This window comes from Salvelinus alpinus, chromosome 2 (assembly GCF_045679555.1).
Source record: "Salvelinus alpinus chromosome 2, SLU_Salpinus.1, whole genome shotgun sequence".
In the NCBI taxonomy this organism is placed as follows: domain Eukaryota; kingdom Metazoa; phylum Chordata; class Actinopteri; order Salmoniformes; family Salmonidae; genus Salvelinus; species Salvelinus alpinus.
In genome coordinates this window covers 125,466,769-125,596,563 of record NC_092087.1, presented here as the reverse complement: position 1 = coordinate 125,596,563, position 129,795 = coordinate 125,466,769, and the positions used below count along the sequence as shown (strand labels likewise).

Below are 129,795 nucleotides of genomic sequence, written 5' to 3'. Positions count from 1 at the left end.
TAATAGCCTATTACAACTATTGTTTATGAACATAACATTAAATTGTAATCCAACGTTTTAACAGGAGTTTATAGCAGACCTCAAAAACAAAGGATGTAATTCTCTTTCCTTGGAATGACAGACTGCCAGTCAGCCTGTGAGACTTTAATAGCCATGCTTTTTGAAATATTGAGCTCTGGCAACAACATCATTGGCATAATTCCCTCCAGTGGTTTTAGCGTCCACCTGCTCATATGAGGAGATGCTGCCAGCCCCCATATTGTAGGCTGCCAACGCCCATGAAAAGCATAAACACAATAGGTTAGTAGTTGCATACAGTACTACAACATGTATGCTTCATCAGCTCAATCCAGGAGTGAGTCAGTGAATACATTTCAGCTTCTGCTCCTTGGTCCAGTGAGGATATTTTTTCTCAACATCTGAATAGGAGCCAACCAACATCTGTGTGCCTTGGTCGATATGTTCCTGACTGTCCCATGCCCCCTTTGGACTGTGGCAGCGCTTGTCAACCTAGAAAAAGAATAGAGATCTCCAATAGAATTGTAGATTCTGTAGACTCATATTGTATTGTAGAATGTTCATCAAACACTAATGGGGCGGCAGCGTAGCCTAGTGGTTAGAGCGTTGGACTAGTAACCGAAAGGATGCAAGATTGAATCCCCGAGCTGACAAGGTACAAATCTGTCGTTCTGCCCCTGAACAAGGTGGGACAGGACTGTTCCTAGGCTGTCATTGAAAATGAGAATTTGTTCTTAACTGACTTGCCTGGTTAAATAAAGGTAAAATAAAAAAACAAGTAATTCCACATTAGACATGACCTCCTGGGAAGCAGTTGCACAGCGGGTAAAAAAATGTTTGAAATTAAACAACCAGATTATAATAATGGGTGTAAAAATGACATCTCTACAACTTGCATATAATCATGATTGTAATTATGTCATTTCAACCCCTGATCCAGAGTCTCACATTCATTCTCAAAGGTTTATATTACCTGCATTAGCCCATGGGCATTTCCATTGTCAACCTGAGCAATTGACCAGTCCTGTCCCACCCCTGGACTCTCTAGAGATGATACCACCGAGGACAGCTGGGTCCACTCCATACTTTTGCCTGCACTGGTGATGCAGCCCTTGTACTTGTCCACTCCGCTCTGCCATTTCAAAAATAAGAATGTTATTGCCATTCTGTGTTTGCTTTTCTATGAAATTAAATTATTAGATGAATGTATATGTGACATGGTTTAGGTCTTGCCCAGGAATAAGCCAAAAACGTGCTAATTAACTGCCAAGCCCCACCCATAAATGCAACAAGACATAACCATGTCACATATAGACTAGCAGTATTGATTATTTGTGTGTACTGAATTTATACATACAGTACCAGTCAAAAGTGTGGACACACCTACTCATTCCAGGGTCTTTCTTTATTTGGACTATTTTCCACATTGTCGAATAATAGTGAAGACACCAAAACCATGATATTACGCATATGGAATCATGTGGTAACCAAAAAAGTGTAAAACATATAAACAAATATTTTATATTTGAGATTCTTCAAAGTAGTCACCTTTTGCCTTGATGACAGCTTTGCACACTCTTGGCATTCTTTCAACCAGCTTCATGAGGTAGTCACCTGGAATGCATTTCAATTAACAGGTGTGTTTTGTTAAAAGTTAATTTGTGGGATTTCTTTCCTTATTAAATTAATGTGTTTGAGCCAATCAGTTGTGTTGTGACAAGGTAGCGGTGGTCTACAGAAGATGGCCCAGTTTGGTAAGTCCATATTATGGCAAGAACAGCTTAAATAAGCAAAGAGAAATGACAGTCCATCATTATTTTAAGACATGAAGGTCAGTTTATCTGGAAAATATCAAGAACTTTTAAAGTTTCTTCAAGTGCAGTCACAAAAACCATCAAGCACTATAATGAAACTGGCTCTTATGAGGACTGCCACAGGGTAGGTAGCAACACATCTGCCACACTGATCCTCAACACTGGAGCTCCCCAGGGGTGCGTGCTCAGTCCCCTCCTGTACTGCCTGTTCACCCACGACTGCATGGCCAGGCATAAGTCCAACACCATCATTAAGTTTGCAGACGACACAACAGTGGTAGGCCTGATCACCGACAACGACGAGACAGCCTATAGGGAGGAGGTCAGAGACCTGGCCGGGTGGTGCCAGAATAACAACCTATCCCTCAACGTAACCAAGACTAAGGAGATGATTGTGGACTGTGGAAAAGGAGCACCGAGCACGTCCCCATTCTCATCGACGGGGCTGTAGTGGAGCAGGTTGAGAGCTTCAAATTCCTTGGTGTCCACATCAACAACAAACTAGAATGGTCCAAACACACCAAGACAGTCGTGAAGAGGGCACGACAAAGCCTATTCCCCCTCAGGAAACTAAAAAGATTTGTCATGGGTCCTGAGATCCTCAGGTTCTACAGCTGCAACATCGAGAGCATCCTGACCGGTTGCATCACTGCCTGGTACGGCAATTGCTCGGCCTCTGACCACAAGGCATTTAAGAGGGTACGGCCCAATACATCACTGGGGCAAAGCTGTCTGCCATCCAGGACCTCAACACCAGGCGGTGTCAGAGGAAGGCCCTAAAAGTTGCCAAAGACCCCAGCCACCGCAGTCATAGACTGTTCTCTCTATTACCGCATGGCAAGCGGTACCGAAGTGCCAAGTCTAGGACAAAAAGGCTTCTCAACAGTTTTTACCTCCAAGCCATAAGACTTCTGAACAGGTAACCAATGGTTACCCGCACTATTTACATTGTGTGCCCCCCCAACCCCTCTTTTACGCTGCTGCTACTCTCTGTTTATCTTATATGCATAGGAACTTTAACCATACATCCATGTACATACTACCTCAATTGGCCCGACCAACCAGTGCTCCCGCACATTGGCTAACTGGGCTATCTGCATTGTGTCCCACCTCCCGCCAACCCCTCCTTTTACACTACTGCTACTCTCTGTTCATCATATATGCATAGTCACTTTAACCATACCTACATGTACATACTACCTCAATAAGCCTGACTAACCGGTGTCTGTATATAGCCTTGCTACTCTTATTTTGAAATGTATTTTTACTGTTGTTTTATTTCTTTACTTACCTACCTACCTACACACACACACACACACACACACACACACACACACACACACACACACACACACACACACACACACACACACACACACACACACACATACCTTTTTTTCGCACTATTGCTTAGTAAGTAAGCATTTCACTGTAAGGTCTACACCTGTTGTATTCGGCGCACGTGACAAATAAACTTTGATTTGATTTGAAAGGAAGACCCAGAGGTACCTCTGCTGCAGAGGATACTTTCATTAGAGTTAACTGCACCTCAGATTGCAGCCAAAATACATTTTTCACAGAGTTCAAGTAACAGACACATCTCAACATGAACTGTTCAGAGGAGACTGCGTGAATCAGGCCTTCATGGTTGAATTGCCGCAAAGAAACCACTACTAAAGGACATCAATAAGAAGATGAGACTTGCTTGGGCCAAGAAACATGAGCAATGACATTAGACCGGTGGAAATCTGACCTTTGGTCTGGTGAGTCCAAATTTGAGATTTTTGGTTCCAACCGCCGTGTCTTTGTGAGACGCAGAGTAGGTGAACGGATGATCTCCGCATGTGTGTTTCCCACCGTGAAGCATGGAGGAGGAGGTGTGATGGTGTGGGGGTGCTTTACTGGTGACACAGTCTGTGATTTATTTAGAATTCAAGGCACACTTAACCAGCATGGCTACCACACCATTCTGCAGTGATACACCATCCCATTTGGTTTGCTCTTAGTGGGACTATCATTTGTTTGTCAACAGGACAATAACCCAAAACACACCTCCAGGCTGTGTAAGGGCTATTTGTCCAAGGAGAGTGATGGAGTGCTGCCTCAGATTATTATTATTATATATTTTTTTAAATATAACCTTTATTTAACAAGGCAAGTCAGTTAAGAACAAATCCTTATTTACAATAACGGCCTACACCGGTCAAACCCGGACGCCGCTGGGCCAATTGTGCGCCACCCTATGGGACTCCCAATCAGGGCCGGTTGTGATACAGCCTGGATTCAAACCAGAGTGTCTGTAGTGACGCCACTAGCACTGAGATGCAGTGCCTTAGACCATTGCGCCACTCGTGAGATGACCTGTCCTCCACAATCACCCGACCTCAATCCAATTGAAATGGTTTGTGGATGAGTTGGACAGCAGAGTGGAGGAAATGCAGCCAACAAGTGCTCAGCATTTTGGGGAACTCCATCCAGATTGTTGGAAAAGCATTCCTCATTAAGCTGGTTGAGAGAATGCCAAGAGTGTGCAAAGCTGTCATCAAGGAAAAGGGGGCCTACTTTGAAGAATATCAAATAGAAAATATACTTTTTTGTGTTATTTCATACTTTTGATGTCTTCACTAGTATTCTACAATGTAGAAAATAGTAAAAATAAAGAAAAACCCTTAAATGAGTAGGTGTATCCAAACTTTTAACTGGTATTGTATATATAACAGTTGTCAGAAACCACATACCACTGGAACTTTTCAGCATTTGCTGTTGCCCATGAGGCACCAGTAGTGTCAATTCTCCCAATTTGTGTAATTATCAATCAAAGCAATTTCCTGAACGAAAAATAAGTTAGACCTTGATTCAGTCAATAGATGTCACTGTGAGCCCTAATCCATTGTGCATCGTATGTTCTCCATGGTCGATTGATTACTTCTGTCTCTCAGAGGAGGCTGTTGGCACCTTAATTGGGGAGAACTGGCTTGTGGTAATGGCTGGGGCGGAATCAATGGAATGGTATCAAATACGTCAAACACATGGTTTCCAGGTGTTTAATGCCATCCCATTTGCTCTGTTCTGGACAATATTATGAGCAGTTCTCCTCTGCTTGTACACCTGCATTGCTTGCTGTTTGGGGTTTTAGGCTGGGTTTCTGTACAGCACTTTGAGATATCAGCTGATGTACGAAGGGCTATATAAATACATTTGATTTGATTTGATTTAAATTGCTGCTGGGTAACTTGTTTTACATTTGTGGAAGAGAGGGAGACAGGAAACTTTACAGGGACACTTGGGCAGATAGAGAAAATTAGACAAAGGCCTGGGTCATCAAAAGAGGGAAGTAACAATGACTGGATGTATGCTTTTCTACCATTGACACCCACCCCACCTCTCTACCCTTCTATACTCCCCTTTCAACCTAGGAGTCAGTTCTGTTGTTTCTATTACAGTTTACTCTCAACATTGACAAATATCTCTTTTGCATCATTGTTTTTAATGCAGAGACATACAAACCTGTCATCTTTACAACAAACAACCTGATAAGCATATCTGGGAATATTCATTGAGAGCACAGCCTGCTTTATAAGTATCAAGTCTCTTCACTCAACTCTGCATTGAGAGAGAGAGAGAGAGAGAGAGAGAGAGAGAGAGAGAGAAAGGGGAAGTGAGTGCTGATTCTGGATGAGAATCACACCTGTTCTGGTGGTCTGACACCGGCTTGAGCAGCGAGTCGTGACTCACTGTGTCCCTGGTCTGTCTGACATGTGGCTGGCTCGTCAACTTATTGCCTGCTTGCTGTTACTGATAAGACTAGCTATATGTACATATCTACCTCAATGACCTCGTTCGTACCCCTGCACAACGACTCGGTACTGGTACCCCGTGTAAATAGCCAAGTTATCATTACTTATTATGTATTTATTCCTTGTGTTATTATTTTTCAATGATTTATATTTTTTTCTCTCTGCGTTGTTGGGAAAGCCCGTAAGTAAGCATTTCACTGTTAGTCTACACCTGTTGTTATGAGGTATGTGAGTTGGCCCTAAGGTTACTGGTGTGACTGACTGATACTCAGGTGAAGGTGAACAGAAGCAGTTTCGATTGGTTTGAGGATTTCTTATCTGGATTGGGGTAGGCAAGTTCTCTCCTAAGGGACCTTCTGCACTTTAGGAATTGCTTACTGTGTGCCAGACTTCTAGTTTCATATTAAGTGGAACTGAAGACGTATACTGTAGCAGGAGAACAAGACTATTGACTGGGTGACGAACCACAATAGTGACCTGCTTTAGCCACCAGAGGGCGTCTTCTAGTAAAAACAAAAGCAGAATGAAATCTATCAGTCAATTGCCCCAGCCTCCGGGTTGGACAATGGATCTCAAAATCCCATAATGTGATTGGAACTTTCTCCCAAATCAAATCAAGAGTGTTTTTACATTTAGCTCCCACCGGCCATATCTTTAGCCAACTTTCATATGCAAGCACAGTTCCCCATTAAAGTCACACTGTATGTACATAAAACACAGCCGAAACATTGGTATTAATGAAAAATAATCAAGCGGAAATAAATTATAATTCCTACTATCAATCCTACATGCTCTTTATTAATGACTGTCTGCTTGTGCAATAATGTCTCCTCTATGGACAGACATGCTTCAGCAGAGCCACAGAACATGTCTACAGAGCAGTCTCACAGCACGTGTATCATAGCAACAACATCTCCTTGACTTCTGGGAGCGCCAGATAAATACTGTAAGTTGAAATCCAGGACAGAGCAACAGTTTCACTTTGAGGAGTTGTGAAGAGGGGAGTGTACTGTGAAGTGCTGTCTTTCTTTGAAGCTGTGAACTTCTCAAACTACAGCCTAAAACGAGACACATGAACTTTGAGATCATGAGGATCGTTTTTTTTATTAGCACATAGACTGTATTAAGAAGACGGTCCTTTTCTGTAGTGGCTCTTGCTATTTCTTTCACAAGGTACAGTCCACACATGACCAGATTAGCTTTAATTATCTTGTTTTATTTTTGAACCTCAGTACAGTTTACAGGAAAACAAAACGCACAGCAGAATCTGTCAGTCAGCTTACAGTGAAGGTAAAATGTACTCAGTACTATGTCGAACTAATACTGCTGTACATACAGAGGACATTTGGACATACTGTAGTATATCACATCCTAAAAGCAGCAGGCATTGCAACTTCTATTGACACTTTTGTTGAATAGTCATCAAAAATAAAATGAAAAATACATAGGTTTTTTAGAAAAGTTATTCCGTGGCTTAGTGAAGTAGGATAAAATGTAGTCCCACATAAAACATAGATTTCCATCATTTTAGATGGAAAAATAACTATTGATCAATGATTATCTTTCAGATAATCTTGATTTCTTATACTTTTGGCACTTGTCTTATACTTTTGGCACTTTGGCACTTGTCTTATACTTTTGGCACTTGTCTTATACTTTTGGCACTTGTCTTATACTTTTGGCACTTGTCTTATACTTTTGGCACTTTGGCACTTGTCTTATACTTTTGGCACTTTGGCACTTGTCTTATACTTTTGGCACTTGTCTTATACTTTTGGCACTTGTCTTATACTTTTGGCACTTTGGCACTTGTCTTATACTTTTGGCACTTGTCTTGTACTTTTGGCACTTGTCTTATACTTTTGGCACTTGTCTTATACTTTTGGCACTTTGGCACTTGTCTTATACTTTTGGCACTTGTCTTATACTTTTGGCACTTTGGCACTTGTCTTATACTTTTGGCACTTGTCTTATACTTTTGGCACTTTGGCACTTGTCTTATACTTTTGGCACTTTGGCACTTGTCATAAATAAATGTTGGCACTTGAGTCAAGGTATGATAAAACATTTTAAATGCTACTTTACTGAAATGCTACATTTCTTTGTGTGTGTGTGTGTGTGTGTGTGTGTGGTAATACTGGTGCTAATTAAAAACAAAAAGGAAAGTCCCTGAGATCTTTTTGTGTGTATGTAATGTATGTACACAATTCATATGTGTAAGTGTATAAATGTGTATGCATTATTCCGTTTAGGAGTCTGACTATATGTATGGGTGTATGTGTGTGTGTGTGTGTGTGTGTTCACGTGCAAATGTGTCTATACTACTTCAACTCCAGGCGGTGCTCGCCGCGCGCAATGTGTGAGGAGAACTCGTAGCGGTCCCGGCTACGGTGGCCACATACATTGCACTCCAGTGGGTCACGGAAGCCGTGGCAGCCCATGTGGATGGTGAACATGACGTAGTCCAGAAACCACACCCTGCAATGACCACAGGGGTACACCGCCCCTGCTCCTGTACCTACCCCAACCCCTACCTCCCCCTCGCTCCTTACCACCCTCAGAGCCTCTAGGGGGGGCATTGGGAGTGCGTGAGCCTGGGTATGGGGGTGTGGGAGGCTGTTGTGGGGACTGGGCCCCAGCAGGTGCCCCAGGCTGTAGATGAGAGGCTGGGAGAGCTGGGCCCGATCGGCGTGGAGTGAGTCCATGCTAGGGTGGCCCTGGCTGGGCCGGGGCAGGTAGGCGAGACCAGTGCTCTGCTGCTGCTCCAGCTTGTGACCATTGGTGAGGGCCAGGGGACTCATGTCAGCGCGACTCAGGGGGATGGGGTAGGCCCTGTGGGGGGAGGCAGAGTCAGGGTCCTGGCCTGTGTAGAGGGGCTGGTGGATGTGCTGGTTCTCGGATCCTGGGGAGGTGAGGGGAAGGTCCATGACGTCAGAGCGGTGGATCAGCTCCCTGTTGAAGCTCAGGTCCAGACACACGCCGTTGTCCCCTGGATCACCCACACAGGGAGAGACACCTCAGCACTCACTCACTCAGCACTGTGCAGGTGGGGCCACTAACCCAGAGCCAAAAATACATAAACTGTATATCTCTCTCTATATATACATATGGCCATATATATATACACATATATCTCTATATAAATGGCTCTGCAGTAACCATTTCGCTCTCAGAAAAGAGCCAGAGACGTGCAGTGGAGAGGGAGCCACAAGATAGCCACCTCCACTAACCATAAGGAGCTTCAGCAGCAAAAGAGCAAGCTTGGTCACACTTGAAGATAAAAAGCACATTCTGTACAATTGAAATCTTGATAGCTCATGCAATGGAGAACTAGCAGGCAGCCGCTGACCCTGTAGATAAACGAGCTTCCTACCACAGAACGAACACTGAGAGGGCGTGACAGGACCGAGATCTGTGTCCCAAACGTCACCCTGTTCTATATAATGCACAATGGAATAGGGTGCCATTTGGTGAACTATAGGGAATAGGGGGCCATTTAGGACTCAGCCACAGAGACGAGGAGAAGACGAAGAGGCCTCTCAGTCTCCACGGCTGCAGCTGCTGCTCCACCACAAGAGGAGACGGAGGCATCTGCTCACGTTTCGCGCTCTCGCCTGTTTTCAACAATGTGGTCGAACACACCACCTCTCTTTTCCTCCTGTGGTCGTTATATTGCAAGATTTCAGTTCATTTGTCAGGGTGATAGGGTGATAGGAGGATCCCTTTAGGCCAGACACTTTGCTGTTTCTTTGCAGCGACTCGAATTCTGAAACTAAACACTTTATGATAAGCGGAGACGCTTGACAAGAAAGTGTGACCTGGGTATTGGAAATGGATACAACGCCTTAGGGTCTGGGAAGTCAACGTGATGACAAATCACTCGTTTACTGAAACTGACGGTTTTCAAACACTCAGCAGTCGTAGTAGTGTAGAAGTTTCAGTGAAGCACTACAACTTGGATGTTTATACTTGTCGGTTTGTGCGTGAGAGTGTTCCAGTGTGCAAAAGGCACATCTCCCACGATTGCTTCATGTTATTGGCATTCTATTCCTATGCGTGGTTAACCATACCCACCTAACATATACATCAGGCAGGGAAATTAGGGCAGTGGTCTACCACCCTATGGCGCGGTGCAGTAGATGAGGCTGGCGTTCTGCCCAGAACTCCTGCTTGGCAAGCAAAGCAAGGGGGACAGGAGAACTGCGTAGATAGAGAGACAAATAGACAGAGAGCGAAAAAGACAGACAGACAGACATGTAGCTTAGACAGACAACAATATGATACACTTTTTAAAAAATCATTAAAACGTACATTTGTTTGAATTAAATGCAACTGACAGTAAACACCAATACAGCAGCAGCAGCAGCAAGGATTATAGTAAAAACCTGACAGGTGCAGCAATGAAGCCAGTAATCAGAGACCCATTACACACAGACAATTAATCAACTTGCTATTGAATTACCAAATTAGCAATTTCTCAAAAGAATAAGCAACCGTCAGTCTAGTCACAGAGGAATCATCAAATCAAAATTGCAATTCCTAATTTTGTTTGAATGACTATATCTACAACAACAAGAAACATCTGCAGTTTTTACCGCCCACACACTCGCCCATGCCTAGTTAACCCTACCAAGGTGACAGCCTTCGAGACAGTTGAACTGTAAGTGAGGAATGAGTCAGACTGGTCTTACCAGTGAACTTCTGTGGCATAGAGCTCTTGCGTTTGGCCACGTTGCTCGCCAACCTGTCCAGGAGCAGAGCGCGCTCCGTGCCCATGTGAGTAGTCCTGGACACGTGGGTGTCCTCACCGGCTGAGAGACCCAGAGAGAGAAAGAGAGAGAGAGAGAGAGAGAGAGAGAGAGAGAGAGAGATAGAGAGAGAGAGAGAGAGAGAGAGAGAGAGAGAGAGATAAGAGAGATAGAGAGAGAGAGAGAGAGAGAGAGAGAGAGAGAGAGAGAGAGAGAGAGAGAGAGAGAGGTCTCTTAGCAGTACAGAGGTACAGTAAGGACAAAGTGTGTGCTTTCTGTCCGCTGTGCTGCAACTGTCTACTGCCTCGAGCATTTGAGGTTGTGAAATTATCTTTTTCTTTTACAGGACTAACAAACAACATTACTTTAAAATGAAACTCACCCTCAGAGAAACCAATAAAAAAATTGAGCGCAGCCAAGATAACAAAGCCTGTGACCTCACTTCCTGGTGTTTTGCCTCATCGACTAGTGAGGTCTGCAGGATGAAGACCGCAGGTCGAGGATGTGCTTCCTCACCACACGCTATCTATCTGCCGTACTTACGACATTCAACCGACCACAAAACAATAGAGTATTGTTTGTGTCGCAACCGTCTTGGCTGTCCACTATGGCAGGCGAACAGACTTCTGGGGGGTGTGCAGTCAGATCACGACACCGAGACGTTTGTCCTACATCTCTTCTGACTGACTTCCCCTCTGGTGTCCTTACAACACAACGTCTCCCACCGCAACAGCCACAACCTATTTAGCTGTAATGGTGGGCTAACTTACGACCATGAACTCAATAGAATGAAGCTACACAACTCTGCAGCCAGCAAATGTGTATGTGTGTATGCGTGTGTGCACAAATGTGTGAGTAGATAACAGAATGTGCACACATCTGCGTGTGAGTTCCTGCGAATGTTGTATGTGTGTGTGTGTGTGTGTGTGTGTGTGTGTGTGTGTGTGTGTGTGTGTGTGTGTGTGTGTGTGTGTGTGTGTGTGTGTGTGTGTGTGTGTGCGCGCGCGTGTGTGTGTGTGTGTGTGTGTGTGTGTGTGAGAGATTGCATGAGTAAAGTGTGTATGTGTGTATGTCTAAAGTGCGTTTGTGTAAGTGTGTATGTGTGTGTCTGAAATGTGTGTGTGTAAAAGAGGGTAGGAGTGTTCCAGGGCCTCTCACCTCTCTCAGCGTTGCCTTTGTTCTGGATGTACACATGGCACCTCTCTCGGTGCTCTTCAAGGGAGCTGCGCTGCTTGTAACTGCGACCGCAGTGGTTGCACTTGTAGGGCTTCTCTACTGTGAGAAAAGAGTTTCAGTTAAAACTACAACCTCCCACTTCAAACCATCATACACTTTGCTTACTGAGGCTGTTGTTAAATAATGGGGCAACTACGATCTCTGCAAGAACCTCCTTTATTTTTTGTTGTTGTATTTTACTCCCTTTTTCTGACCAATTTCGATCTTGTCTCACCGCTGAAACTTCCCAACGGGCTCGGGAGGCGAAGGTCGAGGCATGCGTCCTCCGAAACATGACCCGCCAAACCGCGCTCCTGAACACCCGCCAGCTTAACCCGGAAGCCAGCCGCACCAATTTTCACCTGATGACCGGGGTCAACCTGCAGGCACCCGGCCCGTCACAATAAGTCGCTAGAGCGCGATGAGCCAAGTAAAGCCCCACCGGCCAAACCATCCCCTAACCCGGACGACGCTGGGCCAATTGTGCGCCGTCCTATGGGACTCTCGGCCACAGCCCGTGAAATGAACCCGGGTATGCGCCACTCGGGAGGCCTCAAGAACCTCCTTTAAATGAGCGTCACTGACAGCCCCAACGTGAAGTGGTATATCTAAATAACTGTGTGCAGACAGGTTATAGGTACCCACGTGTGTGTGTGTTTGCATGTGTACGCATATATTTTGTGCACGTGTGTAAGTAAGTGCGAACAGGTGGAAAATACCTGAGTTTGTGTTATTATGATATGCATGTGTGGTCATACATATGTAAACGCAGGTGGCACACAGATGGTGGATAGGTACTTGAGTGAGTGCGCAGGTGTCCGCTGAGGGCGTCTCGTCTGCGGCAGGCGTAGCTGCACATAGGGCACTTGAAGGGCTTATCCCCGGAGTGCAGTTTGATGTGGCGAAGCAGGTTTCCCTTCTGGGTGAAGGAGGCACCACACTGGCTGCAGTGGAACGGACGTTCACCTGGGCGTAGGGCAAAACAGAGGGATCCTATGTCATGGAGAAACTCGGTCAACACTGCCCAGACTTACTGATACAGTAGTTATGTAGCACATAGTTGAGCTACTGTGGTACGTTTACTGGTATGTATTACTCAGTAGTACTGTGACTGAATAGGAATAACACTTGGTTTGTTCCACACGTCTGATAAAGCAGACCGTTGAGTGAAGTGTAATTACTGTGTTATAGCAGATGTTGAAATGGCATTTTATCAGTACTAGGGCAAGAAATGTACATGTACATGTAAAGTCAAATGTGTCCATTCAAAGTGTAACGCATGAGTCACTGTACATATTGAAACACAAATCTTTTAATCAAACACCTTGATCTACTAAGTTGATCAAAAACACCATTATTTATGGTCAGGGTTGGTTTGGGTGTGTTACTCTGCTCACCGGTGTGGCTTCGCTTGTGCACGAGCAGCACATTGATGCTGACGCAGGACAGGCCACAGATGTCACAGTTGAGCTTGCCTGCTGCCTGGCTGCGGGGTTCTGCTGTGTACAACGAGGAGTCGGTGTGGGCGTCCTGCGGGCCTGTGCTCTCATACTTTACATAATCTGCCAGAGACAGGTCCTGTGGTTCGTTAAGGGTTTGTCCCTCTTCCTCCCCTTCCCCCTCTTCTTCTCCTTCGTCATCCTCATCCCTTTCCTTCTCCTCCTCTTCCTCTTCTTCATAAAGGTAATTGTCTCGTTCACCTTCTTCTTCACTCTTGGGGTACTGATCGTCATTGCCGTCATACTCTTCACTCTCAGTTTTCACGGGAACCCCATCTAGGAAGGAGGGGAGAGAAAGAGAAGGTTAAATATATTTCCCTCCTTGGTTATTTGACTTCATGAGCACCTAGAGCTAATTGCATGAGACTAGTTATGACTGGTCTATGGTGGTAAAACAACATTAAAGAAATCTATATTTTTTGCTTTTCGACTAGTCTTATTTCAGCTGACCGGTTTCGTAAACAGACTGACTGACTTTAAAGGGGCAATCAGCAGTTGCTCCATCCATTTTTGGACTTATAAATTAATTTTATGTAGAAATAGATTATTGAAGAATATAACTTATAAATGCCTCATGAGCTTAATTCAACTGTCGTAGCCCATCAGAACCCAAAATATTAGCTTGTTTTACTCCAATGTTTGTAAACAAAGAACATGTAAACAAACCCTATATAGCCTCAAAACATGGTTAAAACTATAATTTTGATATCATTGATGGTCAATCCTTGCATCCATAGCTCTGCCTATGAATTTGAGAGTGATTACATTTCTCCAGTCCCATCCCTCGGCTTTTTACCGAACCGGCGGTGGGGAGAGGGCTTTGTTATTGTTTCTACTGCTGATTGCCACTTTAAGCCCCAAAAGTTTGTATTTTGTCCACTGCCAGTGTGCGAAGAGAAAAATGCCGGTCTATGTTGTAATACCTATCTAATGATTCTACATGCAGTTTTCTGCAAATATGGACATAAAAAAGCTTCCCAGCTAACACAGCATTCTGAGAACCAGATGATTCATAGAGCTTGGTGAGAGTGTGGTTGTCCTATGATTATTTTGCATACAACCTTCCTACAACTTTCTGGGATAGTTGCTTGGCTTTGGAACATTCTCAGCACATTTAAGGAACTTGACAAAAAAAAAACATGTGTTTCATTACCTTAACAGAATGTTTTCTAAATGTTCAAACATGGTTACATTTTATTTCAACGTTAGTAATGTTCTAGGAACGTTCTCCAAATGGTTTGACATTGGGAATGTTCTCAAATTGCTGAGAGAATGTTAATGTCACGTTCCTGACCTGTTTTCCTTTGTCTTGTATTTATTTTAGTTGGTCAGGGCGTGAGTTGGGTGGGTTTGTCTATGGTTGATTTTCTATGTTGGGATTTTTGTGTACGGCCTGGTATGATTCTCAATCAGAGGCAGCTGTCAATCGTTGTCCCTGATTGAGAATCATACTTAGGAAGACTGGGTTTCACGTGTGTTTTGTGGGTGTTTGTTTCCGTGTTTACCACACGGTACTGTATAGGTTTTCTGCACTTCGTTTATTTGTTTTGTAATTCAGTGTTCAGTTTTCGTTATATTAAATCATTATGAACACTAACCACTCTGCGTATTGGTCCGATCCGTCTCGCCTCTCCTCGTCCGAGGAGGAGGACGAATATGAAAGCCGTTACAGTTAAGAAACAACTTTCTTCTTCCGGAATTTCATTACTTCAATATAACGTTTCCTACAGGTTTCCTCATGGTTCTATTTAAAGTAATGTTCTCAAATGGTTCCAAGAACATTAAGAAACAATGTTCTTCTGTGGGAATTTCAGTACTTCAGCAATTACGTTTCCTACAAGTTTCCTCATGGTTCTATTTAAAAGACATGTTCTCAAATTGTTCCGAGAACCAAAATGTTGTAACGTTCAGAGAAGGTTCTAAGAATGTAATTTAAAAACATACATTCCGAAAACTTCCCATAAAAAACATAAGAACACTTTCGTAACGTTCAGAGATTTACATTTACATTCCGTCCTCAGCATCAACAAAACTCTCTCTAAACTCTATCTTGTTAATGGTGTTCAGGTGTGTTGGCCGTGCCCACTAATTGGCCACCCCTGATCTTAATGAGTGCTTGCATGGCAAGCTAGCTCCATCCTGGTGGTGCAGTGGACTAATTCCATGGTTAGAGAACAGAAGATTATTGGTTCAAATCTCACTGATGGTGTGTCACAATAAAAAATAAAGGTGTTTGCATAAGTACTGCTTAAGGAAATTGATTTTCATGTGTCTTATCTGTGCTTGGATTTCAAAGAAGTTAACCCACAATAAGATAGCAGTGTTATTGAAACATTCAGTGAAAGGTTTAAGGAAGTATTTAAAAACCTCCAAATTACCTATCATTTCCATTCTCAGGGCTTTAATAAAACCTCCCAGGAAAACTTTCAAGGAACCAGAGTAAAACATTCTCATAACCTTCTTGCAACTTAAAAATAAAACATTCTCATAACGTTTAAAAAACTTTCAGTTTTACCAGTCAGGAAACATATGGCTTCGTTCCCACAACCAATGTGAAACCGAAAATATACAGTACCAGTCAAAAGTTTGGACACATCTACTCATTCAAGGGTATACCTTAATGTTTTACTATTTTCTATGTTGTAGAATAATAGTGAAGACATCAAAACTATGAAATAACACATTTAGAATCATGTTTTTAAACAAAATATATATTTTATTTTTTATTCTTCAAATTAGCCAGGACAACTTTGCACACTCTTGGCATTCTCTCAACCAGCTTCAGCTGGAATGCTTATCCAACAGTCTTGAATGAGTTCCCACATATGCTGAGCACTTGTTGGCTGCTTTTCCTTCACTCTGCGGTCCAACTCATCCCAAACCATCTCAATTGGGTTGAAGCCGGGTGATTGTGGAGGCTAGGTTATCTGATGCAGCACTCCATCATTCTCCTTCTTGGTCAAATAGCCCTTACAAAGCCTGGAGGTGTGTTTTGGGTCATTGTCCTGTTGAAAAACAAATGGTAGTCCCACTAAGCGCAAACAAGATGGGATGGCGTATTGCTGCAAAATGCTGTGGTAGCCATGTTGGTTAAGTGTGCCTTAAATTATAAATAAATCACTGACAGTGTCACCATCACACCACCTCCTCCATGCTTCACGGTAGGAACCACACATCATCCATTCATCTACTCTGCGTCTCACAAAGGCACGGCGGTTGGAACCAAAAATCTCAAATTTGGACTCATCTGGCCAAAGGACAGACTCCCACCGGTCTGATGTCCATTGATCGTGTTTCTTGGCCCAAGCAAGTCTCTTATTATTATTGGTATCCTTTAGTAGTGGTTTCTCTGCAGCAATTCGACCATTAAGGCAGGAATCACGCAGACTCTTCTGAACAGTTGATGTTGAGATGTGTCTGTTACTTGAACTCTGTGAAAAACATTTTTGGGCTGCTGTTAACTCTAATGAACGTATCCTCTGCAGCAGAGGTAACTCTTCCTTTTCTGTGGCGGTCCTCATGAGAGACAATTTCATCATAGCACTTGATGGTTTTTGTGACTGCACTTGAAGAAACTTTCAAAGTTCTTGAAATGTTCCGCATTGACTGACCTTCGTGTCTTAAATTAATAATGGACTGTTTGCTTATTTGAGCTGTTCTTGCCATAATATGGACTTGGTCTTTTACCACCCCTACCTTGTCACAACACAACTGATTTGCTCAAACGTATTAAGAATGAAAGAAATTCCACAAATTAACTTTTAACAAGGCACATTGAAATGCATTCCAGGTGACTACCTCATGAAGCTGGTTGAGAGAATGCCAAGAGTGTGCAAAACTGTCATCAAGGCAAAGGGTGGCTAGTTTGAAGAATTTGTTTAACACTTTTTTGGTTACTATATGATTGCAAATGTGTTATTTCATAGTTTTGATGTCTTCACTATTATTCTACAATGTAGAAAATAGTAAAAATTAAGAAAAACCCTTGAATGAGTAGGTGTGTCCAAACCTTTGACTGGTACTGTACATTCCCACAACTTCCAAGGCACCAAATATGCTAGCTGGGTTAGCAGAGCTCCATGGGGCCAATCATCAGACAGAAACTTCCACAAGGCTTTGTGATAAACGCCACATCTCCACTTCTACATTTGTATTTACGGTTAGAATATTTTATAATATTGACACTAGCCCGTCTCCTAGTTTGGTTAGGCGAATTTAGGACAAGGCAGACTGTCAGAGAAAGATTTAGGAGATGTTTTTCGTAGATAACAGCAAGGCATTTCCTTTCAATGCTCAGAAAGCAGAACCAGGGCAGGACGAAGCGGCATAGAGAAACCTCTAAGTCAACGTCGAAGAAAAGAAAACAACAGCCATGCTTCATCTTCTTCTGATCATATAGATTGAGAGCATAGCCCTCCCCATAAGTGTAGCATTGCCTTTCAAGTTAGAAGTGTATACCCCAAACCACGCAAGTGTGCAACCCAAGTCCTAAAAGTGCATAACTCAAACCCAGCAAATGTACACCAATATAGGGCTGGGTGATATATTGTGAATACCTACATACCGGTATGGATTTTTACAATACCATATTTAAAGATATTTTTATACAGTGCTAAATAACTTAAAAGTTCAACAAATAGACTACTTCACTGTCAGCATTGTCCTGATCAGAATTTGTTGCCATTCTAGGGTCATGAACTACTTCTAAAACTTATTTGGAACTTGTATTATTCAGAAACATAAAATTCTGTCAAATGCCGCCATACCATCAAAAATGAGAAAAATATAGTGAAATTATATTTGGGCCAAATCGCCCAGCCCCACACCAATAAGCCGGGCAAGAGTAGGCCTACACCCCAAGCATTGCAAGTTTAAGACCCAAACCCTGCAAGTGTGCACCTCATACCATACAAGTAAATCTCAAGCCCTGCAGTGTATAGGCTATCCCCTAAGTCCTAGAGTCTATATATCCTACAACTGCAACTGTGTACACATCAAGTCCTGTGCTCTGGCCTGCAATGCCTGTCCCTGCTGAGAGTCAACCAACCCCTGTCGAGACTCAAGTTATATTCCATCCAGAAACCACATTGTGGTCTCAGCGGTGGCTGATGCGCTTCCTTGTCATGCAAAGCGCTCAGAGGTGCGATGGAAACTTTGCACAGAGAGAGGCCCCATATAGAGTCCAGGGCCTGAGAGCAGTGAACCGCAGGGCGCGCTTCAGTAGAAATTCAGAGCTACAGGGTTACACCCCGACTGTTTAGCTGTGGCAAAAGACTAAAATAAGAGAAGAGCAAGGCCTCCAGTAGACTTACACCACATCGGTAACACTTTATTTAAGGGTCCATAAGGCATTTAAAAACTGTTTATTCACCATTTTATTTATCATTACTCCCACATCTGTAAATGTTAATAAGTTAGTTATTCACACATGTATATATATTTCCTTAAACATCCTGTGTTGTGTGCCTATTCTTTTGCCATGTACTGCAGGAATGTCTACCAATGGCATGCCCGTCTTTTTGTGAGATATTACACTGGTCACTCAAAGCATTTATAAAGTACACATAAAGTATAAATTGCGCTCACTTTAGATTAGGGACTGCAAATAAAACGGTATGTATACTTATGATTACTAATGATTCATAAATGGTTTATAAATGTTTAAGTAAGGATTAATAAATGCCTTATAAATTGTTTATTACAGACCCTTAAAATAAAGTGTTACCAGCAACTCAGGTTGTAAAATGGAGTCAATAACTGGTTAACACTTTGGTGGTCTGACCTCCTTTGTTCACAGCCTCTGTTAAGCCCAATGGCTTGTGCATATCATCCCATAGGTCGGTTGAGTATTGAACGCAAGTGGGTAAACTAGTCAATACAGCATGGTTTTGGGGCAATGTTCTCATCAACATGTGTTTCGTACCTGTCATTCCCTCTGAGCACTCCATTCCACTCTCTGAGGTCTTCTCTGGGGCCTCCTCTTCCTCTCCCTGCCTCTCCCCTGCCTCTTCTCCTCTCTCCTCCTCCTCTGCCTGTGGCCTCTCATCTGTCACAGCGCTGCTAACGTCTGTGAAGAGACCATCACCATCTTAGTCTTTAATACGGAGCCTAACTTACATCTCAAACCGTACAAGTTTTTCTGGGGCATCATTTTTTTTGTAAGTCAATTTATGACCATTGTATTGTGCACAACATCCTTTTTGCAACAATAAAGATTATTAGCCTACGGTATGGAATATAAGTTATAGTGAAAGTTCTACGTTGAAAAAAGCTGTCATACCCATCGTTTCATCTTTTGATGACTTGAGCTCTTGTTTTTCCTCTGTGTTCATCTTCAATGATTCTCTGTGGAAATAAAACACAAAAGAGGCTGTGTGCCAATCAACCCATTACTGCAAAAGTTAACATTTACCTCAGAAAGCTCTAAATCGGTTATTATATGCAAAATAATACTAATTTAATTTGGCATATTTCCATGGAATTAGTGACTTTTCAAGCAATAAGCCATTAAAGTAGGGCATACTCAATGCAATATGTATATAAATTCAAAAATGTTAATGAAAATAACCATGAAAACGACTAAATAAATGTGTGGTAAAATGTTCGTGCATGGTCCATTGCTCAACCCTAGCAGTTCATTCAAATGAAGAAGAAAAAATATGACAATCACTGAACATGCATTTCCTGCCAAGATGATGCAAATAGAAAACTGTGAAAGAGACACTTCTACAGCAATGAGGCCATACAATTCTCCAGAATATTATTTTATTTTCAACAGAAAAGACACCTTGCCATTGAAGTAGTTAATTTATTTGACAAAATTAAGCCCTATTTCTTACAGCACACTTAAATAGGTTTTTGAGGATAAACTAAAGCTAATAGTTAATGCTTAAAACAATATAAAACTCTCATTATCATAAGACTTTTAGAATTATCGCTAAATGCACCTATTTTAATGTGAACTATTCCGTTTTTTATACAGTAGGCTTATCTTCCTATTCCCATTTCACATTCCTATTAAAAATATATTTAACTCAAGGAAGACAACAGCAGTTTTCATAATCTCTTTTTAAAATGTCTTACCTGTAATTTATGTATCTCCCACCTGATACTGAAGCGCTCACGTCCAGTTTTAAATTCACCTGTCTCTCCCGCCGTTCAGATTCCTATCTCCGCCACTGGATCGCCTCGCGTTATGGATATGCCAAAGTTGACGTCATACGCTAAACTTTGGAGACCGTCTTAAAGGAACAGGGGACTGATTTTTGGCCAAAACGAAGTGATGGAAATACTTTGTAATGGTATAGGAAGACTAGACTGAAGACATTTTAAGAATGGAGGTGAAGTGAAACTGTTGAAGTGGTGAATATGCATTATACATGTATGCATTGATTTATCATTATGATATGAATGACTACGATTGATCAAAACAGGATATTACAATAGATGTTCAACGATGGGCTCCATATAATATACAAGTAACCCACCTTGTGGCCAAAGACTGCTACTGCCTCCTCTTTCCATTTAAAGTGTTTTTGTGCATGTATCCCTGCCAATTATTTAATAATTTGCCAGTAAGTCTATCCACTGATTGTATGAATAGACCATGACCAAGCATGGTAATGCTGTCAGAAGAAACTTTTGTTTGAGTCATGGTTATTGATGCATTCATGTGAAGTGTTGTGGTCTACCGGTTCAAACAGCCTTTTGTTCTGTCTACCACAAGAAGCCCTTTGGTTATAACGGGATCATCGCTTTCTATAGCCTATACTGTGTGTGTGAATATGTGCTCATTAGAGCTGTGGCATTGGACATTTCGGACTAATACAGAGCAGCAAAAAGTGCTTTACTGCAGCTTGGGACAAGCAATCAGGTGTGTGTGTATTGTAGGACACTGACTAACAGAATCACAATCGTATCTGAAAATTAGCTGTGACGGCTGAGGCAGACCGCACATTACTGACTCACCCCCTTTCCCAACCTCATTGCTAACTAACCACCAACTGACACAGGCAGCACCCAATGCTGTATCCCTGTCTCTCACACACATACGGATCACACACGCAAACTCATTTCCAACAAATCACCTACCCGGCTTCATCTGTAACCACGGAGGGACCAGGGAGCATTCTCACTCTCTCTCTCTCTCTCTCTCTCTCTCTCTCTCTCTCTCTCTCTCACACACACACACACACACACACACACACACACACACACACACACACACACACACACACACACACACACACACACACACACACACACACACACACACACACACACACACACACACACACACACACACACACACTACAGTTGGCCTTATTATTTCATGAGAGATGGGAGACCAATAAACATCTCCACCGATGACACCTGTGGATTTCTCTACCGCTGTTACAGTACAGGCTTATTCCCTTATTCGAGTTATGTCTTGAACAAGATATTTGACATGCCAAAAGCAAACGGTTGAAGAAAGGTTATATTGTACTATTTACAGTACGTGTTCCAATATTGTAATAGTTTGTTATTCATTACTTAATGGCCCCTATACCAAGAGACTTGGATAGAAATGACAAAAGGTATTACCAAAAAGCAATAATGGGTAATTTGGGGATTTGTACTGAATATCAATGAGGCCCACTACATCAGTAAAGAGGACTACTGATGTAGTCCGAAATGCAAAATACTTACATTCACTGTGCGAGACTAGACGTTGGTTTCTTGCAGAATGCTGAGACATTTGCTGTATACCCCTGTCGTTTTCTGCTCATTTATTGAGAGAGGGAAGGAAGGAATCTCATCGCTAATAACATGTACCACCCACCTGAGTGGTACTACACTGCCTAGTGAGGTTTGGCCCACGGCCCAGGGCCCAGCCTATGGCAGCGGGCCACCAGTCTGAAGAATGAAAAAAAAGAGGGAAGGAAAGCACACAAAGGCATTACAATACATGCTGGGTTACCATGGTAAAACACAAGCAGAGGAACATAAAAGAGAATTGGCGTCGTTCCAGCCCTCTGTAAGCCTTGGAACCAAATAGTTGTGAATGAGAAAGATCCTGGACACACACATATACACACACGTACACAAAAGACACAGACACTAACGCACACGTTGGCGGCCTACTAATTTACATTCTCTAATTTACAAACACACACCCACAATCAGAACACTCCCAGCTAGCGGTGTAATTCAAAGTTAGCTGGCAAAGCCCTCTGTGGGAGAGGGGAGGCTTTTTTAAAGACCTGTGAGAGCAGGGCTACCACGTGGAGGGCACTGTCCATTTGCCTTTTATAGCTGACCCGCACAGCTAGTTGGAGAGAGAGAGAGACAGTTTCTTATCTTTTTCACTTGCTTTGGCAAGGTAAACATATGTTTCCCTTGCCAACAAAGCCCCTTGAATTGAATTGAATTGAATGGAGAGTGAGTGAGTAAAGGGCAGATGCGGAGGGAGGAAAAGAGGGATGCTGGTGCCTAATGGACTCGTCTTCTCACACAACACACACACTGGCCACGCTAACCACGACCATGTGCAGGAAAGGGACATGAGGTTGCCCAAGCGTTGTTATTTCAACAATGCTTTGTCATTAGCTGGAGGTGTATGTGTGTGTGTCTGTGAAAGAGAGTTTAAGATGGCATGGAAGTGGTTTTCTTTATCCCCTTTGTGTGCATATGAATGCCTTTTACTGCGAGTGAGAATAATAGCTTTCCAGATACGTTCTTCTCTCTGTGTGTGTTTGTGTGTCAGAGTACAAGTTCATGTTCAGGCTAGTGTGTATTTAGAGAGAGAATGAGAGAGGGGGGATGAGAAAGAGAGAGAGGGGAGAGTAGGGGTTAGTGGTTCAAGGAAAGCTATTGTAATGATGTGAGTTAGCAATGTTTTGTGTTCACAGTCATTGTGTTAGGGTGAAGGTGCTGCCAGCTCTTGAGTCTGAACGTGAGAGAGGAGAAGGCTTTAGTTACATATTTTGTCGGTGTGATTCTGTGTTATAAAGGGACAAAAAGTGAGATACTCATTCTGTGAATATTCAACACAGGGAAAGAGAAAGTGAGAGTGGGTACAGCGAGAGTGAACGTGTGTGTGTGTATGTGTGTGTGGAGGGTGGTTCAGCTCAGTCTTTCTTCCCTGCAATTCTGTGCGAGCATTCAAGATTGAGAGAGAAAAAGTGAGGGAGAGAGTACGTGTGTGTGTCTGTGTGAGAGCATGAGTGAGAGACAGCGAGAGAAAAAGAGAGAGAGTGAGGGAGCGAGAGCGTGAGCGCTTAGCCTGGCATTTCTTCCCTGTGCCTTTCAGCTCCTCTCCCCCTGAAGAAGGAGGCGTGTCCATTGGCCAGCAGTATAAATTCCAAGAAGAACCACTCGTGTAGAGCCATTCTCAGGAGCAACCCATTGCACTGCACCCCATATGGAAGAGGAAATTGCTACTCGACTTGAGAAACCTGATGCCCCTTCCCTACACCTGGACATTGGCAAACCACAGACTTTTCTCTTTGCACTATAAGAGGCTTCATGGGCTCTGTGTGAATTCTACTTGAAGGGACAAAGACTCACCTAAATAGACATTTGTTCTACTTCCCAACAAATAACCACTTTGTGCGACTCAAAGACTTAAAGACTTTCGTCGCATGGGAGAGCAAGGACTAGATATTTAGCATTCTTTGATCTACCTGCATTATTTTTCCAACCTCCCAAACATCCTAGGGCTAGGAAATCAAGCCTAAAAAAAAGGCGAGGTAAAACAGCGGGGACATTGTGTTCCAACTCCTGCCAAAACCCCTGCCACCCGAAACACCAACCAGCGGGCAACATCAAAGACCAAACCCTCCAACCGCCTCCCTCCCATTCCTTACCCTCCAAAACTAAAGCAGAGACCAAACAGTTGTGGGTGCGAGAGCAGAGAAACAGAAGGAATACTAACAAACAAACTGTGGGAAAGTGCAAGAGAAATCGAGGGTAAAGATTTGAGATCACGCCTTCGGGACTGCCATGGTGCGAGGTGGCGGTGCGGCTATAGCGCCGCCCTGCTGGGGCCTGTGGGCGGTGGGCGCCCTTTCGCTGGCGACCCTGTGTCTGACGGAGGAGGCCATCCGCTGCCCCGTGTGCTCCGAGGAGCGGCTGGCCAGCTGCCAGCTGCCTGATGGCAGCTGCGAAGAGACGGTGAGGGAGGCGGGCTGCGGCTGCTGCCCCACCTGCGCCCTGGCCAAGGGGGTGCACTGCGGCGTCTACTCGCCCCGCTGTGGCACGGGGCTCCGCTGCTACCCGCCGCGGAACGTGGAGAGGCCCCTCCACTCGCTCATGCATGGCCAGGGAGTGTGCACCGACGAGAGGGATGTGGAAGAGAACTCAGGTGAGACAAGAGGGAAGGTGTGGTTGTGGGATACCGGTATCTTTAACGCTTGTCCACTGATGTGGCTGTATGTGCAGGTGGCATCACTGGTGGTCACCCTCTGTTAAAAATGGGCGATGCATCATCCCACCTTCTTTTCTTCAGTTGTGGTCCAACTCTCCATATTGTATTTTAGGCTACTGTACGCAACACTCTTAGTGGCGCACTGGCACGCCTACCCAGAATTAGGACATGTGTGCATGAGAACACCGCCACCTCAATAGCCTCAGTCGTTTTCCAGGTTAGTACTGTATATAATATGATGTAGCTATAAAATCAAGCCTGGCGGACTGGTTGGTATCGCTCTCACACTCTCTCTTCCTCTCTCTCCCTCTCTCATGTTGGATCATAGCTGGTCCGGTTGGACCATACGCAGTTAAGAGGGCCAGGGTGCCGGGGCTGGGCCAGAGTGTTCTCTCCCTGCTCCCTGTTCTTACCTGAGCTGGGAAAGGTGTGGCAATGTGCTGCTTGTTTGCTCTAATCTCCGCTAAGCCTCGGCCCAGAGCACACACACCAGCTCTTCACGCATGGCCTGACCTGAGAGCACACAGTCCCCCCGCTGTTTTGCGCCCGGCCGTACACAGTAAAAGGACACCTTCTGCCTTAGACAGAGCAGAAAAGCTATCGGTCAGAGAGAGAAGCACTGTGGGGATAGTATGGCTGGGCGTGTGTGTGTATGGATGTATCAAATCAAATCAAATGTTATTTGTCACATGCGCTGAATACAACAGACCTTACAGTGAAATGCCCACTTACAAGCCCTAACCAACAATGTAGTTTAAAAAATAAAATAAAATAAGAATGAGAACAAATCATTAAAGAGCAGCAGTAAAATAATAATTGAGTTATTAAAGTGACTTATGCATAGATAATAACAGGGAGTGTAAAAGAGGGGGGGGGGGGGGGGGAGCAAATAGTCTGGGTAGCCATTTGATTAGATGTTCAGGAGTCTTATGGCTTGGGGGTATAAGCTGTTTAGAAGCCTCTTGGACCTAGACTTGGCGCTCCGGTACAGCTTGCCATGCGGTAGCAGAGAGTACAGTCTATAACTAGGGTGGCTGGAGTCTTTGACAATTTTAAGGGCCTTCCTCTGACACCGCCTGGTATAGAGGTCCTGGATGGCAGGAAGCTTGGCCACAGTGATGTACTGGGCCGTACGCACGACCCTCCGTAGTGCCTTGCGGTCGGAGGCCGAGCAGTTGCCATACCAGGCAGTGACGCAACCAGTCAGGATGCTCTCGATGGTGCAGCTGTGGAACCTTTTGAGGATCTGAGGACCCATGCCAAATATTTTCAGTCTCCTGAGGGGAATAGGTTTTGTTGTGCCCTCTTCACGACTGCCTTGGTGTGCTTGGACCATGATAGTTTGTTGGTGATGTGGACGCCAAGGAACTTGAAGCTCTCAATCTGCTCCCCCACAGCCCCGTCAATGAGAATGGGGGTGTGATCAGTCCTCCTTTTCCTGTAGTCTTGATCACGTTGAGGGAGAGGTTGTTGTCCTGGCACCACACGGCCAGGTCTCAGACCTCCTCCCTATAGGCTTTCTCGTCGTTGATCAGGCCTACCACTGTTGTGTCATCGGCAAACTTAATGGTGGTGATGGAGTCGTGCCTGGCCGTGCAGTCATGAGTGAACAGGGAGTACAGGAGGGGACTGAGCACGCACCCCTGAGGGGCCCCCGTGTTGAGGATCAGCATGGCGGATGTGTTGTTACCTACCCTTACCACTTGGGGGCGGCCCGTCAGGAAGTCCAGGATCCAGTTGCAGTGGGAGGTGTTTAGTCCCAGGGTCCTTAGCTTAGTGATGAGTTTTGAGGGCACTATGGTGTTGAACGCTGAGCTGTAGTCAATGAATAGCATTCTCACATTGGTGTTCCTTTTGTCCAGGTGGGAAAGGGCAGTGTGGAGTGCAATAGAGATTGCATAATCTGAGGATCTGTTGGGGCGGTATGCAAATTGAAGTGGGTCTATGGTTTCTGGGATAATGGTGTTGATGTGAGCCATGAAAAGCCTTTCAAAGCACTTCATGGCTACAGACGTGAGTGCTACGGGTCGGTAGTCACTTAGGCAGGTTACCTTAGTGTTCTTGGTGTGCTTGAAACAAGTTGGTATTACAGACTCAGACAGGGAGAAGTTGAAAATGTCAGTGAAAACACTTGCCAGTTGGTCAGCGCATGCTCTGAGTACACATCCTGGTAATCCGGCCTTGTTAATGTTGACCTGTTTAAAGGTCTTACTCACATCGGATGCGGCGAGCGTGATAAAATGTACGTGCTCTGTGTGTGGGTTTGTATATGTATGCATGTGTTTTTGCGTGTGTGTTCAGTGTATATGTGTGTGTGTGTGTGTGTGTGTGTGTGTGTGTGTGTGTGTGTGTGTGTGTGTGTGTGTGTGTGTGTGTGTGTGTGTGTTTAACAAGAGGAGGTAATAAAAGCTGCCTGTCTGCCTGTATGAAATTACTCTGTAATGGAGTGCGGCCAGTCTCAGGCTATTAGAGCTCTCTGCAATCAGTAATTCATTCTCACTCTCTTCATGGCCCCATTCCTCCTCCTCCTCCTCTTCACTGCAGATGTCTGACTGACTGACTCCTCTTTTACTGGAGATGTCTTGTTCACTTCCCTCTGCAGACATCTTGATACAACCCCTGTCTTTTTCCTCTCACGGTAGTCACATTCTTCTTCTTCCTACTGCAGCAGCAGAGGTCTGGTTCCACTTTAACGTCTAATACTGTATGGCTTATCTGCTATTCCTGTTCCATCATATTCTTCAGATGGCAGCAGATGAAACTGTTCCTGCTTTTTAAAATTCTTCCTCTCTTCCCTTCCAAAGCAGGGGGAACTCGTAGGCAGTTTTTCACGGTGGCGATTTCTATTATGCCAAAGAAGTTTGGTGGCGATCGTAAAAAACGCACCGCGTATGAAGCTATTCACTCATTTGTTCCAGATTTCATCCACACTGATTGTTCCAACATCGCTTCTTTCACCAGCACCGCTGCCGTGACCTCCAAAGGTTATTGGTAATGGCAGTGAACTAACTCCCAGTTCCAAGCAGCACAGCAAGGCAAGACTTTGGACAGACTTGAACAGCCCTCAACTTCCAGGCTGCGTCTGACATGGCACCCTATTCTCAGGGCTCTGGTCAAAAGTAGTGCTCTGCTTTAGGGAGAATAGGGTGCCATTTTGGATGCACTTCCAGAGACTCAAGTCTCCAGTCGTCTCCAGCACTGCTGCATCAGTTTCCCCCTGGGCCTGGGTGAGTTGCTGCTCCTCTCCCCCTGCCTCGGAGCGCATCGCCCACCGTCCAGCTCTGCTAGGATGAGCTCATCGGCACGCTTGCTGCCAGAGCAGAAATGAGAGCCTTCTGCTCTGTGCGAGGCCAGCCTAGGTTAGGCCAGCACATAGCGTGACTAAACGGAATCAGAGAGAGGGAGAAAGCTGTTTAGTGCATGATAAAAGGTTGACTGTCTTGGTTTTGGCTTCGTACCGTCCTCTGCATTGCTTAATCTGGCTGAATGTTTTTCCCTCAACATTGTTTACTGAATGGCTTCGTCATCCACGCCATTGTGTTGTCCGTTTGAGGCGAGCAGCGCTGAAGCAGAAGTGGGCTAAAGTGTGAAGGTTCAGTTCTCGTAAACTCTCTCGACAAGCTAGGGAGTGTCAGCGATTGATGAAATGCTAAACGGTGTCGAAATGTTTGGATGTTTTGTTTTCAGTGTTCTGGAATCCTACTATCCCAGTGTTCAGCTTCGGTTGACCCCCCCCGAGTTGACCCCCCCCGAGTCCTGTCATAAAGCAAAGTACCCCTCAACGTAGCCCTACTCAATAAGTCTTACATCAACACTTCAGTGCAGCGCCTCTGAAACCCCATGCGCCAGAGAGACAGGAAGAAACGGGAAAGAGAGAGAGAACAGAGACAGAGGAAGAGAGAGGGAGTATGAGAAAAACCCAAGCCACAAGTATACGAGTTCCTTTGTGGCACATTTGCCGGGTTTATCCATTATTAAACCGAGGGGTACATCTCCTTGAGACGCTTCCCGCACTGCCCCAGACCTAGCAACAGTGAACATGTCTGATAAAAATAGAAGAGGGTTTTTAAAAAAATGGAACGGATTCCCAAAGACAAGGACACCGTAGAGGGAAGTGTATGACTGATCCTGAATTGACAGCACATGTACAGATGAAACGCTACCATCAAGCAGCAGTCCCAGACACTGAGATGCTGCCTCATATCCCAATGAAACAGTCAATACTCAGAATATAACATTTTCATACGTTTTGTAAATAAACTTTTCCCAAAGCTAGCCTACCATTTCCGTGGACTGACGCACAGACCATTTAAATCTGAGGAAGACATACATTCAGTCCAGATTCAATCTACTGTACGCCTTCTGTTACATTCCTTCAAGTTCAAAGCTGCAGTATTCGTAAACTCATTTTCCATAGCAACTGTAAGTACTGGAGTACATTCTGCATCTTATCATGTCCTGCAAATCTCATGCAGTTCCTTAATAACTGATTCCTAGAAACGCTCTCTCAATCCTAATTCGTCGAAATCATTATGAGGGCTTGGAATCCATTCAAACATTCCGACTGCGTCTCCTTTGGTGTCATATTCAAATGCTTCACGAACCTTTTAAACTTGGACATGTGTAGTATTTACAAGCAGATACAGATGTCAATGGAAATGTCATTACTGACATAAGGTGTTGCGGATGCCATTCATGCTGGTGGTAAGCTTACAGGAGCTACATGTGTCTGATGCACAGTATGTATCTGGATTTAGGCAGGCCTATCAGTGGCACTTCTAGTCGACCATCTGTTCTTGTCAACCATCCACAACTCTTGTTCTTCTTACGATGTGAGGAAAACACTTGTCTGTGTGCTCACTGGAATTATGAAACGGATACAATCATTTCTCTGTGGCCAATGAGGATATGTTGGGGAATAGGGCAAACCAATTGCAGATGTCCCTGAGGGTGTGTTTTGGTCCTTATTATTTGCTTACTTTGGGTATTTATCCCATTTGTACAGCTGGGCGTTTTGCTGCAGAACTCAGTAAATGTGATTAGCTAATTGATCCCTCCGTGGAACCATGGATTTAGGACCGATCCTGGTGTCGGAGCTGTGGAGACAGAGATGCACAAACAAAGCAACTGACGGCGAGTAACAACACAGAGCGATGATGAGCGCTCGCTAGCTGGTCGTAAAATTCAAATACGCCTAATCCTCGGAGCACAGTGAAATCAAAGTCCCTCATAAACTGTGTGAGTTCACGTGTGAACGTATTAAACAGCAACCGCTCCCATCATGTTTTGTTTGGAAACCTTCCATGCAAACACTTATATTACAAACATCTGGCAGGGGATTCAGCCAATGGTGCATTGTGTGAACGGGCGTTCATTAATTTTGAGTTAAGCCTGTTGTTATGTATTGATGCACAGTTTGCACACGAAACATTTCATTTCTAAATTCAATGACTCACTTATCTAATGAATCCAGAGACTCAAATATACAGCAATCAAAATTTGCTTAGTCACTAAGGACAATGTTACTATTGGCTCGAGTAGTGTGTTGCTGTAATGTTTTATGTTGTTGTATTTTGGTGCGTGAACCTGTTTTGTGGGATATTCTTATGGTACACGAGCCAAAACCACCCAAACCAACCAGTAATTACGGTTCAGTTGTTATTTCATGGATAATTCATTTTGGCCCACATGGCTGCTACATGGTTTAAGCAGAGAAGTCAAATGAAAGTTGAAGAAAAAAAAGGGAAGGGTAGTTTTGAGCACATCCCTTTATATTGTAATAATGTCCACATGTATTATTTTACAGTATAGAAATATGCCACACAAAGCACTATGGACCAATAAGCTTAAAATACGACCCCAAAAAGTGGAGGGTAACACTTTAGTTAAACACATTGTACACATTCTTGCTAATGCCAGCTGACATAAAGAGCAATGACTTGACATAAGATATGCGTTGGGTGACAAATTGTGTCACACGTGCACTATTTACATTAAAGCGTGCCAAACGCCCACTGTCTCCTCACCCGGATTTCCACTGATGCGATGACGGCTGACGATAAGCATCTCGCTAGCTGACATACTATAATGCTATATAGCGTAACAAAGTCCAACCTACGGAGCCAGACATGTCCCCCGGGACAGTGTTGAGACTAGTACACATGCTCCATCCAGACTCCCAGTGACAGCTGCAACTGGAACATTGGAGTTCCATGCCATCTTCTGAACCTCTGTGGGCTGGGAGTGGGAACACACCACCAACATTCCCTGGCAAACACCTCACTGGAGGAAGGCTAAGTCAGAGAAAATGACTGAAAAATGGTTCGCAACTCGGTCGGTTGTAGACTAGTCTGCACTAATTCAATCATATGATGGAAGATGACGATGGTTTGAGGGATCCAGCAGCTCTTGAACACACGTTAACTTTACATGAACCTCCCTGTTGACATGTTCATGGCCTTTGGTTTATAAACGCTGTCAAAACAGAGGGAAATGATAGAACCTTTATCAGAACAGTCGTAAAATCGAGTCTATCTTTATCTTGGCTATCCACCTGTGGCTGGGGTTGGATGCGAGTGGATACTGCACACTGTCCATACTTGCGGTCTTCATCATAGCTCTTGACAAAGGAATCTAGCTGAAATGGTTGGCCCTGGCTTTTTTTCCTGTTTGTTTAACATTATACATTTGTATTAAAAGAACATTATACTTGGATTTTTTCCTGGAGTGCGTCCCGTCCTTTCTATTATTCATCATAGCAGCCTGCCTTGTGCCTTAGCCTGCCTGTGTTTGAAACTGAGATGTTGACACAATCCTCCCGAAACCACACAATGAAGCAGCAGCTTCCTCCCCGGAGAACAGCGGTGGCAGCAAACAGGACATGGCACCCCTGACCCACTTTTAAATAACTTTGGGATTGTATGAAATGGCACTCCAAAAGAGCATGGATTCGGCAAACCGCGAAATGGCAAAAGAGGGGAAGAACAATTTATAGGGAGACGGGAAAACAGCTGAAGTCATGCTGGGTCTTGCGGAAAGTGCTGATGAGTAAGGCCAACAGAAACATACAAACCCCCGGTCGGCAGAACACAGCCTGTCAATGAACTTCAGAGCAACTCCCTCACCTCAACCTCATGTAGAGGGGTACGGTATAGAAATGTAAACCTCTCGTGTCATTACTGAAATATGACTAGAATAGCTAATGGCAAAACCCTTTACCCCAAGTCTGAAACAGCCAAAGGTCTCCTTACCTCATGAGTAGGCTAGTCTATCCATTGTTCAATAACAAAAATAACTTCACAACAAAACCTGTTGATAGCGAATTGCTATTTAATCCTAATTACAGAGTGAATTCCCTTGGAAAACGTGGAAAGGTCAGAGAGCAATGCAGAAGATCTGACTATGAGAGAAAGTAGGTTCCCAGAAGCAACTGGTATTATGCCACACTGACGTGAGACGCCATTCGTGCTTTGATCTTTCCAGTGATCTGACAGACAAAGCTCAAGGAAGCACAAAAGTCCAGGCTCTGGGTGCTATGGTTGCAGTGCCAACCCATGAAATGCCACAGGTCACAAGCAGAACCACAAAGAACAGTTGGTTTGGGAAAAAATGTGTTTGAGTTACCAACCAACCCTGCAAAGGCCACAGGTGAACAGTCAAGCCAGAACAAAACAGCTGTAAAGCTCTCCACACTCCATACGTTTGCCCACCGGCACCTTGTGACACTGCAAAATACCCTCTTCCAATCTCCATCTGGTAGAGTGAGGGTTTCTTTTGCTGTAGGGGAGAATGGAAGGGGGGGGGGGTGCACATTCCTGAGGAAACAGCTGGCTGCCTGCAGGGCCAAAGAACTGGAGAATTATTGCAAGGTAAATGTGGCACAGGCCACAATGGGTAGGCAGGCAGTGAGGAGAGAGGGGGTGGTCATTTACTGTACTGTACCCCTCTGAGTGGGAACACCACTGTTTGTCCTTGATGCTAAGCCTGGTTCTTAGCCTACAATTCCCCATGGTGTTTTCATCAAATCAAATCAAATGTTATTGGTCACATACACATATTTATGGAAAGATATCTCTCTGTTGGTATGACAACATTTGCGTTGGGTCAGATCAGTGATATACTGTAAATTAGGTACATTAAATTATACATTTTCATGCAATCAACAAATTGCGAAAAGCCTCTGAGAGGCGGTGTAATTGACAGAGAAGCTTGTCAAAAATGGCATGGTCTATTGTTTCAACTCTTGTGGTGTGACACGTATGAGTTGCGACCTTGTACGGGTTGGGATTGCGAGTCTTTCATGTGTTGTGTAGGTTGTAGCTCTAGAGGTTTCCCTTGTAAAAAAAGGTCTCTTGACATTGATGGGACTTACTGGATAAATAAAGGTTTAAATAAAATGTCGGTGACTTGTAGTGTTGTGACTCAATGTTAACTGTTGTGTCCCACAGCGCTGGACAGGCAGGATGAGATCATCCCTGAGCACCCCAATAACAGCAACATCCGCTGCAGTCCCCAGGACAAGCGCTGCATCCAGAAGACCCTGGCCCGCCACCCCGCCAAATCCACCAATCAGAGAAGCAATAACGCCAGGGAGGATCCAAAGGCTGCCCTGGTGAGCGCACCAACCACTGTTCACCTCCGTATAAGAAAAGATTACACATAAAGATTATATATAGGAAAACATTACATACGCACATTTAAAGTATTTGAGCAGGTGCTGGATATAAAAAATTATGTCACCCCATAGCTTTCAACTAGAGTCTAGTTGAGACTTGTTACTAGACCGACACAGGTCTTAACAGGTGTTTTCAATGACTATTTTACAGATCAAAATCCATGAGTTTAGCAGTTGGGTTACAAACGGCATGTAACCTATTTGTTATTTTCAGCCCTCATCATTTAATGGCCATCTCATGAAACGTAACCCAGGTGTTCACTGAAACCAACAACAAAGGGTAGTATAAAAACTCTTTGCCATTTCCAGATACCTACATGGACGTATAAAAGCAGACATGGCGTACATTTCCAAACATCTACATGGGCCGCACTAGCCTGGGTACCAGTCTGTTTAGCTAACATTCCACTCCTTGTACTCCGTGTCATATGCCAAGGATTAACATGACAGGAGTGGCAAGGAGTGGAATGATAGCTGAACAGATTTACGACTAATTCCACTGGTCGTCCTCAGGCTCCATGTCGTGCTGAGCTGCAGAGAGCGCTGGACCGACTGGTGTCCAACACTCGCACCCACGAGGATCTCTACAGCATCCCCATACCCAACTGTGACAAGAACGGAGACTTCCATGCCAAGCAGGTTTGTCGACTGACAAGCAGTCATTATCCCAATGGTATCTATATTATGCACTATTCAGGAAGTACTCCGACATACTCTGAAATGGCACCTTATTTATTCCCTATGTAGTGCACTATTTTTAACCAGAGCCCTATTGGCCACTACCAAAAAAGTAGACCACTATAAGGAATATCGTGCCATTTTGGATGCAGACATTTATCCAGGTAGTCTGTGGAGAAGGTCTTTAGCAAAGGAGATCCGATCGTCTATCATTCACTCGGTCTGGTATCAGACAGGCACATAAGAACACACCACGCAAACAATCCCCTCTAACATTGTCACGGCTCTATTAGCCAGAACACAAAATGGCCCTGTAACAGCATTGTTTTATGTGAGCATTTTCTCCTGCCAAGACTCCACATCCACAGACAAGCAAAGTGATTTATCAAAGAAAAATCGTGCTGTACCGTGTACGTACAACACAACACAGTGGTTAACCTAAAAGGGTTGACAGTAATCGCTTCATTGCAGTGATAGATGTCATTAGCTTTTCGAAAAGCTATTATTTCTCGCTATGTCTGAAATGGGCAACTTTGTAGATAAGACTGGGAAGAATCTGAGAACATGGAGCTAGATAAGGCTTGTTGCTCTGTAGAGCTGAATACGCTACGAAGCAACAGGCGTAGCAGAGTCAGTCAGTGATAAAAGGCTTACCCTGCCAAGGGCATCAGAGTCTGGGGTTAGGCTTGATTGTGTAACACAGTTAAAGTACCCTCGTCTGCTCTTTATAGTGTGTAAAAGGCATCTGTTTACTGTTTATCTATAATTGCATTGTGGTAGAACTTTACGACACCCGTTGTGAGCATAACTAAGGTTATGAGAGGTCATCTGGCATCTGTTCATTGCACAGGAGGAATCTCAATAGGAAAGTTGAGCCAGGCTGATGGGGTGTTTCAAAACCACCCCAGGCTATGTACAGATACGTATCACTCAGTGGTTATGATTCATACAACTTTGAGATTCTATTCAATTGATCCGTATTCACACTGGTGAGATTGAGGGGCTTGAGAGAAAGTTATTAACAAAGGGAACAATGTCAAATATAACAGTGGTTTGAATTTGAAGGTACCTCAGGTTTGAATTTGAAGGTACCTTAAAGATGGAATCCGCAGGAGGGTGGAAACATCGCCACTGGCCGCCATTCCACCGTTGTTAATGTTTTAGTTTTTGTTTCCGAGCTGAAGAGTCGTGCAGCATGGTACAAAAAAAATATTGCAGTACAGTACTCTTCAATCGTGCGTGTCCGAGGATGACTAAAAGTGTTTGTTGTTTGCAGTAACTTCTTTGTTGTAATATCACAAACGGGCGTGGCATTTCACCGTTAAGTAATCCAGCTTTAAGGGAACTAAGTGCTATTAAGAAACAGCAACAGCTTATGCCAGAGTTCCTGTGGTTTTCTGAGCAAAGTTTTCTGAACCAAAAATATATATTTCGTTGTTGGACATAAAATACTATAGAATCACCAGGAAATCAGCTCAAAGTGATTTTAATTTAGGAAATCTGTTCCCAAGTATTCCCATAAATAGAGAGGCATATGTGATCGTATCACAATGTAATCAAGGTTTGAAATGATTCTGTTTTTGTCAAATAGTATATCTGTTTGAGATTCTTGCGGCCAATTTGCAGTGTACAAATTATTTATAACTATGTTCCAGCCCCCGACCATCCGCTCAAGGAAAAATCAGTCCATTGCTGAATGTATTTGGGGACCCCTACCTTATGCCATTGATCTGTATCATATGCCTATCATGCAACAAATGCCATTTGGCTTGTGACTGACACCTGTCTTGTTTCTTGTGTCTACAGTGCCAGCCAGCACGTGACGGGCAGCGGGGAAAGTGCTGGTGTGTCGACCAGAAGACGGGCATGAAGCTGCCGGGGCCCCTGGAGCTGCGGGGGGAACTGGACTGCCACCAGCTAATGACTGCAACCATGAGAGAGTGAGGAGGGGACCGGCGGGGCCCCTGGGGGGCCAGGGCTAGGGCTTAGGGCCAGCCAAATTCTACTGGTGCTGTTTAGTTACAACTATGGAAGGAAAGGACTTAACCCTAAAGCCTCACTTCACGTGAGGCTAACGGTACTTGCTTGATATGAAAAAGATAAAAGGAAACCATAGAATTTTGCTATTTTACTATTGTTTGTTTTCGTGTGTGAGTGTATGTCTGTATGCATCGTTTTGAGCACATGTGTGTATTTTACGATTCTGTGAAGTTAGGCAGATGCTCTTGCTTTAAATAACAGGTGGCAAACAACAAGCCCCCGAATAAAAGTGTTGTAAACACTCTTCTCAAAACAGGACAACATTGGTTTTGTGTAGTCTAGTTGAACTCTGATTTCCATCTCTTAGCATCTTTGAAACAAAAAACATAAAAACTTGACGCATGAGTTAAGTGTCCTAACATGACTCACCATCGACCATTCAGCAGCAGCTATAGAATATAATGAATATTGGGAGTGTGTGTGAGCGAGAGAGAGAGAATTACCAATTGATGATAAGCCACAGCTTTTCACAACATTTGGCGACATGAAGTGAAAAGAGAGATTACTTTTGAGAGAATAAACTGTACCTCTGAGAGGAACTCAGAATAGATGTGCTTTATCGCTATCCCCCTTCTCTCCCTCCTCTCCGCTTCCCCCCTTCTCTTTGACTGGGAGCTCTCTCTCTGGCTTATTTGTCCAGGGGGACTGGCAGCATAGCTGGGCTCAGGACTCTGTACACTGCTGATAGGATAATCTTGTTTCTCCAGCTGGGGCTGAAGTGCTAAGACGCCAGTGCTGCTGCTCTCATGTTTGTATGAATATGCTTCTATATACAGGATTTCTTTCTAACCAAGAGACTGCTTGTTGGCAGTATTGTGTAGTTTATAGTGGTGCTATACACTCATTGTGCCAAAACCCCCCCCGTTTTTTCCCCCTGTGCTTTTTGGGGGATTGTTTTTAGAAGGAAACAGAGATACAAACTCCCAGATGAGGGGGACGATCTTAGAATGGCCTAAATGTGTGACTGACCACAAATACTGTCTAGTTGTCACACAAATATCTCCCAAGTTTTTATACTACATTGGTGAAATAAAACGTAGAAGTAAATACACGGATATCCGTGGGAGCATTACTATAGTTAACCGCCTGACTGTTTCATGGACTAATGTAGTGACTTTGCATGATTGTAGCATGTGTGGCTAGTGACAACTTCTTACGGCTAGAAGAGAAGAGGACTTTATGACTGCATGATGAAGAAACACGCTCTAGACAGCCTCTGTAATTGCTAGCTATCTGAAACGTTCAGAGAAACGTCAGATGTCTATATAATACCATTAGAAACCTCACAGTGAGATAGCATCCTGGTCATACATGGACTCCCTCCAGTATAAGTGAACACCGTTGACTTTTACTCTGGCAGAGCCAGTTATCAGGTTTGACATCATCGATGAAGCAGTGTATGAGCCGAGGAATCATTGATTTGTATTATTATGTTGACAAACTTACTGGTGCATCATACTCTACATACCTTCCACATATACTACATGGACAAGACTGTTAACATCCCTACAGCGATTTGATTGTACTGTATTGCAAATGGGTGGAAAAGATCATGGTTGGTTCCCTCGGGCTATGATCTATGATGTGATTGGTTGATTGACTGACTCAGGCTTAACCTGTGGAGCACAGGGAGTATAGGAGAGAAGACGGCCCTTGGATACAGGACAGTCTGATCAGTGAGTTCAGTGAGGTCGGTCGTTTGTCATTTCTAGAAATGGATAGTGCACTTAATCTCCCTGAGAGTGTTGGGTTACTAATTGACTCCAGGAAGGATTCATCTCGCCTGGACATTCATTATTGGTGTTAATAGTACACTGGCACAGTTAGCGTCATGTAGAGCGAGGCGAGGGGACAGGGCCGAGGGGGTAAACCAGACGGACGTGGGCAGTAGTTGTCCTGCTTCCTCTTTCAAGAACTGAAAGAAGAGTGCAGGACAGGTTGTCCAAAAACGGACTCCTACAAATGATAGGCAGCTCTTTTTGTCAGCAGAGATGTGAGTAGATAGACTAGAGGGAGAGGGAATAGAGACAGTGTGAGTGACAGAGAGCTGGAGAGTTCCAGCTACATTTGTATCGCACTGATTTGCTCTCACAAAGCCACATTGTTTCCGTAAGGCACACAGCTTTTACCATTCCCTCTCTCTCTCTCTCTCTCACATACCCCTCTGGTTTGACAGAGGAGCCTAGAAGTCATTCAAGAGCTTTCCTCTGGCTGTTATCCAGAGCAGCAGAACACGTACTGTAGCAAGTCCAACTAAGCCCAACATAGCAATGCCCTTCATCACGGTTGTGCTGTCATTGCTGCCATGGGTAATGGGGACAGAAACATCTAATTTCATTAGGCAACATTGAACATTCACACCTCCCTGCCTGGGGACAAAGTAGATAGAAACCCAGCTGTATTACATTGCCATTCAGAATCACAATATCAAAGACATTTGGGTCGATGTGTGACAAGACCTGACATGAGCCAGGCCAAAGATAATTATTGCGGACTTAGCCAACTGTACTGTATCTGTAACTTGCTTCCTTGTAAAAAAATAAAATAAAAAAAAGAATAAAAAACTGCCAAAGTTATCCAAAGGGTCTATGGGGATATTGCATGGTAATACGGTTGTAGTTTACTTCGCAGTCCCTCAGTCAATGACTTATCTTCTGAACTAATTACTAACCTGTAGACATTTACTTAGCCTACATTTGACCAAAACTTTGACCGAAAAACAAACATCCCCAGTGGGCTGGTTGAACCGACGTCCAGTTTTGCCTGCTTCTGGGTCATTAACCTTGAAACTGAGTCTCTTGATGATCACTAATAGTTCATAGTAGCTTCTTCTCAATTGACAAGTCCCTAAAACGTTTTTTTTTGGCTCTCTGAGGCTATTCAATAAAACGGGATGCTCTTACTTTCCGCCACATTCCATCATGACATCCACTATTCCCCTATACTACATAAGAGCAGTTCCACCTCAGCAGCCCCCAAATGAAAAGCCCATATTCCAAAAGCTGGTCATATTTTCATTATCACTGTAAAAATTCCTTGTTCTAAACCGTAATCACACAGAACTACAACAAAGCGACTGATGTCATTCCCAACTAGAAAGACACAGGAAACGGTATTAAGGAAGGAGGATATACTGTAGCTGATAAGTTGATTGTAATTCCAAACACAATGAAGTAACACGAACATTGAAAGGCTTCTCCAAAGAAGTTACAAGGTAGAGTATTTTGAGGCATGAAACCCCCAAAACTATAGGAGTGCTTTGTGTACATTAAATGTTGATATTCCCTTGTCATGTACTGAATGAAAAAACACCATACATAAGTCTAAGGCCTTATCTTTACAAGTAGGCCGTCATTGTAAATAAGAATTTGTTCTTTACTGACTTGCCTGGTTATATAAAGGTAAAACAAAGTAATATGAGTCCTAGAACATTCCATTTCTGTGCTACTGTAGATATTATCTCTAGGTAAAGTAGTGATATGTTTCAAGTCAATGGTCCTGGTTTTCCTTTTGGATCCAAGACCTTCCGTGTTTAATTTACATTCAACTGTGTATACTTACACTATATTACTTGATCTCTAACTTTTTCTCTACTGTATTTTGTATTTCTGAGGGATATTCCTGTTTGCCTTGGACTTTACCTGTTAAATCTACTGTAAAAAAAATCAAAGTAACTTTAGCATGTGTAGCCTAACTATATACTGGGTTTAAACATGGCGAGATCTTGTAGGTGTGGTCCAGAACAGGGCCGTGCTTTACAAACATTGAAGAAAACGCAGCAAGAATTGTTGCTTGTTACGGAATAATGATTTGGTTACCTTAGAGGTTTTTACTCTATGTATGAATTGTGTACATTGTGTTAGATCCAATGAAATGATAAACGTGTAGTATCTGATCTCTCGCCTGATTCTTTCCCCCTCTAAACGGCTGCATGGCATGTAGTTAAACTGTTCATGTATGTTAGATCATGTACCAAAATATTCCACCACACGGTAGATACTGAGTTCAGGGAAAGTGTATACTGTGCTAAGTGTAGGCCATACTGATTGCACAAGAACCGAGGGTGCACTTCTAAACGGGGTTGTTTCAATCAATACGTCTGGATCATCAAAGGCTAAGAAAACCATCATCTCATTACTATTTTCCAGGTCCACCACACAACCATAGCTACAGGTCAACAGGTCAACCGACCGAGTCAGAAAGTGCTGAGGTTTCTGTCAACTGAACATCTGAAAAAAATCTCAAGAATGTATTTTGCCGGATGTAACTTTTGAAGACTTGTTAACAGAAATATATTTTCTAACTCCACTTAAATATACACATCGTTAACAGTAATACTCAAGGCACGTCCAACGAATACCTCAGGAATGATACATCATAATAATGTGACTGCCACCGCTTCTAAAAATACCTGCACGGTCCACCACCAGAGTAAACTTTCAAGGCTGCTTAGTTCCACTGCCCAAGTTTATTGGTGAGCCATACAGGCTTAAGAAAAACTGTACCTGAATCAGAATGGGAATACCCCGGACCTTTCAGAAAAAAATCCCATGCCTAATCCAAAATGGGAACTCAGTAGGGATTTAAGTGGAATCCTCTGCTTGATTTAAAATGGGATTGGCCTTTTCCAGCCTGCAGGCATCCAGAATCCCAGGGCTGTGCCAAGGAGGCCTCGGGGTGTGTCAGTTAAGCCCTTACATCTGGCATTTAGCCTAGGGGTCATCCATCTCTGCACACCTCTGTCCAGTACATGAACAATAGGCTATATGAAATATTTACGGAATACAATGGAGTACTGCATGACAGGTGCCACACATCAAGTAAGTGATGCAGTGATGGAGGTCAATGTACGCAAGCTGGCCTATCCATAGATATCAAACAGTGCTATCTCAATGGGCCTATCTGCAGCTAGCTAGCAATTACAGAGGCTGTCTAGAGCGTGTTTCTTCATCATGCAGTCATAAAGTCCTCTTCTCTTCTAGCCATAAGAAGTTGTCACTAGCCACACATGCTACAATCATGCAAAGTCACTACATTAGTCCATGAAACAGTCAGGCGGTTAACTATAGTAATGCTCCCACTGATATCCGTGTATTTACTTGTACGTTTTATTTCATCAATGTCGTATAAAAACTTGGAGATATTTGTGTGACAACTAGACAGTATTTGTGGTCAGTCACACATTTAGGCCATTCTAAGATCGTCCCCCTCATCTGGGAGTTTGTATCTCTGTTTCCTTCTAAAAACCATCCCCCAAAAAGCACAGGGGGAAAAACGGGGGGGGGGGGGGGGGGGGGGGTTTGGCACAATGAGTGTATAGCACCACTATAAACTACACAATACTGCCAACAAGCAGTCTCTTGGTTAGAAAGAAATCCTGTATATAGAAGCATATTCATACAAACATGAGAGCAGCAGCACTGGCGTCTTAGCACTTCAGCCCCAGCTCTGCTACACCTGGCTATCAGCGGAGCCTTTTCTGGCAGCGAAACAGTTCATTCAGCCTCATTTTCTGCCTTTAAAAAAACATAGCTGATATGGCTGACTTGCTTAAACAAATGTGGTTTCTAATGACAATTGAAATGTACAAACTATGGCATAAGGGGACAACAAGCGGGTAAGAGGCAATCCGTAATTTCAATTATGACATTAATGAGCGAGCTAGGATGGACGTAGTCAATATAACTATTTGTTTAGCACTTTTGAAATGTACAGCGACAGAATTCAGAAAATGGGCTGTTCTTACAGTGTTCTCCCAGTCCACCAAGTCAGAACTGTAGGATAAATAAATGGGTCATGAAAGCAGACAATGAAACTCAAAATTAAATGATTATATTTCTCTATAACACGTTATAGGCTACATTTTTATTTATTTTATTTCACCTTTATTTAACCAGGTAGGCAAATTGAGAACACGTTCTCATTTACAATTGCGACCTGGCCAAGATAAAGCAAAGCAGTTCGACACATACAACAACACATAGTTACACATGGAGTAAAACAAACATACAGTCAATAATACAGTGAAAAATAAGTCTATATACAATGTGAGCAAGTGAGGTGAGATAAAGGAGGTGAAGGCAAACAAAATATATAAAATATATATATAAATAAATAAAAATATAAAAAAGGCCATGGTGGCGAAGTAAATACAATATAGCAAGTAAAAAAAAAACAATGGAATGGTTGGTTTGCAGTGGAAGAAAGTGTAAAGTAGAGATAGAAATAATGGGGTGCAAAGGAGCAAAATAAATAAATAAATACAGTAGGTAAAGAGGTAGTTGTTTGGGCTAAATTATAGATGGGCTATGTACAGGTGCAGTAATCTATGAGCTGCTCTGACAGCTGGTGCTTAAAGCTAGTGAGGGAGATGTGTTTCCAGTTTCAGAGATTTTTGTAGTTCGTTCCAGTCATTGGCAGCAGAGAACTGGAAGGAGAGGCGGCCAAAGGAAGAATTGGTTTTGGGGGTGACCAGAGAGATATACCTGCTGGAGCGCGTGCTACAGGTAAGTGCTGCTATGGTGACCAGCGAGCTGAGATAAGGGGGGACTTTACCTAGCAGGGTCTTGTAGATGACCTGGAGCCAGTGGGTTTGGCGACGAGTATGAAGCGAGGGCCAGCCAACGAGAGTGTACAGGTCGCAGTGGTGGGTAGTATATGGGGCTTTGGTGACAAAACGGATGGCACTGTGATAGACTGCATCCAATTTATTGAGTAGGGTTTTGGAGGCTATTTTGTAAATGACATCACCGAAGTCGAGGATTGGTAGGATGGTCAGTTTTACAAGGGTATGTTTGGCAGCATGAGTGAAGGATGCTTTGTTGCAGAATAGGAAGCCAATTCTAGATTTAACTTTGGATTGGAGATGTTTGATGTGAGTCTGGAAGGAGAGTTTACAGTCTAACCAGACACCTAGGTATTTGTAGTTGTCCACATATTCTAAGTCAGAGCCGTCCAGAGTAGTGATGTTGGACAGTCGGGCAGGTGCAGGCAGCGATCGGTTGAAGAGCATGCATTTAGTTTTACTTGTATTTAAGAGCAATTGGAGGCCACGGAAGGAGAGCTGTACGGCATTGAAGCTCGCCTGGAGGGTTGTTAACACAGTGTCAAAAGAAGGGCCAGAAGTATACAGAATAGTGTCGTCTGCGTAGAGGTGGATCAGAGAATCACCAGCAGCAAGAGCGACATCATTGATGTATACAGAGAAGAGAGTCGGTCCAAGAATTGAACCCTGTGGCACCCTCATAGACCCTTAATCCCAGATTTGGGACAACACAGCCACTCCACTGAATTGCAAGCTAGTGATTGCTTTGCAATGCTTGCAGTTAGCCACCGTTACTGATTCCTTCCAAACCACTCATCGTTGAATTTGCGATTTCCAACTGGTTGTGTAATGTTTATGTCCAATGGCCGATGAGCACCGATACGTTTTATCTACAGTACTGTTCAAAAGTTTGGGGTCACTTAGAAATGTCCTTGTTTTTGATTGTTTGTCCATTTAAAATAACATCAAATTGATCAGAAATACAGTGTAGACATTGTTAATGTTGTAAATGACTATTGTAGCTGGAAACTGCTTATTTTTTATGGAATATCTACATAGGCGTACAGTGGCCCATTATCAGCAACCATCACTCTTGTGTTCCAATGGCACGTTGTGTTAGCTAATCCAAGTTTATCATTTTAAAAGGCTAATTGATCATAAGAAAACCCTTTTGCAATTATGTTAGCACAGCTGAAAACTGTTGTTCCGATTAAAGATGCAATACAACTTTCTTTAGACTAGTTGAGTATCTGTAGCATCAGCATTTTTGGGTTCGATTACAGGCTCAAAATGGCCAGAAACAAAGAACTTTCTTCTGAAACTCATCAGTCTATTCTTGTTCTGAGAAATGTAGGCTATTCCGTGCGAGAAATTGTCTAGAAACTGAAGATCTCGTACAGCGCTGTGTACTACTCCCTTCACAGAACAGCGCAAACTGTCTCTAACCAGAATAGAAGGAGGAGTGGGAAGCCCCGGTGCACAACTGAGCAAGATGACAAGTACATTAGAGTGTCTAGTTTGAGAAACAGACGCCTCACATGTCCTCAACTGGCAGCTTCATTAAATAGTACCCATAAAACACCAGTCTCAACGTCAACAGTGTAGAGATGACTCCGGGATGCTGGCCTTCAAGGCAGAGTTCCTCTGTCTGGTGTCTGTGTTCTTTTGCCCATCTTAATCTTTTCTTTTTCTTGGCCAGTCTGAGATATGGCTTTTTCTTTGCAACATCGGCCCTCAATGACGGATCGCCACTGCTAACAAAATAGGAGATATGAATAGACCAGCCTTGGCTTTTCTGAAAACCCTTTTTGTTAGTGAAGCAGAATGTATATAGCTAAGTTTCATGCTTGGGTGACGTAAGCAATATTTTTGTCATTTTTATTATATGGAATTTGAAGCTAAGGATAATAGCTCTTGGCAAGCCATGGAATATGAAAATGTATGGTTAGAATGAATGAGCAAGATTCATTCTTCTGCCATAAGCAGCAGCAGCTCAACCTTGGATCAGTGACACCAATGACAAGACCTGTCATCATGTAACTGCAGCAGCATAGTTCAATTAGTGCAGTTTATATCGGTTATGTATAAATTATAAATTGTTAATGAATTCTTGCAATGTCGTCCTTATTGTATGTTCATGTTCATCACTGATTCATTCATACTGTAGTTCACTATAGTGAAACCGTGTATTCAGAATATTTGATTCCAAATCAGTAATTGGTTAATTATGAAGTTGATAGTCTGAAATTCAGTATTATATTGCAAAATCATCACAAATGTGTATTCATTACGTAGCAATTGTTTTTGTAATATATTGATTGAAAAATTTTAGCAATGAAATTAGGTGATTCAATTTAGAGTAGGCTAGCCTTGGGGTGTAATGCAAACATAATGCCCTTAACAGAGGAGAAAGGAATAGTTCTGGAAAATTCTACTGAAATCTGTGTGGACCCCATATATATATATATAAATATTTCATTCTGAGGACTGTTTCTGCTAGCTAAACCTGATTCTAGCCACACACACTGGTGGGGGACAAAGGATTTTGGGGTGAGTTTGCTGGCCATTACTTTCACTTGCTTGCTATGTGAACTAACCAAAATATGAAAAGCAATAGTATTCATTAATTGATTTATGTTGAATAGTCTTTCAATTGTATGTCAAGAATTTCTGTAAAATGCCACTTTTGTTTGAATAACAGATTTACAGATAAATGCAAGGTGATGATGTGACTATATTGTGACAGCTCTAGCTAGCAAATAGCTTATTCATATACAGCGTAGGAGGTAGTGGCTATCAAGCTAGCATGGTGCTTGCTAAATTCTCTGATCCAAGGTTTTCCATTGCAAAATCCACATCCAAAACGGTTCGGGTATAGTCACTGTTAATCTGCTGTTTTAACGCCTCAAATCAAAATTGAAATGTTTCAGAGACAGCTAGATAGCTAACGTTAGCTTGATTTAATCTGAATGCTTAGTGGCTAGCTAATGCTAGCTACCTGACAACGTATGCGGAGTATCAAATACAATATTCTGTATTTTAGCTTTTGTTAAATAATTTAAACTGCAGATTATTCTCCAAAAGTTACCAAGCTAACTGATTGTGTTATCTACGTTTGCATGCTAATCATCTGCTGATCAGATGGTCCAAGTTAGCCAGCTGGCTAGCTATAGCTAGTAGCTGCATATACTAAGCAAGTAACGTTAGTTAGCTCAACGTTACTAGCCTCGCTAGCTAGCACAGCTGGGTGTCAGCCAACTACGCAAGATGACAGAGCTTTATTTTCCAGCAAATGCATTTCGATTTATCTGATTTATTTGCGCATGTGCAATTATAAGCAAATGCCATTCCAAATAGTGTAAGCGATGTTTTTGGACGCGAACAGCTTGCTAGGCGTCACATCAACCCCCTGTCATGTTCATGCCTGTCCACTGACACTGTTGTGATGTTGCATATACGTCGTCTGACATCATTTTGGCACCAACATCTCTTTTGTCCTCCGTCTCAAGCTACTTACTTTCTTTCCTATTCAATTTTTAAAGTACTGTAATAACAAATGAAGTTAATGAAACACCTAAATGCTTTCCCCCATTATAATGTGTTTATTACAGACCCAATGACTGGAATAAATTGATAGAATTCTTCCTCTGCCAAGATGTCAAGTAAGAAATTGTTTGCAATTATTCAAGTTTAGCCATCAGATAATGCAAATATGAGTACTTCTGTTTGGTCTCTGATAAAGCTGGGCAACTATGGCTACAAAAATGTGAATTTACAAATGTATATGTTATCACAATAAAATAAATTGTGTTTCAGCATGAAATATTAACTTCTGGTAGCCTATATGATTTCCTAGTATTATAATTGATAGGTTAATAATTAGCCGTCATGTATTTGCTGAGAGAGAAATAGAAAATCACACAATTCAGATCTACCTTGATGGGATTGATTTAATCAACATTGAGAGATGTAAAAGGCAGCTTTTTGCCTTGATTTTAACATCTCACCTTTTCTTTCATAACAGAAAGAGAAAGAGAAAGGCCATATGCCCCTCCCCCTCCCCCAGCCCCTACAACAGTAAGTATTTCTGATGGCACATGGGAAGCCATTTGGAAAGGGATGTCCCTTAATAACATTCATGCCGGCTATTATCGTTCAATGTTAACTTGCTACTGTCCACATTTTTGGGGGATAAATTGTTTTTAAAAGTGGAATCCATTTGGCCATTTAATACGGTATACCCTGCAGATAGTCCTGTTACCACAGTAGAATTGGTCAATGCAATAGGCTTTGCAGTCTCAGATAATAAGCTCCACTCCCTAAGATGTGAGGTACCATATACAACATACTGTAGAGTGTAGAATATACATTATTTTCATTATAAACAACACTAATGTATAGATAACATTGCTGTCTTGATTATCCTTCTTGTTGCTTTAGGATGAGTGCAAGTCTTTTTACAGCTTTTCAACATTCATGTTTTCACCAGTTTTTCATAGATTTTGTCATCGGGTTACCCCATTATTTTATGTTATTTCTCATCTGTGTTTCTGTCTCATTTGTTTCCATCAGCAATTGCCCAACACCCCCGGGTTTGTGGGGTACAACCCCTACAGCCATCTGGCTTACAACAACTACAGGCTGGGAGGGACAACAAGCAACAACAGTCGGGCAACGGTAGGAATAATGACGTAGAGAAAACCCCGGGATAAAATGCGAGACACAGAAGGAAACTAACATCAATATTTAAAATAACTATCTAGTTTGATTGAAACAGCCTCATCTAGCTTGCTTAGTAAAACTCAGTAATAACGTATATGCAGATATGAGCTTTAACAGCTCTTGACAACTTTGCTCTTTGACTTTGTTTAGAAATAGTACTTTTTCCAGGGCTTATAAGAGCAGACATTCTTGAACAGACAGACAGTATGATTCGTTTAACCCATTCCATTACCAAGGCTTTCTGAGATGTATGCCATCCCAACGTTCCTCTACTGCCTTCATCATACTATACTAATAGTCTCCCGGGTGGCGCAGTGGTCTAGGGCACTGCATCGCAGTGCTAGCTGCGCCACCAGAGTCTCTGGGTTCGCGCCCAGGCTGGGCTGGGTTCGCGCCCAGGCTCTGTCGCAGCCGGCCGCAACCGGGAGATCCGTGGGGCGACGCACAATTGGCATAGCGTCGTCCGGGTTAGGGAGGGTTTGGCCGGTAGGGAGGGTTTGGCCGGTAGGGATATCCTTGTCTCAGTATGTAAAAAATTTAATAAAATGTATGCACTCTACTGTAAGTCGCTCTGGATAAGAGCGTCTGCTCTTGGCCGGTAGGGATATCCTTGTCTCAGTATGTAAAAATGTAATAAAATGTATGCACTCTACTGTAAGTCGCTCTGGATAAGAGCGTCTGCTAAATGACTAAAATGTAAATGTAAATACTAGTGCAGACTGGCCAAGTGTCCATCTGTGTGTATTCAAAATCGCTCGATCCTGCCCTTCAAAGTCTGCATTGCTGATAGCCATGCTAAGTAACCCATGCCATCAGCGTTGCCATGGCATTATAGACCCAATGCTTGGCATGGGTTTCGGCTGCTACGGGAATAATTCAGTCGCTGCATGCAAGCTGTGGTTGGCACTCGGATTCTGATAATGGCATTATGTCACGCAGTGTGCAAATCTCAGCTTTAGCGAGGTTTTGTATTTTCTTCCATCAGCGTTACTCAATCATAGTCTCTGTGTGACTTCTGTACACTGGCTGGGCTCAAACAGGCTTGAATTAAATGAAGGTGATTGAACTGATGGTTTTGTAGTTTGATGCGTCTTGTTGCGATTTTTTACAAATACTTTGTTGAAAGTTGGATGATCAACTATGTGGATGCGTATTCACCTGCAGGGTGGTTTTCAGTCGAAACTTTGCTTCGTGTAAAGTTGTATGACTAGACATTTTTAGCACCAGCTGGTGTCCAAACTTTGACTTTGAATCTTATAAGTGCCTTTTTATTTCCCAGAATTCTTCAGGAATAAACATTCCAAAGCCACCCAAGCCGCCAGACAAGCCGTTGATGCCATACATGCGATATAGTCGCAAGGTAAGTTGTCTACACGTAACATTACTTACACCCAAACTGCTCCATCGTGCGCACCATTGCAAGACATATTAAAATACTGTACTATGCACTTTAGCCAGGGTTAGAGACGAGCACTCTTAATTTACACTACACATCGTCTGCCCCATGTGTCCATGCAGGTAGGTGTGAACTGTGAAACTAGACATACAGCAGCCTAGCCATTAAGAGCACTACAGACAGACTGTGGGATATCTCCCTGGAGAGTTTAAACACGGCCTCCATAGGTTTGTGGAGATAATGAGCCCCTGTCTGGTTCTCATCACCAGGTTTGGGATCAAGTAAAAGCCTCCAATCCCGATCTGAAACTATGGGAAATTGGGAAGATAATCGGTGGCATGTGGAGGGACCTCACTGATGAGGAGAAACAGGATTACTTGAATGATTACGAAGCAGAGAAGGTTGGTTTGTTTTACCGGGGTGTTTATTTACGGGGTTGTTATGGGTGACCAGTAACAAGTGTCTCCAACAGTTGTCAGAAGGGTCCCTCCAGTCATCATTCCTTCCTTTGTAAAAATACTGAGTAACTTTTCTTCAATGTTGAATAGTTTGTTTTTGCATTGCAGGGGCACGTGTCACATGTTTGTCTCTCCTCTACAGATTGAGTACAATGAGAGCATGAAGGCCTACCACAACTCTCCAGCCTACCTGGCTTACGTCAACGCTAAGAGCCGCGCCGAGGCCGCTCTGGAGGAGGAGAGCCGACAGCGCCAGTCTCGTCTCGACAAGGGCGAGCCGTACATGAGTATCCAGCCAGCCGACGACCCAGATGGTAAGACGCTCTCAGCACTACTAGTATTACCATGTCAGTCACACTCTGGTTCCCACACCATGTTTCAGCAACTGTGACAATACCGTGTCAATTTCTATCCCTACACTACCTCTTCGTGTTTGTCACACTTGCTACTTGACCTTATAGGCCCCACTCCATTTCAGCTCTGTCGTATAAGTCTGGGCCCTGTATTTGAGATCAGTGGCTTCACTGAGTTCCAGTAAGAAACAAGGCAACAACACATCACATAGAAACATACATCAAAACTGGACTTCTGAATTACACCCTACAGGAAATGATGCTTGTCTCGTATCGAGCTGGATAATGGTATACAGGAAATGCATAAAAGAATTGTGTGGTAGCTGGAACCACCCAAGATATAAAAATGTGATGGTTAGTGTCCCTATGGGTTAATTTCTCAACAAGCTGATTACATTGATGACTTCAAAAAGATTTGCCACATCAGTTGCTTTATAGATGCAGAGAATGGGGAGAGTCTGAACAAATTGTTCCGTTGGTTTTGGAGAAAAAGCACCCAAAAAATGGAACAAGGCGTTGGAGATGGAACGTTGGATGGAGATGATGATCATTTTCGAATGACGTCTTTCTCCGCCATAAAATGTACGATGTTAATATGAAGCCAAGATTGTATTTCTCGCTCCCAAATGCACAGACAAATGCACCATCTTGCCCCCATTGCTATTTTCAAAGGGTAGCATCCTTCACAAACTTCAAATGAAATGGGTTTTTGACTACAGCAATAAATCACTTAATTTATTTAATCACTGCAGTTTTTTGATTTTTTTGTCAATTGAATGACTTTTGGCCCAACGTGGAATGAATGAATTCTCCATGTGTTCAATAAGAAGTTGACCTCATTAAAGCGACAATTTCTTCTCCTACATTTATGACTTACTTTGATGTTAGTGTTATAGAGGACAGCTTCATTTGACCCTGGATTTAAAAGAAAGGTGTCATGTACTTAGAGCTTGGATGTTCACTTAGTTTCGCAATATCCTCCAGTTTTTCTGGGAAATAATAAAAGCCAGAGCGCCAGTAAAAACCACCAAGACGTTTCTGGAGTAAACGAGTAAGGTTATTGAGAGGTAGAGAGAGAGAAAGATGTATCTTTATCTCTCTACCCACACATGGATATCAAATCAAATCAAATGTATTTATATAGCCCTTCTTACATCAGCTGATATCTCAAAGTGCTGTACAGAAACCCAGCCTAAAACCCCAAAAAGCAAGCAATGCAGGTGTAGAAGCACGGTGGCTAGGAAAAACTCCCTAGAAAGGCCAAAACCTAGGAAGAAACCTAGAGAGGAACCAGGCTATGAGGGGTGGCCAGTCCTTTTCTGGCTGTGCCGGGTGGAGATTATAACAGAACATGGCCAAGATGTTCAAATGTTCATAAATGACCAGCATGGTCAAATAATAATAATCACAGTAGTTGTCGAGGGTGCAACAATTCAGCACCTCAGGAGTAAATGTCAGTTGGCTTTTCATAGCCGATCATTAAGAGTATCTCTACCGCTCCTGCTGTCTCTAGAGAGTTGAAAACAGCAGGTCTGGGACAGGTAGCACGTCCGGTGAACAGGTCAGGGTTCCATAGCCACAGGCAGAACAATATCAATACCATTCACTACAACAATGTTGAAACTTCCTTTGCAAATGTGTATATTCAAGCATATTCAAGTATATTCATGTATATTCAAGTATATTCAAGTATATTCATGTATATTCAAGTATATTCATGTATATTCAAGTATATTCAAGTATATTCATGTATATTCAAGTATATTCAAGTATATTCATGTATATTCAAGTATATTCATGCAACAAACATGTAAACAGCCAAATATGCAGACATTTCCGACTGAAATAAATGATTCAACCAAACGTAGGTATGTCAATGTTAAGCTATGTCCAATTAAGATATGCCAGATCAGATTTATTTCCTGAAGCCTACCACATCTACACTTGTTGGGTGGGAACTCTCCGCTCTTTACCCATTGACAGTTGTATTCGTTGAGCCCTGATAGACACACAGCCCCCGCCACATGCCTTTTCCATTCTCCTTCCCAGATTACGACGACGGATTCTCCATGAAGCACTCGGCTGCCGCCCGTTTCCAGCGCAACCACCGGCTGATCAGCGAGATCCTGAGCGAGAGCGTGGTCCCCGACGTGCGCTCCGTCGTCACTACCGCCCGCATGCAGGTCTTGAAACGGCAGGTCCAGTCTCTTATGGTGCACCAGGTACGCTGGTGTCTGTCAGTCTTTAGTCAGTCTTCTATCAGTCTTCCTAGATACATATAGATACCCAGTCATGGCCTTGTTGTCATGGTAACCTGGATATCAGATCCTTTCTCCTTATTTGATACTTGAGTAGTAATTAAAAAACAGGTAATCAGTCAGGTAAATTGGCAGGTCTCTGTGTGTCTGGTCCACAGAGGAAGCTGGAGGCGGAGCTACTTCAGATTGAAGACCGTCACCAGGACAAGAAAAGGAAATTCATCGATGCCACAGAGTCTTTCAACAGCGAGCTGAAAAGGGTATGGGATCATCATCCGGGAACTTGTACGCAAAATCTATTGTGTTGCACATAGTAAGTATTACAGCGTTGACCTCAGGCTATGTGGAATGGGACAGTTCTGCATTGTAGAGATCCGCAGCTGCTGACTTTATCCATGTGTCCTGGCTAACATGCGGCGTCATCACTTAGAATCTGAAGACTGACTCGGTGCAGTTCTGAATCCATATGCTGCACTGTGTAGTCCATACCCCAGGTGGCGCCATTTACTTAGAGTCAATTTACTTCCTCTATGCTTCACAATGGGCAACTCAATGAAATAAAATGATTGAAAGGGGGATACCTAGTCAGTTGTACAACTGAATGCATTCAAATGAAATGTGTCTTCCGCATTTAACCCAACCCCTCTGAATTAGAGAGGTGCGGAGGGCTGCCTTATTCGACATCCACGGCGCCCAGGGAACAGTGGGTTAACTGCCTTGCAATGTAGTATCATTGTAGAGGAAACAGGAACTGTGCCAAATCTGATCAAGGTGTCAACATTGTACTCTCTACTCACTGTCCATGTTACTAATCACAGTTGCACGGGTGTGAGATTGATTGCAAGATTAATAGCATTATTCCCCAGCATTAATCCCCCGGTGGGGAGACTCAACATGTTGCCACTCTGTGCCCAGCTGTGTTGTATGAAAGTGGAGGTGGACATGGAGAAGATATCTGCAGAGGTCGCTGCGGCAGAGGATGCATCACGCAGGCGTATGTCGGAGCGGGAGAAGGAGGCGTCCACGTCCTCTAGCCTGGAGGAGGAGGAGAAACCAGTTGGCCCGTCAAACGGCAGCAAGAGCCAACAGGTGTCTGTCAGTGACAGCAGCAACAAGGAGAGGGAGGAGACGGAACCCAGCCCCATGGATACTGGTGGTGAGGCCCAACAGTATTAATCACTAAACCGTATGGTATTTTAATGTATGGTTCTGGTCAGGTTCTGGTCAGGTCCCCTGAGTTAGGTATATGGGGAGGTGCTTCTCTTGAAGAGATTGTCTGCTGAGCACATTTTACAATGTTATTTCCACGTTTGAAATTACATTGGTCCAAACGTGTTTGCTGTCCCCTTAATATTTCCTGCTTTCTTGGTTACAGAGAAGTCAAAGGCCTCGGAGGAGTCGATGGCTCGTCCTGCCAGTGAGGTTGAGGAGGGGGCGCCGTCGGAGGACAAGGAGAGTGTTCCGGAAGGGGTGATGGAGGACGGCACCAGTGACAGTAACACGGGGTCGGAGACCACCTCTGCTGTGACGGAGGACGCCCCGCCCAGCGAGCCAGCAGCCTCAGAGGGGCCGAGCAGGGCACGCCCTACCGCCCACTGAGGAGTCGACCTCTGACCTTAGGGCCGAGAAATGTCCATGATGCATCATTCCATCTCTACAGTCACACTCTGATGATAACACATTGTACATTAGTATCTATGTGAACCCAAGTTGTGTTTAGATGGGTTTTTATTTCCGATGGGAAGTTTGATGCAATTGTTTGAATCTTCAGAGCTCTGTTGGCAGGGTCAAAATAGACCTGCCGTCAATTTGCGAAGCGCTTCAAGTCCACAAAGCAAAGCAATTGTCCCAACTAAAGTGAATGACATCTAAATGGAGTCACAATTCATACGGTGAATTCACCGTATTTCTATCACAGACCGCAGTGCCAGTCGATAGCAACCAGCCATCACCTGTCAATATATCCAAACATATCTCTTGTCTTATTCTATGGTACTATATCTGGCAGACACTATGGTACTATATCTGGCAGACACTATGGTACTATATCTGGCAGACACTATGGTACTATATCTGGCAGAGACTATAGTACTATATCTGGCAGACACTGGTACTATATCTGGCAGACACTGGTACTATATCTGGCAGACACTATGGTACTATATCTGGCAGACACTATGGTACTATATCTGGCAGACACTATGGTACTATATCTGGCAAACACTATGGTACTATATCTGGCAGACACTATGGTACTATATCTGGCAGACACTATGGTACTATATCTGGCAGACACTATGGTACTATATCTGGCAGACACTGGTACTATATCTGGCAGAGACTATGGTACTATATCTGGCAGACACTATGGTACTATATCTGGCAGACACTGGTACTATATCTGGCAGAGACTATAGTACTATATCTATATATCTGACTATAGACACCATTCATCTTACTGATTGAGGCTGGTTGTACAAACTGTCGCAAAAAAATAAGTTGTTCAATGTTTAATTACTTGTTCTTTGGAGTGTAATGTTATTGTTGCTTTCAATGTTATTTTTGCATGGTGTCGCACCTCCTCAAATGGAAGAGTTTGCTTAGTAGCGGAAGGGGTGGGGTGACTCTCTCTCGATATTTTTTAATGTTTACTCTAAGTATCAGTATTAAGTGACAGTATTGTCTCAGGAGTTAATAGAAATAAGTAGTTGTTTTCATTATTTATTATTATTCTTGTGCGTTGTGAGTCCTGGGCCCAGTCCATCCGTCCACCAACCTGTTGTATGCTACGAGTTCATCCATGCTGTACAGTTCTACCAGTCAGTGTTCCAAAGTCTGCTAGCTCTCAATCAAATCAAAAGCTGTACGCTTAGAACAACCTTTCACTGTTATGTTATTATGACCAGTAGTACAATGTTCAACTCAGAACAAACTCTTAAATGTTCATATGCAATGTAAGAAGCAGTGTTACAAGGTTTGCGTGAACGTGAGTGGTTTTTCATCTCATCCTTAAGCTACTTGGAAGAGCAGAGTGAGTCATCAACATACTGTCTTAAAAATCGATTTTGTTTGCCATATTTCTACCAATAAACTTTTCTACCCTGACATGAAGTTGTTGATGACAGGGTTTGTTTTCAATGTCTCACGCGTTGCGTATTGAACGGTAATCATTTAAGGTGGCGTGTTTGTTCATATTAACAGTTATTCCCACACTCAGGCTGAGGTGACAGAGGATAATTCCATGTTGGAATTCAAATCAAATGTATTTGTCACATACACGTGTTTAGCAGATGTTATTGCGGGTGTAGCGAAATGCTTGTGTTTTCAGCTCTGACAGTGCAGTAATATCTAACAGTAATATCTAACAATTTCACAACAATACACACAAATCTAAAGTAAAGGAATGGAATTAAGAATATATAAATATTTGGGCGAGCAATGTCAGAGCGGCATAAACTAAGATACAGTAGAATAGGATAGAGTACAGTATATACAAATGAGATGAGTAATGCAAAATATGTAAACATTATTAAAGTGACAAGTGTTCAATTATTAAAGTCTATGTATATAGGGCAGCAGCCTCTAATGTGCTAGTAATGGCTATTTAACAGTCTTTAACAGTCTGATGGCTTTGAGATAGAAGCTGTTTTTCAGTCTCTCGGTCCCAGCTTCGATGCACCTGTACTGACCTCGCCTTCTGGATGATAGCGGGGAAAACAGGCAGTGGTTCGGGTGGTTGTTGTCCTTGATGATCTTATTGGCCTTCCTGTGACATCGGGTGCTGTAGGTGTCCTGGAGGGCAGGTAGTTTGGCCCCGTGATGCGTTGGGAAGACCGCACCACCCTCTTTAGAGCCCTGTGGTTGCACCTTCTCCACCACACTGTCTGTGTGGGTGGACCATTTCAGTTTGTCAGTGATGTGTACGCAGAGGAACTTGAAGCTTTCCACCTTCTCCACTACTGTCCCGTCGATGTGGATGGGGGTGTGCTCCCTCTGCTGTTTCCTGAAGTCCACGATCAGCTCCTTTGTTTTGTTGACGTTGGGTGAGACGTTATTTTCCTGGCACCACACTGCCAGGGCCCTCACCTCCCGTGTCGTCATTGTTGGTAATTAGGCCTACTACTGTTGTGTCGTCTGCAAACTTGACGATTGTGGCCTCCCGAGTGGCACAGTGGTCTAAGGCACTGCATCACAGTGCTAGCTGAGCCACTAGAGATTCTGGGTTCGAGTTCAAGCTCTGTCGCAGCCGTTTGCGACTAGGAGACCCATGGGGCGGCGCACAACTGGCCCAGCGCTGTCCGGGTTAAGGGAGGGTTTGGCCGGCAGGGATGTCCTTGTCCCATCGTGCATTAGCGACTCCTGTGGCAGGCTGGGTGCAGTGCACGCTGACATGGTCGCCAGGTGTACGGTGTTTCCTCCGACACATTGGTGTGGCTGGCTTCCAGGTTAAGTGGGCATTGTGTCAAAAAGCAGTGCGGCTTGGTTGGGTTGTGTTTCGGAGGACGCACGGCTCTCGACCTTCGCCTCTCCCGAGTCCGTACGGGAGTTGCAGTGATGAGTGACTACCAATTGGATACCATGAAATAGGTGATAAAAAAACGTGATGATTGATTTGGAGGTGTGCATGGCCACGCAGTCATGGGTGAACAGGGAGTACAGGAGGGGGCTGAGCAGGCATCCTTGTGGGGCCCCAGTGTTTAGTATCAGCAAGGTGGAGGAGTTTTTTCCTACCTTCACCACCTTGGGGCGGCGCGTCAGGAAGTCCAGGACACAGTTGCACAGGGCGGGGTTCAGACCCAGGGCCCCGGGCTTGATGATGAGGTTGGAGGGTACTATGGTGTTGAATGCTGAGCTATAGTCAATGAACAGCATTCTTACATAGGTATTCCTCTTGTCCAGATGGGATAGGGCAGTGTGCAGTGCGATGTCGATTGCATCGTCTGTGGATCTATTGGGCTGGTATGCAAATTGAAGTGGGTCTAGGGTGTCAGGTAAGGTAGAGGTGATATGATCCGTGACTAGTCTCTCAAAGCACTTCACGATGACAGAAGTGAGTGCTACAGGGCGATAGTCATTTAGTTCAATTACCTTTACTTTCTTGAGTACAGGAACAATGGTGGACATCTTGAAGCATGTGGGGACAGTAGACGTCGGTGGCACTGTGTTATCCTCGGTGGCACTGTGTTATCCTCGGTGGCACTGTGTTATCCTCGGTGGCACTGTGTTATTGTGACCCATTTGAACTGGCCAGCTTTTATTAGACATGAACTCTCAGCAGAATGTGTTACACTTCCAATGACTTATCATACACAATCTCTGGCACCCAATACTGATGACAAATTTGAAACTATTTGTTAAAGATTTGGTCCACTGGTCTGTGTCCTCTGATCTACAAGGTACAAGGAAGTGGGTTTCCTGTTTTCAATATAGCACCACTCTTTCCAGCTGTCTGAAGTAGTGTTATCTTTTGTAGTTAACATTTTTAACCAACAGTATTTATATTGTATTCACCTGATGTGAGCAAAGGAGACAGGTAGAAGATCAACAGAGAAAAGAGACAGGTAGAAGATAAACTGATAAAAGGGACAGGTAAAAGATATACAGATAAAAGAGACAGGTAGAAGATCAACTGATAAAGGTACAGCTACAGACGTCTTCCTGTTAGCACACTTTGAAAAAAACGTCTGTCAATTTTGCAGCTAGATTCCATGTGCAGGAACCATACCAGCAGCCCCATATAATTTGAATTAGTAGAAAAGACATTCCTCTTCAAATCAACATCCGTGATGGGTGGACCGGGGACCTATTGAGTTTACCCATTTTTGCAGCTTATAATTGTCCGTTCTAATAATTATATTTCTATGATCTGCTTTCTGCAAAAGCGATGAGATTTGGCACAGCTTTAATGTAGGTGCAGAGGTGCACAGTTGTCCCTCTGCAGCAGTCACCTGTTGCACAGAATTGTGGTTAGTGTTTCTTTGCTGGTTTCTTTTCCTGAGCGCCTTGAATACTCAAAGCCGCAACCGCACAGGCAGACAGGTGTGCAGCTTGTGCAGAGTTGGCGGAGAGTAGGGGAGAATAAGACTGAACGTGCCCTTTACCGACAAAGATAAACTAAGACAGCAGTGGTACTGCCACAACTGCCGAAGCAAAAGTGTTGTGGTGGTAAACACAATGACCAACGTATACCGTATGAGTATTGGTGAAAGGGACTTTTGGAGAAATGACTGAGACTTTTGTGTAAATCCCTTATTTGTCGAGGTTGTCAAAGGGGACATGAAGAAACATTAGTATATCTCTAATATGTTGAATTAAACACACATGAAGCATTGATTGTAATGAGTCTGTCTCCCCTTTGAAATTCTCTACATATCAACTACTTGCTCTGGGAGGCCTGTTTTGTAGCTGTTGGTTTGGTAAGACACTTAAGAATAGTCCCTTCAATGCATGCTGTTCACAGAATGAGCATCCATCTTGTTTGTTACTTACTTACATAATTAATACACATTATCGAACAAAACAACAATTTATTGTGGAACTACGATTCCTGGGAGTGCATTCTGATGAAGATCATCAAAGGTAAGGGAATATTTATGATGTAATTTCGTATTTCTGTTGACTCCAACATGGCGGAGAAATGTTGTTTATATCTGAGCGCCGTCCCAGATTATTGCATGGTTTGCTTTTTCCGTAAAGTTTTTTGGAAATCTGACACAGCGGTTGCATTAAGAACAAGTGTATCTTTAATTCTATGTCAAACATGTATCTTTCATCAAAGTTTATGATGAGTATTTCTGTTATTTGATGTGGCTCTCTGCAATTTCTCTGGATATTTTGGAGGCATTTCTGAACATGGCGCCAATGTAAACTGAGATTTGTGGATATAAATATGCACATTATCGAACAAAACATACATGTATTGTGTAACATGATGTCCTATGAGTGTCATCTGATGAAGATCATCAAAGGTTAGTGATTAATTTTATCTCTATTTCTACTTTTTGTGACTCCTATCTTTGGCTGGGAAAATGGCTGTGTTTTTCTGTGACTATGTACGGACCTAACATAATCATTTGGTGTGCTTTCGCCGTAAATCCTGTTTGAAATCAGACATGTTGTCTGGATTCACAACATGTGTAGCTTTAATTTGGTGTCTTTCATGTGTGATTTCATGAAAGATTTATTTTTATAGTAATTTATTTGAATTTTGCGCGCTGCATTTTCCAACTGGCTTTTGGCCAAGTGGGACGTTAGCGTCCCACATATCCCAGATAAGCTTTAAGTACAACCCAAAATAGTTCTAGGAGCCAAAAAGGGTTCTACATGGAACCAAAAAGGGTTATCATATGGGGTCGGTTGAAGAACCCTTTTGGAACCGTTTTTTCTAAGAGTACATACAGTACATGTATTGTAATGATAATCAGTATGCCCTGTTTGTCCCGGAGAGCTTTTCCTTACCTTCATCCCTGCTCCACCTGAAAGTACAGCCAGACAAAAGTAAAAAATACAATTAAAATCAAGGTCTAACATCAGCTGTAAACTCAATCGGAGATGGCATGGGCATCTTCATCAACATCTAAGCCTCTTGATACCTGTATACTTCTGGCCCTTCTTTGGACACTGTGTTAAACAATCCTCCAGGCGAGCTTCAATGCCATACAACTCTCCTTCCGTGGCCTCCAATTGCTCTTAAATACAAGTAAAACTAAATGCATGCTCTTCAACCGATCGCTGCCTGCACCTGCCCACCTGTCCAACATCACTACTCTGGACGGCTCTGACTTAGAATATGTGGACAACTACAAATACCTAGGTGTCTGGTTAGACTGTAAACTCTCCTTCCAGACTCACATCAAACATCTCCAATCCAAAGTCAAATCTAGAATTGGCTTCCTATTCCGCAACAAAGCATCCTTCACTCATGCTGCCAAACATACCCTTGTAAAACTGACCATCCTACCAATCCTCGACTTCGGTGATGTCATTTACAAAATAGCCTCCAATACCCTACTCTATAAATTGGATGCAGTCTATCACAGTGCCATCCGTTTTGTCACCAAAGCCCCATATACTACCCACCACTGCGACCTGTACGCTCTCGTTGGCTGGCCCTCGCTTCATACTCGTCGCCAAACCCACTGGCTCCAGGTCATCTACAAGACCCTGCTAGGTCTTGTAGATGATAGCCCATACATAGCCCATCTATAATTTAGCTCAAACAACTACCTCTTTCCCTACTGTATTTATTTATTTATTTATTTTGCTCCTTTGCACCCCATTATTTCTATCTCTACTTTGCACATTCTTCCACTGCAAATCAACCATTCCAGTGTTTTACTTGGTATATTGTATTTACTTCGCCACCATGGCCTTTTTTTGCCTTCACCTCCCTTATCTCACCTCACTTGCTCACATTGTATATAGACTTATTTTTTTACTGTATTATTGACTGTTTGTTTTACTCCATGTGTAACTCTGTGTTGTTGTATGTGTCGAACTGCTTTGCTTTATCTTGGCCAGGTCGCAATTGTAAATGAGAACTTGTTCTCAACTTGCCTACCTGGTTAAATAAAGGTGAAATAAAATAAAAAATAAAATAAAATTGATAAGTAATGGGGTTGTAACGGCGAGGTGAGAAACCAAATCTATACCAATTTAGGACCTATATATTGTGTTCTCAATGAACTGATCTAGCATTTTCTTCACTGTAGACTACAAAGAAAAGTAAGCCTCAACAGCACAAGCGTAATGGTGTTATCTTTCTAGTGACTGTGGGTTGAAAATAGAACAGACAATACATTTTCCCTCGACCATTGCGGTCACTGAGATCTTTGGTGTGTCTGAGTGTCTTTGCTGAACAAAATGAACACTAATTTCCTCTCATAGTGTGCAATAGCTGTATGCAGCAGTTCAACAGCAATGTTCAATAGGTAATGAATCACCAACTACAAGTGGGAGGCAGTTTTATCTCTCTATACTGTCATACAAATTCTGAAACCTCAAATTGTTCTTCACAATGCGTAAAACAAACAACATTTGCATTGACTCTCATTCCTTGTCATTGTTTTTCACAAGACACCCCGGGGGAGTAAAGGTGTTAACTATGAACCAGGGGCACTTTTTTTTATAGTATAGTTCAAAGGGGAATCTAGCACCTGACACAGCCTCATCTAGACTAGCGGGGCTGTCTCTCTACTTTCACAACCTGAGTACAGAGAGAAAGTGCAGTTGTAACTCTCAATCAACATGACCGCTGTCAAAGGTGAGCACATCATTCGATGTTTCATACATTTTTAGAAATGTTCAAAAATTGATTTGAACATCTAAAATAGTTGATTATTCATAGGATATTAGCTTCCTGCAATTTTTCAACTAATAACAACTTTTATCAAAAGGAATATAAATACATTTTGTTCTAAGATTTATTTATCCAATAAATAAATAGATAAATGAATATGTATTGTATAAGTAGGGGTTATATTGAATTAAATTACTAAAAAGGCACTACTACGGGGCAGGATTAGCAAAACAGTGTGTCCAGTCAATTGCTGCATGCATGTAGACAATGATATACGAAATTAGCACATGTGCTTCCGTTAGGTGAACACAGTGTATGTGATGTAGGGTGCTAAGATAGAAAGGCTGATAACAAGCCATACAGCTGTATAGCCACAGTAGGCTATAATCATTCAATTGAGCTTCTACTTCTTATTAACACAATATCTGTGAATCGCTGACATCTGCTGCCCTTGTTAAATTAACGTTTTTTAACTGTTGATTAACTTTTTTAAGTGTTTCAAATCAATTGAGTATAGAAATACTGAAACTTGAACCAGGTTTGTAAGACTGAGATTGTTGCAGGTACAGCCCCAGTTTACTCATGACACGTTTTGTAACCGAGTCACTTCTGTTTTGAAGGTTATAGCCTTTCCAGTTTTCTGATCATGTGATGAGTCAAAGGGGGATTTTTGAAGTCGTTTTTTGTTTCTTTGTTTCTTTTTGTCTCTTAAAAAAAATGATAGATTTAATGCTTTTCATATTTGGGTATGCTATCAAATCAAAATCAAATCAAATGTATTTATATAGCCCTTTACATCAGCTGATATCTCAAAGTGCTGTACAGAAACCCAGCCTAAAACCCCAAACAGCAAGCAATGCAGGTGTAGAAGCACGGTGGCTAGGGAAAACTACCTAGAAAGGCCAAAACCTAGGAAGAAACCTAGAGAGGAACCAGGCTATGAGGGGTGGCCAGTCCTCTTCTGGCTGTGCCGGGTGGAGATTATAACAGAACATGGCCAAGATGTTCAAATGTTCATAAATGACCAGCATGGTCAAATAATAATAATCACAGTAGTTGTCGAGGGTGCAGCAAGTCAGCACCTCAGGAGTAAATGTCAGTTGGCTTTTCATAGCTGATCATTGAGAGTATCTCTACCGCTCCTGCGGTCTCTAGAGAGTTGAAACAGCAGGTCTGGGACAGGTAGCACGTCCAGTGAACAGGTCAGGGTTCCATAGCCGCAGGCAGAACAGTTGAAACTGGAGCAGCAGCACGGCCAGGTGGACTGGGGACAGCAAGGAGTCATCATGCCAGGTAGTCCTGAGGCATGGTCCTAGGGCTCAGGTCCTCAGAGAGAGAGAGAAAGAGAGAAAGAGAGAATTAGAGAGAGCATACTTAAATTCACACAGAACACCAGATAAGACAGGAGAAGTACTCCAGTTATAACAAACTGACCCTAGCCCCCCGACACATAAACTAATGCAGCATAAATACTGGAGGCTGAGACAGGAGGGGTCAGGAGACACTTTGGCCCCATCCGATGATACCCCTGGACAGGACGAAACAGGAAGGATGATATCTTTGAACAACCAATCAATTGGTGCATCCCCTTCTGCTACCACCAGATGTCCTGCTATGTCTTTTGTTGCACACTGTACAACAGCGGTCCTCAATTACATTCATCCGTGTGAATAGTTTTCCTTGAGTGGATGGTCAGGGGGCCGGAACATATGATTTGTACACTGCAAATTAACTGCAAAAATCCCAAACAGATATAGTATTTGACAAAAGAAGAATAATTTCAAACCTTGAATACATTGAGATACGATCACATATGCCTCTTTATTTATGCATGGGAATATTTGGGAACAGATTATTATTATTTTTAAATCACTTTGAGCTGATTTCCTGGTGATTTTCCAGTGTTTAAAGTCCAACAACAAACACTTTATGCTCAGAAAACTTAGGGGGACAAATAAAATCACCTGTGGGATGAATTTGGCCTGTAGGCCACTTATTGGGGAACCCTGCGGTACAAGCTAAATACCTAACAGTTGAGACAACTCAAATTCATTATTGACACTTACAAAAACAATATGTGCTAATAACAAGGGACATCGACTCCTATGTAGCATCATAAGGGACGTGTCTTGACCTCTTTCCAAAGGTTGTTCTTATAGTCAACTACTGTAACATATCAGTCTATTTATCGATCAACAGGTACTCTAGAGCTTTAACCACACCTTATCTGATTTTCAGATACACGAATCTTAGTACCCGCTCTGCTGATCTGGACCTACTTTGAGGTAAGAACAATGGATGAACACAATCTTCAGTATACCAGATCATACAATATTATTTGTATGAAGTATTAACAGTCTTTTGATATCATTTTTTCCCGACAACCATTTAAATGATATGTTGATAACTCACTTAATAACATGACACGCACTCTACCCACAGAAACGCACAAACACTACACTGGTACTAACCACAGTCTTTCATTCAATAGCATACTGTATAGCGCAACTTCCTCTCAGGAAGTGGTATACTCATCTGAAAGCATGTCAGTTTATCAAGGGGCCAGATGCAGGGTACATTGTGTCTGCTTCATTTTGGACCCAGTTCCCTGAACCTGAACACTTGATTAGAATTCAAGGCATTCGATTACACCGGTCAATCATCAATTATCCTGATTTATAGTATGTCCCATTGTCTTTTTTTCAGAATTGCTTCTCTCAGAATGAAAACATGACTACAGAGTTCACCACTGAGTACACTGATTACTCCACAGACAAGAATGACTTGGATTATGACCATTGGACCCAGCAATGCCAGAAGGAATCCAACCGCCACTTCCGCTCCTGGTTCATGCCCACCTTCTACTCCCTCATCTGCTTCCTCGGTCTGGTCGGTAACATCCTGGTGATCGGTACCTACGTCTACTTCAACCGGCTGAAGACCGGGACCGATGTGTTCCTGCTCAGCCTGTCCATCGCTGACCTGCTGTTCGCCGTGTCGCTGCCCCTCTGGGCGACCAACTCCATGACAGAATGGGTGCTGGGGCTGTTCATCTGCAAGGTCATGCACACCATCTATAAGGTCAGCTTCTACAGCGGCATGTTCCTCCTCACCTCCATCAGCGTGGACAGGTATGTTATTTCAAATGCGAACGCGTTCTCAAAGACTAACCTGGTTAAATAAAAGCCTGATCGAAACGTGTTGCAGTGTGCGTCCTGCTGTGACCTAATAGGCTGATCTGCTCCTATCTCTGCTGTGACCTAATAGGCTGATCTGCTCCTATCTCTGCTGTGACCTAATAGGCTGATCTGCTCCTATCTCTGTAAATATTTGTATATATGAGCAGATATATGAGGCTACTATATAAAGCCTACTTTTTGTAATTTTTCCGACAGGTACTTCGCCATCTCCAAGGCCGTCTCTGCCCACCGCCACCGCTCCACGGCCGTGTTCATTAGCAAGGTGACCTCTGTGGTCATCTGGGTGATGGCGCTGGTCTTCTCTGTGCCCGAGATGTCCTACACCAACATCAGCAACAAGACCTGCACCCCCTACACCGCCGGCTCAGACCAGGTGCGCGTGGGCATCCAGGTGAGCCAGATGGTCCTGGGGTTTGTTCTGCCGCTCCTAATCATGGCCTTTTGTTACGGCGCCATTGTGAAGACCCTGTGCCAGGCACGGAGCTTTGAGAAGAACAAGGCCATCAAGGTGATCTTCACTTTGGTGGCAGTCTTCCTGCTCTGCCAGGTGCCCTATAATCTGGTACTGCTGCTGACCACTCTCGACGCGGCTAAGGGGGGCAACAAGGAGTGCATCTACGACAACAGCCTCCTCTACGCCTCTGACATCACCCAGTGCCTGGCTTTCCTGAGGTGCTGCCTCAACCCCTTTGTGTACGCGTTCATCGGGGTGAAGTTCCGCCGCGACCTCCTGAAGCTGCTGAAGGATCTGGGCTGTATGAGCCAGGAGAGATTCTTCCAGTACACCTGCGGAAAGAGGAGGAGTTCAGCGGTCGCCATGGAAACCGAGACCACAACCACTTTCTCCCCCTAAAGCTGCCAATGCTGCCTAATCTGATTGCCTTTTCAACATGGACAAGACCTTGTGCACAGCCTATGTTAATTTCTGATTATATTTCAAATGTTTACTTATAAGTGTTCTGTAGGTCACTTAAAAGGTCTAAAGGACATATATGTTTAATGTATCAGACAGCTTACTTGTCGTCACCAGGAATTTATTTGGATCAAGTCTATACCATTACATTTTTTCCTGTTATATAGCTGCCAGTGGAGGACTAGCACTGTAAATACTCAATATCTTTGTATTATTTCTGTGTTGTTTTGAGTCTTATTTCCGAAGTCTTGTAAATAAAATAAAAAATAAAAAAGGTGTACTCTGGTCTCTAAACTATAATTTGACACCTTGTTCAAGTGACCACTTGTTCAACAACCCACATTAAAAAATACTAAAGTATTCTAGGGTATAAATACTGTGGTATTCACTGTAGTGTTTTTGCAGACTTACTGTAGTATTTACTGTAGTGTTTACTGTAGTATACTGTATACTGTAGTATAAATGCTGTAGTAAAATAAAACTGTAGTATATACTATAGTATTTAATGTAGTGTTGTTACAGGTTGTACTATACTGTAGTATTTACTGTAGTGCTTTTGTAGACTTTAGTATACTGTAGTATTTACTGTAGTGTTATTGCAGATTGTAGTATACTGTAGCATTTACAGTAGGGTTTTTGCAGACTGTAGTATACTATAGTATTTACTGTAGTGTTTTTGTAGACTGTAGTATACTGTATTATTTACAGTTTTTGCATGCAAGGTGTTTTTGTTTTACTATCTTTGAAATAGAAGTGGAGGCTTTCTCCTTCAGGAAACCTACTGGAGAACTACTAAAACAGCACATTTTTCATAACCTGTATGTAGGTAGGACTGGGGTCTGAACAGCTAGTTCAGTGCTTCTGCTCTTTTCTATAACCTGTAGGGAAATTAATATGTGGTCTATACTTGCCATGTATGTTTCTCAGTTATGGTGGCACAAATTGCGATACAGGGGAGGGGAATGGGCAGGGTATATGCAAATTAAATAATGTAGTGTTTACTATAGTAAAAAAAGTGTAGTGTTTTTGTGGACTCTAGTGTTTTTGACATTACTGCGGTTAATACTGTAGTATTTACCAGAGGTGGGACAAAGTCATTGTTTTACAGTAAGTCTCAAGTCTTAGCACTCAAGTCCCAAGTCAAGTCCCAAGTCAAGACAGGCAAGTCCGAGTCAAGTCTCAAGTCAAGACTGCCAAGTATCAAGTCAAGTCTCTAAACTTTGAGTTTCGAGTCCTAAACAAGTCATAATGTGCTCTTCACCAAATGTAATAACATTTCATATTTTTAACAAGAGTAATAGTTAGTATATTACATTTACGCAAATCATGAATGCTTTTAAAAATATTTATATATTTATTACTTTCCAAATAAACGTTATATTTCCATGGAAATACATGGGTAGCCATGAGAAAGACCCCCCCAATAGTGACCGACTATCGCTATGGGGCGCAATCGAGCGATGTAGGCTTGTACACAATTGCCCAACCTTAACAAACACACACACACACACACACACACACACACACACACACACACACACACACACACACACACACACACACACACACACACACACACACACACACACACACACACACACACACACACACACACACACACACACACACACACACACACACACAGTAGGCTAACGTATGTCAATGGTTTAAGAAACAGCAGCAACATCAGGCAGGATTTAGGCTACCAGCTGCTGTCCGATTCAAACTGTAATCCGTTAAATGAAGAGTTGATGCGCTGCACACTTTTTAAAAAAGCTTCATTTTTTATATTTGGGCTTGGGGAGGGTATCAAGTCAGGTCGAGTCATAAGGCTCAAGTCCAAGTCAAGTCACGAGTCATTGGTGTTAAAGTCAAAGTCGAGTTGCAAGCCATCCTATTTGTGACTCGAGTCTGACTCGAGTCCAAGTCATGTGACTCGAGTCCACACCTCTGGTATTTACTATAGTATTCTACAGTATATTACAACATTCTATAGCAGGGCTGCCCAACCCTCTTCCTGGAGATCTACTGTCCTGTAGGTTTTCAGTCCAACCCTAATTTAGCGTATCTGATTCTGCTAGTTAAGGTCTTGTTGAGCAGCTAATAAGTAGAATCAGGTGTGTTAAATTAGGGTTGGACTGAAAACCCACAGGACGCTAGATCTCCAGGAAGAGGGTTGGGCAGCCCTGTTCTATAGTAAGTACTACACATGATCGAGGGATTCTACAGTGTGGTATAGTATTCTACAGCAGGGGTAGGTAACCCTGGTCCCGGAGTGCCACAGGCACTTCATGTTTTTGGTTTAACTGACCTGGAAGACCAGGTGTGTTGAATTTAGGCACTGAACTGATTAACAGTATACAGCAGTTTACTATAGAATTCTGTAGTAAGTACTGTAGTATTCTATAGTAAACTGTAGTATTTTTTTCATGTGGGAACCCCTACTTCTAGGCTATTTGACATGTTAGATTTCCACCAATTTACAGTACCTTGCTTCAATATGGGTATTTGAAGCCTGTAAGTCTTTATTTGTATAGTCCATCTGTAGATGCTCTACAGACTATCTACAGACTACCAGTAACATTTCAGCTAACTATCTACTAACCCTAAACCTAAGCTTAACCCTTACTGTAACCCAGGGTTTCCCAAACTCGGTCCTGGGGACCCCTAAGGGGTGCACATTTAGGTTTTTGCCCTTGAACTACACAGCTGATTCAAATCCTCAACTAATCATCAAGCTTTGATCATTTGAATCAGCTGTGTAGTGTTAGGGCAAAAACCAAAACGTGCACCACTTGGGGTCCCGGGGACCGAGTTGGGGAATCGTTGCCCTAACCCCTATTTTAAACCTAACCCTAACCTTAACCATAACCTTAGCAAGCAGTTGCTTATCAACAGATAGTTTGTTGATAGTATGATCATCTGTAGAACATATACAGATGGACTATCCAAATAAAGAGTGACCTTGAAGGCTTCCACAGGACAAAAGAACATCACATGACATGGTTAATAAATGGTTTGCATTCAAACTATGGGGTTACAGAGGAGATTAGCAAAAGTCAGACATTGCCAGGCATCGTCTCATTCACCTACCCGTTTCAAAACGGACCTTGGAGAGATCACTTCCCCAGAAAAGCAAATGACAATAGGCTATTGTTTGTAATTAAGGGTTTATCCCTTTACATCCTGCCTGAAAGGAAAAGATAAGACTCGTGATAAGTTGGGTTAGACTCGTGCCCTCTTCACGACCGTGTTCTCTAGAACACTACCCCTCCTTTAAATTAAATCACTCATTCTAGTTACAGATGTCTGTAAAATAAAATAAATTCTAAATCTCCATGAATTATATTATATATATTATATATAATTCATATTTCCTGTTGCTGGCTCAAATGAATATCCTACAACTGTATGTGCTTACCAAGTTGATGACATCATCCGACCTAACCCAGCATGTTAGACCTGCAAGCAAGGGCTTGTGAAACAGTGGGCTGACTGGATGACAGTAGGAGGGGTCGGTAGCTACCAATAAAAGCATTCTACTCTTGGATTCATTTACTTTGAAACCTAAGGGATAATATCAACCCCTTTCTTTACACATTGAGAACAAGAGAACAACAAAACCAGGTAAGATACCTCACCTATATTTCAGTATACAGGATCTCATAAATGGGACGGAGGGAGATTACGAATGCATTTTAATTAGAATATGTATAATGTGTTTACTTATACTTCTGCTGTTACACTTTGGGGAAAAAAAGATTTATGCAAGCGAGTATCAAAAAACATTAGTACTGTATCCATCAAGGATAGATAATTGTGTCTTTACAAATGCTAAAGTAGGGATTTTTCAGTAATAGACTTACACTATAGTTCAAAAGTTTGGGGTCACTTAGAAATGTACTTGTTTTTGAAAGAAAAGCACATTTTTTGTCCATTAAAATAACATAAAAATGATACGAAATACAGTGTAGACATTGTTAATGTTGTAAATGACTATTGTAGCTGGAAATGGCAGTTTTTTTATGGAATATCTACATATCTACATTGGCCAGTCTGAGATATGGCTTTTTGTTTGCAACACCTGCCTAGAAGGTCAGCATCCCGGAGTCGCCTCTTCAATGTTGACATTGAGACTGGTGTTTTGGGGGGACTATTTAATGGAGCTGCCAGTTGAGGACATGTGAGGCTGATAATGGGGCTCTGATAATGGGGCTCTGTACGCCTATGTAGATATTCCATAAAAAATCTGCCGTTTCCAGCTACAATAGTCATTTACAACATTACCAATGTCTACACTGTATTTCTGATCAATTTGATGTTATTTTAATGGACAATTTTATTATAATATTTTTTTTAAACAAGGACATTTCTAAGTGACCCCAAACTTTTGAACGGTAGTGTATATCTATTATTCTTATAAGTATTAAGTGTATCGTGGTGAAGGTGGGTTGGGACCTCATGCACACGCTACCTGCACATACACATAGAGATTGGACGTCCTTCGCAGGGTCGCAATCTAATGCTACAACCTCATGCTACTGCAACTACAGTACGTGTTGCCCTTAAGGCTGATAGAATGTTTTTGAAGTGTGTCACATAACGGAGAGCCTCAGGCATCAACTTTCCTCACTCTGTCTGGAATGTGTAAATAGTAGGCTACAGTACACTACAGCAACACTAAAGGGGGTCTTTATAAGGCCTCCCGAGTGGCGCAGGGGTCTAAGGCACTGCATCTCAGTGCTAGAGGCCTCACTACAGACCCTGGTTTGATCACAACCGGCCGTAATCAGGAGTCCCAAAGGGCGGCGCATAATTGGCCCAGTGTCGTACGGGTTAGTGGAGGATTTGGCCGGGGTAGGCCGTCATTGTAAATAAGAATTTGTTAACTGATTTGCATAGTTAAATAAAGGGTAAATAAAATAGGAAGCAGTTCTTAGATGTAACATCTGCACATCTTTTAATTGCTGTAAATACCTGTGGTAAATCAGGATAGAAAACGTATGGTCTCTGATTGCTGTATCAGCAATGGAAGTGTTGGGGGGACAACAAGAGCTGTGTTGTCATGGCGACTCCCTCTGGCCCTGTGACTCACTGGGTGCCTTGCCCTGTCTGAGACGAGGGGAGGAGGGGGTAGAGTCTATGATCTCCCTCTTACGCACTACACACCCTTCCTCTGACTGCTTCCTTTATCTCCTCAACTATCACTGTAAGCAAACCTTTCACTTTCACAAGAGATTGCATCATACTTCTAGGTCAAACAGTAAACAGGTCTCATATAATTAAGTATTACTCATATTTAGATGCAGCTCCTTTCACTGGGTTCACAAAGAGTTGACCTTTGTTGACAATACTATCAACAATACAATGAAAGTTTGTGGAGGGTTCTTATAGTTCACGGGACAGCTGCAAGTCTATTGAGACTGGGAACCACTGGGTGGAGTCCACACATAATGTGGAAGAGTGATATTTGAACTTATTTGACTCAAGATGACATTGTGTCAAGATAACAATGTGTGTGAGTCCAATGAAAAAGGAATATGTTGTGAATCCTAAAACAAACGTGTAAATCATCTACTGTACCACGTCTGAACTTTTAGTACTGAGCCTTCTACTTGGGTTCTGTCAAATGTCCTTCAACTGACAGCTTTTTCTTAGTCGGCAACTCTGGTTGAAATTACGTTCCTTACAACCAGACAGTTTTAATAACTTTTCCCCTCTGGGTTACTTAACATTTTTATCTGTAATGTAGATTTGTATACATACATGTACATTTTAGCAAAGTGTAAATATAACTTGTACAGTAGCAGGGTCAAGTGTAGGGTAGGCACATCTGTCCTATTTAGGTCAGTTCGGACACAGTGCAATAACCGCCATTCATCCCATTGACACACTAATGTTAGCGATCTCGCCTGTGCTAATCAAATCAAATCAAAGTTTAATATGGGATGTGGGAACAAATCCAATTAACAACCCAAAAAGCACTGTAACAGTAATCCAAATTCCATTTCTATGTACAGTACCAGTCAAAAGTTTGGACACACTTACTCATTCCAGGGTTTTTCTTTATTTGTACTATTTTCTACATTGTAGAACAATAGTGAAATCATCAAAACTATGAAATAACACTTATGAAACCAAAAAAAGTGTTAAACAAATCAGAATATTTATTTATCCGTTATTTTACCAGGTAAGTTGACTGAGAACACGTTCTCATTTGCAGCAACGACCTGGGGAATAGTTACAGGGGAGAGGAGGGGGATGAATGAGCCAATTGTAAACTGGGGATTATTAGGTGACCATGATGATTGAGGGCCAGATTGGGAATTTAGCCAGGACACCGGGGTTAACACCCCTACTCTTACGATAAGTGCCATGGGATCTTTAATGACCTCAGAGAGTCAGGACACCCGTTTAACGTCCCATCCGAAAGACAGCACCCTACACAGAGCAGTGTCCCCAATCACTGCCCTGGGGCATTGGGATCTTTGTTTAGACCAGAGGAAAGAGTGCCTCCTACTGGCCCTCCAACACCACTTCCAGCAGCATCTGGTCTCCCATCCACAGACTGACCAGGACCAACCCTGCTTAGCTTCAGAAGCAAGCCAGCAGTGGTATGCAGGGTGGTATGCTGCTGGCATATATTTTCTATTTGAGATTCTTCAAATAGCAACCCTTTGCCTTGATGACAGCTGTGCACACTCTTGGCATTCTCTCAACCAGCTTCATGAGGTAGTCACCTGGAATGCATTTCAATTAACAGGTGTGCCTTAATTTGAGGAATTTCTTTCCTTCTTAATGTGTTTGAGCCAATCAGTTGTGTTGTGACAAGGTAGGGGTGATATACAGAAGATAGCCATATTTGGTAGTCCATATTATGGCAAGAACAGCTCAAAAACGACAGTCCATCATTACTTTAAGACATGAAGGTCAGTCAAGTGCAGTCGCAAAAACCATCAAGTGCTATGATGAAACTGGCTCTCATGAGTACCGCCACAGGAAAGGAAGACCCATATTTAGCTCTACAGTTCAAGTAACAGACACATCTCAACATCAACTGTTCAGAGGAGACTGCGTGAATAAGGCCTTCATGGTTGAATTGCTGCAAGGAAACCACTACTAAAGAACACCAATAAGAAGAAGAGACTTGCTTGGGCCAATTGAGATGGTTTGGGATGAGTTGGACCACAGAGTGAAGGAAAAGCAGCCAAGAGGTGCTCAGCATATGTGGGAACTCCTTCAAGACTGTTGGAAAATCATTCCAGGTGAAGCTGGTTGAGAAAATGCCAAGTGTGCAAAGCTGTCAAGACAAAGGGTGGCTACTTTGAAGAATCTCAAATGTAAATTATATTTGGATTTGTTTAACACTTTTTTGGTTACTACATGATTCCATATGTGTTTTTTCATAGTTTTGATGTTTTCACTATTATTCTACAATGTAGATAATAGTAAAAATAAAGAAAAACCCTTGAATGAGTAGGTGTGTCCAAATTTCTGACTGGTACTGTATATGCACCGGATGAATTTACACAATATGTACTAAGAATGATATTTACAGCAATAGATATATGTGAGTGAGTTAAAATCCTACTGGTGTGTCTCTTTCAGAAATGTACGTGATGCCTATAGCTGGAGCCATGTCCCACATAATACCCAATCACATTCTGAGGGTGGGTCAGAGTACCTGCCTGGACTCCGGTCATGTGACGGCTCTGGGGTGCAGTCCGAGCGCCATGATGGACCCCAACGGGAGTTGCAGTGAACAGGATGACCTGGACATCTCCCTAGATAACCTGAACCAGCTCATTCTGGAACTGGACCCCACGTTTGAGCCCATGCACTTCAACAAGAGGTCCCAGTCCAGCAGCCTCCACACAGGTAGGACAATGAGTGAGAGGGCATATAGAGCCCAATATTTATTCATATGCTATAATATAGGACTATTTACTTTCTACAGTACAAACTCACGTGCTTTATTTAAACTGTAGTTTATCTACATATATTTTTTGTCAGGAGGCCTACGCCTACGGAATTACTTTCCGTCATTCAATTCAACAGTTTTGAAAATTGAAAAATGTCCAACTTAGTCAACGAAAGGGTTCAGACCTAGGGTACTTTTCGGTCATAAAACATGGCTAGAAACATCTGCAGTTACGTTGACTGGAGACCAAGCCTGAGAACCTTGAATAACAACTCCCATTGTGCCCCATTCATGGCCCGGGGCTATGTAAAAATCCACCCATAATTTCACATCAGTTTAATGATACAAAATAGAGTACATTTGTCTGGGGTTACTGCCCAGACCAAAAAACATACCACACTCAGAACATCTGAGGCAGACACACAGTGGTGCTTTAAATACAGCCAACCTTTAACAGTCCCTATCTGACATGGTCTGAACAACTGAAAAACAGAAATGAGCACAATTCCATATATAGAAGTATTCATTCTTAGAAAACCAAAGAATAAATGGCGTGGGATGTAGTGAATGAGGTCACAGTAATTGTGATGGATATAGTTACTGTTACTACCTACTCATCAACAGATCTCCCCCTTGGTACTAGTCACCGTTCCACGTTAACGCTAGTCACTACATAACAGTGACCCGCCCGTCTCACTCACCCTGACCACAGGACACCTCACCTCAGTGGCATGGGGCAACAGACTCATCTATTTCAATAGGTTCCCGTCGTTACTGACAGGCGGGTAGATCATACAGTCAACCAGAATTTTTGCGGGGACAAGTTGAAACTTCTCTAGGAAATTCTCCATGGCAAAGTACTGCATTCTCACCCTCACAGCAGGAACACAGTGTTTGCTTGGTGTACTTGAATAGGGAGGGTTGGGACTCACTTGAACAAGTAAAAGCCTGCATGACGTGAAGGAATTTCAACCTTCAGTCTTTAGCCTCCCAGGAAAACACTTGTGTGTACTGTATAAACTACTGTAAACTGTATATATACACTGAGTATACAAAACATTACGAACACCTGCTCTTTCCATGACATAGACTGACCAGGTGAATCCAGATGAAAGCTATGATCCCTTATCGATGGCACTGGTTAAGAATGGTCCACCACCCAAAGGACATCCAGCCAACTTGACACAACTGTGGGAAGCATTGGAGTCAACATGGGCCAGCATCCCTGTGGAACCCTTTCGATGCCTTATAGTCCATGCCCCGATGAATTGAGGCTGTTCTGAGGGCAAAAGGGGGGTACAACTCAATACTAGGAAGATGTTTTTAATGTCTGGTATACTCAGTGTAGTATTGACATAATAAAGCCACGCCCATCTAATACAGACACATAGCCATAGAAGGGAAAGGAATGGGATGTATGAGTGTGTACACGTATGAGATTAAACGAGTCTCCACAATCTGCTCTGACTCTAGAGTATGCGGCACTTGAAAAGGCAATACATTTTATCTGTAACAGCACGCAATGGATATGATTTTTGACCAAAGGAAAACAACTATTTCAACACTTCTCATTCATATTATGGGGAAGGAAACGTTAAAGACCATCCAACTTTGAATGTGTGTGATCACTTCTCGTAAGTGACTGTATGTTAGAAATCCGAAGAATTGTGTGACTTATTGCTCGCCGAATAGGGAAGTTCAGTTCATTCACTGGTTAAGCAACTGAACATACCTTTCTCACGCTTCTCTTCGTTTGTTCTTCCTCTCTCCTCTGAGATAACACAACATTAACAATATAAGAAATTGCATAGACCTAGTAGGTTTTCCATTCCCTTTATCCATTTGATATTTAGCACCATTTGCTCCAACTTCCTCTGGCGTTCTCCCTCTCTCCTCTCCAGATGACTTCTCTCCAGATGAAGACGTCTCCAACTGTGTGCTGGTCCCCAGAAGCTGTTCTCCAAGGAACATCTCCACCTCCTTCTCCCCCATCTCCCCCTCCTGCAGCATTCCCATCCCCCTGTCCTCTGCTTCTGGCTCCAGGTGCAGCCCCCAAAGCTCCCTGGTGTTCTCTGATGCCTCCTCTCGCCCCCCACTGCCGTGTGGAAGTGTCGTCCGCCGGCGGCTGCCCTCAACGCAGGGAGGCGAGGTGGGCATGTGTTCATCCCCGGTCACCCTGCGCATGTCACACTCTCACAGGAACAGTGCCGTCTCGATGATCTCCACGTCGCCCGGCTCAGAAACCAGTTACATGATGGGCAGGTCAGACTCCTTCACACTCTGTTAATACATGCTTTTGGAAATGACTTTAATATCTGAGTTTGATGCAAAGATAATGGCAAGTTAGACCAGTCATGACTCCACAGAGCAACACTAACTTGGGTTGTCACAGATTGACACTTGAAAGCTCAATCAATCCTCTGTCTGGACTCCACAGTGCCGTAAACACATTCTCTCTTCAACTCATCTCTCTTCCACAGCTATCAGTCCTTGCTCAGTGACAGTGAAGGCGACAGCCCCGAGTCTCTACTCCTCTACCGCACATCCAGCTCCTACAGCGACGTGTCCAGGTCCTTGACCAGGCCGTTCACCAACAAGCCCTCGCCGACCGGCCCATCACCACTCGGCCACGTCCAGGGGATCCACAGCAGCCCTGCCTCCCTGGCCGGTTCCCTGACAGACATCCCTGTGGTGTTGGTCAACGGAGCTCCAGAGCGGGAGCTCAGCCCCCAGTCACCTCCAGAGGCAATGGTCCCAGACATACAGATCAAGCAGAGGCCCAGCTCCAGGCCATCGTCGCCATCTCCCTCTCACTGTGAGTCCTGATGATGATGATCCTTGTCAATCCGTTTAAAATCTAAAATCTCAGTCCAGTGCCCTCTGCTGGGAAAGGGTTTGCGCGTATTCAATAATAAAAGCATGTGCATTTTATTTTCATGGTCCCTCAGCTTTACAAGGCCATTTCCAAGGCAACCAGCACTCCATGAAGTTTGTCATGGACACCTCTCAGTTCTGGTTCCGCCCACACATCAACAGAGTTCAGGGTAAGCATTTTGAGAAGAAATGGGGAGCCGATATATTTGGCAACAACTGTATGTACATTGTTGCATTTTATGTTCTTTATTAAGTTTTAAAGACGCAAAGCAAATGTATGTTTAAACAGAAAACAAAAGCTTATCTTAGACTAAAATGAATTATTTTATTAACACTTGGTCTACAACAGAGTGACAAACAATGGTGACTATGGGGAAAGCCCTGCACTATCTGAGCTGTATCTGTGGTACCTGTGTGATTGTAGCTGAGGCCATAGTGATAGATAAGGAGCCGGGGACCTTCGTGGTGAGAGACAGCACGTCCTTCAGAGGCTCCTTTGGGCTGGCTATGAAGGTGGACCAGGTGCCTGTCAATAAATCCCCTACTGGCCAACCAGGTAAACAATCCTGACGTCCTTCTCACCATTCAACACTGCTGCTCAGAATAAACACACACACACACCACATCACACAGTCCAATAAACAGAGTATACACAACTAAAGCACACTAAATGCCAGGATCAACACCAGTGTGTCTTGAAAAGACCTGATAGGTATTACCTAACTCTCTCTGCTGCTAACATGAGTGGGAATGTCGGTCTGTGTTGATCCTGAAATCTGTGGTGCAACCGGAGGCCACTCATTACTCATAATGTCTACCTCTGTGGCAGTGCAAACACTCAATAGTATTTGATTACCCGGAATGTTATTATGGTGTTTAAATCCTGGCTTCGTATATATATCAGTAGTAACTATTATCAATGTTACACTATTATCACAACACCACATCATCAACGATACCACAGTCACAGTAGAATCAAAGCCATCTGTCCATATGTTATCTAACTGTCATATCTAGTATCAGATTCGTTTTCAGTAAATACTACACTGCCTATCTGCCTTGTCTCTTTTACTGACTCTTGGCTTCTTTATTGTAGCGGAGGGCAGCTCAGATCTCGTGAGGCACTTTCTCATTGAATCGTCGGCCAAGGGCGTCCGTATCAAGGGTTCCTCACACGAACCATACTTCGGTAAGAAGTAGGCTACGTCAACTTTGTTCATTCATAGTGTGACAATCTATCAATCCCACACTTCTTTGACAGTTTGCTCATTCATGGTAAACAATCTTGATAAAAAGGCCCACACCCTGGTTTAGGAGAAGCATGAATCACAAGACTTGAGTCAGCCATGTCTGGTCTGTGTCCTGAAAACTGGGAGGCGGAGGGATGGAGACGTTTTCTTTTCAGGGCTTTGAGAGATGTGGGCTTCTATCCTATGTCCTGTAAGAAAGAATGAAAGTAGATGAGATTTATATTGGCTGTACCGCAACTCAAACAATCACTCTATAGAAAAACAACAGTTGAGTCTGATTGTGATAATCTATGCAGATCTCAAACACATTTGTGATGTTGAGGTTGCTTTGTCGTTGCCTTGGATCCTCAAGGCTACTCTGGTGCAGGGACGCAATGCCATGACTCAGAAAGAACACCCATGCCCTCTTGTGGACATTCCTTGAAACAACATGAATACTTTATCATTTGATATGCACATTCAACCACTTTAAGTTAAAACAATTGGACTGTTTTTTTTTTTTATCCCCTTGCAGGTAGTCTGTCTGCCCTGGTCTTCCAACACACCGTCACTGCATATGCCCTACCCTGCAAACTTCTGCTCCAGTCACATGGTATGCTATAATACTTTAACGAATAGCCTAAATCTATTAGGCAACAAGCCACAGATGATGTTTACATACATTTTATGATGATGTGAATAATAGCATATTCCACATATAAGACAACCTTTTTATTTCTTAACCAGGCAATTAAATAGTACAGTTGAAGTCAGAAGTTTACATACACTTAGGTTGGAGTTTAAAACTAGTTTTTCAACCACTCCACAAATTTCTTGTTAACAAACTATCGTTTTGGCAAGTCGGTTAGGACATCTACTTTGTGCATGAAACAAGTAACTTTTCCAACAATTGCTTACAGACAGATTATTTCACTTATAATTCAATGTATCACAATTCCAGTGAGTCAGAAGTTTACATACACCAAGTTGACTTTGTCTTTAAACAGCTTGGAAAATTCCAGAAAATCAAATGACTAATTTGAGTCAATTGGAGGTGTACCTGTGGCTGTATTTCAAGGCCTACCTTTAAACTCAGTGCCTCTTTGCTTGACATCATGGGAAAATCAAAAGAAATCAGCCAAGACCTCAGAAAATAAATTGTAACCTCCACAAGTCTGGTTCATCCTTGGGAGCAATTTCCAAATGCCTGAAGGTACCAGGTTCATCTGTACAAACAATAGTAAGCAAGTATAAACACCATGGGACCACACAGCCGTCATACCGCTCAGGAAGGAGACTCGTTCTGTCTCCTAGAGATGAACGTACTTTGGTGCGAAAAGTGCAAATCAATCCCAGAACAACAGCAAAGAACATTGTGAAGATGCTGGAGGAAACGGGTACAAAATAATCTATATCCACAGTAAAACGAGTCCTATATCGACATAACCTGAAAGGCTGCTCAGCAAGGAAGAAGCCACTGTTCCAAAACCGCCATAAAGCCAGATTACAGTTTGCAACTGCACATGGGAACAAAGATTGTACTTTTTGGAGAAATGTCCTCTGGTCTGATGAAACAAAAATAGAACTGTTTGGCCATAATGATCACCGTTATGTTAGGAGGAAAAAGGGGGCGGCTTGCAAGCCGAAGAACATCATCCCAAACGTGAAGCACGGGGGTGGCGGCATCATGTTGTGGGAGTGCTATGCTGCAGGAGGGACTGGTGCACTTCACAAAATAGATGGCATCATGAAGAAGAACAATTATGTGGATATATTGAAGCAAAATCTCAAGACATCAGTCAGGAAGTTAAAGCTTGGTCACAAATGGGTCTTCCAAATGGACAATGACCCCAAGCATACTTCCAAAGTTGTGGCAAAATGGCTTAAGGACAACAAAGTCAAGGTATTGGAGTGGCCATCACAAAGCCCTGACCTCAATCCTATAGAACATTTGTGGGCAGAACTGAAAAAGCGTGTGCGAGCAAGGAGGGCTACAAACCCGACTCAGTTACACCAGCTCTGTCAGGAGGAATGGGCCAAAATTCACCCAACTTATTGTGGGAAGCTTGTGGAAGGCTAGCCGAAACGTTTGACCCAAGTTAAACAATTCAAAGGCAATGCTACCAAATACTAATTGAGTGTATGTAAACTTCTGACCCAGTGGGAATGTGATGAAAGAAATAAAAGCTGAAATAAATCATTCTCTCTACTATTATTCTGACATTTCACATTCTTAAAATAAAGTGGTGATCCTAACTGACCTAAGACAGGGAGTTTCTACTAGGGTTAAATGTCATGAATTGTGAAAAACTGAGTTTAAATGTATTCGGCTAAGGTGTATGTAAACTTGCGACTTCAACTGTATCTGTTTGGTCTACAGATCTGAACAAAGGACAGGAGGGAACAAGGTCAGCACCAGAAGACAAGACCAAGACAGGTGAGAATTGTGCACCCACCGTTCATCATTAGGTTATCGAGTTGTGGTATCAATTCGCCAATCAGCTAGATAGTTTTATATTATTCTGTCTCTAAGGAATAACATGCAACAACATCATATTTCATGAACATGTTTGGTAGGCCTTAATGGTGACTGGCTAGAGAAGTATTCCAAGCTAGCTAGCTATAGTAGCCAGCATTTCATTGTAATATTAGTGGCTTACCTGAGTAAACTTGCCCTTACAAAAAAATATTGCAGTTTTGATACAGCAGTAAAAGTACAGTAAATGCAATTGACTGGTATTTTAGCAGAAAAAATTGCAGCATACTGCAGTTATACAGAGTGCAGTACTCTGACTGCACATTTTTTCCGTAAAGGATGAAAACTGCTGCATTGGTTATCTTGAACTTGTTACAGTTCAACTATAAGTTAGTTTCCCGTAATATACTTTTGGAACATATTTAAATATTTACAAAGTCAGCGAACAGCATCTTCAGGTAAGCCGTGCAGAGATTCCCTAAAAACACGCCAATTTGATATAGCTACTACTTGTGTGTAGTTGGTTAGGAGAATTAGGTTAGCGAAAATGCTTTCCTAACCTGTTACAAAAAGTCACTTGAATCGAAGTGGCATGTTTTTTAGGGATTCCAAAGCAGTGCATGCCAAGAAAGCTCAAAGGTGAGGTGATCACCTGACCCCTCGTGACTCCTGCCAAGTATCTGGATCATCGCAGTATTCTTGATACAGCCAGAGATTTGGATATTGACGAAATATCTATGTATTCGTCTCGGCAATTGGATTCGTTGTCCACAGAGCGGAATGGCGCGCTGTCAAGCTTCCACATATTCCTCTATTTGGATTGGTGGATACATTTAGTTATTTAAATACTATTTTGAATATTCGATGAGGGGTGTTGACGTCAACCGCCTGTGTTCAATGGAGAGTACGATTCTATGCAAGCCTAACAATATGCATAGACCGTCTCGAATTTCAACAGGGACAACTCTGATATAACGTTTTCTCAAAGTTGCCAGGATGTCACGTGAATAACAGTTATATCAGTACACTCGTAACAACCTAAACATGATGAAACTTATATCAGATCAAATAAGCCTCACGTATCAAAATAGCAATTCATGTTTATCTTGACTAAATTCAACACTCTCTCATTGCCACCCATACAAAAACTCCTCACCTGCTTATTAATTAGGAATCTGCTTAACGTGGACAGATTTTATACAGTGCGGTATGAGTGCAACACAAGCTACAACAATGTTGCAACTTCTTGCATTAAATCAATTATGCTGCATTATAAACAGTCATAGTAGATTACATTGCACACAGCATTTGGACTCCTATAATATTTAGGGAATGACTGGTAAGTGTAGAAATCTGCAGTACAATGTAGTGGTTGTCCTCCTCTCCTGCATGCCGCAGTAGACAGCTGTGATCAAAAGCACCACACTGGTTTCTCTTCTCTCAAATGAATTCATGATCTTCCTTGTCTTCTCCCTAGCTTGCAATTTCCTCTACCTGAGTGCAATCCCCACTGAGATGTTGACAGGGCCGTGTGCTGTACAAAAGGCTGTGTCCTCCACCTTCACGATGGACCTGAGCACCATCACACCCACCATAGTCAACCTGAAGGTGTCACCCAAAGGTGTCACTTTGACAGACATCCAGAGAAAGTAAGAAAACGATGGAGTTTTTCTGAATTACATTTTCTTTTGAGTGTTCAATGACTCTACAGCTGATGATGGTAATGACTTGTGAGACCTTTCCTAATTAAATGAAATCCGATGAATGTGTGTTCCCATTAGACTTTTCTTCAGACGTCATTACCCTGCACACATGCTCAGCTACAGTGGTGAAGATCCAGACAAGAGACTGTGAGTTGATTCTTTCAAAAGCTTGTGTTTCAGGGCCCTGAGTTTTTCCTGGTAAGGTCATGTGGTCAGGAAAAACATGGGGCCTACAAATCAGAAATAAAGTCCACTCTGATTGGACTGTTTCCCTGTCCATTTTAAACATCGTTTTAATCTCTAAATTCTACCACTTATCTTCACAGGTGGCACAAGAGTTCCAAACCAGCAAGGTAATGTTATTCATTATTAGATAGCTTCAGCATGCATTTGCCCATATTATAATAGGTATAATTTGTGAATGAAAGCTAACAACAATGTAGGCTAATATCCAACTTTGATTCTTTTTTTCCCCTCCAGGATATTTGGTATAGTGGCAAAGGGCACTGAAGCGGGTATGGAGAATGTGTGCCACGTCTTCGCAGAATACGACCCTCTTCAGCCCTGTAATCCGACGATTGAGTTGACACAGGGCATAATTTTCAAACCATAACCTCACTCTGTCCAGTATGGGAAGGTGAGATAAGACAATATCACCAGACTGGATGTTGGAAGCTCTTTAAATCACTTCCGTCAACGAGGGCGCCCAGAGCCAGACCTGATACAGATACTCTGATGTGTCAATTCTCTGCCCGTGTATGCAGGTTCGAGATCCGAGTTAAATGTACGCAGAAATGAATAGGGCCTGATTTTTTGGGGGGATTTAAAAAAAAACATTTTAATAAAAAATAAATCCACTGAGTAAATCTAACATCCGATTCTCGAGCTGCAACACACAGACATGTACGGAGTTTGTGTCAACAGACATGGAGATTAATGCATAATTTCCCGACGTAGCTACCTCGTGTCTGCCCCACCTCCTGTTTGTTGTGATGCTGGGTTTGCCGACTGTCAGCTGCACGTAAACACATGGACAAATCCCTTTTCGACTGCGTGTGTTGTAGAAAGGTAAACACTAATTGTTTCAAGTAAACGTTAGTGAACATAAAATGGACATTCAGTGGGTTCTAAAGTGCCAGCGTTTGCTAGTGAAAGAAATTAAATGCATATATGAAATATAACTGGTCGCATTTGTGCGAGTGTGATATACATTTAATTCTGCGTCACATTAGTTGTATTTTCCGCGCAACATTACGGCATTAGCCTATTGCTAGAGTAACCTAGTGGTTAGAGCGTTGGACTAGTAACAGCAAGGTTGCAAATTCGTAATCCCCGTGCTGACAAGGTACAAATCTGCCGTTCTGCCCCTGAACGAGGCATTTAACCCACTGTTCCTAGGCCGTCATTGAAAATAAGAATTTGTTCTTAACTGACCTGCCTAGTTAAATAAAATAAAGGTAAATAAATTACGGGGGTCACGCAACCTGATAGTCTGTAACTGTAATTATGATCCACGTCACAAAAAGCATCACAAAAGTATAATCAGAAATAAATATAAACATCTTGGCATTAAATGGAGTCGGGAGTTTAGAAGACTGCGCGATGAAGAATGAATGAGTGTCCGGTATTAGCTATAGAGGCAATGCTTCTAAAATGCCTTTGCACTAGATTTGAGATTTTATCAATTTTGAAAATCCAAATGATGTATGCAGCTGCAAAGAAATACAATAGGCACCTTCACACAGACAGATTGCCAACAACAACCATTGAGCAGAGTCTGGTCAACATGCGCAAAGATCAGGCCTGGAGAGAAATCGGCTGTGGTGCTGGGGACATTGGTCGTATTCCACAGCAATGCAGACTGCGAACGAATATTCAGTCTCGTTTCCAATAACAAAACCCAGTACAGAGTCTCCCTCAGTACAGACATGCTGAGTGCCCTCGTCACCAAGGTTTCAATGATTGCCAGTGGAACTGTTTGCCACAGGGAAGTCTACCCCGATCCCTCCTATTGGCAATGTCAGCGATATCTTCGTTAGAAGAGTGTTTCAGCCCATGTGTAATTCTAAATCTGCAGGGACAAATTCTAACTTGAGATCCATGTGTCACTTGCATTTTGGCACAACTCTCCCATTTACACTAATGGATGAGAAAATGCGATTTATGGGCATGCAAGTTAGAATTGGGCCCTAATATGGGTAATTTGATTATGTATAGCCTATTGCTATGCTTCATGACAATAATTATATTTTTTCCTGCACTAACATTATCATATCTATTTTGTCAGATGTTGTATATTATTGTGTATTGAATACAAAACGTATCTATTTCATATTTTGTCATATTTATTTTATATTTAGGATAATAATGAACTTAGTGACAAGAATGTTTGTGTCTTGTCCCGTAATGGATCTTTAATATCCCTGCAGGCTGCACCCATACCCCAAACACATACCTGCCAAATACATTAAAGAATCTTGAAATACATGAAATAATATGACTCTGTGGAAATACATTATCTCTGAAAAATGTGCAGCATTCGTACAAAAACCCATGACTAGAGAAATATACTGTTCTATATTTGTAAAAAAAAACACTGAAGACAGCGTTTTTGGTGTTTTATTTAAATGAATACATTGTTAGATAAAAGCGTAATTCTTCATTCTAAAGTTAAAGAGCTCCAAAAACGAAAAGAAGATTTAGTCCCAAGTACTCCACGAAGCAGAGCAAATCAAGCGCATGAAGAACTGCATAGAAGATCATTGTTTTTAACATTTGTACACATGAAGAAACCAACTGCAATGCACAATGGTATTATCTTCGCGTCATATATTTGGTGCCAACTCAAAAACATAGCAAAAAATAAAAATAAAGATATTGTCTTATAGAGTGTAATCAGTCATATAGATATGATGTATACGACACAACAATACCATAATAAAGCATTCGGGATACTGTAGAGCAACTATTTACAAATACCGGCCCCTGCTGGCTAAACCAGGGTATATCTCTGCGATACAAGAGGAGGGTTAGATTAGAAAAGGGCTCTCCGTCTCCAACCCTTGGAGAGCTTCCGTCCTGTAGGTTTTCGCTCATATCCTAATCTAGCGCACCTGATTCTAATAATTAGCTGGTTGATAAACTGAATCAGGTTAGTTACAACTGGGGTTGAAACGAAAACCTACAGGAAGGTTGCTCTCCAGGAAGAAGCCTCACTGCAATTTCGGGTCACAGTGAGCAGTGTGGGGGGAAATAAATAGCTAATTTGTTTTACTGTACATTTCTAACTTCGTTGCTTTGTTTTGGCTTTGTCCATATATAGATAATATATAGACTACAGTTGATTTACAGCATTATAAGGAAAAAGCCCAAAGTACAGGCTTCAGCCATAGGCAAACTGTCAGTGCTGGGTTGATCCATGACTGCATAGCAAAACCATTCGCATTTTACACACAGCGAGCGGAGAAGAAAACAACCACCCTTAAATAGTCCACAGTAGAATGCCCCACAACTCTGATGGCTCAGCCTTTTCCCATGTTTATATTTTTCACCACCTGTATAAAGTGTTAGTTGTTACCGAGGGATGGTTGGATTATACATTTGTTAAATGTGGTGACTACAGTGAGTACTATATACTGGTATCATGTATTATTGACCACAGGGGAAATCTCTTGAACATCGGATTTAGTCACATTTGCCTTGGATGGCAACTTCGTAAGTAGGCAATATGACTCTACTTTTACACATGATTAAGAAATGCTGATATATCAAATGAAACACACATTAACCCCTCATGTACATGGTCTTCTGTGGATGGTTTGGTCATGGGGGTTGCAAAATGGCTGCTGGTAATGCTTATGTCACAATGATGATTGTGGGTGATAGTGGAGTTGCAGGAACTTTGATGGCATAACAATATCACTCTGGTCAATGGCTAGGTTCAAAATATACAGGTTAGTACAAGAGGATTCTAATTTAGCAATAAGGCCCGAGGAGGTATGGTATATGGCCAATATACAGCGGCTAAGGGCTGTTCTTATGCGCAACGCAGAGTGCCTGGACACAGCCCTTAGCCGTGGTATATTGGCATATACCACAAACCGAGGTGCCTTATTGCAATTATAAACTGGTTACCAATGTAATTAGAGCAGTAAAAACAAATGTTTTCATACCCGTGGTATATGGTCTGATATACCACAGCTGTCAGCCAATCAGCATTCAGGGCTCGAAACACCAGTTTATAATATTTCATAACTCTTTGCAATTCATGGGACCAGTGTTGCTAGTTAGCAATGGCGCTAATAGTTATTAATGGACCTGGTCGGTCCCATGAATGTGTTAATTTTTTGAATGCTTCCGCATGGAATGTCTTAATTGTCTTAACCTTCCCATCTTCAGCCTAGGTCAATGGGAAGCAATGGTGATATCACTGTCAAGGGTAGGGATGCTGTTGCCAGATCACAACATTTATGAGGGAGGCAATTCAATGATGATATCACCCATCAATGATGGGTATACTGTTGCCTCGACTATACTGTTGCCTCGACATTTGCCGCGATGGTGGGGATACTGCGGGACCTCTTCATCACCAGGCGGACCTCCACGTCGGGCAGGCTGTCCTGCTTGGTCTGGGCGCAGCCCTCGTCTGCCACCGCCATGTGCAGGTCGAATCGTAGCGACACCGACTTCTTCCGCAGCTTGGGGTTCCCCTTGAAGAAGGAGCCCTCCCACTGCTTAATCACCTTGTCGATCCTGTCCGTCCTGGGGGGAGGGAGGGAGGGAGGGAGGGGGGGGGGGGGGGGGGGGGGGTTGGGAAAACAATGGGTTCGGTTTTAAAAGGCAATAGATGCTAGACGGCAACTAGAAACGTAGAGTACATGTGTAGAAACAATCAAACAAACATTCCTTAAACAAAGCTGGTGTGGTGTTGTGAAGTGTACCCTGGCCACAGTAAACCTGGGGTAAATCCTAATATGGTATCTCTAACTGATGATTGGTCCTATATGATTGTATGGGTGGAACTTTTACAGTAAAAGGTATGTCAGAAAACCCTTCCCAAACACACAATGATTGTACATGCCTCATGAACAGTTAATTGTGATAAGTATCCAATTCAAAGTCAAGGAAAGTTTACGAGATGACACAGTTAGTAAAACAACTGGCTTAAGCACCAGGGCGACGATGACTCTGAAAGCAAACATTTTTATGCGGCCGTTCCCATCCTGGTTGGTACAGTGTGCGGTTTTAACACCTGATGTGTGCACAAAGAATTTAGGAATGACAGACGCCACTCCCTCTTGGGAAACGCCGATGTCTCCACATCTAATGAAGCTTATTAAGGAATGTCTCTCAATGAGAAAGATTCCCAACAACCCCCAGAACGAGAGCTCATGCCAAATTTATGCCACATTTCGCAACTGAATATACTGCTGTTAATCACTCCTGGCTTAGGCATGCAGAGGTACTTCCCTGTGGGTGTGTGTGTGCGCGTGCGTGTCTGCGCATCTTGTCTCTCGGACAAGATGTTCGCTAAGGGAGGGAAAATGGGAGTGTCTCTTGGTGTCATCATTAGTCTAACAAAGACAATACACACAGAAAGGTGGTTCATGTGAAAGATGTGTCAGCTGCTACCGAAAGTGGTAAAAAATGTGCCCTGAATTATATTTAGAATACCTCATTTAACAGTTTGAAAATATATCCCATAATAGTCTCTTGAATAACATAAGTAAAGCATCCCTGCTCCCTTCATTGTAGTTGACACTCTCTGACACTAAGGAACGATTACTTTTCACACTGACTGAAGCAGGCGGTGACATTGGGTCAACAATCACGATTAATAGGTCTGATAAGGGATGTGACGATCATGAAATTTCATCAGCCGGTGATTGTCAACCAAATAACTGTCGGTCTCACGGTAACTGACCATTAATTAACCTAAACACATTTAGCATCTGCTGGCTTCCACACATAGCCTACAAGCCACTGATGCAGACCTTTGGAACATCTACATTTTAAAAAGTCTAATACATCCATGTAATATAGCCTACACTTTAACAATAAATCCATTCTTTATTTTAGACAGGTATAAAGAAACATGATGAATATTTCTTTTTAGTCTATTTCACAAGAACAGAATAGCATACTCTGAGTTGACCTTATGTTAGGCCCTCTGAGTTGACCATATGACTATGCCATATGACTGTGGGCTACACTAGTTCATTTAGTAGACAAGATGTGCTTAGAATTCCGTGGCATTTTATAGTATGAAGAATACAATAGAATAAAGCTGAATAAACTAGAAATTATATTTTCTCCAAATGATTTGAGGGAGTGTGCATATGCAGCTATTCTGTGTTGAGCAGTTAACAAAGAAATAGGTACTCCTATATTCTTAATTTAGTTATTAATGTACCTTTAGTTGTTCTTCAAACATTGGGCTATATGTTTAGATGTTTAATACATTGTAAGGATGCATGATGCCACTCTAATGATGATTTGAAAAAAAGTTGCTTGAAAGGCATGAGCTCTGCTTTGTTCTTTTTGCACAGGCTGTACACACTTCATCAGTCTCTCATTCACAATTTGGCAAGCACTTGATAATGCCTCAAATTTCATGGCGGCATCCCCTTTGTGTGACCGTAATGCACTCTTAAAAATCCATGCCTTTTGCGGCCAGTGACTGTTGTGCCCTTGGGCTAAATATAATAATTATAATTCCCTTTTCGCTACGTGCTCCGAAGCACTTCTCACTCACATGGCTCTCCATCACGTGATCGGGTCTTTCTCACAGGCTACAAGTGAAGACAGACACATCGGGGATGCAACTGCACGCATTCTTATCCAATTCCGAGGTGCATATTGAAGATATTGGAAGAACTGTCCACATTTACTTTTCGTCAGCCAACAAGATGAGTAGGCCTAACGACAAGCAAAAGCACTAGCCTATGTCAATCTACCCTCCCCCATTGTACAAAAGTTGACTTATTCTATAATGTGCAATAAATAAACATTGCAAACATAGTCTGGGACAGTTGTGGGATGTGATAGATTCCAAATTAATGCAACCACTACCATCCCAAAACTTTTTTTTATGCAATAATATGTGTGTGAAATTTGTTTTGATTCAGAATGGACCATTATTATGCACTTGTCTCGAAACGGGCAGGGAAAAAATACATGTTTCTCTGCACTTAAATAGCGAATGGAGGACGCTTTTCCTATGCTTCATTTTTTTATGCTAGCCAGGTAGGCTATACTGTTGTAAAGAGAAGCAATGTGCTTAATATTAGGAAAGTTGAGAAAAAAATATAGTAGGCCTAGCCTATACAAGCTGATGGGATCCTATTTTTAATAGAGGCCATCATTCTGTTTTCTCACACAATTAAATAGCCTATGGAAATGTTGTGCAACATGAGCTCATGGTCTCTCATGAAGTGTTTGATTAGATTTTCAAATACATTCTTCTTGATGTCAGAGTGATTAGAGGGACATGCTAGACAACAACTAGAAACATAGAGTACATGTATAGAAACAATCAAACAAACATTCCTTAACAAAGCTGGTGTTGTGAAGTGTACCCTGGCCACAGTAAACCTGGGGTAAATCCTAATATGGTATCTCTAACTGATGATTGGTCCTATATGATTGCATGACTTTTACAGTAAAATATATGTCAGAGAACCCTTCCCAAACACACAATGATTGTACATGCCTACTGAACAGTTAATTGTGATAATGATCTAATTCAAAGTCAAGGAAAGTTTACGAGATGACACAGTTAGTAAAACAACTGGCTTAAGCACCAGGGCGACGATGACTCTGAAAGCAAAAATATTTATGCGGCCGTTCCCATCCTGGTTGGTACAGTGTACTCAGCACAGGTGTGGCGGTAATACGGTCACCGCAACAGTCCTATGTCTGATAAATACTTACTCCACGGTGCCAGTGCCTTCTGCACTCTCCCTCACCACGTTGCCTTGGAGGAATTCCTGGGTCTTCACTGTGGAAATCCTCAGATCGTTGTCTCTCTCTGGCTCTGCACATAAAACACATACTCAAATCAAACAGAAATTTGATTGGTCGCACACACATACACTACATGACCATAAGTATGTGGACACTTGCTTGTCGAACATCTCATTCCAAAATCATGGACATTAATATGGAGTTGGTCCCCCCTTTGCTGCCATAACAGCCTACACACTTCTGGGAAGGCTTTCCATTAGATGTTGAAACATTGCTGGGGGGACTTGCTTCCATTCAGCAACAAGAGCATTGGTCGGGCACGGATGTTGGGCGATTAGGACTGGCTCACAGTCGGTGTTCCAATTCATTCCAAAGGTGATTGATGGGGTTGAGGTCAGGGCTCTGTGCAGTCAAGTTCTTCCACACCGATCTCGACAAACCATTTCTGTATGACCCTCGCTTTGTGCACGGGGGCATTGTCATACTGGAACAGGAAAAGGCCTTCCCCAAACTGTTGCCATAAAGTTGGAAGCACAGAATCATCTAGAATGTCATTGAATGCTGTAGCGTTAAGATTTCCTTTCACTGGAACTAAGGGGCCTAGCCCAAACCATGAAAAACAGCCCCAGACCATTACTCCTCCTCCACCAAACTTTACAGTTTGCACTACACATTGGGGCAGGTAGTGTTCGCCAAACCCAGATTCGTCCGTAGGAATGGCTAGATGTTGAAGCGTGATTCATCACTCCAGAGAACGCGTTTTTCGATGCTACAGAGTCCAATGGCGGCAGGCTTGTGTGCGGCTGCTCAGCCATGGAAACCCTTTTCATGAAGCTCCCGACGAACAGATCTTGTGCTGACGTTGCCTCCAGAGGCAGTTTGGAACTTGGTAGTGAGTGTTGCAACCGAGGACAGACGATTTTTACGCGCTATGCGCTTTAGCACTCGGCGGTCTCGTTCTGTGAGCTTGTGTTGCCTACCACTTCGCAGCTGAGCCGTTGTTGCTCCTAGACATTTCCATTTCACAATAACAGCACTTACAATTGACCGGGGCAGCCCTACCAGGGCAGAAATTTGACAAACTGATTTGTTGGAAAGATGGCATCCTATGACGGTGCCACATTGAAAGTCACTGAGCTCTTCAGTAAGGCCATTCTACTGACAATGTTTGTCTATGGAGATTGCATGGCTGTATGCTCGATTTTATACACCTGTCAACAACAGGTGTGGCTGAAATATCCAAATCCACAAATGTTTTTATATATAGTGTATTTATCATACTGAATGTGTGTATGGTATTCCTGCCTGATTGTGTGTATATGAGTGTGTATATGACTATTAACATGAATATGTGTGTACCATTCTGTGTGTGTATGTGTCTGACCACGTCACCCACCTGTAAGGATGACCAGGCTCTGTTGCCTATGCAGCGTTAGTGCAGGGCTCTTCCTCAGGCCGTTCTCTGTCACAGACCACTGCTGGGGTCTCTCAGGCAGGGGCTCGGACAGTGGCTCAGGGGTCACTGCGGGGTCACTGAGGCCGTTCTCCTCCACTCCATTCTCCTTGGGCTCCTCCCCTATGGGGCCTGGCTCTCTTATGGGGCCCCTCCAGCGCCGTAGCCCCATAACCTGTCCGTTACGCCCACCTGGGTACCTGTGAATAGATGAGAAAACATGGGGAGTAGGACTCGATGGAATCTGTGAGGGGGGACACTACTTCGGCAGCTGTCTCAGACGCTGTCTACATATTTGATGGATAACTTTAGCCATTTCCGTGCACTCAAAGAAATTGCCTGGCGGAAGGATATCTTAAAGTGTGGTCAGGACATCCGAATCATGATATGACAGAGCAGATTGATACAATACAGAGCCTGGCATCTTGAGTTGAGCAAGTGCATTGTGATCTTCTGAGAACATAGATATAAATCCAATAGACTGGGAGAAGATCTAGGATGCATCATCGAGCGTCACCTTACTCAACCCGGATGGTTATAAAACTAGATCATGCGGGGTACCTCCCAGATCAAGAAAAGGTGGTACTAAAAACATAATTATGAGGCCTGCTGGGGTGAGTGTGCTAAATTGAGAGACAAATCTGCGATGTACAAACATAATGGCCGTGAACTGTCTGTGCTTGAATGCATTCGTGTGACCAGCCTGTGAAAGCCTCAGTGATGATAATTGAGTATAAACTTTAGGCCTGTAAATTGAATGGAATCTTCCGTAATAAATGTTAAGAGGAAACGACATTAAAGATCTTAGTGATCGAAAGCCATGAGGTGAAGAGGTGAATGTGGGGATGTCTGGTACAGAACATCTGGTAGTTTAAAAATGTCTTATATCTGTACACACAATGCAGAGAAATGAGTCTGTCTGCCTGTCTTTCTGCATGTCTGTCTGTCTGCCTGTTTTCCTGCCTGGCTGTCTGTCTGCCTGTACTGTATGTAAGTAAATACACTGAGTGTACAAAACATTAAGAGCACATCCCCCGCCCCCACCCCTTGGACTCTACAAGGTGTCGAAAGCGTTCCACAGGGATGCTGGCCCATGTTGACTCCAATACTTCTCACAGTTGTGTCAAGGTGGCTGGATGTCATTTGGGTGGTGGACCATTCTTAAATCTTGAAAAACCCTGCAGCGTTGCAGTTCTTGACACAAACCTGGCACCTACCATACCCTGCTCAAGGCTTAAAAATCCTTCTTTAACCTGTCTCCTCTCCTTCATCAACATTGATTGAAGTGGATTTAACAAGTGACATAAATAAGAGATCATAGCTTTCCCCAGGATTCACCTAGTCAGACTATGTCATGGAAAGAGCAGGTGTCCTAAGTGTTTTGTATACTCAGTGTACATTAGCACAAGCCTGTGGAATTTCCAGTAACCAACAGTTTCGCAATTATATTGACTCACCACCAGAACATCTCTGTCTCAACCTGCAATTATTTTTGATTCTCTATGCAGCTGCAACAGTAAAGAAAGTAATCTGTCACACTCCTCAACAAAAGAGGAAGACTCAACATGTAAATCTAGTTGTTTTGACAGATAAACAAAGGGGATAAAATATGAGGAATCCTTTTTTAAATTACCTCATTTTCAAATCCAATCAAATTTTATTAGTCCCATGCGCCGAATACAACAGGTGTAGACCTCACAGTGAAATGCTTACTTACGAGCCCCTAACCAACAATGCAGTTTAAAAAAAATATGGATAAGAATAAGAGATAAAAGTATCAAGTAATTAAAGAGCAGCAGTAAAATAACAATAGCGAGACTACAGTATACACAGGGGGGTACCGATACAGAGTCAATGTGCGGTGGCACCGGTTAGTTGAGGTAGTATGTACATTTAGCTAGAGTTATTAAAGTGGCTATGCATAGATTACAACAGAGAGTAGCAGTGGTGTAAAGAGGGGGAGAGGGGTGGGGGGCAATGCAAATAGTCTGGGTAGCCATTTGACTAGATGTTCAGGAGTCTTATGGCTTGGGGCTAGAAGCTGTTTAGAAGCCTCTTGGACCTAGACTTGGCGCTCCGGTACCACTTGCTGTGCCTTAGCAGAGAGAACAGTCTATGATTAGGGTGGCTGGAGTCTTTGACAATGTTTAATGCCTTCCTCTGATAACGCCTGGTAGAGGTCCTGGATGGCAGGAAGCTTGGCCCCAGTGATGTACCGGTCCGTTCGCGCTACCCTCTGTAGTGCCTTGCGGTCGGAGGCCGAGCAGTTGTCATACTAGGCAGTGATGCAACCAGCCAGGATGCTCTCGATGGTGCAGCTGTAGAACCTATTGAGGATCTGAGGACCAATTCCAAATCTTTTCAGTCTCCTGAGGGGGAATAGGTTTTGTCATGCCCTCTTCACGACTGTCTTGGTGTAATTGGACCATATTAGTTTGTTGGTGCTGTGGACACCAAGGAACTTCAAGCACTCAACCTGCTCCACTGCAGCCCCGTCGATGAGAATGGGGCGTGCTCGGTCCTCTTTTTCCTGTAGCCCACAATCATCTCCTTTGTCTAGACCACGTTGAGGGAGAGGTTGTTGTCCGGGCACCACACGTCCAGGTCTCTGACCTCCTCCCTATAGGCTGTCTCGTCGTTGTCTGTGATCAGGCCTACCACTGTTGTGTCATCGGCAAATTTAATGATGGTGTTGGAGTCGTACCTGGCCGTGCAGTCATGAGTGAACAGAGAGTACAGGAGGGGACTGAGTACACACCCCTGAGGGCCCCCTGTGTTGAGGATCAGCATGGCGGATGTGTTGTTACCTACCTTTACCACCTGGGGGCGGCCCGTCAGGAGGTCCAGGATCCAGTTGCAGAGGGTGGTGTTTAGTCCCAGGGTCCTTAGCTTATTTATGAGCTTTGAGGGCACTATGGTGTTGAACGCTGAGCTGTAGTCAATGAATAGCATTCTCACATAGGTGTTCCCTTTGTCCAGGTGGGAAAGGGCAGTGTGGAGTGCAATAGAGAATGCATCATCTGTGGATCTGTTAGGGTGGCATGCAAATTGGAGTGGATCTAGGGTTTCTGGGATGATGATGATGTGAGCCATGACCAGCCTTTCAAAGCACTTCATGGCTACAGACGTGAGTGCTACGGGTCAGTAGTCATTTAGGCAGGTTACCTTAGTGTTCTTGGGCACAGGCACTATGGTGGTCTGCTTTAAACATGTTGGTATTACAGATTCGGACAGGGAGAGGTTGAACATGTCAGTGAAGACACTTACCAGTTGGTCAGCGTATGCTCGCAGTACACGTCCTGGTAATCCATCTGGCCCTGCGGCCTTGTGAATGTTGACCTGTTTAAAGATCTTACTCACATTGGCTGCAGAGAGCGTGATCACACAGTCTTCCCGTAACAGCTGGTGCTCTCATGCATGTTTCAGTGTTCTTTGCCTCAAAGCGAGCATAGAAGTAGTTTAGCTCGTCTGGTAAGCTCATGTCACTGGGCAGCTCTCGGCTGTGCTTCCCTTTGTAGTCTGTAATGGTTTGCAAGCCCTGCCACATCCGATAAGAGTCAGAGCCGGTGTGTACGATTCAATCTTAGTCCTGTATTGACGCTTTGCCTGTTTGATGGTTCGTCGGAGGTCATAGCGGGATTTCTTATAAGCTTCCGGGTTAGAGTCCGACTCCTTGAAAGTGCAGCTCTAGCCTTTAGCTCAGTGCGGATCCTGCCTATAATCCATGGCTTCTGGTTGGGGTATGTACGTGCGGTCACTGTGGGGACAACGTCATCGATGCACTTATTGATGAATCGAATGACTGATGTTGTGTACTCCACAATGTCATCGGAGGAATCGAGGAATATATTCCTGTCTGTGCTAGCAAAACAGTCCTGTGGCTTCGCATCTGCTTCATCTGAACACTTTTTTATTGATCTTGTCACTGGTGCGTCCTGCTTTAATTTTTGCAGGAATCGGGAGGATAGAATTATGGTCAGATTTGCCAAATGGAGGGAGAGGGAGAGCTTTGTATGCGTCTCTGTGTGTGGAGTATAGGTGGTCCAGAGTTATTTTCCTCTGGTTGCACATGTAACATGCTGATAGAAATTTGGTGAAATGGATTTATGTTTCCCTGCATTAAAGTCTACTAGGAGCGCCGCCTCTGGGTGAGCATGTTCTTGTTTGCTTATGCAGATCATTCAATGCTGTCTTAGTGCCAGCCTCTGACTGTGGTGGTATGTAAACAGCTACGAAGAATACAGATCTCTCGGTCGTTAGTGTGGTCTACAGCTTATCGTGAGATATTCTACCTCAGGCGAGCAATAGCTCGAGACTTCCTTAGATATCGTGCACCAGCTGTTATTTACAAAAATACATAGTCCGCCGCCCCTTGTCTTACCAGACGCCGCTGTTCTATCCTGCCGGTACGTTGTATAACCAGCCAGCTGTATGTTGACATTGTCGTCGTTCAGCCACGACTCCATGAAGCATAATATGTTACAGTTTTTAATGTCCCGTTGGTAGTTTAATCTTCCATGTAACTCGTCAATTTTTTTCTCCAAGGATTGCACGTTTGCTAGCAGAATGGAGGGAAGTGGGGGTTTATTCGATCGCCTACGAATTCTCAGAAGGCAGCCCGCTCTTTGCTCCCTCTTTCTCCGCCTCCTCTACACGCAGATCAAAGGGATTGGGGCATGTTCCTGAGGAAGCAGTATATCCTTCGCGTCAGGCTCGTCAGAGTCGTGAAAGGAAAAAAAATATTCTGCTAGTCCGTGGTGAGTAATCGCAGTCCTGATGTCTAGAAGTTATTTTCGGTCATAAGAGACTGTAGCGGCAACATTATGTACAAAAATAAGTTACAAACAACGCAAATAAACAAACAAAAAAACACAATCGGCTGGGGGCACGTAAAATGTCTGCCTTCTTCATCCCGCGCCATCTTTTGGATGTTTAATTTAATTGAAAATGTTTGGGAACAAGGGGGTGCTTTCCTACAAGTCGGAAGTTTACATACACCTTAGCCAAATACATTTAAACTCAGTTTCTCAATTCCTGACATTTAATCCGAGTAAAAATTCCCTGTCTTAGGTCAGTTAGGATCACCACTTTATTTTAAGAATGTGAAATGTCAGAATAATAGTAGAGAGAATGATTTATTTCAGCTTTTATTTCTTTCATCACATTCCCAGTGGGTCAGAAGTTTACATACGCTCAATTAGTATTTGGTAGCATTGCCTTTAAATTGTTAACCTTGGGTCAAACGTTTCCGGTAGCCTTCCACAAGCTTCCCACAATAAGTTGGGTGAATTTTGGCCCATTCCTCCTGACAGAGCTGGTGTAACTGAGTCGGATTTGTAGCCCTCCTTACTCGCAAACACGCCTTTTCAGTTCTGCCAACAAATCTTCTATAGGATTGAGGTCAGGGCTTTGTGATGGCCACTCCAATTCCTTGACTTTGTTGTCCTTAAGCCATTTTGTCACAAATTTGGAAGTATGCTTGGGGTCATTGTCCATATGGAAGACCCATTTAATATTATAAAAAAAAAAAAATACATTTTACCCCCTTTTCTCCCCAATTTTGTGGTATCCAATTGCTAGTAATTACTATGTTGTACTATGTTGTCTCATCGCTACAACTCCCGTACGGGCTCGGGAGAGACGAAGGTCGAAAGCCATGCGTCCTCCGAAACACAACCCAACCAAGCCGCACTGCTTCTTAACACAGCGCGCCTCCAACCCGGAAGCCAGCCGCACCAATGTGTCGGAGGAAACACCGTGCACCTGGCCACCTTGGTTAGCGCGCACTGCGCCCGGCCCACCACAGGAGTCGCTGGTGCACGATGAGACAAGGATATCCCTACCGGCCAAACCCTCCCTAACCCGGATGACGCTAGGCCGTCGCCCCACGGACCTCTCGGTCGCGGCCGGCTGCGACAGAGCCTGGGCGCAAACCCAGAGTCTCTGGTGGCACAGCTGCGATGCAGTGCCCTAGACCACTGCGCCACCCGGGAGGCCCCTTGGAAGACCCATTTGCGACCAAGCTTTAACTTCCTGACTGATGTGTTTAGATGTTGCTTCAATATATCCACATAATTTTCCTGCCTCATGATGCCATCTAGTTTGTGAAGTGCACCAGTCCCTCCTGCAGCAAAGCACCCCCACAACATGATGCTGCCACCACCGTGCTTCACGGTTGGGATGGAGTTCTTCGACTTGCAAGCCTCCCCCTTTTCCCTCCAAACATAAGGATGGTCATTATGGCCAAACAGTTCTATTTTTGTTTTATCAGACCAGAGGACATTTCTCCAAAAATTACGATCTTTGTCCCCATGTGCAGTTGCAAACCGTAGTCTGGCTTTTTTATGGCGGTTTTGGAGCAGTGGCTTCTTCCTTGCTAAGCGGCCTTTCAGGTTATGTCGATATAGGACTCGTTTTACTGTGGATATAGATACTTTTAAACCTGTTTCCTCCAGAATCTTCACAAGGTCCTTTGCTGTTGTTCTGGGATTGATTTGCACTTTTCGCACCAAAGTACGTTCATCTCTAGGAGACAGAACGCGTCTCCTTCCTGAGCGGTATGACGGCTGTGTGGTCCCATGGTGTTTATACTTGCGTACAATTGTTTGTATAGATGAACGTGGTACCTTCAGGCATTTGGAAATTGCTCCCAAGGATGAACCAGACTTGTGGAGGTCTAGAATTGTTTTTCTGAGCTCTTGGCTGATTTCTTTTGATTTTCCCATGATGTCAAGCAAAGAGGCACTGAGTTTGAAGGTAGGCCTTGAAATACATCCACAGGTACACCCCCAATTGACTCAAATGATGTCAATTAGCCTATCAGAAACTTCTAAAGCCATGACATCCTTTTCTGGAATTTTCCAAGCTGTTTAAAGGCACAGTCAACTTAGTGTATGTAAACTTCTGACCCACTGGAATTGTGATACAATGAATTTATAAGTGAAATAATCTGTCTGTCAACAATTGTTGGAAAAATTACTTGTGTCATGCACAAAGTAGATGTCCTAACCGACTTGCCAAAACTATAGTTTGTTAACAAGAAATTTGTGGAGTGGTTGAAAAACGAGTTTTAATGACTCCAACCTAAGTGTATGTAAACTTCCGACTTCAACTGTATGTATTTGATGTGTTTGGTGATACGTTTTTGACTGTCTGAATGTGGGAAACAAAAGATGGGTCATTATAGGCGTGGGACCCTCATTGGGGAGTTTTTATAGCATGTCTTCATGTTCTGTTAATAGCAACTGGGGCATCTTCATTTTGGTTCATTTGCAACGTGAAGGAGAGTTCATGCAACTTAAAACCTTCCTCATGTCCTCACAGATCCTAAGATCATCTTTCTCTTACTGACTAATGATTCACAACCTTCACTTTTGATCCATTTTCTTTAAAATGTATAGTGCCCTCAAAAGGTTTCTAGAGCAAAATACCTTCAAATTTCTTTACCGTCTCGTTAAGAACTTCAATGTGATACAATTTCTGTTTGGACATTTTAATGTTGTACGAAAGCTTATCCTGCCTGTTTATTTCATCCATCTTCATTCTTAATGCAGAAGTTCATTTCAGGTCATGCCATTTTATACCTCTCAGCACTTTATGGTTCTTATTGATAGTTCAGGTTTACCGTTTAGGATAAAGACCTGCCAGCTCATTGCTGTGAATATGCCCTGTAGCATGAAACTGTTTTAAAATGTAATTTCACAATATAACGTTATACCTTCATATCAGCTATCTCACCCTTAGTAGGTGCGTATTCATCTGTGTGCATCTAAACTCAGCAAAAAAAGAACTGTCAACTGCGTTTATTTTCAGCAAACTTAACATGTGTAAATATTTGTATGAACATAACTGAGACGTAAACTGAACAAGTTCCTCAGACATGTGACTAACAGAAATGGAATAATGTGTCCCTAACAGTCAGTAACTGGTGTGGCCACCAGCTGCATTAAGTACTGCGGTGCATCTCCTCCTCATGGACTGCACCAGATTTGCCAGTTCTTGCTGTGAGATGTTACCCCATTCTTCCACCAGGGCACCTGCAAGTTCCCGGACATTTCTGGGGGGAATGGCCCTAACCCTCACCCTCCGATCCAACAGGTCCCAGACGTGCTCAATGGGATTGAGATCCGGGCTCTTCGCTGGCCATGGCAGAACACTGACATTCCTGTCTTGCAGGAAATCATGCACAGAACGAGCAGTATGGCTGGTGGCATTGTCATGCTGGAGGGTCATGTCAGGATGAGCCTGCAGGAAGGGTACCACATGAGGGAGGAGGATGTCTTCCCTGTAACGCACAGCATTGAGATTGCCTGCAATGACAACAAGCTCAGTCCGATGATGCTGTGACACACCGCCCCAGACCATGACGGACCCTGCCCCTCCAAATCGATCCCGCTCCAGAGTACAGGCCTCGGTGTAACGCTCATTTCTTCGACGATAATTGTGAATCCGACCATCACCCCTGGTGAGACAAAGCCGTGACTCGTCAGCCGGTGATGTCTGGTGAGGACCTGCCTTACAACAGGCCTACAAGCCCTCAGTCCAGCCTCTCTCAGCCTATTGCGGACAGTCTGAGCACTGAGGGAGGGATTGTGCGTTCCTGGTGTAACTCGGGCAGTTGTTGTTGCCATTCTGTACCTGTCCCACAGGTGTGATGTTCGGATGTACTGATCCTGTGCAGGTGTTGTTACACGTGGTCTGCCACTGCGAGGATGATCAGCTGTCTGTCCTGTCTCCCTGTAGCGCTGTCTTAGGCATCTCACAGTACGGACATGGCAATTTATTGCCCTGGCCACATCTGCAGTCCTCATGCCTCCTTGCAGCATGCCTAAGGCACATTCATGCAGATGAGCTGGGACCCTGGGCATCTTTCTTTTGGTGTTTTTCAGAGTCAGTAGAAAGGCCTCTTTAGTGTCCTAAGTTTTCATAACTGTGACCTTAATTGCCTACTGTCTGTAAGCTGTTAGTGTCTTAAAGACCGTTCCACAGGTGCATGTTCATGAATTGTTTATGGTTCATTGAACATGGGAAACAGTGTTTAAACCCTTTACAATGAAGATCTGTGAAGTTATTTGTATTTTTATGAATTATCTTTGAAAGACAGGGTCCTGAAAAAGGGACTTTTCTTTTTTTGCTGAGTTTATGTCTGTATAATTGACCAGAAATCGAATCTAGCTCAGCTGCTCCATTCTAGAGTAAAGCCTTTGCTCTGGGGGTTACAGTTACACATGTCATATCTCAGGGAAGGTTACTCATCACCATGTAGTTCACCAAACCTCCTCTGCTACATCTGCCCCAGGATCTGTACCATTGGGGCACATATGGCCCCTGTCTGTGACCGTTAGCCCCCTCACCTGCCCTCCTCGCGCTCCAGCAGGCGCCTGTAGGTGGCGATCTCTTTCTCCAGCCTCATCTTGGTATTGAGCAGCTGGCCGTGGCGCTCTCGCTGCGTGGCCAGGCCGCCCCTCACCTGCTCCAGCTCGCCCTCCAGGCCTTGGATGACCTGGGACAGGCCCTGCAGCTGGCTGGAGTACTGACGCTGGGTGTGGTGGAGGGAACTCTCCAGACCTTTCTCCTGGGGAAGGGAAGGACGGGGGAGAGAGGAGAGAGGGTGGACAGGAGAAAATGATGTGGGACAGAAAGAGCAGGTGAAAAGGGAGAGATCGGACAGAGGAGATGGAGGGGGCATAGAAGGTGGAGGGGAGAGGAGAGAGGAGAAGTATTAGAGAGGGGAGATGAGATGGAGGGGAGAGGAGAGAGGAGAAGTATTAGAGAGGGGAGAGGAGATGGAGGGGAGAGGAGATGGAGGAGAGAGGGGAGAGGAGAGAGGAGATGGAGGAGAGGGGAGAGGAGATGGAGGAAAGGGTAGAGGAGAAAGAAGAGAGAGGTGAGAGTGGAGAGGAGAGAGGAGATGGAGGAGAGAGGGGAGAGAAGATGGAGATGGAGGAGAGAGTGGAGAGGAGATGGAGGAAAGGGTAGAGGAGAAAGAAGAGAGAAGAGGTGAGAGGGGAGAGGAGACAGGAGATGGAGGAGAGCGGGGAGAGGAGAAGAGAGGTGAGAGGAGATGGGGGGGAGAGGAGATGGAGGAGATAGAGGTGAGAGGAGATGGAGGGGAGAGGGGAGAGGGGAGAGAAGAGAGGGGAGAGAAGATATGGAGGAGAGGAGAGAAGGGAGAGGAGATGGAGGAGAGAGGGGAGAGGAGATGGAGGAGAGAGGAGAGGGGAAATAGCAGGATCAGAGAGATTAAATAATTGTAAAAATGGAGAGGGGGGAGAGAGAGCAGAGAGGGGATGGAGAAGGTGGAGCACAGCGATGGAGAGGGAGGACAGTGTAGAGGGGAAAGAGGGAATATGATAGAGGAGAGAGTGGATAGGGACAAAAGGTGATAAGAGGATGACACAAAAGGTGGAACAGAAGAGAGAGTGAGAGGGGACGGGGTAGAGGGGGAAGAGGCAAGAGTATAAGAGTGAAAGAATCCCCAATAGTGCTTTCAGAATCAATCAAGATGAATGTTCTCCATACTCTACTGATCCAGTATGGGTGTTTGTCAGAGACAGGAAGGTACTGTATGTCTGCCGCAATGCTAAGCTTATAGTGGTGTGTGTGTGTGTCTGTGCATGTGTGTGTGTGTGTGTGCTCACCAGAGCATGTAGGGACTCGATCTCCACCTGCAGGCAGTGCCACTGTTTCCTGGCCTCGGCCAGCTCTGCCCGCGCCTCCCTGAGGGCAGTCCCTCCGAGGTTCACCTGGGCCCATGCTGCCTCTTCTGCATTGAGCTGGGGGAGAGAGGACGTCATATAACACACACACGCACACACATACACCTACACGTGCGCACGGAAGTACGCATGCACGCACCTACCCACACACACACATCATTCACATGGACGTACACGAAAATAAAGTTCTGATGGAGATAGATGTTGACACACACAAACAGGAACAGTTCACATGGAACTCAGGGACACACACACACACACACTCATACAAATTGGCACCCGCACACACTCATAAAAACTGGCACCCACACCCATAAAAACTGGCACCAACACACATTGGCACAGAGCCAGAGGACTCTGTGCAGGTACACAAAGTAAAACAACTCTAAACCATGACTTAAACTTGATGAAACATTGTAAATAAGCTTCACACCTTTATAAATCGACCTGTAATCATTTTACCCACAGATTCCCACAGGGCACAAACACGTTGAATCAAGTTTGTTAGTTAAACATGAAACTGACGCTTGTGCTCAGTGGATTCCTCGAACCTGTGGACATCATAATATTAGTCTGTAATTACAGTGTAAACAAGAAGGTATTAGGGGCAATTATTGTAAATGTTAACCTTAACCAGTCCTTTTACAGTAAGAAGGATAACATAATAGCTAGTTAGCCTCGTCCCATACAGTATGTACAGAGCATTCGGGAATTATTCAGACCCCCACTCAGGCCCGATTCTGAAATGGATTCAAATAAAATTCCTCGTCAATCTTCACACAATACCCCATGATGAGAAAGCAAAAACAGTTTTTTTAGATTTGGAAAATATGACATTTACCTAAGTATTCAGACCCTTTACTGAGTACTTTGTTGAAGCACCTTCGGTTATTGCCTTGAGCCTTCTTGGGTATGACGCTACAGGCTTGACACACCTGTATTTGGTGAGTTTCTCCCATTCTTCTCTGCAGATCCTCTCAAGCTCTGTCAGGTTGGATGGGGAGCGTCGCTACACAGCTATTTTCAGGTCTCTCCAGAAAGTTCAATCGTGTTCAAGTTCAGGCTCTGGCTGGGCCACTCAAGGACATTCAGAGACTTGTCCCGAAGCCACTCTATTGTCTTGGCTGTGTGCTTAGGGTTGTTGTCTTGTTGGAAGGTGAACCTTCGCCACAGTTTGAGGTCCTGAGCACTCTGGAGTAGGTTTTCATCAAGGATCTCTCTGTACTTTGCTCTGTTCATCTTTCCCTCGGTCCCGACTAGTGTCCCAGTCCCTGCCGCTGATAAACATACCCACAACATGACGCTGCCACCACCATACTTCACTGTAGGGATGGTGTAAGGTTTCCTCCAGACGTGACGCTTGGCATTCAGGCCAAAGAATTCAATCTTGGTTTCATCAGACTAGATAATCTTGTTTCTCATGGTCTGAGAGTCCTTTAGGTGCCTTTTGGCAAACTCCAAGCGGGCTTTCATGTGCCTTTCACTGAGGACTGGCTTCCCCAGATCTATGCCTCGACACAATCCTGTCTCGGAGCTCTACGGACAATTCTTTCGACCTCATGGCTTGGTTTTTGCTCTGACATGCACTGTCAAATATGGGACCTTATATAGACAGATATGTGCCTTTTCAAATCATGTCTAATCAATTGAATTTACCACAGGTGGACTCCAATCAAGTTGTAGAAACATCTCAAGGATGGTCAATGGAAACAGGATGCACCTGAGCTCAATTTCAAGTCTCATAGCAAAGGGTCTGAAAACTTATTTAAATAAGGTATTTCTGTTTTTATTTTTAATACATTTGCAACATTTTCTAAAAACCTGTTTTACTTTGTCATTATGGGGTATTGTGTGTAGATTGATGAGGATTACATTTTTTAAAATCTATTTTAGAATAAGGCTGTAACGTAACAACATGTGGAAAAAGTCAAGGGGTCTGAATACTTTCCGAATGCACTGTATGTGCTTCAGTCAACTCTGCTTCGCCGACAGATCTGGAACCAGGCTGTAACAGGGCTGTATTCCACTCCAGACTCCAGTCCACTGTGACATAAGGGGGCTCTAACTAGGAGGGCAACAAACAAAGTCATTCTGTAGAGCAGACGCTGGTTAGGTACCAGTCGCTTCCTGCCTGCAGCCATGGGCCAAGGTGCTTAATCACGCCTGTTACATCAAAGTCACTGGCTGCATCCCAAATGGAAACCCTATTCCCTAAAAAGTGCACTACTTTAGACCAGAGCCCTATGGGAGCCCTATGGGCCCTGGTCAAAAGTAGTGCACTAACTAAGGAATAAGGTGCCAATTGGGATGCAGCCAGTGTGCCACAGACGGTAAAACCGACCAGACGGAAACAACACAGCCATGATGAGTGACTCATTCTATTCCCCCTATTCCACTGAAACCGAAATGCTCCTATTTCAAAACCTGAAACATGAGCTGAAATATCATCTCATGGGCAATAAGCGAAACTGACTAGATGTGCTGCGTTATTGTTGAAAACAACACCGCTATGAGAGGAAGCTATAGCTCATTTGCTAAACATATCATATTCCCTGAAATCAAAATGCTACTATTTCAAAGCCTGTAATACTGTCCCCATCCGATGTGATGTTGTCGAAAACAACAGCTATGGAAGGTGGCTATAGGCTACATGCCAATTGCAAGTTATCCTCTTCAACTGAAATCCAAACGCTCCTGTTTCAAAGACTGAAAAGATTACTGTCCTCAGCTGATGCCTTATAAGGACTTAGCAGTAAACAGACCAGAGAGGCCCGTTACAAGTGGTGTATTACAATGCTGCGGGTTGTGGTTTACGACGTATCAATATCTAAAGAGGTTGTATGGAGCAGCATTTCAATATCGTAGTAAAAATCTCTTCTGAGGTAATGGATTGTCTATGGGTACCTTTCTGTAAGTGGAGGGGTGTGTGATGAGGATAAAGAGGGAAGGAGAGAGAAAGAGAAGGAGAGAGAGAAAGAGGGATAGAGGCAAACAACCCATCTCAGACCTCAGACCACCTCAGAGCTCCGACACTAATTCAGTACAACAAATCAAAATAAACCAACTCCTCTTATCTTACCACATGTCACTGCGTTGCCTGGAAACAGCCGAGGTGAGCTATGATCAGGGTGTGACTAGGTGGCAGGGAGCCAAGGGAAAGAGAGAGAGGGATGGAAGGAAGGAAATAAAGAGATGGGGAGGGACGAAGGCAGTGGGACACTGCGTACCTGTGGGAGAGATCCTCCATGGGCTCGGGGTCTGAGTGTGGCTCCAAAACGGCTAGGCCCGGCAGTAGAGCATGGAGCTTGATTTGGGCCGGCGGCCAGGCCGGGGTGTCGGTCATCTGGGACTTGATTTAGGCCTGTGAGGGTGAGGCGGTCGCACTGCGTCCTGATTCGGTCGAGGAGCTGGGAGAGCTCCATCCCTGTGCCATCCTCCTCCCACGCTGTGGCCGTCACTAGCAGCGCATCACAAGAGTTGGCCTGCTGCTGCTGCAGAGCACGGGCTGCCTGCACAATGAGCCAACCAGAGAGAGGGAGAGAGAAGAGGGAGAGAGAGACAGGGAGATATATGACTGTAAGAGAGTATACAAGAGTGTGTGTGTGACAGCGAGAGGCGATGGATCTGATAATGAAGGAGAAAAGGGAACAGAGAGAGAACGAGGGCAGAGGAAGAGAGCAAGAGAGAGAGAGAACAGTGTGAGATCAGACACACGCAATGCAGGGGAGGGAGTCTGTTATTGAGCCTGAGCCTGTGAGTCTGGGACAGTGTGTGTGAGTCTGGGACAGTGTGTGTGTGTGCGTGCGTGCGTGCGTGCGTGGGAGAGAGAAGCTGGATCACGTAAAGACCTGAGTGGAGGAAGGGAAGGGGAGTATTAGTCAGCAGGAATAAAAAGGGGTTAGTAAAAGAGAAAGAGAGAGAGAGAAGGGTGGGAGGGAGGATGACAGGAAAGCATTGAAATGGAAAGGATGGTGTAAAACCTAACAAGCCTTTCCACTGAGGTCAACAGGGGAGGTGTGCAAAAAACAGGAGTCTGGTTAATGGGCTAATAAGGAGAAGGTGTTCTGAGACGCTGCTCTTTCTTTACAGTCGCTTGCTTCTCCCTCTCTCTCTCTCTCCCTTTCGTCTCCTCTCCCTTTCGTCTCCTCTCCCTTTCGTCTCCTCTCCCTTTCGTCTCCTCTCCCTTTCGTCTCCTCTCCCTTTCGTCTCCTCTCCCTTTCGTCTCCTCTCCCTTTCGTCTCCTCTCCCTTTCGTCTCCTCTCCCTTTCGTCTCCTCTCCCTTTCGTCTCCTCTCCCTTTCGTCTCCTCTCCCTTTCGTCTCCTCTCCCTTCCGTCTCCTCTCCCTTCCGTCTCCTCTCCCTTCCGTCTCCTCTCTCTTCCGTCTCTCTCTCTTCCGTCTCTCTCTCTTCCGTCTCTCTCTCTTCCGTCTCTCTCTCTTCCGTCTCTCTCGTCTCACCTTTCTCTCCCCTCCGCACATAAACATTCAAAAAAGAATGAGACAGTGGGAATTATCAAAGGTGGAATATACTGTACAAACACACTGGATGCTGATCAGTAAAAAGTAAATGCATTTCCACCTAATTGGAACAGGACGTAGAGTTGGATAACCCCTGCCAGAGTCACTTCCCACTGGGCACAAACTGGTTGAATCAACGTTGTTTCAATGTAATTTTTTGATGTTTTGTGAAGTGGAATCTACGTGGGAAATACATTGGATTTGAAAAAAGTAATCAACGTAAACTGTTGTTTTGAGGGTGAAACTTTAACCACAGGATTATGTAATCATGGTAACCAAATTTCAACATAGACAAACCTTGTATAAAATATGTTCAGTTTGCAACTTTAAAACAATGTCAGATCTTCAACGTTATATCCAGTATCAGAAAAAAAATGTTATTATTTCAATTCAACCCAGAATTGGAAAAAGACCATCAAATAGGCCAATGGCTTCAAGCTCTGGTTGATTTCAATTGTAATGATATTTAGTGATATTGGAATGTTTTTGGTTGTCAACGCAACCAAATATCAACATTTGAAGGAGATGTATCTTCTGCTTGGATAATTCCATCTGTAACACTGACTTAGTCTGGCTTTTATTCCTTTTTGTCTACAAATGAATCATTGATATGTTGGATTCACGTCTGCATCTCAACCAAAAATCGAAGTTAAAGAATTGGACTGAATCAAAACAAACCAAACTTTAAATGCCCATTCATCAAAATTTGTTTTGATTCAGTCCTATTCTTTAACTTAGATTTTTGGTTGAGATGCAGACGTGAATCCAACATATCAATTATTAATTTGGAGATAAACTGGAATTAAAGTCAGTGGCACAGCTGGAACTATCCAAGCAAGAGATAAATCTCCTTCAAATGTTGATATTTGGTTCCGTTAACAACCAAACACAATTCAATGTTATTTTTGAAATACAATAAATAGCCTATTAACTTGTCGACATGTTAACAAATGATGTGTTGGATTCATGTCTCCAACTCAACCACAAATACAAGTTGAAGAATGGGATTAAGCCAGTGGCTCAGATGGAACTATACAAGCAGTAGATACATCTCCTTTAAATGTTGATATTTTTGATGCAACCAAACACAATTCAATATGACTTTTACAGTAAATAGCCTAAAGTTAAGGCTATCTTACAAACTAATGTTACAGTATTTATTCAACCTTTTTACGGCTGTCTTTACTGAACAAATGCAGGTGTCCGCAACCGTACAGACCCTTGCAACATGCACACAGACACTGGCACAAGACCGTACCACATAGTCCTGGTGCATGTCCTGCAGCTCTGTCATGGAGTGGTGTAGCTCCGCCTCCAGCTGCACGTTGGTTTGCTCCACCCTCATCTTGTTCTCCCTCAGCAGAGCCACCTGTTGCTCCAGACACTTGGTCTGCCTCTCTTCCACCTCACATCTATGACAGGACACACGGCACATCTCATCATATCAACTGGGTCGTATTCAATAGAGTATTCAATGGAAAATGTTTTAAAACGTTTTAAAATCGAAAAACACATTTTTTGTCTTACTGGACAGGTAGTCCCTGTTTCCATGTTTCAGTCTGTGATATTGACTTGTATTTAGCCTTGACCACAGTGGTCTATGCAAAGCAGCTATAAGCCTATACTTTACCAGGAGGTGGTGATGGTTACATAGGGAAATGTTTTTCAAAGTAAGGCTACTGAATGTACCCGACTCTGGGCCAACTAGCCAGGGTACCCTACACGGGTGGTGAAACAGCTACACATACTGTGCATGTAGGTAAACACTGTGACACAGTATATGGGAAACGCTACAGCCACACATCCATTGTATCTAAGCAGGTGCATAGCCCTTTCCTGCAGTCAGTGACTAAAAACACCCTCTTTGGCCTCACGGGTGGAATGTTATTCATATTTTTCAGAATTTCGGAATTAATAAAGATGTTTTTATTTATTTATGACGGAAATATGGTGTTTCTATGTCAAACGGTTTTGTTATAATTCAGTCTTCTGTGATGTACTGTATATAAAGTGTAATAGTGGGATGCAAACTCTATATCTGACATGGTACAGGTGTCTTCTGTTTTTAAGCCCATAACCATGTGTGTGAGGTGTATACTTTTGTCTCAAAGTAGATTTGTTTAAGACTACCAAGAATCACTCTGTGTGACACTGATTTAGCCCACTTTAGTCAAATGTTTTAAGATATACAAGTGTTTTCAGGTAAAGGTAAATAGACTGCACACTGCAATCTCTGCTCCCATGTGTTTTAGTGACCCTTCATCAGCTCTGACATAATCATGTAAAAGACCTTATCATACAGTAGGAAAGAAATCATGCAACAGTCACTCAGTAGTTGCAATAGTCCTCACTTCCCAACATGCTAAAGTCAGTCACGGACATCAAATCAAAGTGTGTTGGTCACGTACACAGTTTAGCAGATGTTATAGCGGGTGCTGTGAAATGCTTATGTTACTAGCGCCTAACGATGCAGTAAAATGTCAACAAGTACACAAATAATATATATATATTTTAAATATAATATAAACCTTGTGACACAGAATAGCAGACAACATCGTGACAGAGGCCCAGGTAAGGCCAGCAGGACACAATATATAAATAGAGGAGGTGTGTATTCATAGCTCATAGCTGTCTGCATGCTGTTGCCCTCCCTTGCCCTTCAGGGGTTAATGGATATCCCTGCATCCCAAATGACACCCTATTCCCCATTTAGTGCACTACTTTTGACCACACTCAATGGGTACCCTTATGGGCCCTGGTCAAATGTAGTGCTCTAAATAAGAATTAGGGTGTCATTTGGCACGCAGCTCTCTGGCAGTAGCAGAGGGGCTGGTGTGTCACTCTGCATCAATACAGATGGGGAAAGTGCCGACGAGGCACAACACAGCCGGGCTGCGATTTGTATGCAGGTTGTTGAGCAGGAGTGGGAACTAGGCGAGTTACAACAGAGTGCGGACTGTACTGCTGCTACAGTAGAGAAGTGATTATAAAGTATCGCTGCAGGGGAAAATAAAATATCTGATTGTTATTCAAGAGGTGCATTTAAAGTGTTATAGACTGAAATTGGTAGGAGTAGGATTTGATGGATTTTCCCAGAAGGCATTCACAACTGCTATGGTATAGCTTTGTTTTCATTAGATATGATGAAAATAAATACTATGAGGGCATATGTTACTGTATTAGTATAGTATTCTAGGCCTGACCTAGAATGACCCAAACACGACTGACCTGGCCTGGATGGTAGAAGCCCTGGACATCATGTGGTCAGACTGCAGCACCAGCTCTGCATTTTCCATCAGCAGATTACCAACCTACAGAACCAAAACACAGTCAACACACACAAGACAAAATAACAAGGAAGGGAATAAGATGCGACGAGAAGCGTGTAAAACATGATCGATTTCAGAATGTGTTCAATCTTGTTGAACCATGTAACGTCATCGGTCCAATAGGTAGGAAAACACAATGAAACATGACATCACATTCGAATAAACCTCAGTACACTGGAAGTTCACATTACCAGGTGCTGCATCAAATTGGGGTCTTTTTTTTAATGTGAAAACATGCGGGTGAGGCTTATCGCAATAGAACAACTGTAGTAAAGGTTTCGCCTCCTTGTATTACACTAGCCTCGTCTCATACTGTGTGGCATGACATTGACCAATGGAAGAGTTGGCTACAGCACATAGAGTACGGGACAAGGCTAACACACTAGCACAAGCATAAAGAGAGACGCCTTTGAATGTTCATCAGAGAAAGGAAGTTGGAACAGAGACGAGAAAGAATTATACTGTACACAGAGAGATAACAATGGTATCCACAATTTCATCTGATTTGGGGGAAGTAGATAAAGGGCTTCATTGCCCAAAAGAAACAAAAGTATCCCTTTAATCAATTTAGACAAGCCAGTTGGAATTGCTCTTTATTCTGTGAGAATAAGATCACTTGAGGTTGAGCCACTTCACATTCATTGAAAAGACTGCACAATAATATTCTGCCTGTTCATGCTTGTCAGATTGCCACCAGCTCAGTGAGTCAGATTTATTACATGATGACGTTCCACGATTTGGGTTCATTAAGACAATATCACGCCCTGACCTTAGAGACTTTTTTATGTCTCTATTTGGTTTGGTCAGGGTGTGATTTGGGGTGGGCATTCTATGTTTTGTTTTTCTATGATTTTGTATTTCTATGTTTTGGCCGGGTATGGTTCTCAATCAGGGACAGCTGTTTATCGTTGTCTCTGATTGGGAACCATACTTAGGTAGCCCTTTTCCCTCCTTTCTTTGTGGGAAGTTGTCTTTGTTTGTGAAACTATAGCCCTTGAGCTTCACGGTTGTTTTTGTATTGTTTATTGTTTTTGTCGGCGTCATTTTCTTAATAAAAGGAATATGTACGCTCACCACGCTGCACTTTGGTCCACTTCTTTTGACGACCGTGACAAAACCTCCCACCATAAAAGGACCAAGCAGCGTGGCCAGGAGTATGAGACAACCTGGGAGGAGGTAGAGAGGTGGTCGGTCGACCCAGGGAGAGTGCCAGAGCCCGCCTGGGATTCAATTGAGCAGTGTGAAGAGGGATACCGGAGAATGGAGTCGGCGAGACGTACACGGTTAGCGAGGAAGCCCGAGAGGCAGCCCCCAAAAAATGTTTGGGGGGGCACACGAGGAGATTGGCTGAGTCAGGTTGGAGACCTGAGCCAACTCCTCATGCTTACCGTGGCGAGCGTCGTACTGGTCAGGCACCGTGTTATGCGGTGGAACGCACGGTGTCTCCAGTGCGCGTTCACAGCCCGGTGCGCTACATCCCAGCTCCGCGCATCTGCCGGGCTAGGGAGAGCATCCAGCCAGGACGGGTCGTGCCAGCCCTGTTCTCCAGACCTCCAGTGCGCCTCCTCGGCCCAGTATATCCTGCGCCGGCTCTACGCACAGTGTCTCTGGTGCGTCTGCACAGCCCAGTGCGTCCTGTCCCAGCGCCCCGCATGTGCAGGGCGAAGATAACCATCCAGCCAGGACGGGTTGTGCAGGCTCTAAGCTCGAGACCTCCAGTGCGCCTCCACGGCCCAGTGTATCCGGTGCCTCTGCCAAGGACAAAGCCTCCTGTATGTCTCTCCAGCCTGGTGAGTCCTGTGCCTGCGCCCAGACCTAAGCCTCCTGTATGTCTCCCCAGCCTGGTGAGCCCTGTGGCAGCTCCACGTACCAGACTGCCCATACGTCTCCTCACTCCAGTGATGATCCATGGCAAGAAGCCTCCAGTGATGATCCATGGCAAGAAGCCTCCAGTGATGATCCATGGCTCGAAGCCTCCAGTGATGATCCATGGCAAGAAGCCTCCAGTGATGATCCATGGCACGAAGCCTCCAGTGATGATCCATGGCACGAAGCCTCCAGTGATGATCCATGGCAAGAAGCCTCCAGTGATGATCCATGGCACGAAGCCTCCAGTGATGATCCATGGCACGAAGCCTCCAGTGATGATCCATGGCACGAAGCCTCCAGTGAGGAGTCATGGCACGAAGCCTCCCACGACGGCCTACAGTCCGGAGCCTCTAGCGACGGCCTCCAGTCCGGGGCCCGCAGCGAGGGTGCCCAGTCCGGGGCCCGCAACGAGGGTGCCCAGTCCGGGGCCCTCAATGAGGGTCCCCGCACCAGAGGTGCCACCAAAGTGGGGTGAGCCAGTGGTGGAGCGGGGTCTGCGTCCCGCACCTGAGCCGCCACCGCGGATAGACGCCCACCCAGACCCTCCCCTATAGGTTCAGGTTTTGCGGCCGGAGTCCGCACCTTTGGGGTGGGGGGGGGTACTGTTATGCCCTGACCTTAGAGATAATTTTTTTATGTCTCTATTTGGTTTGGTCAGGGTGTGATTTGGGGTGGGCATTCTATGTTTTGTTTTTCTATGATTTTGTATTTCTATGTTTTGGCCGGGTATGGTTCTCAATCAGGGACAGCTGTCTATCGTTGTCTCTGATTGGGAACCATACTTAGGTAGCCCTTTTCCCTCCTTTCTTTGTGGGAGGTTGTTTTTGTTTGTGGCACTATAGCCCTTGAGCTTCACAGTTGTTTTTGTATTGTTTATTGTTTTTGTCGGCGTCATTTTCTTAATAAAAGGAATATGTACGCTGACCACGCTGCACTTTGGTCCACTTCCTTTGACGGCCGTGACAGACAAGGCCTGAAGCAGTTGTGGCACAGATATTATTAAAGCCGAAGAGCCTGTCATAGTAATTCTAGTACTTGACCTCATAAACCATAAATGTTTGGCGTTGACTGCAATGTGAGCACATGAAATTGGAACTAATGTTATCCAAAATCCCTTGCATCTTTGATATTGAAATGTTTGCTGTACCACCTAGGGCCATTTTGAGCAAACAGAGTTTCAATGTTGACTCTTCCTTTGCCAATCACAATAGCACAATACTTACTCAAGGCCACCACACCCATTCTGAAGGAGGAAAGTCAGGAATAACTTGGACTTATTTGTGTTGTGTTTTTGCTCACACAAGGTTATGAACATAATTTCATTGCAATTACCCATTCCATTATCTTAGCCCTGACAGCTATTCATCTCTGACTGTGTTGATTCATAGCCCTGAGAGTGTACAAACCAGATATTTGCGGTTTGTTTTCTTCCGACAGGGCACTTCTCCAACTGAACATTAACGGATTGATTTCAAATGAAATCAAATTGTATTTGTCGCATGTTTCGTAAACAACAGGCGTAGACTACCAGTGAAATGCTTACTTACAGGCTCTTCCCAACAATGCAGAGAGAAAAATAGAAAAATAATAACACAGGGAATAAATACACAATGAGTAATGATAACTTGGCTATATACACAGGGTACCAGTATTCCTTATTATGGCTTGTTATTCAATGCTTCTAAATAGAATGAGGGTGGCGCCAGGTTTTAAAACCTAAACCCACAACAATAACAGTAGTCTAGGACTGAAACCGGACTTGAGGAAGATGCACATAACAAAGTCAATTGTTACTATAAATCATGAATTAATGTCAAAGGAAGATTTGAAGAATGTTATCAGTTATGCGTATGTCAAGTCATACATTTTTCATTTAATTTGATTTATTTAGCCAGGATAGTCCACTCAGTAACAATTGTCACTGTTTTCCAGGGAGTCCTGGGTTCCATAGAAATCAACATTCCAGGTATTAGTCCAGGCGAAAGTGTGAGGAAATGTCATACATACACTACCAGTCAAGTTTTAGAACAACTACTCATTCAAGGGTTTTTCTTTATTTTGACTATTTTCTACATTGTAGAATAATAGTGAAGACATCAAAACTATGAAATAACACATACAGAATCATGTAGTTTCCAAAAAAGTGTTAAAGAAATCAAAATATATTTTATATTTGAGATTATTCAAATAGCCACTCTTTGCATTGATGACAGCTTTGCACACTCTTGCCATTCTCTCAACCAGCTTCACCTGGAATGCTTTTCCAACAGTCTTGAAGGAGTTCCCACATATGCTGAGCACTTGTTGGCTGCTTTTCCTTCACTCTGCGATCCGACTCATCCCAAACCATCTCAATTGGGTTGAGGTCGGGGGATTGTGGAGGCCAGGTCATCTGATGCAGCACTCCATCACTCTCCTTCTTGGTAAAATAGTTCTTACACAGCCTGGAGGAATGTTGGGTCATTGTCCGGTGGAAAAACAAATGATAGTCCCACTAAGCACAAACCACATGGGATGGCATATTGCTGCAGAATGCTGTGGTAGCCATGGTGGTTAAGTGTGCCTTGAATTCTAAATAAATCACAGACCATATCACCAGCAAAGCACCCACACACCATAACACCTCCTCCTCCATGCTTTACGGTGGAAAATACGCATGCGGAGATCATCTGTTCACCCATACCGTATATCACAAATACACGGCGGTTTGAACCAAAAATCTCCAATTTGGACTCCAGACCAAAGAACAAATTTCCACCGGTCTAATGTCCATTGCTCGTGTTTCTTGGCCCAAGCAAATCTCTTCTTCTTATTAATGTCCTTTAGTAGTGGATTCTTTGCAGCAATTCAACCACAAATGCCTGATTCATACAGTCTCCTCTGAACAGTTGATGATGAGATGTATCTGTTACTTGAACTCTGTGAAGCATTTATTTGGGCTGCAATTTCTGAGGCTGGTAACTCTACTGAACCTATCCTCTGCAGCAGAGGTAACTCTAGGTCTTCCTTTCCATATTGACTGACCTTCATGTCTTAAAGTAATGATGGACTGTCGTTGCTCTTTGCTTATTTGAGCTGTTCTTGCCATAATATGGACTTGGTATTTTACCAAATAGGGCTATCTTCTGTATACCACCCCTACCTTGTCAGAACACAACTGATTGGCTCAAACACATTAAGAAGGAAAGAAATTCCACAAATTAACTTCTAACAAGGAACACCTGTTCATTGAAATGCATTCCAGGTGACTACCTCATGAAGCTGGTTGAGAGAAATGCAAAAGAGTGTGCAAAGCTGTCATCAAGGCAAAAGGGTGGCTATTTGAAGAATCTCAAATATAAAATGTATTTTGATTTGTTTAACACTTTGTTGGTTGCTACATGATTCCATATGTGTTATTTCATAGTTTTGATGTCTTCACTATTATTCTACAATTGATCAATGGACTGGCAATCGCTCATATTTTATGCAACACTCTCACTGAAAGTGAAATTGGGCATAAAAGTCAACCCTCCCGTTGGCTTCAATACTAATAGGTCAGATCTTGGTGCTTTCTTCGCCTTTGTCTCCATTCACATTCAGAGACCATAAATCAAGGAGTGGTTGCAAAACCTCCAATCAGCTCATGCGAGCGAGCTGACAATTACAGCAGCCTGTGTTAATGGTCTACTAGGGCAACGGCCTTTAAAGCAATAAGGATCCACATTCTTGTGTGTGACAATGGAGTGATGGCTTGTTTCCAAATGTCCTGACATACTTCTCAATCTCTGTAACAGTTGACATTGTCTGGGTTGTCATATGCCAGTTTTAATTAAACTGCTATTAAGTGTAATCATCGCCAGGACTGAAAATCGTTAATAACCGGTTTGTTCAGTCAAAGCCAAAACCCTGCACGCAAGAAAACACCTTTGAAGTAAAAATGCTTTGCAAGCTATTTTCAGAGACATTTTGTCGGCTTTGGTCTACTCTGGTAAAAAAATATACGGATAATATACAGGACAAGTTAGATTCTTAAAGTCAGTCCTACTAGCTACTGTATGGCCACAACACACCAGCTCAATCAAATCTAGAAATTACAGTACCTCAGCATAATCACTGGCAAACAAATGGACTGTTTAATGAGTTGGGGTCCCTCAGGGCTCAATGTTTGGACCAATTAAAAAGGTAATAGATGGCAGTCTCACCTGGGAACGAAGATCGTCCACAGTCCTTTCCTGCTGCGTCCATTCCTGGGGGTGCGGGGCGTTCCTCAGACCCCAGTCTGCAATCTGGCCCTCCAGATGCCAGTTTGCCTCTTGCAGCTTGTTTACCTGCTCCAGGAAGCCCTTAAGACGGCTGTTGAGGCCCTGCATGGTCCACCGAGAGTCCTGCAGCAAATCCATGATGCTCCTATGCAGTGTACACCCCAAAAACACACACAGACACCTCTCAGGGGTATTATCAAACACTTACAGCCTCGCCAACTCAGGAGAGTGTCCGATACAAAGGGTCAACCCAAACGTACAGTAAACAATTATGCCATCCAAAACATCTTGCACTTCAATTTCAGCATACGTCCACACCACAGCCACTTGCAACCCTGGCAGGCAGTGCCCTGCCTGCCACCGATACTGGTGAGATTACGGACCCATGGGTAAATTTACTGGGTAAATATTTACCTAGCAATACTCACCTGTGAGGCAACGTGGCGTCCCTCGCTCTCTCTCCTCCTCTCTCTCTCTCTCTCTTCCCCCCCTCTCTCTCCAGGCTAGGCAGCACCTTGTATTGGCAGTAGTAAGATAAGCACCAGTCTCAGTAGTCCCTGGTCGCGGCAGCGAGCTGCTCCTGATCCTCCCCTCCTAGACGGAGCTGGACCACATTCTTCTCCACCGCTTCGAACAACTTTCACTTTCCCACTAGGTCCCAGGTCAGAGACGGTCCCCTGTCTGTGAAAGATCAGATAGGAATGGTAGGGTTAGGGCTAGTCTCGCTATCGCTCTCGCACCAGCTATGTGTCAGCTGTCATGGGGTCAGCCATGACAGGGCCAGGTTCACTCGCTGGACACACTGCTGCTTACATCACCAGCGCTCTGAGGCCCTTTGTGTTCTCTGATCCAGGATTACTGAGCCCTGTGTGGAGGGAAAGTTCATGCACACACTGCGACAACACTCTCTGTTTGTGTGTGTGTGTGTTTGTTTGCACTTGTGTATGTGTGTAAACAACATATCTAGTATCCACTAATACTACACTTTAATTAATAGTGAGAAACTAATGTCTATCCACTGACTCATCAGATAAACAGCCTGTAATAAACACTGAACTTTGTGATGTGTCGCATGGGTTGCTCAATTCCTCCCTTGACTACCACTACCCTCTCATTGGCCTGTTTTGTGAGTGTGTGTATCTGTGTGTGTGTGCATGTTGTGTGTGTGTGTGTGTGTGTTTGTCTGTCTGGGGGGGCAAGTGAGATCATTTTCCAGACATTCGAAGGACACAACTTTTTCATCCTCTTGAAGTTGACAACAATGTTCTACTTGTTTAGGAGTTACCAAATGTGTGTTGATTCATCATGGCAACCATCAAGCTTTCTTTCAGTCTTTCACTGACTTTTTCTCAAGTAATGTGAGGATGTTATTCCCATGATCAATTCATCTAACCAAGATCTTAGACATTTTGGCACCAGAACATACGTCATAACAATACAAGCTTTAAGTCAGGTGAGGTAATAAGATAAGACGTATGGTTACGGTAGTTAAGGTGTGGGTGCGGCATCGAAAGAAGCCGGTGTACGTCTGACGGGAAAAAGCACAATAAAACATCCAGTTTAAGCCGCTCTGACAGGGTGTTTGGAATGTGAGTCAAGGTAACACAACTCATAGTCATCTCTATTTGTCTCTCTCTCTCGGAGTATGCACTTTCAAGTCCTTTCCAGTACTTTGCACTCTCAATCTACCTCAGGTGATAAAGGCAGCAGACGACTGTGGGATTTACTTGTTGGATCAATAAAGGGTTTCTCTTCCTTTCTGTGTAAACAGCCACGCCTACATTGTACCATTCACAGACAGGATCTAGGGATTATTAATATGAGGTCACATTTAAAGCTGCTACAAACACTGTGTCTGTCTAGAGTCTATAGTACAATATCCCCATGGAAACACTTCATGGGCAAAAAGAATGTTCTCTCATTGAAGTGTTTCCCTCAATAAGTCAGTGCCTGTGGTTTTGGCTTTGGTCCATAACAAGCGCATACTAGTAGAGAGAGTCATAGGACAGTCTATTCAGACAGGGAGGAGAGAGAGGTGAGAAATGCTAGACCCACACATCCACCAGACCAAAATGAAACCAGGTGAGACCTAACAAGCATGTCAAAGGGAAAACTAGAGCAGGTGGAAGTAAGCGGCCACGCGGGGCTGTTAGGACTCTTACCATCACACATACACGCAGCGCTGGCCCGCAGCCTATCCCCCTGGTACAGAGGGCGTTGATGGTTTGATGTCTATGATGAGGGCGATTGATAGTGCCGTCGTTAACAGGATGAAAACAATACGGTGCAGCAAGCTCTTCTGCGTGTGTGCCTGGGACAACATATCACAAAATGTGAGTGAATGCGCACGGGGAATGTGGTCCAGCCGGTTCCAGTCAGGACACTGCGGTGCGTTGCTCCCACAAGGAAGCAGTTTCGTCGCACAACATTTGCAGGGAACGTTGAGGCACGCAATTAACTGAGGGGATCAGGCAAGCAGGCAGTGAGCAAGGATAAGTAAACAAGTAAAAACCTGATAGAGGTCAAGTGTTGATCTTGATCTTGACAGTGCTACCTAAGACCTTTAGTTCGTACTCCTTAACCTGTTTCCCCTAGTACATTCATTCCTCTACATGTTTTCTGCAGCAAAAGAGCACAAGCAATTATGACAACTGACAGTTTTTTTTAACCTATTCCATTAGGCATTTAAGCTTTATTAAACCAACAGTGGGACCTGTAGGTATCATTTGAAACACACTGTAGCACACAGTACTGTGTTAACGCCAAGAGGGTTTTGTCTGAGCATGATCACATTATGCAACCTCTGAGACTAGAGCCCTGATTTGTAGGTTATTATGGTATTAATCCAAACCAGTTCAAATGATTAACTGCAGTAAAACTCTTTAGCATGATCTCAGTAACTGGTCACGTTTTGGCTTCCACATACCTGACATGCCATTGTAAACCAGTAAACCATTATTATACTGTTGAACACGGTCTGGGACATACACACATTTACAATACTTCACAATCACACTTTTTATGAGTAGGGGTAATAATGTCTGGGCCAAATTCCTAAACTGGCCTACCATATTACCATGGCCACCTAATTATCCTCAGCTTCCAAATGGCTCATTTAAAACCTATCTACGTCCTCCTGCAATGCTCCACAGGTCTCTGCTGTAAAATATGTTGTTGTTATAGCTTACTTTCGAAGCTACACCACATTGTGAAAATGGATGTCTTTTCGAACTGGTAATGAATTTTCAGGACAACCATATGGAGCAGCGTTTCACAGCTGCTGACTGGGTCCTGGATAGAAAACAACATGTTTTGTTCACTTGGTGGGCCACAAACCTTTGAAAACCCACTTGTGTGAACTTTCAATCTTAATTCATCATGAACCATTGAGCTTCAGTCACTTAGTCCTTTTGAACTCTCTACTGACTAAGGCCTACTGTATGCATTGGGTCCATCTCTCCTGTCATCTCTCCTGTCACTGATCTATCTATCTATCTATCTATATATACAGTACCAGTCAAAAGTTTGGACACACCTACTCATTCAAGGGGTTTTCTGTATTTTTACTATTTTCTACATTCTAGAATAATAGTGAAGACATCAAAACTATGAAATAACCCATATGGAATCATGTAAAATATTTACTAAATAAATTAAAAGTAAAAAAAGTTACACAATAAAATAACAATAACGAGGCTATATACAGGGGGTACCGGTACCGAGTCAATGTGCGGGGGTACAGGTTAGTCGATGTAATATGTACATGTAAGTAGTGACTATGCATAGATAATAAAACAGTGAGTAGCAGCAGTGTAAAAAAAAAAGGGGGGGGGGGGGGTCAATGGAAATAGTCCAGGTAGCCATTTGATTAATTTTTCAGCAGTCTTGTTGCTTGGGGGTAGAAGCTGTTAACCTCTTGGCGCACGGATCCCTTTAGCTGGATCATTTTCATCAACAACCTCTGAATTACAGAGCGCCAAATAAAAAAAAAATATATATTTTTTTTTCATTTCATGAATTCCCAAGTGCAAAAAAGCAAAACACAGTTTAGCTTGTTGTTAATCCACCTGTCATGTCAGATTTTGAAAATATGCTTTACAGCGCAAGCAATCCAAGCGTTTGTGTGAGTTTATCGATCACTAGACAAAACATTAAACACCTAGCAGCAATTATATATTGGTCACGGAAGTCAGAAAAGCAATACAATTAATTGCTTACCTTTGATGATCTTCGGATGTTTGCACTCACGAGACTCCCAGTTACACAATAAATGTTCCTTTTGTTCGATAAAGATAATTTTTATATAAAAAAAACTCCATTTGTTTGGCGCGTTATGTTCAGAAATCCACAGGCTCAGGCAGGTCATGAAGGGCAGACGGAAATTCCAAATAGTATCCGTAAAATTCGTAGAAACATGTCAAACGTTTTATAATCAATCCTCAGGTTGTTTTTAACATAAATAATCGATAATATTTCAAACGGACGGTAAACTATTCAATACAATAGAGAAAGAAAATGTTGAGCTACCACTTTCGCGTGCAAGAACTAATCAAAAGACACCTGGCTATCCACTGACGCGATTTGATAAATCTCGCAAATTTTTCAGAATAAAAGCTTAAAACTATGTCTAAAGCCTGTTCACAACCTGTGGAAGCCATTGGAAAAGGAATCTGGTTGATATCCCTTTAAATGGAGAATAGGCAGGCAATGGAACAGGGATTTAAGAGACACTTCCGGGTTGGATTTCCTCAGGTTATGTTATACTCACAGACAATATTTTGACAGTTTTGGAAACTTTAGAGTGTTTTCTATCCTAATCTGTCAATTATATGCATATTCTAGCATCTGGGCCTGAGAAATAGGCCGTTTACATTGGGAACGTTATTTTTCCAAACATAAAAATTCTGCCTCCTTGCGTCAAGAAGTTAATGAGCCTTTCGAAACTAGACTTGGCGCACCGGTATAGAGGTCCTGGTACCCTCTGTAGCACCTTACAGTCTTGCTCACGTTGAGGGAGAGGTTGTTATAGGCTGTCTTATCGTTGTCGGTGATCAGGCCTACCACCGTTGTGTCGTCAGCAAACTTAATGATGGTTTTGGTGTCATGCTTGGCCACACAGTCGTGGGTGAACAGGGAGTACAGGAGGGGCCCCCGTGTTGAGGATCAGCTTGGCAGATGTGTTGTTGCCTACCCTTACCACCTGGGGGGGGGGGGGGGGGGGCATCAAGAAGTCCAGGATCCAGTTGCAGAGGGAGGTGTTTAGTCCCAGGGTCCTTAGCTTAGTGATGAGCTTTGTGGGCACTATGGTGTTGAATGCTAAGCTGTAGTCAATGAAAAGCTCTCTCACATAGGTGTTCCTTTTGTCCAGGTGGGAAAGAGCAGTGTGGAGTGCAATTGAGATTGCGTCATCTGTGGATCTGCTGGGGAAAACTGCGAATTGGAGTGGGTCTAGGGTTTCTGGGATGATGATGTTGATGTGAGCCATGACCAGCCTTTCAAAGCACTTCATGGCTACAGACGTGAGTGCTACGGGGCGGTAGTCATTTAGGCAGGTAACCTTGGCGTTCTTGGGCACACTATGGTGACTATGGTGGTCTGCTTGAAACATGTAGGTATTACAGACTCGGTCAGGGAGATGTTAAAAATGTTGGTCCGTGCATGCTCTGAGTACACGTCCTGGTAATTCGTCTGGCCAAGCGGCTTTGTGAATATTGACCTGTTAAAAGGTCTTACATCGGCTATGGAAAGCATGATCACACAGTCATCCGGAACAGCTGGTGCTCTCATGCATGCTTCAGTGTTGTTTGCCTCAACTCGAGCATAAAAGGCATTTAGCCCTTCTGGGAGACTCGCGTCACTGGGCAGCTCGTAGCTGGGTTTCCCTTTGTAGTCCGTAATAGTTTGCAAGCCCTGCCACATCCGACTACCGTCAGAGCCGGTGTAGTAGGTTTCAATCTTAGTCCTGTATTGACGCTTTGCCTTTTTGATGGCTTATCTGAGGGCATAGTGGGATTTCTTATTAGTGTCCCACTCCTTGAAAGCGGCAGCTCTAGTCTTTAGCTCTGTGCAGATGTTGCCTGTAATCCATAGCTTCTGGTTGGGATATGTACCCACGGTTACTGTGGGGACAATGTCATCGATGCCCTTATTGATGAAGAGGTTGACTGAGGTGGTATACTCCTCAATGCCATTGGATGAATCCTGGAACATATTCCAGTCTGTGCTAGCAAAACAGTCCTGTAGCTTAGCATCTGCGTCATCTGACCACTTCCGTATTGAGCGAGTCACTGGTACGTCCTGCTTTAGTTTTTGCTAGTAAGCAGGAATAAGGAGGATAGAATTATGGTCAGATTTGCAGGGAGAGATTTGTGCGCATCTCTGTGTGTGGAGTAAAGGTGGTCTAGAGTTTTTTTCCCCCTCTAGTTGCACATGTGACATGCTGGTAGAAATGTGGTAAAACAGACTTAAGTTTTCCTGCATTAAAGTCCTCGGGCACTAGGAGTGCCGCTTCTGCTTTCTTGTTTGCTTATGGCCTTATACAGCTTGTTGAGTGCGGTCCTAGTGCCAGCATCAGTTTGTGGTGGTAAATAGACAGCTACAAAAAATATAGATGAAAACTCTCTAGGTAGATAGTGTAGTCTACAGCTTATTATGAGGTACTCTACCTCAGGCGAGCAAAATCTTGAGACGTCCTTAATATTAGAGATTGCGCACCAGCTGTTATTGACAAATAGATACAGACCACCACCCCTTTTCTTACCGGAGGTAGCTGTTCTGTCTTGCCAATGCACGGAAAACCCAGCCAGGTCTTGAGGCAGCAAAGCATTCAAATAAACACTGCATTCCACAGTAAGAACCTTATACCAACGAACAAGCATGGTGGTGGCAGTGTGATGGTTTGGGGATACTTTTCTTGCCTCAGGACCTGGACGACTTGCCTTAATAGAAGGAATCATGAATTCTGCTCTGTATCAGAAAATTCAACAGGAAAATGTCAGGCCATCCGTCGGTGAGCTGAAGTTAAAGCGCAGCTGAGTCATGAAGCAAGACAATTATCCAAAACACACAAGACAATTATCCAAAACACACAATCAAGTCTACATGAAAACGGCTAAAAAGCAACATATTTGATGTTTTGGAATGGCCTAGTCCAGACCTAATCCCAATTGAGATGTGGCAGGACTTGAAATGAGCAGTTCATGCTTGACATCCCACCAATGTCGCTGAGTTAAAGCAGTTCTGCATGGAAGAGTGGGCCAAAAGGCCTCCAAAGTGATGTGAGCGACTGATCAACAACTACAGGAAGCGTTTGGTTGGAGTCATTACAGCTAAATGTGGCACAACCAGTTATTGAGTGTAAGGCAATTACTTTTTCACACCGGGGCATTGGGTGTTGCATACCTTTGTTTATTAAATAGGTATTGTTGTGTTAATTGTTCACACAGGTTCCCTGTATTAGATAGTAGGTTTTGGTTGAAGATCTGATAACAGACAGTATCAAAAATACGCAAAAGTAGATAAAATTAGAAAGGAGGCAAATACTTTTTCACAGCACTGTAAGTGTCGATATGACAGCAGTCAAAAATAGTCCCTTATTGTCAGTTATTGGACACATTATTCATACCCTCACTTGTGCTTTCAGTATGGTGTGCGTCTTCACGCAATGGCATCAGTTGGATCTCATTTAGCTGTTATCCCTGTCCTAACCGTTGAGACAAATCTTCGTCACTTCCCACAAACACGGCGCTTGCAGGTGACACAGGGGCGTTCCGAGTGCCTCTGCCCACCACAATAAAATGGCCCGCCCTGTTCGTCATTCAAAATTGGTGATTACATAATAATGCATCATTCGCTTCCCCTCGCTCATCAACTCACCCATCATACTTCACTGATTTTATCTGTTGTTTTATGTGTGAAATTTGTTCTGATATAGTTTAGGTTCAGTTTCGAGGCAATTATCAGAGTGATTATCAACTGGGCAGGGCACCTTCAACTGTTGGGTGTAGGAGGGGCAGCGGGGAAAACCATTCAAAAAATGACATATCCTCCTAAAACTGGTTATAACACCAGTTCTGTTTGTGATGTTAAGATTCTAACAACGATGGTGCGCTATATAGACTTATTTAGGAAAACCCAAGGATGGGGGGGGGCATGTAAATTAGTTTTGCGTCCACATGACGCTCTGTGCACTTCTAGTGTTAAAGCTGAGGAGAGGGGGACAACTAAAAAACGATTAGGCCACATCATAATCTGCTTCGACATGGTTTTGTGAAAGCGCCTCCGGGCTTAGGAGTCATTGTTGTTCTGAAAAACAATGACACCTAGGAGTGGCAAACTTTCCTGACATCACCTTTCTCCTGAACAAGGATGGTGACATACTTCACACACCCAAACAAGTCAAGTCAAAGGCTCCATAGACAGCAGGAGGTGTCGCCAGAAGTGCAAGAGGTAGGGAGTGGAGTCTATGTGCACTGGCATTATCTGGTTTAGCCTACCATCTGCCCATCACAACTGATTTAGGATTGACCGTTCCTTCCTAAACTATAATTGATCAATTCAACTTGGTCAGTTGGTTAAAGCTAGAATCCTTAGTTGCTACCTCCATTTTTGTACTTAACGAATTATATGTACCCATTGATTCTTGAAGAATATGAATTATAAATGCCGTGCATTTATAGGTCGCAATTCAACAACTCAAACACGAGACGTATGTGGCAGGGTCTACAGTCAATCACGGATTACAAAAAGAAGACCAGCCCCGTCGCGGACATCGACGTCCTGCTCCCAGACAAACTAAACAACTTCTTTGCTCGCTTTGAGGACAATACAGTGCAACTGACACGGCCCGTTACCAAAGCCTGTGGGCTCTCCTTCTCCGTGGCCAACGTTAGTAAAACATTTAAACGTGTTAACCCTTGTAAGGCTGCCGGCCTAGACGGCATCTCTAGCCACGTCCTCAGAGCATGCGCAGACCAGCTGGCTGGTGTGTTTATGGACATATTCAATTAATCCATATCCCAGTCTGCTGTCCCCACATTCTTCAAGATGGCCACCATTGTTCCTGTTCCCAAGAAAGCTAAGGTAACTGAACTAAATGACTATCGCCCTGTTGCACTCACTTCTGTCATCATGAAGTGCTTTGAGAGACTAGTCAAGGATCATAGCACCTCCACCCTACCTGATACCCTAGACCCACTCCAATTTGCTTACCGCAAATAGGTCCACTGACGATGCAATCACCATCACACTGCCCTATCCTATCTGGACAAGATGAATACCTATGTAAGAATACTGTTCATTGACTACAGCTCAGCATTTTACGCCATAGTACCCTCCAAACTCTTCATTAAGCTCGAGACCCTGGGTCTCAACTCCGCCCTGTGCAACTGGGTCCTGGACTTTGATGGGCCACTCCCAGGTGGTGAAGGTAGGAAACATCTCCACCCCGCTGATCCTCAACACTGGGGCCCCACAAGGGTGCGTTCTCAGCCCTCTCCTGTACTCCCTGTTCACCCATGACGGTGTGGCCATGCACGCTTCCAACTCAATCAAGTTTGCAGATGACACTACAGCGGTAGACTTGATTACCAACGACGAGATGGCCTACAGGGAGGAGGTGAGGGCCCTCGGGAGTGTGTCAGGAAAATAACCTCTCACTCAACGTCAACAAAACAAAGGAGATGATTGTGGACTTCAAGAGAAAGCAGAGGGAGCAGCCCCCCATTCACATCGACGGGACAGTAGTGGAGAAGGTGGAGAGTTTGAAGTTCCTCAGCATACACATCACGGACAAACTGAAATGATTGGCTATGAAAAGACAACTGACATTTACTCCTGAGGTGCTGACTTGTTGCACCCTCGACAACTATTATTTGACTATGCTGGTCATTTATGAACATCTTGGCCATGTTCTGTTATAATCTCCACCCGGCACAGCCAGAAGAGGACTGGCCACCCCTCATAGCCTGGTTCCTCCCTAGGTTTTGGTCTTTCTAGGGAGTTTTTCCTAGCCACCATGCTTCTACACCTGCATTGCTTGCTGTTTGGAGTTTTAGGCTGGGCTTCTGTACAGTACTTTGAGATATCAGCTGATGTAAGGGCTATATAAATACATTTGATTTGAAATGGTCCACCCACACAGACAGCGTGGTGAAGGCGCAAAATCGCCTCTTCAATCTCACGAGGCTGAAGAAATGTAGCTTGTCCCTAAAACTCAAACATTTACAGATGCACAATCGAGAGCATCCTGTCGGGCTGTATCACCGCCTGGTATGGCAACTGCACCGCCCTCAACCACAAGGCTCTCCAGAGGGTGGTGTGGTCTGCACAACGCATCACCAGGGGCAAACCATCTGCCCTTCAGGACACCTACAGCACCCGATGTCACAGGAAGGCCAAAAGATCATCAAGGACAATAACCACCCGATCCACTACCTGTTCACCCCGCTATCATCCAGAAGGCGAGAAGGCGAGGTCAGTACAGGTGCATCAAAGCTGGGACCGAGAGCCTGAAAAACAGCTTTTCTCTCAAGGCCATCAGACTGTTAAACAGCCATCACTAACATAGAGGGGCTGATGCCAACAGACTCAAATCTCTGGGCTTTGTTATTGTTTCAACTACAGATTCTAGCTTTAAGGGCTTAAAAGAACAATATGTGCAGGCTGGCCCAAACACATTACAAGGATTGTGGTCAGACAAGCATGGCTTACACAACCACAAAACTGGAGAGAGCAACTTATTTGCTACAACAAGGAGTGTCAGTTATTTTAGAGCTGTATGATTGGTCCCTCAACCTTGATACTGTAGTGTACATACTGGTAGAAATTGACCAATAGGCCTATTCATGATCATCGTCAGGGAAATGACCGGACCAAGGTGCAGCGTGGTGAGCGTACATATATTTTTATTTGGAATGTTGCCAACAAAAACAAGAAACAAAAACGAAGTTGACTAGGGCTATACAGGCCACTAACACAGACAACTACCCACAACTAAGGTGGCAAAACAGGCTGCCTAAGTATGATTCCCAATCAGAGACAACGATAGACAGCTGCCTCTGATTGGGAACCACACTCTGCCAAACATACAGAAATACAAAACATAGAATGCCCACATCACACCCTGACCTAACCAAATAGAGAAATAAAACAGCGCTAAGGTCAGGGCGTGACAATGGGGGTACATGCGTGTCATTGAATTTTAAATACAGAGCAAGTGAACAACTTGACAGCCAGGGGGGAAGACCAAGGCTGCTTTTAGACAGGCAGCCCAATTCTGATATCTTTTCCACTAATTGGTATTTTGACCAATCACATTAGATGTTTTCACAGCAGATCTGATTGATCAACAGACCAATTAGTGAGAGAAGAAAATTGGGCTGCCTGTCTAAACGCAGCATAAAATGTCTGCTGTTTGTCACTGGGGCTGTCTGCTTAGACCTGACAAGACACCCTGAAGGTGGTTTACGGAGGTGTTACGAATCCCTTTGGCCCGACAGTCTAGGGGGGGATGGTAATGGGACCCGTAACATAACTCACGCAAATTATAATAGTGAAAACGTAACAGTGAGAACAAATAACCACGACAACTAATATCTACCATCAAACACCCAGGGTTTATTTGCAAACACACGGTAAATGGGGGGGCAGGAAAAGGGGCTGAGCTGGACCCAAGGAAAGAAACAAATATCCCAAAACACCCCTAAGCTAGACAAGCCTACTTCAACAACAGCTAACTAACCAAAAATACAGTGAGTGGTCCGCCCAGTTCTAACTAGTGTATTTAACAAATTATTCCTACGGGTAGTGTATGCCCATGGGCGTCTTTTCTTGGTTACCCCCTTTTCCCACCATCAAACAAACACCATAACAAAAACAATACTCACAGGTGGGGACAAAGTGACATGTATCCTAAACCACACAAGAGATCTACAAACATATGGCATTTACAGAGAGATTGCTACACAAAGAGATCAAGCTCCAGAGGAAACAACTGACAGGGTTTTTAAACCAAGGGAAAGGGAATGTGATTGGGTAAGGGAAAAGGAGCAGGTGTCTTCCGATTAGCGACTGATTGATGACTGATTGGGGAATGATGATTGTCACCTGTGAGTAGGGGAGAAGGAGAGAAAAGAAATACACACAGGATACACACTGAATACTTGTATCCGTAACAGGAGGTCAGTGAGTAAAATGGAGCAATTATACTGTCTGTCCGCATCCTTTGAAGCCTTGTGCGTTCACAATAGCTCAAATCCACAGTTCAGTTAAATTCACAGAGCTAATGTGAGCGGACACCCTATAGAAGGGATCTCCTACTCCAAACCAATTGGCCAAAAGTAATCTGTCATATCTGTCAAAACTGTCTTAATGATAAATGACAGTGTGTTGAGAAAACACATACGATCATGGGAACACTTTAAATGTGTGTTGTAATGAGTGTTGCAATGAGTAAAAAGTCTGTGTGGCACAAAGTGTGCATGAATTATGTCTGTCTGAAACTGTTTTCGCCTAGAGGACACGACACCTTATTCCATTTCCCCAACAGGTAATGAGCTGATGTACAGATGAAGCCATATGGGCTTGAAAATAACTGCTAAGTACTTAGCCACTGGGCACAGATATCAATTCAACGTCTATTCCACGTTGGTTCAATATCATTTAATTGAAATGACGTGGAAACAATGTTGATTCAACCAGTGTGTGCCCATTGGGTAGTAGTTCAGTAGCCATCTGTCAGTACGCTGTGTCACTCATGAACAGGCGGAAAGTGTAGGGACGTGACAGGGACCTCCATCACAACTGTGTGAAGGCCACCGAAATTAAAGCATGTTGACAAACCATCTAAAATCAACCCACTGACCTTAAAAATTATCACATGATAGAGAGAGGGAGGGAGAGCAATTACAGTAAAGATACTCTCAGCCCTTCAAATTCAACTTGCTTTCAAAGCCAGTTCCACTGCATCTTTTCATTGTTCCCCTCTAATCAGGGACAGGTTTAGACCTGGGACACCAGGTGTGCGCAAGTATCAGGTAGAACAGAAAACCAGCAGGCTCCACATCTTCTAGGGTAAGAGTTGAAAAGCCCTGCTCTAAACTATGCTTGGGTAACTTTCAGAAATGCGGCAAAACCTGTAAGCATTAAAACCAAAGGGGAAATTATAGGTCTAAAATAAATAGGTATTTTTTAATTGGCCAAAGCTATGATTATGAGGGTGGGGATGGGGAATGTGCTCCTCTCCAATCTTGTTCACCTGAAAGGCTATTCATGTTTTTTGAATGGAACATCGTACAGCGGTTTTCATTAGAATGTACATATTGTTCTGAATGGACCAGGTGGCTCCCTTGGAAAAGCTCATGTGTCACGCCCTGACCATAGAGAGCTGTTTATTCTCTATGTTGGTTAGGTCGGAGTGTGATTAAGGGTGGGTTATCTAGGGGAATTGTATGTCTATGTTGGCCTGGTGTGGTTCCCAATCAGAGGCAGCTGTTTATCGTTGTCTCTGATTGGGGATCATATTTAGGTAGCCATTTCCCCATTGTGCTATGTGGGATCTTGTCTATGTATAGTTGCCTGTGAGCATTATATTTAGCTTCACGTTTCGTTTGTTCGCTTTCTTGTTTTTTTCTTTGAGTTTTCTCTTCCTAATAAATAGGATGGAAACGTATCACGCTGCATCTTGGTCCAATCATTATGACGATCGTGACAGAAGATCCCACCACAAACGGACCAAGCAGCGTGGTCAGGAGGAGCAGGTATCCTGGGCCTGGGAGGATATCCAGGAGGTAAAGACATCCTGGACTTGGGAGGAGATATGGCAGGAGACGAAAGCCTTTCATGGAAGCAGACGCAAGCGGTGAAGGAAGGACAATGACGACACCGGGATTCGCGGCCACGACGGAAGCCCGAGAGGCAGCCTCAAAAATGTTTTTGGGGGGGGCACACAGAGTGGGCGGCGAAGCCGAGGTGCGAGTCTGAGAGCGAAGAGGAATATTGGGATATACTGAGCGAGGAGTATTGTGAGATAGTTGAGGGGAGTGATGAGGTAGAGTGGATGGTTTGGTGTCTGGAGCAAGACAGTCGCCGTGAGGAGCGTGGGACCAGTCAGGCACCATGTTTTGCGGAGATACGCAATGTGTCGCCAGTGCGCCTTCACAGCCCAGTGCGTCCTGTGCCAGCGCCCTGCACTTGCCGGGGTAAAGTGAGCATCCAGCCAGGACGGGTTGTGCCAGCTCTACGCTCTAGACCTCCAGTGCGCCTCCACAGTCCAGTACGTCCTGTGCCTCCTCCCCCCACTCGCCCTGAGGTGCGTGTCATCAGCCCGGTGCCACGCATCAGGCCTCCACAGTCCAGAGCTTCCGGCGACAGTTCCCAGTCCAGAGCTTCCGGCGACAGTTCCCAGTCCAGAGCTTCCGGCGACAGTTCCCAGTCCAGAGCTTCCGGCGACAGTTCCCAGTTCAG

The 129,795-nt window shown here is 43.6% G+C and overlaps 6 protein-coding genes across 16 annotated transcripts; 4 read left to right on the top strand and 2 right to left on the bottom strand.

Annotated features, from left to right (window-relative positions):
- Nucleotides 1-6,824: 6,824 nt before the first annotated feature.
- On the bottom strand, nucleotides 6,825-35,104 carry LOC139568613 (zinc finger protein Aiolos-like). 7 transcript variants are annotated; one of them, XM_071390555.1, is made up of 9 exons: nucleotides 34,923-35,104; nucleotides 21,783-21,989; nucleotides 19,372-19,436; nucleotides 19,015-19,158; nucleotides 12,990-13,367; nucleotides 12,391-12,558; nucleotides 11,536-11,652; nucleotides 10,321-10,440; nucleotides 6,825-8,618 (listed from the first exon to the last, which is right to left on the bottom strand). In XM_071390555.1, the coding sequence occupies exons 3-9, from the start codon at nucleotides 19,421-19,423 to the stop codon at nucleotides 7,951-7,953; spliced, it is 1,647 nt and encodes a 548-aa protein (XP_071246656.1). In that variant the 5' UTR covers nucleotides 19,424-19,436; nucleotides 21,783-21,989; nucleotides 34,923-35,104; the 3' UTR covers nucleotides 6,825-7,950. The 7 variants fall into 7 exon arrangements, with proteins under 7 accessions (XP_071246656.1, XP_071246657.1, XP_071246658.1 ...); XM_071390556.1 differs by having other exon boundaries at nucleotides 34,946-35,101; XM_071390557.1 differs by lacking the exon at nucleotides 34,923-35,104 and having other exon boundaries at nucleotides 21,783-22,933.
- On the top strand, nucleotides 23,461-39,788 carry LOC139568615 (insulin-like growth factor-binding protein 4). Its single transcript, XM_071390560.1, has 4 exons — nucleotides 23,461-24,438; nucleotides 32,949-33,112; nucleotides 33,689-33,814; nucleotides 35,660-39,788. Exons 1-4 carry the CDS (start codon nucleotides 24,078-24,080, stop codon nucleotides 35,795-35,797), a joined length of 789 nt encoding a protein of 262 aa, XP_071246661.1. The 5' UTR covers nucleotides 23,461-24,077; the 3' UTR covers nucleotides 35,798-39,788.
- Nucleotides 39,789-44,900: 5,112 nt separating this feature from the next.
- LOC139568661 (SWI/SNF-related matrix-associated actin-dependent regulator of chromatin subfamily E member 1-like) lies at nucleotides 44,901-54,729 on the top strand. Of its 4 annotated transcripts, none has more exons than XM_071390643.1 (11): nucleotides 44,908-44,987; nucleotides 46,049-46,099; nucleotides 46,462-46,514; nucleotides 47,010-47,114; nucleotides 48,439-48,519; nucleotides 48,825-48,956; nucleotides 49,156-49,327; nucleotides 51,416-51,588; nucleotides 51,783-51,884; nucleotides 52,540-52,780; nucleotides 53,000-54,729. In XM_071390643.1, the coding sequence occupies exons 2-11, from the start codon at nucleotides 46,093-46,095 to the stop codon at nucleotides 53,221-53,223; spliced, it is 1,290 nt and encodes a 429-aa protein (XP_071246744.1). In that variant the 5' UTR covers nucleotides 44,908-44,987; nucleotides 46,049-46,092; the 3' UTR covers nucleotides 53,224-54,729. The 4 variants fall into 4 exon arrangements, with proteins under 4 accessions (XP_071246747.1, XP_071246744.1, XP_071246745.1 ...); XM_071390644.1 differs by lacking the exon at nucleotides 44,908-44,987 and adding an exon at nucleotides 45,227-45,303; XM_071390645.1 differs by lacking the exon at nucleotides 44,908-44,987 and adding an exon at nucleotides 45,291-45,309.
- Nucleotides 54,730-60,737: 6,008 nt separating this feature from the next.
- LOC139568612 (C-C chemokine receptor type 7-like) lies at nucleotides 60,738-65,315 on the top strand. The gene is made up of 4 exons (XM_071390552.1): nucleotides 60,738-60,886; nucleotides 63,161-63,207; nucleotides 63,629-64,053; nucleotides 64,318-65,315. Exons 1-4 carry the CDS (start codon nucleotides 60,871-60,873, stop codon nucleotides 64,973-64,975), a joined length of 1,146 nt encoding a protein of 381 aa, XP_071246653.1. The 5' UTR covers nucleotides 60,738-60,870; the 3' UTR covers nucleotides 64,976-65,315.
- A 3,202-nt stretch (nucleotides 65,316-68,517) lies between these two features.
- LOC139568658 (tensin-4-like) lies at nucleotides 68,518-83,730 on the top strand. 2 transcript variants are annotated; one of them, XM_071390639.1, is made up of 13 exons: nucleotides 68,518-68,662; nucleotides 72,644-72,913; nucleotides 74,873-75,218; nucleotides 75,437-75,771; nucleotides 75,905-76,000; nucleotides 76,255-76,386; nucleotides 76,927-77,019; nucleotides 77,595-77,672; nucleotides 79,440-79,496; nucleotides 81,013-81,184; nucleotides 81,317-81,385; nucleotides 81,565-81,591; nucleotides 81,719-83,730. In XM_071390639.1, the coding sequence occupies exons 2-13, from the start codon at nucleotides 72,646-72,648 to the stop codon at nucleotides 81,849-81,851; spliced, it is 1,806 nt and encodes a 601-aa protein (XP_071246740.1). In that variant the 5' UTR covers nucleotides 68,518-68,662; nucleotides 72,644-72,645; the 3' UTR covers nucleotides 81,852-83,730. The 2 variants fall into 2 exon arrangements, with proteins under 2 accessions (XP_071246740.1, XP_071246739.1); XM_071390638.1 differs by having other exon boundaries at nucleotides 74,858-75,218.
- A 111-nt stretch (nucleotides 83,731-83,841) lies between these two features.
- On the bottom strand, nucleotides 83,842-117,652 carry LOC139568659 (keratin, type I cytoskeletal 18-A-like). Its single transcript, XM_071390640.1, has 11 exons — nucleotides 117,495-117,652; nucleotides 115,761-116,013; nucleotides 115,273-115,477; nucleotides 109,119-109,201; nucleotides 107,149-107,302; nucleotides 104,602-104,883; nucleotides 101,297-101,431; nucleotides 100,010-100,230; nucleotides 90,600-90,856; nucleotides 89,171-89,273; nucleotides 83,842-85,999 (listed from the first exon to the last, which is right to left on the bottom strand). Exons 3-11 carry the CDS (start codon nucleotides 115,468-115,470, stop codon nucleotides 85,768-85,770), a joined length of 1,665 nt encoding a protein of 554 aa, XP_071246741.1. The 5' UTR covers nucleotides 115,471-115,477; nucleotides 115,761-116,013; nucleotides 117,495-117,652; the 3' UTR covers nucleotides 83,842-85,767.
- Between the last annotated feature and the right edge of the window lie 12,143 nt (nucleotides 117,653-129,795).

What these genes read in the sequence shown, in the direction of transcription:
- LOC139568613 (XM_071390555.1), bottom strand. Translation starts at nt 19,423, where the DNA reads ATGAACACAGAGGAAAAACAAGAGCTCAAGTCATCAAAAGATGAAACG. An exon ending in ATCAAAAGATGAAACGATGG is followed by an intron (nt 19,159 to 19,371) that starts GTATGACAGCTT and finishes GTCTCTTCACAG; the next exon opens with ACGTTAGCAGCGCTGTGACA. An exon ending in TATGCCACAGAAGTTCACTG is followed by an intron (nt 8,619 to 10,320) that starts GTAAGACCAGTC and finishes TGGGTGATCCAG; the next exon opens with GGGACAACGGCGTGTGTCTG.
- LOC139568615 (XM_071390560.1), top strand. Translation starts at nt 24,078, where the DNA reads ATGGTGCGAGGTGGCGGTGCGGCTATAGCGCCGCCCTGCTGGGGCCTG. An exon ending in GGATGTGGAAGAGAACTCAG is followed by an intron (nt 24,439 to 32,948) that starts GTGAGACAAGAG and finishes TGTGTCCCACAG; the next exon opens with CGCTGGACAGGCAGGATGAG. An exon ending in GAGACTTCCATGCCAAGCAG is followed by an intron (nt 33,815 to 35,659) that starts GTTTGTCGACTG and finishes TTGTGTCTACAG; the next exon opens with TGCCAGCCAGCACGTGACGG.
- LOC139568661 (XM_071390643.1), top strand. An exon ending in GCAACAACAGTCGGGCAACG is followed by an intron (nt 47,115 to 48,438) that starts GTAGGAATAATG and finishes TTTATTTCCCAG; the next exon opens with AATTCTTCAGGAATAAACAT. An exon ending in ATGATTACGAAGCAGAGAAG is followed by an intron (nt 48,957 to 49,155) that starts GTTGGTTTGTTT and finishes TCTCCTCTACAG; the next exon opens with ATTGAGTACAATGAGAGCAT.
- LOC139568612 (XM_071390552.1), top strand. An exon ending in TGATCTGGACCTACTTTGAG is followed by an intron (nt 63,208 to 63,628) that starts GTAAGAACAATG and finishes TCTTTTTTTCAG; the next exon opens with AATTGCTTCTCTCAGAATGA. An exon ending in ACCTCCATCAGCGTGGACAG is followed by an intron (nt 64,054 to 64,317) that starts GTATGTTATTTC and finishes TTTTTCCGACAG; the next exon opens with GTACTTCGCCATCTCCAAGG.
- LOC139568658 (XM_071390638.1), top strand. Translation starts at nt 72,646, where the DNA reads ATGTACGTGATGCCTATAGCTGGAGCCATGTCCCACATAATACCCAAT. An exon ending in AGAAGACAAGACCAAGACAG is followed by an intron (nt 79,497 to 81,012) that starts GTGAGAATTGTG and finishes TCTTCTCCCTAG; the next exon opens with CTTGCAATTTCCTCTACCTG. An exon ending in TTGACAGACATCCAGAGAAA is followed by an intron (nt 81,185 to 81,316) that starts GTAAGAAAACGA and finishes TGTTCCCATTAG; the next exon opens with ACTTTTCTTCAGACGTCATT.
- LOC139568659 (XM_071390640.1), bottom strand. Translation starts at nt 115,470, where the DNA reads ATGGATTTGCTGCAGGACTCTCGGTGGACCATGCAGGGCCTCAACAGC. An exon ending in TGGACGATCTTCGTTCCCAG is followed by an intron (nt 109,202 to 115,272) that starts GTGAGACTGCCA and finishes TTGGTTCTGTAG; the next exon opens with GTTGGTAATCTGCTGATGGA. An exon ending in ATGGAGGATCTCTCCCACAG is followed by an intron (nt 101,432 to 104,601) that starts GTACGCAGTGTC and finishes TCTCTCCCCCAG; the next exon opens with CTCAATGCAGAAGAGGCAGC.